This window comes from Mus caroli, unplaced genomic scaffold, assembly GCF_978045245.1.
Source record: "Mus caroli unplaced genomic scaffold, Mus_caroli_1 scaffold_17, whole genome shotgun sequence".
NCBI lineage: Eukaryota > Metazoa > Chordata > Mammalia > Rodentia > Muridae > Mus > Mus caroli.
Window position 1 is genome coordinate 27,266,707 of NW_028227272.1, and position 144,179 is coordinate 27,410,885.

The 144,179-nt window shown below is 43.0% G+C and overlaps 3 protein-coding genes across 5 annotated transcripts; all 3 read right to left on the bottom strand.

The window, feature by feature from the left end:
- Positions 1-1,641: 1,641 nt before the first annotated feature.
- On the bottom strand, positions 1,642-3,468 carry Lrrc15 (leucine rich repeat containing 15). Its single transcript, XM_021184370.2, has one exon. It carries the CDS (start codon positions 3,466-3,468, stop codon positions 1,729-1,731), a length of 1,740 nt encoding a protein of 579 aa, XP_021040029.1. The 3' UTR covers positions 1,642-1,728.
- A 32,936-nt stretch (positions 3,469-36,404) lies between these two features.
- On the bottom strand, positions 36,405-41,683 carry Gp5 (glycoprotein V platelet). The gene has a single exon (XM_085832135.1). It carries the CDS (start codon positions 39,148-39,150, stop codon positions 37,447-37,449), a length of 1,704 nt encoding a protein of 567 aa, XP_085688261.1. The 5' UTR covers positions 39,151-41,683; the 3' UTR covers positions 36,405-37,446.
- A 203-nt stretch (positions 41,684-41,886) lies between these two features.
- Atp13a3 (ATPase 13A3) lies at positions 41,887-117,596 on the bottom strand. 3 transcript variants are annotated; one of them, XM_021184509.2, is made up of 34 exons: positions 117,113-117,596; positions 116,366-116,411; positions 95,052-95,150; positions 91,035-91,208; positions 90,275-90,445; positions 89,882-89,952; positions 88,122-88,202; positions 85,660-85,729; positions 83,905-84,039; positions 82,538-82,610; positions 80,921-81,052; positions 79,883-80,062; positions 79,613-79,770; positions 78,275-78,463; positions 76,610-76,671; positions 76,183-76,333; positions 73,304-73,420; positions 72,661-72,678; positions 72,414-72,567; positions 72,205-72,325; positions 69,904-70,028; positions 68,991-69,166; positions 68,546-68,668; positions 68,376-68,455; positions 67,404-67,446; positions 67,206-67,315; positions 66,288-66,384; positions 64,977-65,049; positions 62,523-62,691; positions 61,323-61,510; positions 58,123-58,211; positions 51,991-52,071; positions 50,883-50,972; positions 41,887-45,101 (listed from the first exon to the last, which is right to left on the bottom strand). In XM_021184509.2, exons 3-34 carry the CDS (start codon positions 95,100-95,102, stop codon positions 44,904-44,906), a joined length of 3,750 nt encoding a protein of 1,249 aa, XP_021040168.1. In that variant the 5' UTR covers positions 95,103-95,150; positions 116,366-116,411; positions 117,113-117,596; the 3' UTR covers positions 41,887-44,903. The 3 variants fall into 3 exon arrangements, with proteins under 3 accessions (XP_021040168.1, XP_021040169.1, XP_021040170.1); XM_021184510.2 differs by lacking the exon at positions 88,122-88,202; XM_021184511.2 differs by lacking the exon at positions 50,883-50,972.
- Positions 117,597-144,179: the final 26,583 nt, after the last annotated feature.

Sequence of the window (144,179 nt, forward strand, 5' to 3'; positions counted from 1 at the left end):
TGTCTGCTTATTTTGAAGCTTTTACTTCCGCACGGATTGGTGTATTAGTCGTCCTGAGAAAGCTGTGTTGTCTTATCAGAACTGTTTAATGTGCAGAAATAGTTTGTAGCAGGAAACAGAGCTAAGGCAGATAGAGTGTGACTGTCACCCAAAGAGAAAACTCTAAACTAAACCACTCAGTTCACAACCAGACCCGAGGCAGAAGGTTCTGCAGAGCACCCCACGCCCTCGTGTGACCTCCCAGCGTGCCCCGATATCTGCTGTCTGTAAACACGCTGCACTCTAGCTACAGCTGACTAATGCTGATGGAGAATTTGACCACAGTATAGACGGATTCCTGGTTTCCATTACACTTGGTCGTTCAGCTGGAAGATCTCATCTCTTAGCAATTTTGCTTCCCCCCAAGTGGGGAACAAAAATTAGAAACAGATACAGGCCTAGAATGCCCATAAAAGGATTAGTAGAGGGGCTGCCAATGAGCAGCACAGGGCTCACTGTCAGGGAAGAAGTGCTTGCACAGGCCACTGTCGTTTCTATGCTTCTGGTCTGGCCAGCGTGGCTGCTTTTTGTCTTGACTGCACCATCTCTTTTACTCCTAACAGCTGGGCCTATGTAAAGGCTTCCTTCCCATGGAGAGGTATGGGGAGGTTGTAAGAATCCCTCCCCAGACCATGGGGAAGCTAGAAACTCTCCAGCACCCCCAGAAACTCCCCCAAAACAAGCTTGGAGTGGGGAGTCACTACAATATCATTTCTTGGTATCATGCCAATCACACGGATATCTATTCGGATGATGAGACTTTACAGGTCTGTCCACTATCACACTCCTCCTTTCTGTATGTGTGTGATGCTTCCATACAAAATCAGAAGAGGCAAGGGCAGCAGGGTGTGCAAGGACCCCAGGCAGCGGGTCACATTCTTCAGCCACTTTCAGTGAGCTGATTTTTGTGTTTTGAGAACTTAGCCATTTGGCATGATTCTATACCATAAAGGGCCAGGCTCTTTGCAGTAAAGCTTGAGGCTTTAAACATTCTCCTCTGAAAGGCTGAGTTTGGCACAACAGATGCTGACGATAACACTGCCTTGGATCAGATGGCACAGATGTCTTCCTGTCTTGCAGAACACCCTCCAAAGCTAGTGCAGTGAGCTAAAAGATTCAAACCCTCTCGGAGAGAGAATATAGTCTGTCTTCAGCAGCAGATAAACAAAAGGGGGACCTCTCACTGGAAGAGACAGAGTCAAGCCATGGCACAAAAAGGAGAAGCGAGAGGGGAAAAAAAGAAAGCAGCATCTATAATACTTTGAGGCACAGTTGTGCCGGCAGAGAACTATCTCACCATGTGAGCAGGCCTTGTCATCATTAAGTCTACGGAGGCTGGGAGGGGCTGGGCACCGGGAAGCTTGTTCTTGAAAGAAGTGAGGATTTGGCAGAGGGCCCCTCAGAAAGTTGCCTAGGCACTGACCAAGAGACCCCTTGGTTGGTTTCTTGCTTGCTTGCTTTTTTTTTGTTGTTTTTTTTTTTTTAATGACCAATTAGATTCCTCTGGGAGTAAAAGATCCTGAAACGCCCACTTCTCTATAGAAGATTCAGGGGCACAGGACAAGATGGAGCACATTTCCCCTGGGGCCACCAGAGCCTGGTTATGTGGCCCCAGGTTTGGGAGTTGAATGATCACCTTCTCGGATCCTCTGACCTCCTCCTTCCCCAGCCCTGTTCGTGCTTGCCTCCCTAGCACTCATTGGGAGCCTTCATCTGCATCAGGACTGCCTGGCTCCTCTTTTTGCAGCAGCAGCAGCAGATACAGGCAGCGAGGGAACAGGCCAAAGCTATGATGCCGATCACAATGGCAGCAATGGCCAGCCCACTCTGGGCATCAGTCATGCCCCATGTATTGCGGTCATCAGTGGGTTCGACGGTGCTTAGATCAGTGTAGTCATCATCGGCAGCCCTGGTGATCTCTGTGGTAGAAGAAATGGATGTGCTGTCAGGATAGCTGGATGTATCTGGGTAGCTAGATACTTCAGGGATTTCTGGGCCCTGGACACTGGGTCCAGGGAAATTGACATTGATGATGACAAGGGACTGGCCTCGGACGCTGGCGGGACTGGAACACACTGGAAGAGTGTCTGTCCCCAACCTGGCTCTGTTGAGAATGAGCCAGTCATGAAGTGGGAGGATGTTTGAGTCACATCTCCAGGGGTTGTCATAGAGACGAAGCTCACACAGGTTCCCTAAGTGATCAAAGATGCCCAGAGGCAAGTTCTCTAGATTGTTGTTCTGCAGTTGGATGGTCATGAGACCGTTGACGTTGGCGAAGATGCTGCCAGGGAGCTGTCGAAGGCGGTTATTCTGGAGTGAGATGTTCCTCAGGTTGGCCAGTGATCGGAAGACATTCCCGTCCAGGTCCTGTAGAGCATTGGTGTGGAGGGACAGTTCTCGGAGATTCGTCAGCCCGTTGAAGGCTCCTGGGGAGATGTAACTGAGCTGGTTGTGACTAAGAATCAGAACCTGCAACTGGTTCAGGTGGCTGAAGGCGTTGTCAGGGAGGGAGGTAATGTGGTTGTTGTAGAGCCAAAGCTCCCTCAGGTTGGGCATGGGCCCAAAGACCCCTGGGGAAAGCTCCTTCAGGGAGTTCCCAAAGAGTGTGAGCTTGTTAAGGTGGGGCAGCTGCATGAAGATGCCAGGGGGCAGATGTGAGATGTGGTTGTTGGACAGATACAGTCTCTGGAGGTTACGGTTATTGTGGAACAAGCCAGGGGAGAGGGTGCCAATCTGGTTCTCTTGGAGGGCCAGCTCCTGGAGGTTGCCAAGTGCATCAAAAGTGCCCATGGGGATGTCTGAAAGCCTGTTCTCATATAGCCGAAGCACCTGGAGGTTGCCCAGATGCTGAAAGACCCTAGGGGATAGATGGGTGAAGCTGTTCTTGCCCAGGTTGAGTTTGGTGAGACCTACCAGGTGGTCAAAGACTCCTTCGGGGATGTATTCCAGATTGTTGCCGTACAATTGGAGCTCCTTAAGATTACTAAACTGGGAGAACTGGGCCGGCTGGATCTGCACCAGCTGGTTATTGGACAGCAGAAGGGTCTCCAGATTGTTCACATCCTGGAAGAGCCTAACGGGCAGCATCCTTAGTTTGTTGTTGGCAAGGCTGAGGTGACGCAGCGAGCCCAGGTTGCGGAAGGCACCTGGCATGATGTTTGCCAGCTCGTTCTTCTCCATCTTCAGGGCGATGAGGGCTGAAATGTTGAGGAACATGTCCTCGGGGAGTTCGGTGATGTGTGTGTTAAGGATCTGCAGGCTCATAGCATTCCAGGGCAGAGGGGTAGGCATCGCCACAATTCGTGCCCCTGTGCACTCTACCTGGGAGGCCCGGGAACAGGTACATTCGCTGGGGCAGCCATAATAGGCCAAACCTGCAGCCCAGGCCTGGCAGCTCACCAGCAAAAGGAGATAATGTTTCAGCGGCATGGCCTGTGTGGGCAGAAAGAGATGTGAGTCACCGTTACCTCACCTACCCGCCACCTTCCGCTTCCATCGTAGCTTCAAGCCCCACCCTTATGTACCTAACTCAAAGCTCTCCACTTTTGGCCAGAGAGCCCCTTCCTACTTCTGCCCAGGCAATCGCCTCGCCTGGAAGGCTCTGCAAGCTCATTCAAGTCTTCCCCATGCTTCTAGGTCAAGTTCAAGTCCCGCCATCATTAAGAAGTTTTCTGGATTTCATCAATGGGTACTAGTCACCCCCTTGTACAAGTGATAACCCTTACCTCTTCTATTGCCATGAAGCAGCCAGCCTTAGGAGGCATCTATCTGTCCCCTTCCCTAGTTAGCAAGCTTTATAAGGGTGTTAACCTTACAATCCTATGGGTTGCTAAGATTAAAAGCTGTATCTTTAAAAATAAATTTTTAATTAACTCTGAAAATTTAATAAATGTATACATTGTATTTCAATCATACTCACTCCTCCCTCCAGCCCTCCACCCCCTCCTCCAAATCCCTCCAGAATCTACCCCTACCTCTCCACCCACTCCATCCCAATTCATGTCATATATGTATGTGTGTGCATATATATATATGTATATACTTATGTATATGTGTGTTAATGTATATACACATGTGTATATGTGTGCATTATGTGTGCATATGTGTGTGTGTGCATATATATATATATATATATATATATATATATATATATAATATACACATTGAGTCCTATTTGTGCTGCCATATACACATGGGTACATGTATATATGTATATATACATATGTGTATATATGTATATACTTATGTATATGTGTGTATTAATGTGTGTAATACATGTGTGTATATGTGAGATATATATATATCCTCTAGCTCTCAGCACACGGGAAGATGTTCAGGCTAAAGGGAGGGGTGGTGAAGGGCAACCAAGGGAGGGGACAGTAAGGACAAACAAACATCTCTCTGTACCCCTCTCCTGCCCTCCCCACCAGCCCATGGCCACCATCACCACCCTGTCCATATGTGCTTCCTCTGGATTAAATCCAAGCCATCCTCCAATAAGAAGCCACTGTCTGCACCACACTCTGTCTGTCTGAAAGAGGTGGCAAGGCCTCAGCTGATGCCAAGGGTGTGACTTGTGGAGTGAGTCCCAGTTCCCACAGAGAGACACTGGGTGGCCTGGAGTAAGTAGCTGAAAACGTAGACACACTTTAAGCTGAAGGGTATAAGTGAGTCCAGCTGTCTCCTCAGACAAAGGAGCTAAATACACAGAAGACTTGGTGTGTGAAGTCACCTATGGCAATGATAAATACAGAACTGCGGGCATTGTTCCCTATGTAGATATTTAAGGTAATGTTTGGCCTTGAATGAGAGTCCACAGACCTCTGTCTTCAGCTTCCTCATCTGCTAAGATGACCCTTCTCTCTTGAGGCTGTCAAGTGGGTTAGACAGGAAAATAGACTCCAAGGCTTCCTGCACATGGCTATATTAATGCATGCCCCTGTTCCCAGATTACCCATAGCATGCACTCATAGGTCCCCGAAGACAAGAAGTCCTCAACATGTCTTTAGTCTGGCATTCTAAGTCAAGGGACTAAGGATTTCTATGTACAGGAATGAGTGTTCATGATCTCTGCCCACAATTGAGCCTGTGTATCACCCAGGCCCTACTGAGTTGCCACCTCTCGTGATTTTATAGGGAAGCAGGAAGCAGAAAAACTGAGGCCTTAGTCTTAAGGTTCGAGTCTCCAGGCTGTGAGGTGAGGACTTTGAGTGGTATGCAGTCCCTCGCATAAGGAGTGAAGTTGCCGAGTAAAGGCAGGGTGTCAGCAGGCAGTCAAGGCATCCACTGGGGGTGGGGCACTCTACACCTTCTCTAGCTACCCTGAGATCATGGGGTCCTGAGCCTGGTCCTTCACTCTGGCCTGGGCTCTCTTTACCCTTCCTCTATCCCTTGACAAACAAGCAGCTAAGAGAGACTCTACCTGTCTCCCACCCACCCACACCTCAGCTTTTCATTTATTCATAGCCCTTCTTAGCCCTGGCCTGTTGCGCGTTCATGAAGGACTTGCCTAAGTATATATAACTGTGGAGGAAGAGAAAAGAGCACCATGCCCACCCACTCCAGTCCCATGGCAAAAGAATAGGAGGCAGGCAAAGCCGAAGACCATATTTAAACAGCGAGTCAGGTCCAGACACAGAGAAAATAGCCATGCAGAGTCAGGCATAACGGGCTTGTGACTATAATGATTACTTGTGAGGCTGAGGCAAAAGAATTCTTGCAAGTATGAGGCTAGCCTGAGCTACAGAGTGAGACCTTGCTCCCACCCCCACCCTACCCCCAAAGTTGAGGTGGAAAAAAAAAGAGTCTGGGCACAGAGAGTTTGGTCGCTCCAGTGTTGGGTGACAGGTGGATCCTGGGAGCTTGCTAGCTGGCCAGCCGACCTAGCTGAGTGGAAGAGGTCTAGGTTCCATGAGAGACTTTATCTCAAAAGCCAAGGTGGTATACAATGAGGAAGACCGCTGAAGTTGACCTCTGACCTCCATGTGTGCATCCCACAGGTACAAGGGCACATCCTGGAAAAACACATGCATGCAAGGAGAGCCCAGGGGAAAAATGGCTCCGTGTCCAAAATGTAAGGCTTCTGATTGGTGGTAACAAAGAAACAACCATGATATGGAAGCTAATGTGATACGAAGCGTGGGGGCAGGGAGGTGACAGCCTGACTCTACACTCCCCTGGCCAGGCCACATCCTTCTGTGTCCTGCTCAGCTCTACTCTGAACTTGAAGGCCAATGACAAACTGGTTTCTCAAAGAGCTCCTAGAAGATGGTGAGAGGGCAAAGAGACCTGAGCATCCTTAGGTGCTGCAGATGAATAGCCAGGAGAACCAACTGAGAATCCAGAAACCTTTCCAGAGGGTGAAAAACCACCATGGGGTAACGATGCAGCACAGATCCAGAGGCCAGCACTAGCAGGCCAGGGTCAGGGCACTGCAGAGTTCGGTGCACGCTTGGCCTGCACAGTCTCCCAGAGGCAGCAAGCTCCGAGTTCAAACACAGCTGAGCACTTTTAAAGTAATGAGATGAGTCCCAGTGAGACTGAGCAGTCAGGACTCGCATCCATCCCCTCGATAGGTGTGTATGAGACGGCACCCCTGACTGAAGCTCTGCTGCTCCTGGTGCTGTCTGAAATCCTTATTTTTCATAAATGCTAATTTGCTCAGTTCCGAGGATGACGTCAAAGCCCAAGTGATGGAGAGCGATTCCGTGCCCATCACCTGTTGTCTCTTCCTGTAAGAAGGAGCTCCCTTGAGCACCATCTCCCAGCTACACAGGGGTACCAGGCCAGCCCTGTGAAGACTCTGAGTTCTGGAAGGGCACTTTGAAGCCTGGGGCGGGGGGTAGAGGTTGGGGGTGTGGGAGACCAAAGTGGTAATTCCCCATGGGAACAGGTATTGTAGTCTAAAATGGACCACACTCAGCACAACAAATATTGTAATAATTCCCCAACATCTTTTTATAAATCCTGCCTGCCTGCTGAGCCCACCCAATGCTGCATGCAGCTGTTTCCTGTTTTCCAGTGGTCTTGCAGCTGGTGCCCCACCCCCACCCCTGCCTGCTCCTGACCACCGGGAGGAGTGCCACAAAGGTGCTCCAGTTCTGCAAAGAGGGAACACCCAAAGCAGCCCTGGGATGAGGCCTTGAACTCCTGGCAGTGCTGCAGGCCACGGCCCTTGGCCTCCAGAGCCGGTATAGGGTGGCATAATAGCCCACGCTGCCCAGGGCCGCTTGGTAGCCGTGACAATGGCAGTTAAAGGCCCTCAAAGCTGCCCTAATTACAGCTTCCTCCTCCAGGCATAGAGTAGCGTCCTCAATCATGGCAAGCAACCGCTGGGGAGAGGGTACATAGTCAGAGAACTGGCAGAGAGACAGAAGGACAGATGGCTCCCCTGGACGTGGACGCGGCCCCTCCCCAAGAGTGGAAACGCTTGAACTAGGGCTCCAGTTGTGGGTCTCTTTGCAGAAACACCCTGTGACTCACAGGTGAATGGGTAATTAGCCTTGAAGCCCTGGGCTTTGCTGGTTGGGAGCTGGGGCTCTCTTGGATTAGTCCCATCATTCATGTTAACTAAACAGTGTTCCCTGGAAAGAGACTCCTCATTTCAATGCCACCGAGACTCTTGAGAGGGCCATGGAGAGAGACCCTTACTCTACTCTGGCCTTGACATTAACAACCTGAGTTTAGGTGAATTCTGCCTGCCTCGGTTTTCCCTTCTGTAAACGCTGCCGATGCCCTTATAGCACCAGGGTGCTTCAGCTGGAGGCAAAGGAAGCTGTGGGGGAAGGCTCACCTTTCTCCCATCCTCTCTCCCTCATGAAGAGCCACCTGGCTAGGCCTCACTTGCATGCCAAAGCTTGAAAACCGCACTTCCTCAAGCCTGCTTGCTTAAAACGTTTCCCTGGCAGGGAAATCCCATGAGTTAATGGCTCTATCTTCACACAGACCAAAACCCGAGGAGCCTAAATGGCCTCTCCTGCCCTTCCCAGTGTATCTGAGAGAACTAAGACCCTCAAAGAAGATCTCCCCCCATACCTGTGACACTCCAAGAATGGCTTCCTAAGCAAGGCCTCTTCTCAAGTGAGATGGACCCCAGGCCACCCAAGAGAGGCCAGGCTTGGGACTGCCTCCCCACTCCCACCTAGGACTGTCCCCAATTTGGCTGCTCTTTGGGGCACAGTCGAAGAGAAGTGAGGTCAGAGAGGCTAAACATGGATGGAATTCAGACCTCAGTGTCTACATTTTGTTTCTCACACACACACTCACACACTCACACATAATCTATCACACATACTCACATACACATAAACTCTCTCTCACACACACATTGACACATACAAACTCATAAACATTCACACTCACGCACATACATTCACACACTCACACATACTCTATCATACACATACATGCTCACGTAGACATAAACTCTCTCTCACACACATACACACACATACACACTAATACATACAAACTCTCACCAACTCACACACAGACACTCACACACACACAGACACATACACTCTATCATACACACACATGCTCACATACACATAAACTCTCGCATACATACACACACAACAACACATACAAACTCACACACACACTCACACAGACACTCATACACTTACACACAGACACTCACATACACTCTATCATACACACACTCACACACATACATATAAACTCTCTCTCTCACACATACAACACTAACAGATATAAACTCTTTCTTACACACACACACACACACACACAGGTCTGAGAACCTTGTTGATTAGATCTGATCTCTTAGCACCGCTGCTGTGTCTGTGAAGTGACCTAATGCATGCAGTATACGGAGACTGGTTCTAGGAACAAAGTGGCTTTCCATAAAAGCAAGGGGCTATTATTACTGCTTTGTTGTTGAGCAAAATTGGCTCTCTGGAGGCTCCACCCACAGAACTTCTAACTTCTAGGTTGGGCTGAGGGTTAGACTCACACACAGTAGGGACTCCCTATTCACGTGTCCACAGATCACACTCAGAAGTATCTCACATGTGATCCAGACTACCCGGGAACCCTTGGTCACATCCTGTGTCATTTCCCACCAAGAACAGAGAAGCAATGGGAAAACAGGAGGCTGACGGCTGCTTCACCTCTAGGTGCATCTCTGAGTTTGCCTCTCTCAACTGCAATCTGCAGATAGCTCTACTTGAGCCTATAAGCTGCTTCCAGATACAGTTCATGGAATCCAGGACACCACAGGTACAAGACCCTTTTGAAGTCATCTCCCTGGACCATTTGGCTGTTTTGTAGATCAGAAATTGATGGGTCCAGAGAGAGGAGGGGTCACACAGGCAACTTGAAGACTCAAGAGCCTGGTGGACCTCTGAACCTCAGCATAACGCTACTACAGAGCTGTGTCTGCGTCTCAGGCAGTAGGTGGGGGGAGGGGGAAGAGCCAACCTTGCCCCTCCCCTAGCCTGATTGGCTCATATAATCACCCTCCACCTACCCTGCATTATTAGCTACACCCAAGTTGGGCCCCCAACTCATTCTGCAGGCAACTTTATCCTCTGAGGCTGCCCTGATGGTGTGTTGTTTAGCATCACGGGAGTAAGCTGGAAGAGGGGAGAGACGGTTCAGAGGGGTGGGGGGAGGGGCACCAGGAGGGTTGAGCCTGGAAAACACAGCCCATGACTTGGGACTGACTTCTCTACCCCAGACACAAAGCACCCTTGAATCCCAGGACAGGACCTTCACAGCCTCATCCTCCAGGGCCTTCAAAAATCCTTGTTTTGCTTTTTAAAATAAGAAAAGAGCAGCCCCTCCCCAGGCCCTCTGTGGGAACCCTCCCAAGCCTGGGGCAAGCCTAGCCCAGCTTCCTGTAGAGGCCAGAGCAGGGCTATAATTTGCTCTCAAGAGCTATAAGAGTTTTAACTGCCCAGCGCAACAGCAGGAGTTCTGTCTGAAGTGGGGACTTTCATAAGAAGCCAGAGTCTCCTGTAAAACTGAATCTACAGAGACCACTTCTCAGTGGAGCACTTTAGATCTAAGAGGGAAATGGTATGGTCTCTGTTCAGCCCTGTGTTCCACAGCTGAGGCAGGCACTGGAACCTGCAGCTTCAGGGGTTCTTCTGAAGTCGGGAGGCAGGGAGGTAAATTGTCATCCGTAATCACATCCTTGGCGTGTTCGCTGGCAGGACAAACCTTGGGCAGTGTGTCTCCCATCTCTCTCTCATCTCTGCACATCTGGATCTACTTCCACTTCATGCTTCACATCCCTCCATTGACAGAGCTAATCTGGGTAGCGTCCCCAAGCCCCAGGAGGAACCTTCCTATACTTGCTGTGGGGTCTTCTCAGAGCTCTTCCTGGCCACGACCCTCTCAACATGCCTTCCCTGTCACAGTAGTTGCTGAGCCCAGCAGCTGACTCATGACCACAGGCAAATTGAACTGTCTGGTCCCGAATCTACTCCAGATGTTCAGGCGATGCAGAAAGAGAGAAGACCTGCTTAAGGATTTCCAAGTCACAGAGCAGGGACACCCACACATCCGAGAGCTGCCTGCAATGGGTAGTGCCAGCTAGAAATCCCTGGCAGGCAATGCTCAGCACCTCAGCAGTCATGGTCTGCCCTAAGGTAGTGCATTTGGCCCTAAAGGTAGAGCCGCTCAGGTTGGAGGGTCCAGAAGGCTCTCCTTTTCCACAGCTCGCTCCTCTGTATTTTGGGCAGAGACACAGGTAAGAGGTGAGATTAAAACCCACCCAGTTTGTGTGTGGTAGTATATGCCTTTAATCCTAGCACTTGGGAGGTAGGGTGGGGGGAATCTCTGTGAGTTTGGGGCCAGCCTGGTCTACATAGTGGGACCCTGTCTTAAAACAAAACAAAACAAAACAAACTCACCTAGTCAGCTGTGGCTATAGCTAAGTAGTAGACTGCTTGTTGAGCATGCTTGAGGTCCTGAGTTTGATCCTCAGCACCAAAATACATACAAATAAACATACATACATACATACATACATACATACATACATACATACATACGACACCTGATTCTTTTTTTTTTTTCTTGGTTTTTTGAGACAGAGTTTCTCTGTATAGCCCTGGCTGTCCTGGAACTCACTTTGTAGACCAGGCTGGCCTTGAACTCAGAAATCTGCCTGCCTCTGCCTCCCAAGTGTTAGGATTAAAGGCGTGCGCCACCACTCCTGGCCCGACACCTGATTCTTAATCACAAACCTACCTCCAGCATCTCCTTCCCAAAGGCATCAGCCCTAGACCCTGTGACACATCTAGATGACCAGAATGGGATCATCTAAGCTACACACAGAGTTAGAACCTGGACACTTAAAACTTCAGCTGGGTTCCAAATTGGCACTCCTGACTAGAGACTGCATATCCGCAGTCCAGCAGTGTAAATGTAACACTGCAAATCTACGACAAGTAGAGGGCCGATTTCTTCCTGACAGAAACCTTGTGAGTCTAAGTTCACCATCCTGGAGAGATCTATATGCAGAATTCCCTATAAGTGGCCACCTCTGTAGGCTCAATGTAAATGATACAGGTTCCAATAGCCAGAACCTTAGAGAAACTCCTGCCCTTGTGGATCTGGTCTCCCGGAGTAGGTAAACCGGGTGCTTCAGTCAACTTTCAACTAATTTCCTGCAGGTCAAAAGCTCTCCCCGCTGCACTCCAGGCTCACTTCACAGACCATAAAGACAAGGAAAGCGAACAGGGCATCAAGATTCACAGCTAGACACAAGGACCGGAGCAGTCAGGGCAGGCTCACCCAGCTCCTGCGCGGGCTGGACCAGTCCAGGTACCCAGAGTATCCCAGGCACTCGCCAGCCCTGCTCCTTGTAGAGTCTCGGGATCCTATCGTCAACCGGGATGTGGGGCGCGGCCGGGATGGGGGGGTGGGGTGGGCGGGCACCCACTTACCAGCAGCTCCACGAGGCTGCCGGGTCAATAAGAAGGAGGCGGCGAGGAGAGGAGGCGGAGGACCGGACCGGCTCAAGACTGCAGCATGAGTGAGGGCCTTCTGGGTCCTCCCTGTCATTTAAACAGCCCCTCATGAGTCACCACACGGGGCAGTGTCGGCCTGCGGGGCGGGGCAACCTCTGGGAGCATCATCAGGGAATTGTGTTCAAGTTGAAGGGGCGTTCATCGACTGCACTTGAAAATAAGTTTCTTCTTTTCCTCTCCTTTCCCATCTCCTTCAGATTCGCTGTGTCCAGTGTGACACTGGAAAGGGGTTTTCTGCCACCTCAGTGGGACTGAGTAACTGGGACCTGGCTTTTGCCTTAGGCACCAGTTCAGGTTGTGATTGAAGTAGGGCTTTCTGTGACCTTTTAGTCCACTCTCTGCTTCCTTCTCCCTCCCACTCCCTCTTCTTCCCCAACCCCGTATTCTAAAATTTGTATATAGAAATAACTCCAATTTTAGAGAAAATATGCAAGAATATTATAAGGCACACTCGAATGTGTCATCCAATTCAGCCATTGCTAACATTTTGGAAAAGGCATTTAAGTTCCTAGGAAAAATACAGTTTCCTCCACCATATCTCTTTTAAAAGTAGCATTTCATGTCCCTCTGAGGTTATCTTCTGTACCTATGCTGCTGCTCCTGGGTGCGTGCAGGATATGTTCCTGGGCTGTGAAGGTGGTGACTGAGAACGAGGGCTTGTCTGCCTTTCACCTCTGTACCACAGCATGCCCTGATTCCCTACCTTCCCACAGTCCCTACCCCAGTAGGAAACCAGGAGACCATGATGGTTCTCTTCAAAGTGTCCCAGAGAGAGCCCGAGGAAGAGGATAGAGGAGTCACGGCTGGGGAGGGGGCCCGTCAGACCTCTGCTTAGCAAAGCACTTAAAAGTTGTAGCTGCCTTGGCTCGGTTTACCTTCTCCACCAAGTGGCCAGAACAATGCCTGCACCCACCCGGCAGCTCCTGGAATGCGAGAGCCGTAATTAATGTTTGCAGGGCGCTTTGAGATCTTCGATGAAAGGAGAGACATAAAAGTGCAGTGTTATTACTGAGACAGTCATTCGGTGGCTTACCGTGGTCAAGCCCTGCAGCCTGAATCATGCCTTGCCGGTGTCACCATGAATCACAGCCAGAAACAAAAGTGCTCTGGCTATTAACCTAGGAGAGCGCTGCTGCCACACCCCAATCCCAGCTCCCCCACCTTAGCATCCTATCCCACTAAGATTCCACAGAAGAGCATCTTCCTTCTTGCTGTCAACCTTTGGAGCCTCCACATCTTTTGTTTGTTTGTTTGTTTTGGTTTTGTTTTTGTTTTTTGAGACAGGGTTTCTCTGTGTAGCCCTGGCTGTCCTGGAACTCACTCTGTAGACCAGGCTGGCCTCAAACTCAGAAATCCACCTACCTCTGCCTTCCAAGTGCTGGGATTAAAGGCGTGTGCCACCACCGCCCGGCATGGTCTCCTGGTTTCCTACTGGGGTAGGGACCGTGGGAAGGTAGGGAATCAGGCATGCTCAGGCTGTGGTACAGAGGTGAAAGGTAGACAAGCCCTCATTCTTAGCCTCTACATCTTGAACCCAGAGCCATCAACTTTCCACCCATGGACCTCCAAAAATAAGACTATTTCCCTTGTCCTGTATTCTTCCTTCATTTCCTACACACAGTTACTGTGCTAGGCTGTCGTTACTGTGCTGGGAAGTCAACACTGAGAACATTTAAGGGTGGCCATTCATAGAACACAGCTGTAAGATGGGTGTCCTGAAGGACCTTTACCACAGTTCCATATTGCTTTCTCTACATCTTACCTTTCCATCATGTCACAGTGATGGTCAGGGCTAGGTGACACCTTCTGAGGAGTTTCCCAGTGTTTTGCAGGATAAGACGGCATCACAGACACAAGCGGTGACAGCCAAAAGTATCCCTAGACATTGCCAAATGTCCCCTTCTGTGGGGAAGGGCAGAAGCAAGCTATTGGTCTATCAGTAGTACTCCATACTGCAAATGAAGAAATTATCTCCAACTCAAGGCCCAAGCCAGTGCTGATTCCCCAAGGCCACACACAAAGGGGCAGAGCCAGAATCCAAATCTGTGGGTTCTTTGAGATAAGAGCCCAGACAATCATGATTGCAGTGAGTAAAAACTCCTCTATTTTGACAGGCTGGGCTGGGGGACAGGGGACTGTGAACAGATTGGGGGGTGTTATAAAGAACACAACAGTCCTTGGGCATAAGGGGAGAAGCATTTGCAGGCATGGTGAATCAGGAAAACCATGAAGGCAGAGCAAGGAAGGGCACTCGCTGAATGTGTGTCTGAATCCCAGCATTGTAAAGGAGCTGAGAAAGCCTGAGACGCCTCCCTGAGAGTGTGTGACCTGGCAGGCAGCAGGGGACCATCAGACACATCAGAAGCACAATCGATTGGAGCTATCTGGAGGGTGGTGGGCTGGGGAGAGGGGGCCAAGTTCCTGGGTCTCATGATACTATGTAACCAGGACCTGCACGAGGACCACCCTGGGTGCCCTATAGATCCTATTACACTAGTGCTTTCTCAAGGATGAGGAAGTGCCACCGTGCCCAGTCAGCCCCCACAGGGAGACCTATTACTGCTGAAAGCAAAAGCCTGAGTCACCACCCTAAGGCGCTGTAGCCTCAGGGCCTACTTTCTATCTACCCTGTAGGGAGAACCAGAAGGACCAGGTTTGCTGAAGAGCTGGAGGGGAGTCTGGCCCCTCCCCCCAGCCCCATGTGGTTCTACTTTGGTTAAGAAGGTTACATGGGCCTGCGAGATTGCTCAGTTGGTAGGAAAGCTAGCTGCGCAGGCCTGCAACCTGAATGGATCCAAGAAACCCCGAGTAAAAGAGCCAGATGCACACCAGTAAGTAGTCAGTCCCAACTCTCCTGCTTCAAGATGGGGCTAGGAGACCGCAAAATCCTCTGGGAGTATGCAGTCTGGCTAGCCTGGTCCCCTTGCTTCCATCTGCATGCCATGGTATGCTAGCACCCAGACATTCCCACACAGATCTCTTACACATATTCTCTCTCTCTCTCTCTCTCTCTCTCTCTCTCTCTCTCTCTAGAGAGAGAGAGAGAGAGAGAGAGAGAGAGAGAGAGAGAGAGAGGCAGACAAATAGATAAATGATAGGTAGGAGAGAGGGAGAGAGAGAGAGAGAGGCAGACAAATAGATAAATGATAGGTAGGAGAGAGGGAGAGAGAGAGAGAGAGAGAGAGAGAGAGAGAGAGAGAGAGAGAGAGAGAGAGAGAGAGAGAGAATTATGAGAGGAAAGAAGGGAAGAGACAACTGGGGCTCTGGCATCCAGCTTCTACTCCATGAAGGAAATCCCTCACAGTGCCATGCCACAAGGTGTTATCATCCCATGAATCCCCCAGTCCAGTGGCAACGGGAAGATGACAGAGAACACCCAAGGGTGGCAAGGCTGTGGACAACAGAACAACTGGCCTTGTTCTATCAAAGGCAAGGTGTGTAACTCCGTTACACAGCCAGGGCTGTCTCGCTCCTACAGAATGGCAGTGAATGTACCAAACACTGCATTTCAAGTGTTCAGAATGCACGTCTGAGTTTCCCAGGACAGAGGCCTGGGCAGGAAAAGGAAGGGCTTGGATCTGTGTGTGTGTGTGTGGACCAAAGGAATTGACATTTTCCCAGGAGACCCCACACTGGGAGTAAGAATAACCTTAGGCCATAACTGCCAGAGGAGCACCCCTGCCAGGGAGCACGGTGGTAACCCCTCTCACAGCTTACTCTGTGTGCCATCTTTCTTGCCGTTTGTTTCAGCTTTCCTATAAACGGTAGCATTGTTGCAAGGCAGCTGTCACTTCTCTGTATGTAATCAATGTGTTAGACAGCAACACTATTCCTCAGCTACCCTTCAGCCTACAGGAAAGAATCTTAGTGACTTTCAGTCATGGTCCCCCAAAAGCCAGAGGATGGAACAAAGCCCCAGTTTCCTCTTTAAATGGCCTTCAGTGCTGCTCCATCTCTCTCCTTCTGGGTCCCTTCATCTCCCTGCCTGCCGCTGTCCCTTCACCTCTGAGGCAGCAAAGGCTATGGGGCCTCTGATCCCAGGGGTAACTTATGGTTCTTAACTCTTCTCGCGATCCTGGCTATTCTCAGGAGTTTCGTTTGGGCCCCAAAGCAATGAATCTCATAGAGTTTCATAGATGCAGCTTGTTCATGTTCATTTTTAGAGACAGGGTTTTCCTGTGTTGCCCTGGCTGTCCTGAAAGTTGACCAGGCTGGCCTTGAACTCACAGAGATCCATCTGCCTCTGCCTCTGCCTCCTCAGTCCTGGGATTACCACACCCACCTAGTTCATATTTTATTGAAATAAACATGATTCTTGTATTGCATTTACTAGATAACTAGGGCAACTATCATATACTGTAAAATTAAAGTTATATTTCTAACTATCTTGACTATTAAGCTGAAACCTGCCTGCTTGAAACCCCCCACCCATGGGCTCTGTCCCAGCTAGGGACCCCATCATGCGAGCTTTTAACCTGGAGGCCACTTTCAGGAGTCAGGGCCATGAGCAGGCTCAGGCTACCAAAGCCCTCACTCGTCTCTCCTGTGGGGTTGGACACACCACCTCACTTCACCATTCTGGCTAAGCACCAGCATTCAATCAACAAACTGTTCCAGGTCTTGGACTAGGCGCTAACACACAGGAGAGAATTCATTCTAAGGGATGGACCCAAAGTACCTCGAGGACTTTATCAATGAGGTTCAAGTATAAGACATGGAAGCACAGAGATGGTGAAGGCCATGGAACAAGGCTTCCTCACAGAGCTGACACGTGGATGTTCCTGTTCGAGTGAGGAGGCATTTGGGCTTTCTGGGAAGAAACAAGGGGGGTTATAAAGGCACAGAGGTATGAACAGTCACCATGTCTTGCGTGTGAGAAACACAGCAGCGGTCCCCAGAACAGGGTCTTGTCAGAAGCAGAGCCACCATCCAGGCATAGGACAAGTCTTGCCAACTGGGATGCCTAGTGTAGGCACTCAGCTAGGGGTGTATGACCAGACCAGAGTGCTATGGTGGCTTCCAAGGGATATTTGGCAGTGTCTACATTTTTGTTCTTGTCACTAGGAAAAAGTTTCTGGCCTCTGAGAGATGGGAGAAGAGACATTGCAGAATGCCTTTCAGTATGTAGGACAGCCCCCAGACAGAGGACTATGTGCTCTGGGAAATCAGTGGTGCCAAGGAGAAGAAAGACTGCTGTGGAAGATGGAACGTTTGGGTGACAGTGTAGGGTTTGGGTTAGTAAGGAATATGGAATGAGGAAATCCAATAAAAATGGCAGTAGCAGCTCAGGCAGGAGTGATGGAGGCCTGGAGCATCAATGGGTAGATTTCCTAGCAGCCAGTTGGTGCAGTCCAGTGACGGAGTGTTTATAGTGGACGGATGAAGCAGGGTTGCTGGAGCATCCTCACCAGGGAAGCCAGTATCGTAAGAGCTGAATCATGGTTCTGTTTCCGTCTAGGTGTGAATGGTGGCTTTGTTACACTGGAGATGTCATCTGCTGATCCACAAGCCCTGGTTGCCACCTTGTGATCCCAAACAGCTGCTCCTGAACCTACCTTCACATTCCTGCCGGGGGAAAGGCAAGAGAAATGAAGCTTAGGACTTGGTCCTTCTCTTTGGAGAAATGGTCTAGAAGATAGACAATTCAAATATCCCACTCATACCCTACTGGCCAGAACTTAGTCATGTGATTGCTCCCATCTACAAGGGAGATGTGGTCTTGAGCCAAGCACCATGCACAAAGTAAGACTCTTACAACTGTGAAACGGGGTGAGTGGGCTTCAAGGGGCCACCAACAGTCTGTTTTATCAGGCATGGGAAACTGAGTGGTTGGCCAGTGTCATGAAGAGCGCGGGATGGTGAGGGAAGAGGGAAGAAGGAACTGTGGAACAGGGCTGAACCCACTGTGGACTGCCCAGGGGAGCCTAGAACCCCCTCGAGCTCAGAGGAAGGCACGGAGGTAGAGTTCTGCAAAGAGGTAAGGGTGAGGTTGGCCAGAAATGGTAATTAATCTGGAGTCTACCAACCTCTTGGCTTAGAACAGACTCCAGATTAAAGCTCTGGGAGGAAGAGAGAGAGAGAGAGAGAGAGAGAGAGAGAGAGAGAGAGAGAGAGAGAGAGAGAGGAGAGCCCTGAGTCCTGGAACCCCTGTAAAGGAGAGAGTTAATTCCACAAAGTTATCCTTTGATCACTGTGACATATGTAAGACTCCAATCATACGTAATTATAACAAATTAAGAAAATGCAATTAACTTTTTATAAAGAGGTGACAGTGAGTGGCAGAAGTAAGGGAAGAGGACAGAAGGGAGGAGGGCATGAGAAGGACTTAGAGGCACTTGGGAGAATGGTGAAGCCCTTCGCTCCTGTGGGGAGTAGGCAGAAGCAGGACACCAGGCTGCGGGGGAGGCTTGGAATGTGTGCTGTGTGTGTGTGTGTGTGTGTTATGCGTGTTACAAGTGTGTGTGTGCAGATGCATGTGCACGTGTGTGTGCATGCATGTCAGGGTCAGAGACGTCTTCCTCAATCCCTCTTTACCCTGTTATTATTTTTAAATTTATTTATTTATTTATTTACCCAGGAACATATGTGGAAGCCAAAGGACAACTTTCAAGTGTCAGTTCTCTCTCTACCATGTGGCTCTGGGGACTGAACTTAGGTTGTCAGGCTTGTCAGCAAGCTCCTATACTGGCTGAGCCATCTTGCTGGCCTTTCGCCTCATTTTTTTTTTTTTTTTTTTTTTTTTTTTGGTTTTTCGAGACAGGGTTTCTCTGTATAGTCCTGGCTGTCCTGGAACTCAGTTTGTAGACCAGGCTGGCCTCGAACTCAGAAATCTGCCTGCCTCTGCCTCCGGAGTGCTGGGATTAAAGGCGTGCGCCACCACGCCCGGCTTGCCTCATTTTTAAAAAATTTATTCACTTTACATTCTTATCACTGTCCCCTGGTCACCCTCTCCCACAATCCTTTCCCCTCTCCCTTCTCCTCTGAGAGAGTGGAGACCCGCCTTGGGTATCTCTCCACCCTGGCACATCTAGTATCTACAGGGCTAGGCGCATCCTCTCCCACTGAGGGTCAGACAGAACAACCCAGCTAGACGAACATATCCCACAGACAGGCCCTTCGCCTCCTTTTTAAGTGAGGTGAACCTGGAGCTCATAGACTGGATAGGCTAGCTGGTTAGGAAGTACATCCCCAAATCTCTGCCTCCCCAGCCCGGAATCACAGGCACATGCTACCATCTCCTACTACTGCATAGGGGCCGGGGATCCAAACTCATGTCCTTAGCTTATGCTCCAACAGGGTGCCTTGGTGGTCACCCCATCCAGGGTCCTACTATGAGACATCGTTACTATGTAGAGTCTGTCATCTATCTGCATGAGAATTCACTCAGTCCTGGCTTTCTGTGGGTCTGGAGGAATATAATAGGCGTCTTCCATCACAGTCTCCTATGGATTTTTTAAGGACCAAGACGTCAACATGCCCATAGATGAGATAAGAGTGTCTACTGGAGAGGTGGGGACCGAGAAAAGGAAGATGGAGCGAATGGCTGTGAAGGCCAGCCCAGCAGCCTGGTACGGGGTTTCAGTTGCAGAGAGGGCCCATGCTGCTGATGGCATCAAGACTCAGCTCTGCAAGTCCTCACCCTCCCTCTCTGAGCCTTCCTGTCCCAAGCCATGAGCTTCCCTAGCCACTGCCTCGCCTGATTAACCCAGAGCTAGAACATAAATGAAGTGTGAGAGCCAAGTGCAGGACCCTGGCTCAGCAGCTGAGTGGGAGCGCCTTGAGCTCCCCAGCTTTCATGCCCCTAGGACTGATGGTCTCAGCAACTGACAGCACAAGTAACCTTGGAGGAAGTGACTGGATTGCCCTTTGCTGTGCCAGAAGGGCTGAATTTGGGCTACATGAAGTTCATCTGCACATCTCTCAACAGTAGGGTGCTTGTGATAACTGCTTCGTCAGGGGATTTCATCCTGTGTAAACATCAGGGGTTATTTGCACATATTTAGAAGGCTAAGTCATGGAAGATACAATCTGAGGGAACCACTGGCCATACGAATGGCATATATATGGTTGACATAAACATCACATGCGGTGCATGACTGTGTCAGTTGCCACGCTCAAGTTGAAGAGGGATGCCAGAAATACTGAAAATATATAGAATAATGATAATGGGACAAACAAGCAGACAGTCACCTTCTTAACATCCTTAGCGACAACTCCCAGACTCATCCCCAGCCCATACCCAGTTATTAGTGGTGTTTCTCCAGAGATGTTTCCTAAGACTGTTCTGGGTCTCTCGGCATGTGCTCCTCATGATGGTGACTGCAGAGTCATGGGTGCTCCAGGAGGCTGTTTGCTCCGACTGGGGAGCCTGGGGCTGTGGGTGGAGGGGAGAGTGTCTCGCAATGAGAAAGCAACCCCCAAACAGGCAAAGGATCTCAACAGACAACTCCCCAAGGAATCTACACAGTTGGCCAATGAAAGTATAAAAGAATGTCTAATGCTACTGCCATTGCAGAGATGCAAACCAAAACATAAGGACACCCCTGACACACCCACATGCGCGTGTGTGTACACACACACGTGGACCATGCACACAAACACACAGACATACACACACACACACACACACACACACACACACACACACTGCAAGTGTTACTAACATGCCAGACTGGACATGGAGAAGTTGGGCTGTTTGTTTGATAGTGGCAGGGACATAAAATGACACAGCCATCATGGAGAGCGGCCTGGTGGCACTTCTAAAAAGTTAAATATAGAAGGAGATCCTCTGGGCACATGCCCCAAAGCAGAACTCCTAGTCACAGCAGCATTAATCCTAACAGCCAGAAATGGGAGCAATCCAAGCTCATGAACAAATGAGTTACTGAACAAACCGTGGAATATGGTACATATAGAAATGTGTATGGATATGATCTGGTTATAGGAATAAAAGGAATTATGGAGGTTTTGCTAAGTTAAAGAATGTATTATGTGGGCTGGTGAGATGCCTCAATGGGTAAGAGCACCCAACTGCTCCTCCAAAGATCCGGAGTTCAAATCCCAGCAACCACATGGTGGCTCACAACCATCCGTAACAAGATCTGACTCCCTCTTCTGGAGTGTCTGAAGACAGATACAGTGTACTTACATATAATAAATAAATATTAAAAAATAACAAAAAAGAATGTATTATGTAATATGTATTATGTATGTATATATGTATGTATATATATGTATGTATATATGTATGTGTGTGTGTATGTATGTGTGTATGTATGTATGTATTTATGTATATATGTATATAGAGTAGCTCGATTCACAGAGATAGGTTATAATAGCAGAGGGGTTGCCATGGAGGGAGGGTGGGGGGCAGGGTTGAGCTTAGGTGATGGAAACAACTGCACAAAATTATGGTGTACCTAATGCCACACACTGTACATTTAAAAATGGTCGATGAAAGCTGGGTGTGGTGATTCATACCTATAATCCCAGCACTCGGGATTCTGAGACAGAAGGATTGCTATGTCTAGGCTCTGCTACATAATGAGATCTTGCCTCAAACAAAACAAAAGAGGGGCTGGCAAGGTGGCTCAATGGGTAAAGAAAGGTGCTTGCTGTCCAACAAGCCATGAGACCAGAACCTGAGTTTGACCTCTCAGCCCATGTGAGATGAAAGGAAAGAATTAACTCCACATAATTGTCCTTGGCTGCCAGCCCCACCCCAGGTAATAAAAACTAAAGTAAAATTTCAACAATTTAAGAAAAAATAGTTAACCTGGCAATATCATGGTAAGATTTGAGGAAGGTAATAGATTGTGTGGGAGCTGGGCATGGTGGTGCATGCCTTTAATCCTAGCACCAGGGAGGCAGAGGCAGGTGGATTTATGAGTTCGAGGCCAGCCTGGTCTACAAAGTGAGTTCCAGGACAGCCAGAGCTATACAGAGAAACCCTGCCTCGAAAAAAAACAAAAAAATAGATTGTGTGTTATATATATTTTAATACACAAAGTAACCCCCAGGTAAAATTATATTTCAGAGAGTTGGGGGCTCCATCGCTGCAATAGGAAAATAATATTCTACAAGATCAAAACTACTCCTTTCTCACATTATTAAGCAAAAATCAAGACCACAGAAAACCAATCCAAGCATCCTGGTACCTGCTTCTGGAGGGGCGTGGCCAACTGTGGAAGCCATCCCTCTGACCTGCCAGCTCTGGGTTCCCTTCACTCAGCAGGCATGGACCAAGCCTTTGAGGAAGGCTTGATTGTCTCCAGATGACACGAATGTGGCTCATATTCCTCATATTCCTGTCCCGTATAATTTTGTCTGTCATATTTTTTTTTCACATTTTTCTGATGCTGACTGATGGTTTTTATAGTCAAGGAAACATTCCTTGGGTTCTCCATTTTAAAGACCCCATCCTCCGAGCGTCCCCACAGTGTCTCTCAAGGGGATCCGGGAATGACCAGTGATGCCTTCTTTCCCGGAGTGAGTCACGCTGGTAGCCTTACAAGGATGGACTGGACTCTTGGTGCAGAACAAAAGGCCTGGCAAGTCCCTTCATGAGGTCCCTGCCGAGACAAGCTGGAATGATCTTCAGTCCCTATCCCAGGTCATCGAAACAAGGAACTCAAGGAGCTCCCAACTCAAAACAGTCTTAGTTTCCTATAAGCCAGGCTTCTGGCCTCAGTGGAGGAGGGAAGGGTGGTCTAGCCAGCATAATAAGACAAAGGACACATAAGGACCAGGCGGCTGTAGGGGGGCTGAAAGGAAATGGGGCAGCTGTGAGCTCTGGAGCAAAAGAATGGGGTGGGGGACACCATAGATAGGAGCAAAGCCGGAACTGGGGAAGGCTGCTGTGGGAGACAGCGAGCTGGAACAGCTAACAGAATCCCGAGGCCCTTATACACCTGGCAGGTGATGATGGCGTGGTGTCATTCATTTTATCCAACCCCCACCCCCACCCCCACCCCCGGCCCATCTCTCTAGAGCAGTGGTTCTCAACCTGTGGGTCTCGACCCCACCAGAGGGTCACATATCTGATATTTACATTACAATTTGTAATCGCAGTTTATGAAGTAGCCATGAAATAATTTTATGGGTGTGTGTGTGTCGGGGGGGGGGCGGGTCACCAAAATACGGCAAACTGTATTAAAGGATTGCAGTGTCAGAGAGGTTGCTATAGAGGCTGCCGGGTTTTTTAATGTCACATTATCATGAAGAATCACCTAAGCCCAAGTGTCAAGCTTGGCAAATGACTCTGACATGATCATCTTCAAAGAGCCCTGTATTCCATTCCTTGAAAGAGGAGGCTCAGGGAGTTTGAAGGCAGACAGTGAAGGAATGGGGGCCAGGGAGGGCTGGGGCAGGTGAAAAGAAAGAGACAGGAGGTGGGGTGGGGGAGTTCTTCTTGGCCTAAAGCAATTTATTCAAGTTACATTTAATTGTATGTTTTAATATGAGACTTCCAAATTTTACACCGTCATAAAGCAGAGCAGCCTTTGAAATGATTAAACTGACAACATCGCAGTCCTTACGGCGAGAGCAGCTTCCAACGCGGCACAACACCTAATTAAAGGTCAGGGATGGGCGCTGCAAGGGTTGCCATGTTTCCCTTAATCTCTGCATGAACCAACAGGTCTGTTCTGGATGCCCTACATGGCAGGCTGCAAGAGACACAGGGCCACATGAACCCAGCCTAGGGAGCTGCACTGGTCCACCTACTCCTTTGGTTTTTGAGGTTTTTGTTTTTGTTTGTTTGTTTGTTTTTTTAAATGATACATGTACGGGTGTTTTGCTTGCATGTGTATCTGTGCACCAGGTGTGTACAGTGCCTAAAGATACTAGAATGATCTTCAGTTGGATCCTCTGGAACTGTAAGACAGTTGTGAGCCACCATATCCCTCCTGGGAATTATACTCAGGTCCCCTGGAAGAGCAGTCAATGCGCTTAACTCCTGAGCCATCCCCCAGTCCTCTCAACTGTTCTCAGTGAGAGGCCCTGAGAGGAAGAGGAAAGCGCCATTAGCTAGAGAGAGATAGAAGCAGGCTGGTGGACACGCTCATGGAAGACATGGAGACCGTGAGCATGAACAGGAACCCAGAGAGTCATCCCTCGGTGGTCTCAGGCCTCCTAGCCATACATCGGGGCAGGACTTGAGACAACCACACACCCATTAGGTGATTAGGGGGTAGGGGACTGTATTTTTATTTTTAAAAAAAATCCCATTTCATCCAGGAATGAAGGAAGAAGGGGGAAAGGAGAGGAGCAGAGGGGAGAGCAAAGGAGGGGAGGGGAGAGGAAATCTGACCACAGTCCCTATTTGTATCTGCCAATCCTTGCTCCATAGGTGATAACTCTGCATCCTATTTCATTGAGACAGTTTCTCACTGAACCCAAAGCTGAGCCAGCGGCCTGCAAGTCCCAGGGATCTGATCCTTGTCCCTCGGTCCCACGGTGAAGGGCTTATGAGGGTGTGTGTCCCCACTCCTAGATTTGTGACATGGGTTTGAGGATATGAATTTAGATCCTCATGCTGTGTGACAAGCACCCTTACGCATTAAGCCATCACAGAACTCTCCTGACACTGCACTCCTCAGTATATGCATGCCGGAACCACACATGGCCTGCCCAACCTGGATAACTTTTTGGTTCTTGTTTGTGGTTTTTTTAATTCTGGTGTCTTCAAGACAGTGTTTCATGTGGTAGCTCTGGCAGGCATGAAACTCAATGTGCAGGCCAAGCTGGCCTCAAACTCATGGGAATCCTATTACTTCAGCCTTTCCCGTGGTGGGACTACAGGCAAGAGCCACCAAATAGCCATTTAAGACATACAAAACGATGGTAGTGGACCAGGGGTCCACTTCAAAGCCACACCTGACTTCTTGAAGCTACAGACTTGGCAATAGCATTGACTGGTTCCTTCTTAAACCATGAAGGGAATGAAAAGGACTTTGCCTTCTTCCTTTAGCGTAGGGCTCTGAGGGTAAGGAAGTAAGGATGCTTCTCAGTGCACCAGAGGGTGTAAGGAACAGGCTGTTACAGCATGATGGATAAAAGACGCAGCTGGGGTCAGACAGAATAAGGATGGCTCTGGTGCTCAGCCCTACGCTGACACTACGCTATCCCTTCTGTAAATAACACGAGACAGGTCCTCACGTGGAGGACAGAGCTGTGGCCTCAGGCCTGGGCCCTTCATAGTCAAGTTAGAGAACTGAGAATCCACCCAACCCATCTTTTTTTGTTGTTTCGTTTTTTTTTCATTTACCCTTCTAATGCTGACTCCAGAAAAGACTTAAGTGGCTGACATAAACCACAATAAGATCGCCTAAATCAAAGGTAGGGAAACAAGAGGGAAAGACTAACAGGGAGCTAGGAATAAGACCAAAGTAAATGCTCAAAGTTAATTTCCAGACCATTTACTTAACTGCATACGTGTTAAGCAATTCAAAGAACGTTTGCCAAGCTTAGTGGTGCAGACCTGTAATCCCAGATACTTGGGAAGCTGAGACAGGAAGTCTATAAGTTCAAGGCTAGCCCAGGCAATTTAATGAGACTAGTCTCTTAAATAATAGCTCAGTGGAAGAACACTCACCTAGCATGTGCCAAGCCCTGTGGTCCCAGTACCATAAACAACCAAAACAAACACATTCACATTTTAAAGGTAGACTTGGCATCTTCTCACCTGTGACACAGGCAAGAGGCAGCAGACGCCATGGTCACAGAGACAAACACTACAGGGCTTGGGTAGAGGAGACAATGACGTGGTTGTCTCTGTACTAGCCCTCGGGTATGTGATGACAGTCCTCTATGACCTGCCAGGCAATGTCCCAAGTGGATTCAAGACGTGCAGCTGATTGCTGCTCAGGTGTTAAGGACTCTTTGTACCTGCCTCAGGACAGGCAGGCAGAGCTTGAAGGGAGAGAATGAGTGGCAGCCGGGTGTGGTGGCTTCAGCATTCAGTGGCACAGAGAAGAGGCTGAGAATGTGAGGAAAGCCGAGATAAGATGGCTGAAGAAGCAAGAGGAGAGAACCTTGTCATGATGGACCAGATATCTCCCTAAACCTCCTAGCAGGCAACCAGGGAAAGGGACCAGGTAGACAGACAAGTCCAGACACAATGATGAGGCACTGAAGAGGAGTGTAAGAGACCTGAGGCAAGGGCCATGGGGGACACTCCCATAAGGAAGGGTCTTTGCAGGATACACTGACACAAGTCCAACCACGCCCAACAGTCATCCCAGCGACAGGGTCTCGTGAGATCCAGAGGTATTCCTCTCCCCAGGGCTGAGGCACCACCACAGACTCAGAGGTGACCCTGCCGAGAGCCAGATTCCTAACCCCTGATCTTCAGGCTTGTGTAAGATGTATCTGTGGCCATCAGAAGAAAGGGATAAGCCATGTTTCTCCTCTCAGAGACTCCCCCTACACATGAATCCTGTCATGTGGGCCTTGGAACATCAGACCTGAAGGCTAAAAATGCCCTTGCAGCCTGGTGTCAAAGTGTGGGATTTTTTTCCTCCCCAGCAATCAGTCAGTCATCCTGGAATTGGCCTCTTTTGCTAAATCAAATCTCTTAAAACACGAGGTTCCTAAATGCCCTACAAAGCAGTCATGTGATCATGGTTAATCTGTGCAAAGGCAGCAAAATCGCATGAGGAAAGAAAAATGTAGGGATTGGGTCTAATCAGGTGACAGGTGACATCGGAAGTACAGTCTACACACCAGGCTTGGACTCAGGCCAGCAAAAAGGTGGCACACTTGGGAAGCCCCGTGGCCCGCACACTCCATGGTGTTGCTGGAGCTCATTCTAACTACCCCTCCCCCCCATCACAGGTTCAGGGACCGCTGTGCAGAATTCCAGTGCCCTGCAGATTTTTATGCCTAGTTATTGAGCTGCCCAGATCCCTCTGGTCTCCCTACTGTGTCAGCCTCAGTGACAACTAAGAGCCGGTGCCCTAGGGGTGGGGGTGGGGGGTCTCAGGGGATGACTTGGATTCCCAGGGTCACGCCATGTAGGGTGCTTGGCTGGCTGAGTTCAGAAACATGTCTTTCAACATTTCAGAATCCAGACAGAGCAGCCGGCCGTGGTGGCTCACACCTTTAATCCCAGCACTTGGGAGGCAGAGGCAGGCGGATTTCTGAGTTCGAGGCCAGCCTGGTCTACAAAGTGAGTTCCAGGACAGCCAGGGCTACACAGAAAAACCCTGTCTCGAAACAAAACAAAACAAAACAAAACAAAACAAAACAAAACAAAACAAAACAAACAAACATACAACAAAACAGAATCCAGACAGAGTCACTATCCCAGGAAGGTCCCAGGCAACATGAGCACCTGCAATATGCTCCTGCCGATAGTACTAGAGAGATGCAGCCCCTGGGGACTCACTGTGTCCCCTGGTGTCCTTCTGAGAGGGCCCATCTTCCAGAGCTCCCAGGTCACAAAGTTCCTTCTATCTGCACTGTCACTACATTTGTTCCAAAGACAGCTGTTCACACCCATCATCAGAGACAATCGCAAATCCTCAGTAAGCCAGGGAACCTCTTTATGACAGTGGCAGGACAAGAAGCCACCTAGGAAACCCCCACTTCACTCACCACCACCACCCCTCAGCACTCCCAGATAGCAGCTAACTAGCACAGAGGACCAGCAGTGCCAAGGTGACCGAACTCAGAAGGGCCCCTTAGATCAGGAGCCATGAGAGCTGCTGACCTAGGTATTTCTGTTAGCTGTGGCGAGGGAGGACCACTGGGGCACACATGGATGGGGACTGTAGGGCAGACACATTCACCAATTTGTCTGTCTATCCTGGAAAGGGAGCTTTGTACAGCTACTGGGAGGAGAGGTGAGCAGGTCCAGCCATTTGGGCGCAGACTGTGTGGGAAGGACAAGTGAGAAAGGAGCACTTTGGGATCCAGCAGTCAGACCCTGAGCTGGAAAGTCCCTCTGCTCCAGACTCCCACTTCACACACAAGGATACCAAAGCAAAGAGGGCAAGCAACTCACTCAGAGCCACATGGATCAGGGCGACTACCGGAATCCTGCCTTAGAAAGTGACAGGATGGGTTGGCGAGATAGCTCAGTGGGTAAGAGTACTGACTGCTCTTCCCAAGGTCCTGAGTTCAAATCCCAGCAACCACATGGTGGCTCACAACCACCTGTAATAAGAATGCCCTCTTCTGGCGCATCTGAAGTACAGCTACAGTGTACTTATGTATAATAATAAATAAATCTTTGGACTGGAGCAATCAGGGACTGAGCGAGCAGAGCCGACCGGAGGGAGCAAAGATTCTAAAAATTTAATTCCCAACATGAAGGCTCACAACCATCTGTACAGCTACAGTGTACTCACATACAATGAGTAAATAAATAAATAAATAAATAAATAAATAAATCTTTTAAGAAAGAAAGGAAGAAAAAGAAAGAAAGAAAGAAAGAAAGGAAGAAAGAAAAAGAGAGAGAGAGAGAGAGAGAGAGAGAGAGAGAGAGACAGGATTTGCATCTAGAAATTGCGTTCAGGACATTTCAGTCGCAATATCTGAAGTCTGTAGATGGCCAATGCGGCCAGATGAAGGACAAGATGGTCTATCAGTTTTATCAAGTTGTCTCGCTCTGTAGAGTTATCACATGGAGCTCTCCTGTGGGACACCTAGCAGGAAAGGGATGTGGCATGGGAGGGCTAAGCTGGAACAAAGGGAGAGAGGAGGGATGGGAGTCTAGAGGCTTAGGATGTCATGGAGTAGAAAACCCCATACCCCCTCTTGTTTGAGCATTCCTTCAATGACTCTGTGAAGGCACACTGAATATCTTCAGAGGTACTCAGCCAGCCCAGAAGATGACGGACGCCCTGGAAACAATAGCTCAAAAAAGCCTGTTATTGGAGCAGCTGGTGTGGCACGCTTGACTAAGAATGGGGACTGACCCTAGGGCATGAAGCACCCAAGCCAGGACTGTCCTTGCAAATTGCCCTTCGACTCAAGTAGGTGGCTCAGCAAGGTTGCGGTCAGTGTCTCAGTTGACCAGTGCCTGGGTGGGAAGTTACACCCAGACCCCACCCAGTTCATCCAGGGTAGGGGTGATTAGTCACGGGCTGATGTATGGGGATCTTAGAGGCCATTTTCCAATCTCATCCCTGTCTCCATCCAATACCGGGATTCCTTTCTCTAAGCTAAACGTTGCTTGTCTTGAACAGGAAGCTCTTGGTGGCATGGCTAGCCCTCTAGCACCTTGGACAGTGCTTGAATTCTTCTTCTGACTCAGTAAAAACTTTACTACCTCCAGGTCTTCCCACTAGACCCCATTCCTTCAAAATGACATAGAACAAGTCACCTGGTATTTGCTTGCTAATGGGTTATATGATTAATGGATTCACACTATACACCCAGACTGTGGTTGCCAACACAACAAAATGTTCAAGTTGGAAGCCAGCATTACAAATCACCCTTCCTCTATCGACCTGAAACCCCTCTTCCTCCCTGCCATCTCCTACCTTGATGCCTTGGTCCAAGAAAAGAAAGAAACTCTTATCTAAAAAGACAAAGCCACGATCATCTAAGGCTCGAGATACTCAAATGTGAGTGGCAAAGGCTTCTTTAAAAACAAACAAATGAACAACAACAACAACAATGACAAAGCTCAGTAAAGAAGAGACACCTTTTTAGAAGACCACAGGGTCATGGGCCAACAGGATATCCCAAGAGCACAGCAAGTGTTAAAGATTGCCAGTCCCAGCTGCTGGCTCACACAGTGCCACATTCTTCCACACAGGACGTGCCCACCCTGAGTGCCCACAGTGTCCATGAGGGGAAAGCTAAGCATATGGAATTTTTGTTTGAGGGACACAGAATAGATGACCTGTATCAAATTGGAAGACAAGACAGGTCCCTCTCTTACTGCTGCTGTCCTGAGTCACCACACCCTGAAACACGTGTCACTGTGCTGAGATGGAGGTGTCAGGATGGATGTGTCAAACAGGAGGCTGGACAGAATCCACTCCGTGCCTTTCCAGGGTCTAAAGCTACCACAGTCCCTGGATGCTAGCCTGTCTCATCCTGTCTGAAGCCAGCAGCATCACACCCTCATCAAACTCTCAGCTATTATCTCTTTTGAAGGAACAAACTCCTATGGTCACAAAGGACTCTTCAGATAACCTTACAACAACCTCCCATTGGGTCCTTTGCTGTCTAGGATAACACAGCCAAATGGCCCAGGGTAAGAACATATCTGAGGCTTTTGATCTGCCTCCCATGCCATAAGAACAGCAAACTCTTCTCTGTGGGAATGCAGGAATGATTACACTGGGCAGGATTAAGGCTTTGCTAGATTTCTGCTCAAAAGCCCTTGGCATGAGTCCTACGGCTGGAAGGAGGCATGCTCCTGCACCACGCCTGAAAGCATGCTTCGTTTTTGTCCTTGGTTTGGCTAGTTGTTTGTTTGTTTTTCTTGGGTTGTTTTGGTTTTGGTTTTGTTTTTTTGTTTTTTTGTTTTTCCTATTTTGTTTCTCTGAGACAGAGTTTCTCTGTCCCTGGCTGTCCTGCAACTCACTCTGTAGTCCAGGTTGGCCTCAAACTCAGGGATCCTCCTGCCTCTGCCTCCCAAGTGCTGGGGTTAGAGAGGATGCACCACCACCGATGTCTGGTTGGCTACTTGTTTTTAAGAAAGAGCCAAGGTCTGCTTGATTGCTTCTGGTCCTGAGGGGCTTACAGCCCTTCAAGAAGCAACCAAAGATCAGGGCTCAGTTAAGGAAGACCTTTCTCTGATCAATGTTGTTAATTGAGCTACTGTCCCAATGTCTCTATCACTCCTGGAAATATTAACAACTTCCACAGTGCTCAGTGACTTTAGCTAGACCACAGAGAGGACTATGCAACGGAGGGCCATGGAGTACAGTGATCTAATAGAGCCAAGAGGTTTGTACTGGCTGGTTCTGTGTGTCAAGTTGACACAAGTTAGAATCTTCAGAAAAGAAGGAGCCTCCATGAGATGCAGCTATAAGCCATTTTCTCAATTCGTGATCAATGGGGAAGAGCCCAGCCTATTGTGGGTGCCCCATCCCTGGGCTGGACGTCCTGGGGGAGCAAGGCAGTAAGCAGCATTCCTCTAGGGCCTCTGCATCAGCTCCTGCCTCCAGGTTCCTGCCCTGCTTGAGTTTCTGTCCTGACTTCCTCCAGTGATGGACTGTGATCTCGAAATGTAAGGCAAATAGACTCTCCTTGCCAACTTGCTTTTGGGTCATTGTCTTCTCACTGCAGCAGTAGATACCCTAAGACAAGGTTCCCTGAGGCTCAGCTTGGAGTAGCCTGCATTTGTTCTAAAACCCTTTGGAAGGTCTCACTAAGACAACATTTTAGCAGATACTCCCTTTGTCAAAGCAAGGCAGATGGCAGAACTTCATTGAAGCCGTCTCCTTTACTCCTGCCGTACACATCAACTGAAAAGAACCCAAGGTGAGACTGAGTCAAAACTTTGAGCTTAGAGGGGACCAAAAGCCAGATACTGACTTTTTCTTTTCTCTTTTCATGTCACATGTAAAGCAAATTGGTCAGGGCTTGGAGCCAAAGAAAAGGCCCTTTGTTTTCTGAGAGAAATTGAGGGTCTGGCAACTTCAGCCAGGTGTCCGGGGGGCGGGGGGGGGGGGGAGTAGCTTTGGTAAGAAGGAGTATCTGGATGTAGGAGAGATATAGGAAAGGCTCACTTAGAAGACCTGACAGTGATGTGGTGGTGCACACCTTTAATCCCAGCACTCAGGAGGCAGAGGCAGGCGGGACTCTATGAGTTCCAGGCCAGCCTGGTCTACAGAATTTGTTCCAGGACATCCAGGGCTACACAGAGAAACCCTGAGACAAAAAAAGAAAGAAGAAGAAGAAGAAGGAGGAGGAGGAGGAGGAGGAAGAGGAAGAGGAGGAAGAGGAGGAAGAGGAGGAAGAGGAGGAAGAGAGGAGGAGGAGGAAGAGGAGGAGAAAGAGGAGGAAGAGGGGAGGAGGAGGAAGAGGAGAAGAAAGAGAAGGAAGAGGGGAGGAGGAGGAGGAGGAAGAGGAGGAGGAAGAGGAAGACCTTCCATTTGCCTGGTCTCTCTGTGTCACTTCATTGGCCCATCTCTAGGATGGGGAAGTAGAGCAGACACAACCTTGCCCTCCTGGTGAGTAGGGACTGGTAGTGACTGGTGGACTCCTCCCTGGCCAGCAGAGCTTCGGTGTACGCTTGTACTCACCTTACTACGTTTGCCTCAGCGCACCCTGGTAAGAATGGAGGGACTGAGTCAGTGGAGAGCTTTGGGCTTTGGCTCCTGCTGGGCAGAGAGCAGCCTGTAGCTACTGTCAACAGCCGCCCACCCTCCGGAAACCTGCCTTTCTCTCCCTTCCTTCATTCGTCTTTACCTTCTCACCACCCATTTGTCTTTTTATATTCCTATTTTCTCTTATTTTTTTTTTTCTTCACCAAAAGCCAAAGCCCCTACAGATAATACTCAGCTCTCAGGCTTGAAGGACAGAATGGTTGTGACCATGAGCATGTGTGTGCCCCGACTGTATCAGGCCTTTGTATCAGCTGGTGTGGTCCATGCCAGGAGAAACAGGATGGGCACTTGAGAGCTGGGAGACTGGAGATCCCGTGACAGCTCTCGTCCACTCTAGACCTCAGCCTTGAGGGGGGAGGGGGGAGGGGGAGCAGAGGGGGATGAGACATGATGTCTCTATGTAGTCCTGGCTGTCCTTGAACTTACTCTGTAGACCAGGCTGGCCCCAAACTCAGAGATCCACCTGCCTCTGCCTCCTGAGTTCTGGGGTTAAAAGCATGTACCACCACTGCCTGGCTCTTTAGCCTTAAAGAGGGCTCATGATGTTTAACTCCTGGATGGTTGTAAGGGCTAGGACAACTGGAATCACAAGAAAGGGCATGCTGAATGTCACTAAAGGCACATTGGTGGCACAGTCCCTGGAATACAGAACTCTCCCAAGGGCTGGATTTAGAAACATCAGAGTCAGTGCTGACTAATAAACCCAGGAGTCACTGGCACCGTGACCAGGCAGGTATGGGGCAGAAGCTGGGCAGAGGGCAGCCCTGGGCGGAGGCTGCTCATTGTTTTCTCCCCACAGGTGTCAGCCTCCCACTCCAGACCAACCACTGGACTCAGTTAATGTTTGTTTCTTTATGATGTTGACGGATCATCCTGTAACATTCCAGGGCCTAATGAGGGGGTGCGGGCTGTTGGCTAGAGAGTCCCGGAATCTCCCAGCCTGCGGCACACCCTGAAAGGAATGGTGATTTTTAAAAGCTGGGAAGCCCAGAGAAAATTCTCTGAGAACAGACTGAGTCAGTTCCAGCATTACCAGAAGTCCAGCCCCTTATCTGTTGGGGTTCTAAGAAGGTAGGTTAAGCACAGGAAGAGGTTGGGGTGTATGGAGGACAGAGCACAGAAGAGACCCAGGGCAAGGAGACCTCATTCTTCCCAGAAGTCAGGGAAAGTTCCACAACTAGAAATGTAGGGAAGAGAAGTAGATGGTCCTGACTATCAGCCACTGCCTCCCTTTCCCAGGACTGCACTCAGATGGATATACAGGGATTGAAATAGCGTGAGGCTCAGCACCAGAGACAGTGGCAGTGTCATCAAAGGACCTCATACACCAGAAGGTTTATGAAACAGAACAGTTGCTGGAGAGGTAGGTGAGCCTTGAGCCACAGCCAGTGTGGGAGGAGAGAGGTCATCTTCTGCACACCACTTCACTGAGGGCTGCCTGTTGCTTAGACCATGTAGGAAGAGAAGGCAGTGTGAGATGTCAGATGAAGAGCAAAAGCTGGTGTATGACAGCTGCTTCTGCTCCCATCCCAGGGGAACAGGAAACCAACAAGTTATTTAAAGAGATAGACAGAACTCTCCATAAACAAAGAAGAGGAAGCCCAAAACCCTAGACATACATGACAGGGAAACTGTATCCCTGAACTCTCAACATGGTGGACTTACGAACAAGACCAGTTGACACGCTAACAGGGACAGGGAAACCCCACAAGATTCTGCCCCTAGATACAAAGTTACAGGTGGCCGATGGCTCCTGAGATAGTCGGGGGTGGCATCCATTTCCTTTAGGGACAATAGGTTGTCCAGTCCCTACTGGTCAGATCTGGACACGTCCACATGAGCAACACTAAATAGACTCAGTAGGTTGAACACACACACATGCACACGCACACAAGATGTCATGGATTTGGGAGGGATCACAGAGGCACAAGAGGACTTGGAACAGAGAGGAGTGATGTGGATGGAGTTCTCATGTATGGAGCTCTCAAAACAAAACCAGCTTGTTAGCCCAGGGGCCTAAAGTAACTCTTGCCCCCAAAACTCTTTCATATGTGCATATAACTCCCAAAGTCGGTTATTTGTCTTGCCTGTGATTTAAAATGTGAATTAGTAATCAAGGGTTTGACAGAAATAGAAAACAAACAACCAAAACATCCCAGAGGGAATGGTAAGATCTTATATAAAGTAAAAGGACCTTTAAAAACTCAAAATCTCTAAGCTTTCAGAGCGTAGGAAAACTTCAAGATGCAAGCATAAAAGTTCATTAAAAAAAATCATCCAGAGCTATGTAGCAAAGTTATGTCTCAAAACAAAACCAAAATCAAATAAACAAAAAGAAAATCATAATATATTCACTCTATAGAATATTGTATAAACATCAAGTTTCCCAGAGCTGAGAACTACTGTATTCAGGTTAGCATCACTAAAGTAAAAATTCAAACTGCGCCACATAGGATGCAAAACGCATTTCCTGAGTAGTTTTATTGCTCAAGAAAGAGGAAAAGGATAGTTCTCAATACTACCAGTTGGCTTTGACACTGTTCAAATAGTGAATCTAATAGAGCAAAGTATGAATATTTTATGAAGCTGGCAAAGTGTCTGAAGCTGTCCTCTACATTTTCCTGGAAGTTTATGAATGTCCTGAAGTTTGGAAGCAACGTCATGGACCTAGGCATTTTGTTTCACTCGGGGCTCAGACTCTCTACTTACCAGAGTGTGCTTGAGATAAAGTAGTCAGTCAGTTTACCAGATGAGGAGGCCTGAAGAGGCCGTGAGAAACGTTACAACAGTGGGGTCCAGAAGAGCTGATCAAAACAGCGGCCCTTGGGCCCCAGGGATCAGCCCACTGTCTATCTAGCAGGGATTGCCCCATTTGATCCTTGAAGCTCTAGTAGGGACAACTGTTATCCTCATCTGACAGGTGAATAGAACAGGCTTCGAGCCTGCCTCAGGGAATAGGATTAAAATTGAGTCTACATTTCACCAAATAATAATAATAATAATAATAATAATAATTAAAAATCTAGGTTTTGGGCTATAGGTGGCTCCAAACTTTTGCAATGAACAAGACAAAAACTATCTGAGGAGTTTATAAGCGCGAGAGGCTAATTAAACAGATACTCTAAAATTATACCCAGGACCAGATTGAGGGTGGTGCCCCGTGCCTGAGAGTCAGGAAGTGGAGGAAGCACAATGTGAGGGGCATTGGAAGCTTCACCAAGGAGGTACTGAAGCTGGAGGTGAAGAAGAAGGGCGTGTACAGGTTGATGCCAGGATCAAGCTCTCCCTCCTCCTGCTTGATGGTGTTGGAAGGATCCACACCTGTGACCTGCAAGCACAGAACCTCAACACACAGGACTGAGGCTTCTTGTAGACAGATACAGCTGGTTTGGCTATAACCTCCAGCGTGAGGAAGTTTACTCTTTTATATACAGAGGGGAAAAGATCTTGAAGTTCTTTAGAAATGATGCCAGCTGAATGTGATAGCCCAAGCCAGTACTCCTAGAGCCTAGGAGAGTAAATCAGGAGGATCTCAAGTTCAAACCCAGCCTGGGATACATATAGAGACAGTCTCAGAAATACTAAGGGGGAGCAGGGCGTGGTGGCACATGCCTTTAATCCCAGCACTTGGGAGGCAGAGGCAGGCGGATTTCTGAGTTTGAGGCCAGCCTGGTCTGCAAAGTGAGTTCCAAGACAGCCCGGGCTCTACAGAGAAACCCTGTCTCAAAAAACAAACAAACAAACAAACAAAAAACCAAGGGGGAATGCAAACCGCATGCTCTTTAGTGATAACTATCACCCACCGAGCAGTTTATGTATGCAGGGTACTGGGTAAAGTCTTTATATGTTTTATTGCCTTTAGTTCCCACAACAACCCTCTGAAGCAGGTACTGTTTTGTCCCTTTTCAAGGATGAGGAAACCCAGGCTTCCAGGATGTGTGTACAGAGTCCGCAGGGGTTAGTAAATGGGGACATCAAGTCGGAACCCTCAGTCGTCAGCTCCCGGAGCATGTGTTTAACCACTGTCTCTCATAAGCACAGGCAGCCAATTACGACAACAAGGGTTTAATTGTTTTCTATTGGAAGGATAAATGAGAACGTGATACAAGCGCCGTCCACTGGAAACCAAGCTGTCATTACAATCATGAACACCTGCCCCATGGTCACAGCTCCATAAATGCTTGTGAAATGATGCGGCCTTCACCTATGGGAAATGGGAAACACATGACGTATGGAAACTCCCAGGAGGCCAGTGGGACAGACACAACGAGCAGGTCCCCAAGCTTGCCAGCACAGGGCTTCTCCAGATGAGTTCTAGAACCCCCTCGGCCATGCTCTGGTTCCTGAGGAGCCTCGGTTTCAGAGCAAGCCCCCTCTGTAATGAGCTGAGCTACAACACACAGGAGTTCCCATCCCACCTCCGTGAAAGCAGTCATTTTAGTCGGGTCAGGAGTGGGTGCTGCAAAGTGGCTGCTGTCACTGGGATGTAAATGGGAGGAGTTCCTGTGTGTCCTAGCTCAGTCTATCGCAGAGGCGACTGGCCCCGACATTCGTCTCTGGATCAGAGAACAGTGCCTTTCCTAACAGCCCCAGAACAGAACCGACTCAAAATGAGACAACAAAGAGGAACTGACACGAATTCTCCTTTCAGGTAAAGGGACAAGAACACTCCAGCTTTATCCTGGGAAGAGCCTTCATCTCTTGGACCTAGGGTTCGCTTTAAGCCGGTGTTCCTTCGGCAAATGTTACTCAACCCTTGCTAGGTCCAGGAGAGGTCTTGCCCACTGGCAGGATGTGTCCTCAAATTCAGAAAACAAGAAAGGGCTCCTCTCTCCACTAGGCACCCAGCGCTGCACAGTTGGACCTGATGAGCCAAGTCCCGTCGAACCCCCACCCCCAGCCCCCTTGAAATTAAGGGGAGGAGAGGAGGTAACCCAGGCCAGGCTAGAAAGCAGTAGCGATTTACAAAAGGTACTTCTGAAGAGAGGGGAGGAGAAGGGACACTAAGAGCACGGGAGAGGAGAAAAGGCTTGGGAAATAGTGTAATGGCACGCCAGCATCCTGCCTGCATTCTTCTTGGGGCCCCGTCCACAATGCTCTGGTCAGTTTCATTAGTTACACAATTTTCCCATTGCCTCTAACAAGAGCTTCTCTTTGATTAATGTTCGAAACAGCTGGCCGATTTTAATCATGGCAAACACGATGGACGCGGCTATGATGGCCTGGGCTACTAGAAGCAGAATATAAAGACCCCAGTAGAGCCTGTTATTGGGACTTTCACCCCTGGCCACCAGCTGGGCCCACGTCTGGGACTGCCAGCTGTTAGGCAGCCAGGACGGAACCGGGGCTTCCAGAGCATTTTCGGTTGGAGGGTTGAGAGGGAGGCCGCGAGGATCCGGACACCACGGGTCACCCTGCAGCAGCTCCCAGAACGACAGGCTGGCGCGTGGTTCCGGGCCAAGGCACTGCGGGGGCTCGTCTCGGCCCAGGATGTCCGGGTGATGCCGCAGCCACTGGAGGAAGGGCCACAGGCCACAGTCGCAGAGCCAGGGGTTGTGACCCAGCAGGACCTGGGTCAGCTGGGGCAGAGCCGCGAACACGTCTCCTGGCAGCGTCTCCAGCTGGTTGTGCTCTAGCTGCACGCTCTCGAGGCTGCTGAGGTTGCGGAAGAGCGTGCGGGGCAGGGCCCGCAGCCGGTTGTGGCGCAGCGACACCTGGCGCAGGTGCCCGAGGCCGCGCAGCGCGTCGTCCGGCAGCTCCGCCAAGGCGTTGGTGTGCAGCGCGAGCACGCGCAGCTCCCGCAGGCCCTGGAACGCGCCGCGCGGGAGCGCGCTCAGGCGCGGGTTCCGCGTCAGCCCCAGCGTCTGCAAGCCGCTCAGGTTGCGGAAGGCAGCGGCGGGCAGTGTGCTCAGGTGGGTGCCGTTCAGCCACAGCTCCCGCAGGCCAGCCATCTCCCCGAACAGCACGTCCGGGAGCTCCTCCAGAGGGTTCTCGAACAGGGTCAGCCGAGTCACGCTGCTCACGTGAAGGAAGAGCGCGGGCGGCAGAGTCTCCAGGAGGTTTCGGGACAGAGTCAAGGAGCTCAGGTTTCCCAGGCGGTCGAAGGCACCCGGGGCGATGGAGCGGAGGTGATTCCGCTCCAGCCGCAGCTCGGTCAGGGCGCCCAGGTTGCTCAGCAACCCCGAATCCACAGACGTGAGCTGGTTTGAATAGAGCAGCAGTTTCTCAAGCTTAACTTGAGCCCCAAGCAATCCCTTGGGCAGGTGGGTCAGGTTGTTTCGCGATAAATCCAACACCTTCAGTTCTCTCAGGCTCCAGAAAAGGTTAGCAGGAAGAAAAGAGAGCTGATTCTGGTTCAAACCGAGCTCCTGAAGGTTAAGCAGTTGCTGAAACAGGTTTTGATCAAGGTCCCTTAGTGCATTGTGGTCCAAGAACAGCTGTTCCAAGAGTACCATCTTATCCAGGATCGCACGTGGAAGATGAGAGATTTTGTTGCGCGTCAACCTGAGGGTTTTCAGTTTTACCAGGTCATTGAAGGTGCCGGGGTCGATGGCGGAAATGTGGCTATCTGAGAGCATCAGGCGCTGAAGGACTGTCATGCCGCTGAAGCTGTGGTTCCGCAATATGCCCTGGTCCATTCGGAAGAGCAGGATGTGTGTGAGGTTCGTAGGCAGACCTAGCTCAGCGATGTGAGCCACGCTGCCGCCCGAGCACTGCGCGGCATCGCGGACCACACACCTGCAGGTTTTGGGGCAGGGAAAAGGTTGGGCACGCAGGAGTGCGAGCACCGCGGACAGCAGGGCGCTTCTTAGCATGCCTGAAATGCAAGAGCATAAACAAGGCTCAGAGCATATCCTGGAGCCCTGCACGCACTGCTGCAAGCACAGTTCTTGGGCCAGCACTCTCACCGCCTTGGAACGCTCAGATACAACCAAGTCTCCCTCTATCTTACAAAGGCTGATTAAAAAAATAAATTACTTTTCTATTCAGCATATGTGGGTATTGGAGAGTAGATCAGTCTTATAGGTTTCCATTTGTATCCACTGAGACATCTCCCCGGTTCTGTTTAGAGCATTGACATTTGGGCATTTTCAAGCTACAGAATGGACAATACCTTAAAGTCGTTACAGAACGAATTAAAATTGCTACGGTCTTTTTCAGAGAACAGAAAGCAATGCCTACTGTGTCACTGACTTTAACAAGTTAAGCAGGGAAGCTTTATCCCCAACAGTCAGCAAGAGAACAACAGCAAGGCCCACTTCCACTAGATTCAATTTCTTATATATTTTCAAAGTACCAACACCCCACAACTCATTACACCGTTTTTGTAACTCCCGGCCCCCAGCCCGGTGGAGCAGGTCCCATTGCTTTATGCCATGCTTTTCCGATGCACTGTTACAGTAACACGAGAGCAGTAGGCCGGCGCTCCAATGAACATGAGGTTAATTTAAGTGCCACATAAATAGCATTTGAAGAGGTTTTTCTGACTCGCACATTTAAATAATGAGCTACTGTTTGCTTATACACCAAGCTGCTTAATAAAACTACTCTTGGCATTGAGTTACCCAGGAAGCACACAGTAATACTAGTTTACTCTGTTTCCCAAGTAAAAATTTGTACTGTTTCTTGTACCAGGTCTCCTTTTGCCCCTATACAGACTGAGCCTCTAACTGCATACACTAATTTAAGAATATTTGACCTTACCTGAAGCAGTTCTGCACCCTGGACTGACTGAAAGGCTTGCAGCTCTGCTTATGACTTGGCACTTCAGAGAGGAAGAGGGAAGTATTCTTGCATCCTCAAGATAAAGACCTTACCAGATAAAAAGTCAAGAAAAAGACTATCTCCATAGGGCATATTCTAGGTTTTAACGACAAGAGCTTTCAAACTTTAAGAGTCTATAGTTAAGAGCCCTTTTGTAAAAGCTAGAGAATAGAGGGCCTAAGTTTTTCCAGAAATGGCAGACTGTCATTACATGGGCCAAACTTTTTTTTTTTTTTCATGCTATATTGCACTAACTCATTCCTGTGCATGAGTATGTGGGTCTACGTGGCAGTGCCTCACTTGTGGGTGTCAGAAAACTTTAGGCAATTGGTTCTCACCTTCCTCCACATAGGTTCCCAAGGACTCACACCATGTCTTGGGAGGTATCTTTACCTGATGAGCCATCTCCTTTGCTCAACATTTTATTTCTTAAATAAGGCCAATGAATTCTCAAATGCCCGCCCTCCAATGGTTGGTCTAGCCATTGTCAAACATATTCAGTAATAGCATTGCTCAAGGGTTCATGTTCAGTTTAACTTAATGTCAAACTGCCTACCACCGTGGCTTTATTGTCACAGTGCCACATTGTAAGAACATCTGGTCTTCACATCTCTAACTTGTACTTCAATCTTGGTCATTCAGATTGTTTCCATGAATGCCTATTCCTTGTCCCGAAGAGCAAAATCGCATACCAATCTATCAACCTATGGTCTCAATATGCTTTATAATGTTGCATTTCTGTCTAATGACAAACTTGTCTTTCTTACAGTGAAGGGCCACCTGTTCTTCAGCTTCTGAGACACTCGAGTTCCCCTTTTATGTCTATTTTTCTCTCCTTTAGACAACTTGGCTATGTATATGTAGCTCATGCTAGCTTCAAATTTACAATCTTCTGGCGTTAGTGTCCTAAACTTTGGGAATCACAAAGAATGCATCACAATGTCCAGCTGTGCTCATTTTTCCTATATGTAACTATAACGTGGACATTCTTTATAAGTGCTATTATTCGTCGGTTGTCAAGTCATAGATTATCAAGTAAATCCCTCCAAGGGGGAATACCCACCAATTCCTTTAAATGCTCTCACGCAGTTTCCCTTGGCATTAAGATCTCCAGGGGATACAGATCCCTTTGTATGTACCTAAGAGGCAGAGGTGCTTCTATCACTATTTTCCACTTTTCACCCACTTTAAGAACAAGATCCAGAGCTTGGGGAGATAGCTAGATAAGCAAAATGCTTGCCTTGTAAGCATGAAGACTCATTTAATCCCTGGAACTTCACAAGGGAAGCTAAGCACAGTAGGCAGAGGGATCCCTGGACCTTACTTCAAAAGTCTGGCTGGCTCTGGTTCTCACCAAGCAGCAACCCCAAAGCCCCTAACTGCCATTCTGCTTGCAGTGTGCACCAGCCAGCCAGCTCTTCCCACAACCAGTCCATCAAACTAAATAGCCAAGCTGCCTTCCTCTCAACCACCCTCCCAGGCAAAAACAACAAAACCCCATCTACAGTGAAACTGGTTCTGAGAGAGCTAGCTGCAGCCACATAATCAAATAAGTGTGTGAGGATCCAGGAAAAATGACATATTTAATTCATTAAAATTTTTTATTTTGAATAGCTTTAATCAAAAAGGATTTCATATGGTATTTACAATGCTGAATGTACAATTATGAATATCTACCTTTTTGACAACAGGGTACCATTCTTGAGCAGCAATACAATTTTAAAAATATAAAGATGTGTCATTTCTGATATATAAAGTTACTTAAAAAAATCCACGGTCTCAGGGAATTCACAAATTATAACAGGAAGTAACTTTTATTAATTTCATGTGCACATAATTACCAAATTGTAATACATTAAAAATACATGTAAATGCCCAGACTGTACAAAAGTTAATTCCCTATTTTGTTAAAAGTTCCCAGTGGCCTCCCACCATAAATATACAAAACCCTTTTAATTGATACAACAAAACTGCATGCATGAGATATTAGATGTTCTCTAAAGCTTGAAGTTGATCTTCACTGGATATGAGTTTTTGCTGCTTTTGGGAAAAAATATATATGGAAGAAACACATTGTTTACCATGCCTTTGAAACTGTGCAGTACTTTCATCAACATGGGAAACAAATGAAGTATAAAAACGAGAGGTTTGCTTAAATGGAAAGCGTTTGAATCTCAGGCTTGTTGGCGCCACACTCGCCCAAGCACTGTCTGCAGCATTCCCTTACAGCAGTTGGTGCTACAAGATAGAAACCAGTTACCATTATTTATTTATATGTAAGGGAGGAAAACAAACAACTTTAAACAACCCTGAGGGAGACCCACATTAAAAAATCTTATTTATTTAAAAAGTTAAAAAGCTACATATCATTATTTAACAATTACTTTACCAGACATTTCTGTCCTTTAAGTATGTGCATAAATAAAATTTAAATCAGCAATATTACCAATCTTAATACATCAAAATAATATATGTACAGATTTTAAAAATTTAGGTCTGTATATATTCAAATAATTTAATGTAAAATTCAGAACCAAAATTACTATGTAATGATGACTTACAGAAGACTCAGTCTACCTATGGCACTAAGCAGGACCCATGTCTGCACTCAACAATATTCTCAACTGGAATAACCTATCTTATCTATGTTCAAATCTAACTTCGTACAAATGCTTTCTCTCACCTACATAAAACCTTGTTCCTTTGCAAACAATATGGACAGATGAGATATAAACCCTTACCAACTCTAAATGTTAAAATGAACTGTCAAAATAGCCTTTATGATCATGCTCTTAAAGATGTTAAGTACAACTGATATTGGGTTTCTAAGCTGTAGTTAGCAATTAATCATGTTTCAGTATTTAAACCAAAGAATAAGAGTTAACAATTCAGAAAATGATTGAATAACTTTAACATTATTTGAAATGAACATAGAAAGTATAAAACAATAGATAATAAGTAACTATAGAAAATAGTGCTAATTCACAGCTCAAGAGGTCTAAGATGCATAGCTTCATAGAATCATTCACGGGACAATTGTTCTTATTATCTAACATGTAATAATATACATTTTGTTGGAAAAAGTCAATTATGTATTTCCTAGGAATCACTGTGGCAACAGCAGTAATAGTGATCCTGAGACACATTTACTTTTTCTACAATTACCAAACATCATTTAGGTCTTTGCAACATAAAGAAAAATAAATAAATAAGGAGGAAGAGGGGGTTTCACAAATCTGGTTAACATTTGGTAAATTTTTAAGTACGTACTAGGGAACTAATGATAAACCAGAGTGGAAAGCATACACTTGTAGTTAGTTCATAAAGAACACAGAATAATGTTATACTGTTTTGCTAATTTGTTTTGCTAAGTGAAGACACTGCCAAACTGCCAGGTCCTACCTAGGAAAGCATTGTAAAAGTTCCTTGAGAACGGAACAGAATCAGATAAGACACAAATGTGTAAATGCTTTCCTCATTCCTTTTGGCTAAATAAATGTATATATTTTTCTTAATTTTCTCAAGCTCACTTGTTACAAAATAGGTATGTGGTGATCTCTGGTGCCACCTAATGGCACGAAACAAGCTCTACAAGTTCATATTGCTTTGTAAAAGTCAAATTCCATGTTCATTATTCTTTTAAGCCCCATTATTCAAAGAAGAGACATAGCAAGGTTAAGGTCAAACTCAAAACAAAACAAAAACAGCATCATTCCATTCCATTCCTTTAGGTGGGAGGGAGGGAGGGAGGGAGGGAGGGAGGGAGGGAGAATATGAAATATTTAAAATGATACAAGTCCCAAAAGAAAAAAACAAATAGGTTTGAAGAGGTATGAATGAGATCTACTGCCAAGAGAAATAACCTCAATCCTTCTCTGCTTGTATATTCTGAGACAGGCTTTTACTATCTATTCTAGGACTAAACAATTCTCCTGCCCCAGCCTCCAGTGCAGGACTAGGGGCCTTTACTTGTCATGCCTAGCTGCTCAGAAATAAACCCCTTTTTTTTTGGGGGGGGGGGGCTCAAGACAGGGTTTCTCTGTATAGCCCTGGCTGTCCTGGAACTTAGAAATCCGCTTGCCTCTGCCTCCTGAAAGCTGGGATTAAAGGCGTGCACCACACACCCGGCTGAAATAAACCTTTCTAGTGACTAGACTGCTGTATGGGAGCCATGGAATACTATGAAGGACATCTCAGACAGCAAGCAGTGGAGCACCTTACTGTCTAGAAAGTGACACCCAGGCAGGCGACACAGAGAATATAAAACCAGAAATGGAAATTACCTGAGTTGCTCTATCAACAACAACACACAAACTCACTCCTAACTCCAGGTCATAAAAGAAAACTGGTGTATGTCTAACGTAGAGTTCTTTGGGAGAAAACACTGGATCAAAACAGGTTTTCGACCTATTTTCACTGGAGGCTAATCACAATTAACTATATTTTTAATAATCACAATTTTGGGGCCTATATATAAAAGAACTTTCTAATAAGGGGATTTATGAAAATTAAATTTAAAGAAGCAAACTTGTCAAAAGCTAAAATCTATAAAACCCAAACACAGATCTCTCATACCCAATATAAAGTATATATCATATTTAGGTTACTGGATGAAGAAATAGCCAGATTTATAGTTAATAATTGTACAGCAAATGATATTTTACTGTTTTGTGTTTTAATGAACTGCCATATTATGAGAGGGATATAAACTGAACTAGTGCCATTCCGACACAGCTCAACAGTGTCAGAAAAGCTCAACAGTGCATCCTGCTGACACTGCTGCTAGCACAGAGAGCAGCCTTTGTTATGCTATGGTGATAATCTGACATGATCCATTCTCCTTTACTACAGCTTTGGCTTCCGTCGTTGTCTGAGGTTTAGGCGGCCACTCAGGATCGAAGCGGAGCTCCTGTGCTAAGTACATGTACTTTGCTTTTGGAGTTTTCTTTCTACAGCTCAGGGCCCAGGACAAGCAGCATTTTCCCCACCGATCCACTGACTCCTAGGAAAGGAAAAACACCAGAGTAAGGGCTTTTTGGTTAAAGCATGCATTGTGCACAAAACAATATGAAATAACTTCTGAATACAACAAATAACTAGGAAAAACTTCATGCAAAAAAGCCAGCTTTCAATTTAGGAACAGATTACTTTTAAAGAGGATTTTTTTCCCCAGCTCCTTTAGTTTTGTGCACTGTGTGTCTTGTGTACTGATATACTCTCTAACAGAAAATACTGAGAAGATATTTTTAGTATTTAATTTGGAAATCCTCTTACTCTATCTCAAATTACTTTTAGATTACCCATATCCACCGGTCACTTTAATAAGAGGGCAGTGAAAGATGTCATTGTTACTGCTAGTATCACTTTCAAAACACAAAGCATGAAGCAAACACCTTAAGGTGAAAATCAGGATCTCATTGTCACATTGGGGGGGGGGGGGGGGGGAGGAATCACATCTTTGAAAACCACAGCTTTGGCCAGGAATGGTGCTCCATACTTCACCTCTGAAAACAGCTCATAAATTATTTTGGCTATTACTTCTCCCAAGTAAAATTTTGACCCAGCCCATACTACACTCTAACCTCGATAGAAGCAATTGTACAAAATGAAGGTACAGCATACCAGATGAGCATTCTAATATGAACATCCAAAGTACCTACAGCCAAGGAAGGCAAATATGTTACAATGTATACTTGAAACACAATTCTTAATTGGCCAACAGGAGCCTGGCATGTGTAGCATCTGCAATCCTAGCACTGGGGAGTCCAAGGCAGAACATTTTGGAGTTCACCACCACACTGAGCTAAACAGCAAGCGCTGGGCCAATTTTTTTTTTTTTTTTTTTTTTGGTTTTTTCGAGACAGGGTTTCTCTGTGTAGCCCTGGCTGTCCTGGAACTCACTTTATTCGAGGCCAGCGCTGGGCCAATTTAAGCTACAAAGTGAAAGTTCTGCCTCATACAGCTGATCCATCGATCAATTAAGGCAAAGAGTAGGCAATGGAAAGGACCAAAAGTACTTCAAAATGAAAGCTCTAAAAACTAAATCCCCCAAGGAGAGATCATTTCAGTAAGACAGCCATCTCTGCCCCTCTTCTTCAGTTTGTAGATAGAACAATGTACTGCATTGCTCCTAAGGATTTAAAGGCAAAATGGTAGTCACAGATAAGCTGAATTACAATCTAGGGGAAACTAAAAGATTTAAAGATTATTCTCCAAGTAACCTCTATTATCATCACAATGAAGGTTTTTAGATATGCACGGTGGAATGTGCCTGTAATAACTACTACTCAGGAGAGGCAAGAAGAGCTTCACAAGTTTGAGGCTAGCCTGGTCTACAAAGTGAGTTCAAAGTCAGCAGTGTTATACAGTGAGATCCTACATTTTAAAAAAAAGGAAAGGAAATCGAAGTAGGGGTGGGGGTGGATTTGGGGGAGTGCGGCTGTGCTATTATTCTTTTTAAAAAAAAAAAAATCCACAACAGAGCTAGCAGTTTCCTTCCCAGTGTGCTTGCACCACAACAATCAGTTACTGCATTGTACTCCTTTCCTGTGCTTCAAGTCTTCAGTCCAATTGTGGAAAAGATCATTGTTCCTAAATATGAAAGCTGTCACTTTCATTTACAGTAGCACTGCTAAAGCGTCAGAGAAACACATCATGCTTGTCTGTGCAGATGAATCTTTTGAGTGGAGATGATATACAACAGGCAGAAAACCAAAAGTAATGGGATAAGACATAGACACACACATTCCCCCTCTAAATTCACTGTTCTATACCCCTGGAAGCTAAGGCACTTTTAGAGACAGAAGTTCACATGAAATAAAAACTTTTAAAAATTAAGAACCAAGCCGGGGCGCTTGTGGGTATGTGTGCACACACAAACACACACATGCACACACAAATGTGTGTGTATGTACTTTTCACATCTGTTTAAAACAATGTATATTCATTATACGTTAAGTCACAAGGAACACCTGAGATCCCCCTACTCCACCATAGTTAGAAACATGTTTGTTCTTTATCTCCATACAAAAAAATACACTATATATATAGGTTGGTGAGACTACACATAAATGTACCACACACATCTCCCCCCAAAATACCACAGTTCACTGGAAGAGAAAACTAAAGGCTACAGGTATGACAAAGTGAGAAATTGGGAGAGGAAAGCAGGAGGAGAGAGCCAGTCACTGTGTAACACTGAGGCTATTTAGTCACAGGGCTTAGAATGAACACTGGGATCTCCCCAGAGCAAAGTGTCAGTCCCCGAAGCACAACACTGGGTTCCTAGACTTAATTAATTTGGAATGGTTAATGTAGCCAAACAGAATTCCTGAGACCCTTGTCTCACAGGTCAGCAGAGAACCATACAGAATGTTCATAAAGATCTGTAGCTATAATCTTGCTTCTGAGACATTCCTAGTTGTACATTCTAATGGCCAGCTTTTTACAACCAGCAGTTGTTAGGAAACATTTTCATGCATGGCATGTATTGTGGTTTTCATAAATCTTCCAGATCAACCCTAAATATAAAGCAAATACAATCCAAATTAGTATTCTATATGAGTAAGTTGAAGCAGTATTTTCATATAGATTTTCAAGCTGCAAAATGGCTACAGTTCACAGATTTTCATCAATGAAGTATACACTCAACAGGGTGCACAGCAAAATGATTCTCGTTCTCCCATGACTTCCCAGTTAAGCCACCTAGAATAGTGTGGAGCCTAGATTGCAGCCTATAGCTCGAAATCTTCAAGCCAAAATCAATGGTCCCCATGAGTATGGTAAGGAAAAGAAGAAAGGGGTGTTCTCTCCCAACACTAACACAGTGATTGGGGAGCTGGAGTCTGAGCTCTCCTGGGCCTCTCTAGAGCGGAGGAACACTGAAGAGGCAGTGTGGAGGAAGGACTGCAGCAGTCAGCACTACACATGCCCTGGGTAATGCTCCCAGCAGCCGTCTGCCCTTCCTTCTTCCCTTCCACGGGAGTTTCTACTTCAGGATGGGAGACACACTGGGCTATAAAATTCTTTGGCAGGGATTGTTGTCTGCGTACATTTATTTAGCAACACTAGTGGCCTCTACCTATTCTGTGTCAAAACCTGATACCTAAAATTGTCTCTAGACACTGCCAAGTGGTCCTTGCTGGAGGAGGGAAGGGAGAGGAAAAGGAAGGGAGTTAGAGAGAGTTGCCACTGAAAGAGAAGCAAGCATTACACTCAGAAGAATCTGATGGAAGAGGAAAACTAATCTCTCTAAAATTAGAACTCTTTTCTAAAAGTAGAGCTCCAAAAAATGCTCTCTTAAAACCACAGACTGGGCTGGAGAGATGGCTCAGTGGTTAAGAGCACGGACTACTCTTCTGGAGGTCCTGAGTTCAATTCCCAATAGCCACATGGTGGCTCACAACCATCCGTAATGAGATCTGGTACCCTCTTCTGGCCTGCAGACATACATGCAGGCAGAATGCGGTATAAATAAATAAATCTTAAAAACAAACAAACAAACAAACCCAAACGCCACAGAACTAAGGCCAAAATTCTTGTTTACTTAGTGGTTTCCAGAATGGATCCGTCTGTGGGACACGCCAAGTCTAAATGCTATGGACTATCCCCCATAGCATAGTGTTCATTTCCTCCCATGAACACTTTTAGAGACAGAAGTTCACATGAAATAAAAACTTTTAAAAATTAAGAACCAAGCCCGGGCGCTGGTGGCACACGCCTTTAATCCCAGCACTGGGGAGGCAGAGGCAGGCGGATTTCTGAGTTTGAGGCCAGCCTGGTCTACAGAGTGACACAGCCAGAGCTACACAGAGAAACCCTGTCTCGAAAAACCAAAAATAAATAAATAAGAACCAATAATTAGACTTTTTAAGAAAAGATGCATCAGTAAAGAACATGTATGTTTTTGCCATTTTATTGTGGTTGAAAAATTGGGAATTTCCTTGAGCTGAGTGTGATGGTGCATGCTTTTAATTGCAGCATTTAGGAGACAGGCAGACAGATCTCTGACTTTGAGGCCAGCCTGGTCTACAGAGTGAGTTCTAGGACAACCAGAGCTGTTATCCAGAGAAATCATGTCTCAAAAATCAAAAACAAACAAACAAACAAAAAAGAAAAGAAAAAACTGGGGATTTCTAACTCAAATACTTTATAGGGAACTTAAAAGGCCTACTTGACTAAATAAGCAAATAAACACCTCTTTAAAACATACCTGCATTGGGAGTTAGAGATCTTCTTGGAGAATGTAAAAATTCAGTATGTTTCCCTAGGCTATGCCTTTCCAATCAATACTGGTATTTCACATGAGAAGAATGACCTGAACCCATGTGACCTTCTGCAATAATGAAGTCCTCTAAAGAAAATATAGCTATTTGGTCACAGAGGAGATCTAGCTGAAGGACCTCAGCCCCAGTTCTCTCTGGTCTTGCCCACAACTAACAGGCATCACACCGCTTTGAGGAAAAAGAAATTGGAACTGACTTCAGGCTCATGCTTATCAATGCATGCCACCATTACTCCACCACAGAGCAGAGCACAAAATGGCACTGTAATCCTATACAGCAAGTCTGGCATGAAACATGGATCTTAGACCATTATCAACACAAAACCCAGAGATTTAGGTAAAACCCACCATTTAGGTAAGAAGGTATAAGAAAATGAGTTAATGATCTAAGTAAGAAATTCCAGCCAATCCTCATCAATCCCTCACATGGCTTAAGGATAGCTGAAGCCTTGAACATATCACCTACTCTAAAAAGAGCATTGGTAACATGTTTTGAAGCAGATTCTAATGCAGTACAATCTATCCTTCAACTATGATCTAGTACTTCTACAGATACTTCACATGTGTGAGATTGTGTGCGACAACTCCTGACAAGGTGAGATTAAGGTTTTCATAGGGCTCTGATTGATTGACAGCAGTCTAAGTATAATCTGTCCATCCTGTCAGGATCTCTGCTGTAACATTCTCTACTAGGGAACAGATTTGCCTGCTTCTCTTTCCTTTTGCCAGAGAAACCTTGTGTTACTTGTAAGTCACAGGCTATTTCACGGACTTTAAAAGCCCTCATCACTGCTTAAGTAGAAATAAACAATTTTCTGAGTTAGAGTTATTTGTCAGGGAAAGCAAAAGGCCACCTTAAAATAATGCATACATAGCGACTGGCAAAATAAATACATGAAAATAGTAAAATACAAATCAGAAATAAATCCTCAAAATGTGTTGCTTGATTTTGATTAAAAAAAAAAAAAAAAAAAAAAAAAAACAACCCAAAAACAAAAAACAAAACTTGATTCAAAACTGTTTGTGTAACATTTACCCTGTAAAGGAACTAGTGACAATCAAATACATAAATAAAGCAGACAGAAATGGAAGAATTAACTCTTAGCTAGGAGGTCACACGCCTTTAATCCCATCACTCGGGACAAAAGCAGGCAGATTTCTGTGAGTTCAAGGCCAGCCTGGTCTATAGAGTAAATTCCAGGACAGACGAAGCAACACAAAGAAACTCTGTATAAGGATAAGACAGACAGGCATACCAACACACACACATACACACAGAATTAGGGTTGGAAAAGTCTTACGAAATTCCCAAAGTCCTAAAAAGCCTCTATTAAGTGCTTGCCATGATTTTCCTAAAACTTGTTTAAAAAAAAAAAAAGAAGAAGAAATGCCAGGCACAACAAAGACAGCGGAAGCTACACACACAGTAACAGAACCAAGAACGCAAGTGGAAAAACCAAAATGTAAGTGAAGAATTGACAGTAACTGCTCATTTCCAACCTGTGGTGGCTGTGTGGTGCTGAAACGACACTCTCCTTGTTTGTCTCGATTGAACACAACTTTCCAAAGGACCGTGTCAAGGAAGAAGCTCTGAGAGATATTCCAGTCAGTTAAGAATTAAACTTAAACAGGTCATTCCTTTTAAACACACACATTTGATAACATTCACACAATGCTACATCACTAACACTGATTGGCTTTTCATATGGCAAGCCTCAGTAAATACTACAAAAGGATAAATAACAGAGCTTTTATAATAGATACAAAATCACAAAATTCTTGATAAAAGACTAAATTTTCTAAAATTCAGATTCGCTCTCCAGTGCTCCCTTAACAATGTTGATGATTCATAGCCTTTTTTCTTAAAGAGTTATTTTCACTTAATATCTAATTATTAGTTCCGTCTATATATATACACAAACATTTCATCAGTGCCCAATACAAGTAATTCTTTAGTTAACAAGAATAAAAACTAACATTTGAGAAGATGGATGTACACTGTAAGAAAGGGAGTGCTGTGACACAGTCCTAGATGTGCTTTTTAGGCACAGAACCTGAACAGAAAATGTAGCCTATGGAACAACTTAAAATGGTACACTACAAACATCCATGCTCCCATATGTCAACTTAAATCTAAGCCATCTTTTGTTGGGACAGCTGAGTTTTAGGATTTCTCAATCTAGAATTACCACTAAAATATACACATACTTTCAAAAGCTTCCACTGTAAAAACCTTTAAACACAGTTTTATCTGCCACATCTGTTTCTTATACTGGTATAAAGAGCAGCATTGAGAGCTTACTACTCTTTCTTCCTAGAGTGGTCCCCTCTACTCTCCCCTCAGAGCACACGGCTCTGGGAGCTGCCTCCTCAGGATACCTGCTCCTCTTTCCACCCCCCATCTCATTTGTCCACCTCATTCACATCTAGTGCCTGAATGCAACGCCATCAAATCTTAGAAATCTTAGAATCTTACAGAAAAGGTCAGATCAGGAAGCTAAATGAATTTCCCTAAAATGAAATGTGAGTGTGGGCTTCTGAATAATAAATAGTATTACCTGCTCTCTCAGCACTAAGTCACCCAAGAATCCCAAAGCTGAGTGCTTACCTCCACCGTGATAGACACGAAGGCATTGATAAGAACAATGATAAGCATATATATGCGCCACTGGTATGGTACACACATAATCTAGAAGACAAAAATACTTTAGTTAAAGTTGTCATCTTAATTGATATTAGAGTATCACACCATGGTCTCTGAAGCCAGGCACGGTGGCACAAGTACATGGCTACATACAGACACAGAAAGGTTATGAGCTTAGGCAACCCTCAGCTACCTAGTGGGTTCAAAGTCAGACTGGGATACCTGAGACTGTTTAAAAAAACAACAACAAACAAATCCAAGCTTACTGAAATCCTATTACATATATACATATGTATATATAGGTATATATGTATATAATAGGATATATATGTATATAATATATATAGCAAATTTATATACACACATAAAGTATTTATGTATATTTTTCATTAAACTTTCAATGTCACAAAGCATGCATCTTTTCACACAAAAAAGCTTCTAACTCATAATTTGAAGTGACAATTAAATCTTAAGAGACTCAAAAGTCCACGCATGCTCTAATCTACAGCATTACAAATGTCTAACAAATCTATACTTTTAAAATAAAATGTCTTTCAAAAATGAGGCAGTGGCCAGAGATTGCTCAATGGTTAGGAGCATGTGCTTCTCTTCCAAAGGCTCCAACCTCAGTTCCTAGCATCCAGTCTGGTTGCTCACAGCTACCTGTTAATCCCCTGCAGTTCCAGGGGATTCAATCAATGCTCAATCAATTCATTTGGCTGCTACAGTCATGGCAATCAGCATGCACATCTCTTTAACATATACACAATTAAAAATACATCTTTTTTAAAACACTGAGCTGGATACTAATTTAATAGTGGTCAAATCTTAAGTTGAGTTTCCCGTACTTAAGCCTCCAAATAGCTGAACTATATATCTACATGCCATCACATCCAACCAAAATCTGTCTGCTTTCTACAACCTAAAACATTTTAGTTATCAAGTATTTACCACAGAGTACCTAAGACACTCTGTGAAAGGCCAAGGAGATGACCTGATGTGTGTCACATTAACATACTACCACTCCTTACAGTTTGATGAGGCATCTGCAAGAGATGATGGAAGGCCAAACCAGAATTGCCCAATGATCCCAATCACAGAATTGATTTTCAGAATAGGAAAACAAACAGCAAAACCAAAACAAAAACAACAAAACACTCAAACACACTTTTTAAATGTGAAACGCTAAGAGGCAATGGGTCTTCATGAACAATTAGTTCACAGGGGTTCCTCCTTCAAGGAAGGATCAATGTACTAAGGTAGTTTAGTTATAGGAGAAGCGAGTGAATGGGGCTTCCTTTGCCCTTTCTTACTATAAATACTTATTATGTGATCTCTTCATGCCAATCTGCCTTCCCAGGAGCCTTGGGGCTCTGAAAGGAGAAATGGCACCTGCACTAAAAGCTGACCAGATGCTGGTCCAGTGCTCAGACATCCAGAACTGAAAGCCAACAAACCAAACCAGCAAACAAAAACCCCTCTCTTTTCTTTATGATTATCTTTAAGTATTTTGTCATGGCAACAGACTCCATTAAAGGGGCCAGAGTGACGGCACAGTGGGGTACTTGCTACTCTTGCATAGGACGTGGGTTCAGTTTCTGAGCAAATGGACCTAGCAAACAAGCAAGTGTTCTAATACCTGACAAAGATATAGACTTGAAGCCAAAACAAGTGATTAAAGATGGTCATTTCATATACCAAGACGACATTGCAAGTGTAAACATGGGTTTTAAAGACAGTTGCACTAAACTTCAGAAAACAAATTGTATTGCATAAGAAGTCACAGATCAACAGAAAAATAGTAGTGGGTGACTCCAACACCTGCCGCTCATCAACTGACAGGTCTTCTTGACAAAACAAAATGAAGATGAGAATTAGATGACATCACAGACTTAAAAGACACCTACAGAACATTCCATCCAAACACTGCAAATACATTACTTTCAGCAGTCTTTAAAACAGATCATATATTAAGAAAACTCCTAAGAAGGTATAGAAGACCTGAGGTCCTTGTACTGTCAGGTAAGTACTAGGGAAACCAGGAATGTCTCTTCAAACAACAGATGTATTTCCAAAGGTTGGGAATGGATGTGGTTAATAAACCTGTGACCTTTCCATTAACTGTATGCCCAGGTCATGCCTGGCTCTCCTTGACTCTTCATTTTTTTCAGTCTATAGCACCATCCTCTTCCGGACCTTTACCATGGGCTGTTTACCCTTGAACCCGCTTTCCCAGTTAATCCGAAGAACATATCTTTATGGAAGAGGTCACTTGGACTTTATCAAGTTTTGATGTAACTATGTCTAAGCTTTACTGTACACACAGGACTGCGTTATCACCAGGAACCTTTCCCCAAAATTGTGCTGTACTTAAATATGCCTGGAAAAAACTACTTTGTTGAGTCAACACCTGACAGTGAGTCATGTTGTACTGGATTTCCTTCTTGCCTCATGTGAATCAATAAATACTCTGCTGGCCATAGAATTTGCAGACCAGTAATCTGGAACAAAAACAATACTGGGGGAGATATAACCAAACTGATTTCAAGTCATACTATAGAGCCACAGTCACAAAAGCAGCATGGTACTGGCAAACATCGCTGCCACCACCACCATTATTACTGAGACACTGGGATGGATAGGATAGGATAGGATAGGATGACGAAAGGATGGACCATCCAGAGACTACCCCACCCGGGGATCCATCCCATAATCAGCCACCAAACGCAGACACTATTGCATATGCCAGCAAGATTTTGGTGAAAGGACCCTGATATAGCTGTCTCGTATGAGGCTATGCCAGTGCCTGGCAAATACAAAAGTGGGTGCTCACAGTCATCTAAACACAGGGCCCCCAATGGAGGAGCTAGAGAAAGTACCCAAGGAGCTTAAGGGTTCTGCAACCCTATAGATGGAACAACAATATGAACTAACCAGTACCCCCAGAGCTTGTGTCTCTAGCTGCATATGTAGCAGAAGATGGCCTAGTTGGCCATCATTGGGAAGAGAGGTCCCTTGGTCTTGCAAACTTTATATGCCCCACCCAGTACAGGGCCAATTAAGTGGGAGTGGGTGGGTAAGGGAGCAGCAGGGGGGGGGGCCACAACTTTCGGGATAGCATTTGAAATGTAAATGAAGAAAATATCTAATGAAAAATTGAAAAAAAGAGAATAGAATAGAATAATAGAATACCTGGATAAGAGTTTAGGAAACTATTGCAATTTGATTTTTGACGAAGATGTCAAAAGCACTAGTTGGATTAAAGATAGTATTTTCAACACAGTATGATGGAAAAAACTGGAGAACAAAATGTAGAATTAAACTAGTTCCTTATCCCAATTCCAAATAAATGAAGAGCCTTAGCATAGGACCTAGAACTCTCAAATGTAAACAAACAAACAAACAAACAAAAGTAGAGTATACATTAAGATATTGGTACAGGGAAGGACTTTGTGAATAGGACCCTGACTGCTCAGGCAGAAAATAAGACCAACAGCAGACAAATAGGATCACATTAAATTAAAAATCTTTTGTATATCAGCAGCAACAACAAAACCCCAAACCAAAACCAAAACTTTGTCTATCAAGAGGCAACCTATAGAATGGGAGAAAATCTTTGCTAAGTATACATCCAACAGAGGATGTTCAGAATATACAAAGAACAAGAAACTTAAAGAGAACAGCCAAAAAAACAAAACAAAACCAAAAAAAAAAACAAAAAACAAAAAAAACCCCAAACAACAAAACAAAACAAAAACAAAAAAAAAACAAAAACAAAAACAAAAAAAAAACCCAAACAACAAAACAAAATTAACAACAAAAAAGGAACTGAGCATTCAGGATAGCATTTGAAATGTAAATGAAGAAAATATCTAATAAAAAATTGTTTTTTAAAAAAAGGAGCTGAGTAAAGAGTTCTAAGGGGGGGGGGGGGGAGCCAGTCACCATTTAAAAGCACTCAACACCATTAGCCACTAGGAAAATAAAAATTGAAACTGCTTTGAGATTCCATCTCACCTGGTCAGAAAAGCTAGACAGAAAAGTCAAGAAAACAAATGACATCACATGCTGGTGAGGATGTGGGAAAAGAACCCTTAATTCACTACTGGAGGAAGTATGTATTGGTGCAGCCTCTATGGAAAGCTAAAAAACAGAAATTACCATGATCCCAGCAATCTCATTCCTGGAAACTTCAAGGATTTTATATCCTATCACAGGGATAGCCACACAGTCACTGCTCTTGTTATCATAATAGCTAGGAAATGAAATCAGCCTAGATGCTCATAAAATGAGGAATGGATAATGAAAATGTGCTGCATACATACAATGGAATTTACTCAGCTATAAAAAATAATTATGTCATCTCCAGAAAAATGGGTGGAACTGGAAAAAACTATAGTAAATGCAGCAATGCAGGCTCAGAAAGACAAATACATGTTTTCACTTATATGTGGATTCCACCTTCAAATTTTTAGTGGGGCCAGGAAGCAAGAAGGGGGCCTTACAGGGAATGGAGGTAGTGGAACATATGTAATGTGAAAGTAGTGGGAAACAATACTAGTGGTTAAAGGTTTCAGCAGGGGTAGGGAGATGGGGAGGAAGAGGGAGTTAGGGGTGAGCTAAGAAAATAGCCTTATGGACATCTACTCTCTGTAAGCTAATTAACAATATACATAACCTACAGGGACTGGAGAAATGGCTCAGCAGTTGAGGGCACTTGCTGCTCTTGGAGCTTCAGGTCCCAGAACCCCACATGAAAGTTCACAACTGTCTGTAACATATATATGTTTTGTTTGTTTTGTTTTTTAAAAAAAAAATGGGTTTGAATGAAGTACCATGCTTCCTCCAGAAGACATAAAATATTATATGATATTCTCAGTGTCAGGTGTGGGCTATTTCCCTAGGTCCCTCCACCAATACAGACTACAACCACCGCTCATTCATCACAGCTGGAAGACTCAAGTGCTGAAGATACAACACTTCAATTGTAATACAAAGAAATCAAGCTGAAACTGATCTGAACAGTCAGCAGTGGACCTGGAATGCAAAGATGTATGTACTAGTTAGGACACAACCAACTACTCTGAGTAGATTTCAGGCTTACTCTATAGGGCAGATCTCACTGCAAACTTGATGGCTGTAAACATGGTCCATGGCTTGGCCAAGTCATGATCCCTAGGGGAATCTAATCCTATTGTTTTGACTAAATGGATGTGAGCCTTCTAAATATGTCCATTTCCATTGAACAGGGCTGCTCTCAATCGTGGTCAGAGAAGCTTCTTTGGTCAGTGTCCACAGCAGTCAGCACAGAGACTGCAAATGCAATGTGACCAACTGCCTCAAACTTCTACTAGTATTCATCACCTATCCTGACAGACAATATCCCCTCCAACAGTGCACCAAAATAAGTCTTTCCTCATCAGTTATTCATGGGAATGAGAGAAGTAACTAACACAACATGAAAAACAGGTATTGCTCACAGAAAAGGGAACTAATTGTACCCTGAATTTATTGAGCATCTCAACTCTAATCCTAAGTGCTTTTTCTGGGTCCCCAAAAGCCCAATTTAGAATTTAAAAAGAAATATCCAATAGATAACTATCTTGATGATTCAACAAGAGGCTGCAGCATACGTCCTGATCTGAAATACATAAAGATTCCTAACAAAGTCATAATAATTTGGACAATCTGATACTACCAAAGAAAAAAGATAAAAGAGAACTCAAAACACAAAATATATAAAGCTCCCAATAGGATGAAAGTCACAAAGTCCACACTTGGGAACTGATACATCACAGATGTACCACAGATGACACATGGGAAAGGATGGGTCAATGAACTAAACAATCAATCAATAAAATCTACTTTAACTATGTCCATTCTTTTTAGAGTGTCTTTTGGTAAATACAACTATATATTAGGTATAGGGAAAGAAGCAATACTGGAAAAAATAAAGGTAGTTTATTTAATCTTTATTTAGCTGTCTACCCTCCACATGATACTAACAATGACTTTCTTTCTATCAATCAATGTCTTACTACTGTTTCCCAGTTCCCATCAACCATGACAAGTAAAGAATGAAGTGCTTAGCCTTACCTCAAGAACCTGGTCAACAAAGGCAACTGGATGCAACATGATGAATAATATGAAAACATACAAAATAATCACAGATATAACAAAAAAATCTGGAAAAGAAAAGCAAACAATAAAATTAGGTGTTTCCCTTAAATTAAAAAGTGCCAAACACCAAGAAGCATACAAATACTTCAAACACACACTTTGGTTTGAATACCTCTATTTAAGTTCATGAAATATAAAAAGCATATAATGTTATTACCTACAGTATAAGACATTCTGCATAGCCTCCTCCTCTTCTTCCAACAGATTTATTAGATACATTTAAATCTATTCCCTTCAACCTTAAATATATGTCAGATAATGGTGGCATATGCTTTAATCCCAGCATTCCAGATGTGGACAGATCTTGAGTTCTAGGCTAGCCAAGAATACATAGTGAAACCCTGATCACTAAATTTAGTAATAACATCTTCACAGGCAAAGACAGAAGTTGGATTTTACAAACAAACAACCAAGCAAGCAAACAAACAAACAAAAAACAAATCCCACAAGGACCAAAAACTCCAACCAGTTTCTATGACAAAACTGAAACTACCAGGCACAGTGGTAACACCTTCAAAGCCACAACCTGGGAGGCAGAAGATCAGAGGGTCAATACCCCCTCCTCAGCTACATATCCCTGCCTCAAACAAAGAAGCAAAGTCTGGTGAGAAATGATAGTTGAGATGAGTGTGAACCATCATGATACTTGAAATGGAAGCACAAACACAATTATGCATATATAACAACTAAGCTACACTGATAGTAGGTTTAATTTTAGAAGGGAATATCACTCTAGAAAGATTGCTTCTACACCCAAGACAAATATTAAACAGTACAGACAAAAATCTCAAATTAAGTATAATAATATATTACACTGATTAGATCTAGAGAACAAGTGAATAGCCTTAGCAAAGAACTGTTCTAAGACTTTCACTGGCAATGTATAGTACTAACAGGAAAACAGAGAAACTAGCAGAATATATATGGCCAACTATATTGGTTCCTCTATACCCTCTGCAGGCACAAAGCTTACAGGAAATAAAGTGGTTTTATGATATCTCTGCTGAAATATTTTAGTATACTTAAACCAGTGCCACTGTCAACAATAAAGTGCTTATTCGCATCAACTGAAAACTAAATGAGAAGGTAAATTTGAAGTCTCCAAATCATGTAAAAGATGTACTTTTAAAACAAGTAGCTTAAAACTGAGTATGGTGGTGGTGGAGTTGGGGGCACACACTTTTAAACCCAGCTCTGCCAAAACAAAACAAAAACAAACCTCTATGGTAGAGTACTTGCCTGGAAAGCTGTACATTCCTGAGTTCACCCCTACAACTGTCCCTGTTTGACGTCACTCACTCACTCACGACAGTGTAAGTATAGATAGGGTAGAATGTATTCTTAGATCACTACAGCTAATTTTCCTAATTTGATACTAATCCGAGGGCTAGGTTTCTTCATAACTATAGAGGACAATGAAAATCAAAATAGAGAAAAGAGAAAAAAGAAAAAAGAAAGGAAAATCATTGTTTCTGGACACGGCACACTCTATCGTCAATCTCAAAATTCAGGAGAATGAGGCAGGAGAATTATAAGTACAAAATCTGCTAAGGAAAAGTAGCAAGTAAAGGCATTTGCTGTGCAAGCTTGGTGACCTAAGTCTAATCTGACTCTCATGTAAAAGATGGAAGAGAGCTGACTCCAAAAAGGTGTCATCTATCTTCCACATATAATATTAATTAAAAAAAAAAAAGTTAAGTAAGGAAGGGCTGGGGTGTGGCTCAGTTGCAAGAGTGCTTTACCCAGCAAGTGTTATGCCAAGGTAGCTCCCTAGTGTTACCTGTGTGCTAGGATTGCAAACAGCTGCAGTCCTAGCACAAGCTCTGAGTAAGCTTGGTTACCCAGCCTAACCTACACAAGCTATGCCAAAGTGAGGAGACTTGGGGATATAGTTCAATGATAGGTACCTAGCTTGTGGTGGGAGTCCCTAGGGTTTAAGCCCTAATAATGGCTCCACTCACCCCCTCCAAAAAGGTTTGCCTTTTCAGTAAGTTAGCATTAGTTATATTATAAAGTGTTCTAAGTAGCATGGCATGCTTCTAGTAGATCTCCATAACAGTTACAGTTACACGGTAACATGAATGTTCATAAATATCTAAAACAGAAAAATTACCAGTAAACCCCATTTCGATGTTACCTGTTCACACATGCGCACACGGTCAGAGAGGACCCGTGCATGTGGAAATGCTTCTCAACTCCAGAATGAGAATGAGATTCCAGAGAGTATTGCTCATCTGATGTCTAAAATCTAGTCCTGGCATTTGACCTCAACAATGACATTTCTTCACAGCTACACACAAACACTTGTCACTTGCTCCATGACACTGCAAAAGCCATATCAACTAATGTCTTCAATTTTTAAAATTATTATTACCATGTGTCAACTGGCACACACACACCATGGACATATGTGGAAGTCACAGACATCTGTGTGTAGCTCAGTCTCTTTTTTCAGTTTTACATGTTCTAAGGACTGAACTCAGGTCAAGCTTTTGTGGCAGGACAGGTGGCCTTCAGAGCCATTTCACTGCTCTCATTTCTATTTTCAAAAGCTAGCAACTTACATGTTGAACCAAGTTTTGTCTATACAGCTAAAATTTTGGATATTTATATTGAAACCCATAGAGACACACAGAACTGTTGGCCGCTTCTGCAATGGGGAGCAAAAGTGATTAAAATTAGAAATTCTACAGACCCTGACTTTGACAACAGTGTAAGGGGTAAGGCAGCTGTACTGTGAAGAACACTCAAGAGAAAAGCACACCTACTGTCTCCCCAGAGCCTCCTACAGGTCCCTGCTTCCAATCCTAATTCTCTAGACTCACTCAAAGCAAGAAAGAGGCCCAAAGTAACAGGCAATGAAAACCAGAATCTTCTAAATGTAAGAGTGGGAATGGTCATGAAAGTGTCAAGACAGTAAATATTCCAAGCATTAAACACCTGCCTCTCCATGAAGAATGAATTGCCAGTTAAATTCACTTATTCCTTTTTTTTTTCTTAGGTTTTGTTTTTGAGAAGGGTCTGGCTATGTATGTGGCTAAGTAGGATTACTGGCATCTTGCCAAGATCAGGTTTGTAAAGGAAGAGAAAGGTGGAAATCATGATGTCATACTTACAATTCTTGTAGCAAGGCTGCCTGAATGGTTTTCCTTTTGAAAAGGCAACCGCCACTGTGAGGTACTGGAAACTGGAGATAAAAAACACTGTGGTATTTTCATAATTTTGTATTTTACACGAATCGAGTTCAGTCCCATTGTATAAGTGTGATGAGTTCCAACATGAGCTTCTTGTTGTATTACAAACACTGGAACACACAAAGATCCCATTAAGAACACAGCAGCATATTCCCAAGGGGCCAATGTTATTTTAGATGCCTTAAATCGTTACAATGCAAAGAAAAAAATGCTATTCATAGCAAAAGGTGCAGCAGCACAGAGGACACAGAAGGTTATTCTTTACCCTTTAGCTATAGCTTATAATCAGTTAAAATTATCATCAAAAATCTTTAAACATATTTGGAATTTTAGCAGAGTGAATGTAAACAGATCACAAGTCTGTCTTTAATTTAGCACTATCTACCCCATGCTAACTGGGGATACACTATCTTACTTAATACAAGTGACTGTACTTCTTTACCTAGGGCTCATACTTCTCTGGGGTTATACTGTAGGATGACTTGTGCTAATATGTAGCCAAGCCCTGACAACAAGATGTTTGACAACAACCTTCAATGTTTGATAGTCAGGGCTTGCCCTCCTTTTCTAAGTATACAGTACTGTGGGGCATACACAATTAGTAATGTTACTGCAACAAACACAGATGTTAAACCTCTATAAATGGACACTGAAAAGATTCAAAACAATTTTGTCCATTCCTTTGCATGGGCAATGCCTATATACATAAAACTATGGGTTTTTTTTTAAAATTTGCTAAAAATGTTAATGATAATCTCAATCAAGCAAATTAAAATATTCACAACTGAAGAGTTGACAAAATTAATTAATTCATTACAGTTTGTGAACAGTAGAACACTTCGTATGTAAATACGTAATATTCTTTCAGGATGTTTTAAAATGATGTTTAATAAAAGACAATGTGAGTGTCTCAACCCAGGTCAGATGAATCCTTTCCTTCTAACTTGGCTGTGGTACTGATGAACAGAAAATTAAGACACTCTTTCCTAAAGACAGAAGTCATCATGACAAAAAGACAAAATGATTGAGGGGTTTAAAAAAGCTGCAAGTTCTATATACATTTCAAGGCTCTTCTTTTTATAGTCACCTTATACAATTGTTACAATGGATCAACCAACTCACTCTGAATTTGGATCACACACTTTATACTGCTTGACCCAGAAAAAACCCAGCGACTGAAATCCAACGGAGATCACGATCTGAGACAAGACGGAGAAGAGGAGTGCCCCAGATATAAGGCCTGAAGGTGGTCTCTGTGCCACAAGCTCTTTCCAGGCAGGATTTAAACTCACTATATTTGAAAGGAAAGGACAAAAAATTGTGTCTAATCTTTTTACTAAGACATAATTAAATACTCTTGGAAGTAAGACTTTTCAAATTCTGGTTTTGTCTTCTAAGTATTTAAAGTTTCTGAACACTCAAGCCAGACATCATACATTTTAAAATAATCTATGAAAGTAAACGAATTTTTAGAATTCTAATTTCAAAAATGCCTCCAGTTAACTTTTACCTTTCCACTGAAACTCATTGAAAATCTCAGTACCAGTAAAACTAGTAACTATAAACCAATGTGTGGGAGTAGTGCACACCTGTAATTCCAGCAAAACCATGTAATGTTATGTCATAACATGATGTAACATAAAATTGAAAGAGGAAAAAAAAAAACCCCTAGATAAATTATATACTAGCATGTCTGAAGCTCTATGAACACAACAGTAACTCAAAGGAAAATTAGTCCCACTGATAGCACATGGGATCTACCAAGTTTTCCATTATAAAATTTCTAAATTTACCTTTTGATATCATCAACTGTTACTAAATTTTGATAAACTTTGCTTAGTCATTGACTAGTCTTATCTACTAAGCCATTTTTTTAATTCAGTAATTCTTATCAGAGGTAATTTTAACACCCCAGGAAAGATATGGCAAGGGCTCTATTTCAAGTAGTTGGAATTTTAATGGATCATCTGTGTACCTTACAATGCACAGGATAGTTCTCCACATAGAATTATCTTCCTAAAATATAAATAAGAAGAGCTGGATCTCTTCATGGTCAAATGAAATAGTCCTCATATTAGCTAGCAAGCTTTTACTTATTTCCCAGGTATTTATTTCCAATATGGACAGATTTGTGAATTCCTATTAATTGAAGAAGCCATATGCCTATTACTTAACATTAGTAAAAGCTAACATCTTGTTTCTCCCTATAGGAAGACTCTACAAGGGCACACAGAGCATTAGCACTGTAATACCCCTTAAGAAATGCATAGTCATAGAGTTAAAGGCATGCACTATCACCCCCTGGCCAACATGTCTGTTGTACATCAATATCATTCAGCTGCTGTTAATACAGCTCTGTAGTATAACCTGACATCAAGGATGGTAAATAGTTGACACCTTCAACAGTTCCTTTATTGTTCAGGATTGTTTTGGCTATCCTGGCTCTTTTGTTTTTCCATATGAAGAATTGTCCTCTCAAGGTCTATATATAAAGAATTATCTGGCAAGCAGGGTGGTGGAAGCACAGGTCTTTAGTCCCAGCATTTAGGAGACAGAGGCAGGCATATCTCTTGAGTTCAAGGCCAGTTTGATCTACAGAACAGGTTCCAAAACAGCCAGGACTACAAAGAAACCCAGTCTCAAAATAAAAGTTGGCATTTTGATATACCCAAGGGATGCTCCATCCTTCCACAAAGACACTTTCTCAACCATGTTCACTGTAGCTTGATCCACCACAGCTAAAAACTAAGAATAACCTAGATACCCCTCAACTGAAGAATAAAGAAAATTTGGCACATTTGCACAATGAAATATGAGTGATTTTTAAAAAATGACATCATGAAATTTGCAGGCAAATGGATGGAACTAGGAAAAACAAAAAACAAAAACATCCTGGGTGATGCAACATAGACCCAGAAAGATAAATATGGTCTGTATTTACTTGTAAATAGATCAGAGCTGTTAAGTAAATAATAATCAAGCCACAATCCAGACTCAGAGAGGTTAGGTAAAGAGGAGTACTATGAGGAAGAAGCACGGAGAAGCATGGATCTCCCTGGGAAAGGAAAATTGAATAGATTCTAAGGCTGGTCTAGGGACTGGTGGGAATAGGAAAGGAAGTGGTCAGGTGAGAATCGGGAAAGGGTGTGAACTAAGGGAATCTATTTTCAATAAAGAAGAAAAATAACATCATTAGTTAAGAGTAAGATAATGCAGAAAGGATCAAATACATAATTGTTGAGTTGGATACTCTCCTGATTTATTATTCGAGCAAGAAGGGTAAGGTAAGCAGCTAAGTGTTTTATGGCTCTTTTGGTGTAAGTAAATCATTCCAAAAACTGGAGAGAGAGAGAGAGACAGAGAGACAGACAAAGACAGAGACACAGACACTAGATAAACCCCACTTCCAGTCTAGAAAACAGATAGGGCAAAAATATAAACCAGTAATAAAACATATACAGGAAAACTAGACCAATATAACTTACTCATAAAATGGCTGATGCAAATTTACAAAAATTTAAAACATAATTTCAAACATTTGTATGCTCTGACACACAAAAAAAGCAAAATACTCACTTGTAAATACCACTACCAAAATGATTGCCAGATCAATGAAGAGAAACTGAAAGTCTCCCAGGTTACTCAAGATCTACAAAAGCAATTGTGAAAGTTTAAGAGTATTTTCATAGCACTGTACCAGGTTACAGTCTTGTTTTTCCCCAGGAATGACACCTTCAAAATGGTATGTACTTGCTAGTTTAATGTGTCAAGTTGACACAAGCTAGACTCATAGGGAGGAAGGCCCCTCAGTTGAGAAAATGCCTCTGTGACATCCAGCTGTAAGGCATTTTCTCAATTACTACTGTAGGAAGTAATTGAGAAATGTATGAAGGAAGGGCCCAGCCTATTGTGGATGGCTTCACACCTGGGCTTGTGGGCTTGAATTCTGTAAATAAGCATCACTCCAGCCTTGCTTCAATTCCTATCCTGACTACCTCCAGGGATGGGCTATGATCTGGAAGTATAAGCCTTTAAATAAACCCTTTCCTCTCCAACTTGCTTTTTGGTCATGATGCTTCATCGCAGAAACAGAAACATACTTAAAACATCTGACTCTGGAATTAACCAATAACAACATAACTTCAAAGTCAAATCTTAGTATAAAAGGTCTGACTTTAAAATTTGTCAAAAGCATTTTTAATTTTGGCAACAGGTTTTTACTGAAAATATTTAGCATTCTAATACTCAGTATTCAAGTGTCAGTGTTTCTTCTTATTTTAAATCTTCCCTTCTGACACTTCTGTAAATAATAAAAGGAAGTGTTCACAAAGATACTTTTAGAATGTTACAGTGTCAGTCAGGAAATTACAGGTCAATCATGTTAATCATAATGTAAGTAATCTATCACAACTACTGTCTACATTCTACAAATGCATAGTTTTATGACCAAAATGTCTTTTTTTTAAATTTCTGTAAATGCATAGCAAAGTTGACTACACCTGTAACTATAACACAGATGGCATATGCTCCATCCCTAGCATGACATCAGTTGAGGATCAGAACTTCAAGGCCCTCCTCAACCACATAATGAGATTACAAACTTGAAATCCTGTCCAGACAAGCAAAGCCAATCTGTACTATAGACAAACAAGAATAACACCAAACCAACCAACCAAACAAACAAACAAGAAAACACATTTTTTTTTTCACACAAAGCTGTACCATGAGTGCAAGGCTTTAAGAAACATGTATCCCAAATCCTCAAGGTAATTTTATACAAACTGCATAAATTTCCTTCTTAGGTCATGTGTTCAAAATCAAAGACACAGGCCCACTATCTTTGGTGCTTTACCATTAAGTACATGTCTGTGTGGTGTGGGTACTCACAGAATACAGGAGAGTAACACTGAAGTATTGAATGATGCTGTATAACGCCATAAATTTAAACACACAGAAGGACGTCATTAAAGCAGCACGACCTTCCCTGTGAATAAAAACGTTGAATGTGACTAGCAGCACCTTAGCTTGTCCTTCAGAACACCTTCCATCCTGACAGATAACATCACCATTCACATTTAGAACAAAGTTCTCGGCCATCAAAAAATGTATGTTGCAATACAACTGGAAGAGTGTCATAGGCTCAACCACGGCTTGGCATTAAACAAGTTCTATTGCTCTTCAGGATAATTCACTCTACTACAGTCAAGTACAAGACAGAATAAAATAGTAAAACTCTGAGCCAGGAATACTAGCTCTCACATCTGTACTCACAGCCACTGGAAGGCGAGACAGACAGGAGGATCACAAATTCAAGGCTGTTGGGCAGTGGTGGTGCACGCCTTTAACCCCAGCACTTGGGTGGCAAAGGCAGGGGAATTTCTGAGTTCAAGGCCAGCCTGGTCTACAGACTGAGTTCCAGGACAGCCAGGACTACACAGAGAAATCCTGTCTCAAAAAACCAAACAAACAAACCCAGCAATTTCAAGGCCATCCAGGCTACACAGTGAATTTCTGACCAGCTTTGCTACAAAGGGGTGGGGGTTTGGGGATAGTGGAGATGTTGCTTTCTCTGGGGCTGGAGAGCAGTAACAGTGCTGGCTGCTTTTCCAGAGGATCTGGGGTTCGATATATGGCAACTTCAAAAGTGTCCGAAACTCTTAGTTCCAGGGTTTCAGAAACACTTTTATGATAAATCACCTTGGGCACAAGGCACAAACACAGTACACATACTTTCATTCAGGCAAGACATGTTTTTTAAAAAGGTCTCTTCAAAAAACAAATATGAAAATGTCAGATCTTTATTACCTGATAAGGTTTGGCACACAGGAGATACTGGGTGTCTTAGAAGTAAAAGGAGATGCCACGGAAGCTTCGAGCTCAGATAAGGAAATGCCACCATGTGCCCTCTTCAAAGCCTAACAGTTAAAAAAAAAAAAACCTGATGAATTCAGTGAATGACTCAGGCTAAAAAACTACAAAATAAATCACAAAAACAGTACTTACACCACAATCATTTGCACCATCACCGCACATCCCAACAAAGTAGCTAAGAAAAGAAAAATGATTTTAAGACTTTAATTTCTTACAATTCACATATAAAGAAGTTGATTCACCTCCAGCAGTCAGAGAGCTAACACACAAATGAAACAAGTGGTCCTCCTTCATACCAGGTCATCAGACACTGCTGTTCTCCAGGCAGCACTGGGTGGAGCTGCACATGGACAAATGATTCTGGTGTCTCAACTTCCTTACCTGGGGGGCAAGGTAAGAACCTGAACAGTTTTTGGTGTTATGAGTAAAGATTTCTCCCTTGGAAACTTCAAACATTACTAGTTACTAAAATTCCAAAGCCATGTATGACCCACATGCATTTGTGTGAGAGAGTTGAAAGCAATAAAGTCACTTCTTTGTTATATACCCCTACACATACAAGCACTAAGTGGACAAATCAGTTGAAATCAGGTTGAAGGAGGAAGAAAGAATAAGTCTGACTGTGGAGGACAAGCGGAAGGAAGACCACAGGGAACAGGGGAGTAGGTTTGTTTGTAACAAAGAACATACATGTACATACATTTCGATTAAAAAGAGCACCAATTAATGAGGGTATAACCTTAAGAAAGAATTGTGGATACATTACCCAGATAAATATGTCAGTGAACTTGTTTTAAAAATATGTATATGTTCTTACATACTTGATAGGTAACAATTCTTTGACATTCACATGCATGTGCCCATACTTTAAATACTTTTCATTTGAAGTAAGTGTTTCAGATTTTTGGACTTTTTCATATTTTAAAATATTTGCTTCAAATTCTACTGTGACACTCAAAAAGTTTCAGATTTTAAAGCACTTCAAATTTCAGGTGTTTGGATTAAGGATACTCAACTTATAAAGAAATATTAGTTACCATCCAGAATTTGAAAATGAAATTGTAATTCATAAGAAAAGAACCATAAAAGCCCATCAATACTTACTCTACATTCTGCAATGCCTCCACCAATTGTGTCTTCTGATCCGGTGCCATTCGAGCAAACACAGTACCATGCAACATCAACTATAAAACAAACATTGTTTTTTTTTTTTTTTTTTAAAAATGCTGTTCAAAGTGAGCTCATGAACACATCCAAAAATTCACATTACTTACCTTAGGAACAAGATCTTGAAAATGTTCCAGTATCACCGAAAACGACTTTCCATTCATCGCAAAATGATAGCGAGTCACCTCAAGATCCTCTAAACTATCATGGGCAAGTTTAATTGGAATAGCCTATATGTAAGACATTTGAAACAATATTCAGGCACCCATACCAAGAAAATACAGTTCTATATTCAATATGTTTATGCAGGATTGACGATTTCACACTATATATAAACGGTGCCATCAAACACCTAGCGTTTATTCAAAGGGAAAGTCTGCATCAAATGTAACCGCCCAGATTCTTACAGTGATGAGTGAGAGTCTAGGGAATGAGAATCCTGGCTTCTATTTTCATTTAGTTCTTGTTAACACTGGGTTTTCGTCTATCATCTTTTCCCCCACCCAGACAAAATTCAAATGAGCAAACTTAAAAAGACAATATAAACATTACCTCTGAGTCAATGGCTGATGATTCACTACACTGTGACAGGGAGTCTGTATAATGCCAATTGATCTTGGCAACTTTTCCATCCTTTGGAGGTAATGCTTCAGCAATAATAACTTTATCCTGAGGTAGAATCATCCCACAGTCTCTGGCCACAGAGACAGCCGTCAACATGTTGTCTCCTAATTTTAAAGACATTATTTTATTTTATTTTAAGACATTAAGGTTAGCAGGGAAACATGGATATACAGAACAAACACTAGGCTTCTACTGTAGTGCTATGGAGGGACGAAGGTCCACAACATGGTCAGAGGGAATTGTGAGTCTCGGCACTGGAATGGGAGGAAAGAATTGACTCCTGCCAGATATGCTTTGACTTCCACACATACGTATAAAGATACATACATACATACATACATACATACATACATAGTACAAAAATGAAATGTAAATGAAAACATTTTCATCTGATTCTAACACCTGATAATCATTTTCTATGTCTACGTCAATGTTAAAAAATTGTAAGTGATCCCCAAAATAAAAGAGGCAAAGACTCACTGCTCAGGAATCTTCTATTACAGCAGGGGAAACATTCACAGATAATTCACATAAGCCAAGGCTCCACAACAAAAAGAACATAACTGAAAAGCTTTAGTTTCTTCTTCACTACTATATTTTCCAGAAACAGATTGTGTTAGAAGTCAAAGCTGAATTACAGCTACCTTATTATCTTGGGAAAATATTTTGAGTTGAAATAGTACAACAGGCTACACAGAGAAACCCTGTCTCGAAAAACAAAACAAAAAAGACATAGAAAAAAAAGAAATAGTACAACACATGGTATAGTCACTAAATAATGTGCCTTTCTAACTGACCATCCCTCAATATCACACAATTTGAGCTCTACAGTCATGCTCACCTGTGACCATGACAGTTCGAATGTTGGCTTTATGCAAATCTTCAAGTACTGCAGGGGTTTCCGGCTTCAATTTGTTCTGCATTATAATCAATCCCATAAAATCCATGTTGTTTTCAATGGCATCTCTGAAGAGTTAATGTAATTGTTAAGACAAAATATTAACAGAGCAATCTATAAGACCTAAATCTAAAACATCTTTGTTATAAAGTAAAATGTGCACATATTCAATGAACCCTATGTACACTTATCAGTTAACTATTTCCAAAAATTTAAATCTCAAAAGGTAATTTTTATTGAAATAAAAATGAACCTGACATAAAATATAAAGTTCACCTGGAAATGTCTATTTAAAAAGAAAAAATGGTAAAGACAAAAAGACCTTACAGGGAAAGGAAAGGGCAAAGGACAGTATTCAAGTGTAACAACGTGGAACTAGGTTAGCAGCACCATGCCAGTGCGTTCAACAGATTTCCTAACTCAAGATCTTACAAATGCTAAACACCAAATGTCATGGACATCTTGCACTCTAAAGAACTGTACAATTCTAAAATGTAAAGGTTTAAATAAAAAAAAATCATTATTTTAAAAAACAAAAACAAAAAACCCTGTTCCTATTAAGCAAAAACACAAGAGACAGTCTTGGCTGAAGGAAAAGGAAGAAAAGGGAGGGTAGGATCGACCCAGTATTCCAGGGCATGAGGAGCTCTCTGTATAGGACAGGCTCAAGAACTACAGGTAAATGAACAATTAGTCTTTAATGGGGCCAACAACAAGGGTGACACTGTAAAGAAAAGACTAATGTGTCCTTTGTGGGAATTAGGACATTCCTGTGGTTTTCAACTTGATATCACTAGGTTTTTGTATGTGTATGTTTTATCTGCATGTATGACTGTTAGTATGCCTGGCACTCATAGAAGTCATATGAAGATGTTGGGTTCACCTAATACTGAGACTGTGGGTGGACCACCATATAGGTGCTAGAAACCCAAGTCCCCTGAAAAAGCAGCCAGGGCTCTTAATTTCTGAGTCATATCTCCAGCCCCCTTATTCTGGCTTTTATTTATGTTCAGATCACCACTCTACATCAGGCAGAAGTAGCAGGACAAACAATATTCCTTTCTACTTACAAAACACTAAACACAGCATGAAATATTAACAAATGGGTGAGTTCATTATCACCTATAGCAACAAAAATCAGAAGGGTGGGATAGTTGGTAGCAACTGTCAATTTGGCAAAAATCTAGTATTAGCTGGGAGACAGGAGGATGCCTGTGGGGGAATATCTTGTTGATTATGTGGAGACGGAAAGACCCACCCCTTGAAGGTGGCATTCATTCTCTAGCTGGGATCCTGCACTACAGCAGCACATATTCACTCTCCTGCTCCCCAACTGTACTGGGACTGGATGCTTCATGCTCCTGCTGCCTGCCTGCTCCACCATAATGACTGTACCTTGAACTGTAAATTAAAATAATCCCTTCTTCCTTCAGTTTCTTTTGTCAGAGGACTTTATCATAGCAAAGAAACAAAGTCAAAAATAAAACCTTATTTATACAGGAAAAGAAAAGCTGTCAGTAATGTCATTTGACAAAGGACAGAATAAAACAGAGGAGAGAAAGAATAACAGGTATAATGAATGACTCAAGATACTCATGAGCCAAATTTGTATCTGGCTCCCACTGGGCAGTGTGGGCTTTTAGAGAAAATAAACAAAATTGTTGCCTATTCCTAGAACATGACTGACACACTGTAAAAATTTGCTAACAGGCTGTAGGGATAGCACAGTAGTGAAGGGCACATAGTACCAATCTTGAAAGGGGTCCCAGATTCAGTTCACAGCACTTCCATCAGGCAGACACAGCCACCTGTGACTCTAGTTCACAGGATCACTCATTCACTCACTTGTGGCCTCCATGGGCACTGCATCAACATACACAAACCCACAGACAAACATAAGCAGAATTTAAAAAACAAAATAATAACTATTAGGTACTTCTAAAGAAAATAATTATTTCAGGAACATAAATATAGGCAACAAATCAATAGAGTGGGGTGTGGTGGCACATGATATAATGCCAGCACTGGGAGTTCTAGGCCAGCCTAGTCTACACAACGACTTCCAAGAGAGCCAGGAATACACAGAGAAACTGACATGGAAAACAAGAAAAAGCAATATAAAATGAAAGAAAATTCCTAGTTTTACTTAAAACAAAGCTACAATGCAGACATTTCACACATTCACCTTTTTGGATGAATATAAGTAGTGTATTACTGAAAATGCAGTACGCCACTCAACCTTACCTGCTAATATGCTGTACTTTATGCCAGGTCAGCTTTGACTCCAATTTTCTGTGTGCAAGAGCAATTACACGGAAACCTTGTTTGGTATAATCTTCTAACACTTTCTCAAAATCAACTGGAACTTTTGAAAATAAAAAGAAATTTTAGAATTGCTACTGTAAGTTCGTGCTGACGTCAGAACTGTATCCAGAGCCTCCATGTTTCCTTACCTGTTTCCGGTTTGCAGAGACTGGCAACGACCTCAGGGGCCCCCTTCATGTAGGCATCCATCCTCTTATCACCTAGTGTCCTTGCAACCACACTCATCCGTTGCAAGGCAGAAGAAAATGGAAACTGGCGAACAATTCCTATCTCATAAATAGCCTATTTAATTTCAAAAATGCACACAAAAGATTTATTACTCTTTAAGAATAAAAACAAATGTACTTATCTAAAAAGAAAGCATTCTTCACTTACTGGAAGTTCAAACAGCTCCTAAAGACAAGAAAATAAAGTACAGATTAATAGACATCAACTAGAAAAACTAAAACATCTACAAATTTCACTTAGAAAACAACAAGCAACTTTAAGCATTTAAGTTACTACAGCACCTCCCAAAGAAGGTGCGCAGCCACGAGATGACCACCAGGCCAGAATGCAAAGGGTTCACTTAGTGCCTAGCAGGAAGGTGGGGGTAGGTGGGAAATGGTATTCAACATTTCAAATATTCTGTAATCATAAAAATATTGACACAGTAAATGGTAAAATAAATGAAGGGAACACTAAATTTTATTTAAAAGTAAAACTAGTAAGAGGGCCTTTTTATAAATTCTTTGTATGCAATTCTAGAAACACAGAATGCACACTAGAAAGATAACTATCACTGTATAAATAGGAGAGAACTAGCGTGCAGAAGAATCAAATTTCAACAGTTTACAGAGAATGCCTTAGCATACAGATCAGGGTTACCCTCCTAATAAATTCAGTAAAAATACCTGTATCTGCATTTAAAAAAAAAACAAAAACAAAAAAACACCGAACTTCTTCTAGAGATATTTCTAAACTAAAATTAAAAACAAGCAGCCACTATGTTTGTTTCTAGGACTGGGTGACACTGTACCATTTCTTGGTCTCCTGCAGTTGTAGATTCGGGAAGCAGTTGTTTGGAAGGACGGACCACAGTAGGCATGATCCGGTTATGAAGTGCTGTTTCTTCTTCAGTTGCTTCTTCCAGAATCTAAATAAAAAGAAAACACTTAATACATCACAAAATTCCAGACTCATTTCATTTTTAAGTGAACCATTAAAAAATTGCTATAAAAGGACATGTCAACACTAAATTTGTAACATAAATAAGACATAGATATAGCTAAATACCTGGCAACCTTTAGGTAAGGAGAGAAAGAATTTGGAAGGAGAATAAAGAGCACATGTGCCTAGCAACACAAATAGCTGTTACTTATAAGTACTTTTAGCCTATAACACAGTGATTTCTGCCAACGAATGCTACAGGTAAAGGTGTGTGTGCACAAGTGTACTCAAAAGACATGGAAGCAAAAGAATCAGGAGTTTAATGACAGCCTATGTATATAGTGAGCTTGAGGTCAATGAAATGTCATGAAATGTCATGAAAGCTTTTCTCAAGCCATAAAAAATTAATTCAGATATGATTAATAGAACCACTAAGTAGAAAATAAGCTGTTTTAGTATGTGATTTTAGAGATATGCCATGCAATCACATTTCAGTTAAGCTATTATAGAGTCATAAACTCTTGATTTTCACTTCTTAAAAAATGTGTTTGATGTATATGGGTATATTGTACAGCACTTGTGTGTCTGATGCTGATTCAGGTTAAGAGAGGTGTAAAATCCCCTAGGACTGGGGTTATGGATGTTCTAAACCACCATGTCCTGCTGGGGATTGAACCCTAGAGTTCTCTGCAAGCACAGCTGCTACTCTTTAAGCACTGAATCATCACTGAAATTGATTTTCCTAGAAAAAAATGACTCAGCAATTGAAGACACTTGCTATTTGATTGTGATCTTGAGATTCCTATAGTGGTAGTAGAAAACTAGCTCCCAAAAGCTGTCCACTGTCCTCCATGTGTAGTCCAAGACAAGTACATAAATTATCAGGTCTCAGTTCTCTCTCTCTCTTCCTTCCTCCCTCCCCCGCCTCACATAAAACATAAAGTAGTAAGAGTAGAGAAAAAAAATATTGCATGCACACACCACCAAACACAAAACAGGTTGAAGCAAAAGTCTGTATTATGTTAGAAAACTAAATTAGTGAATTACACTAACTGGAGGAATCAATCAATAAAAAAATACTTTTATACAATTAAATCTAAACAATTCCAAAACAGTTTCCCACATCTGATCATCTCAGAAATTGGGATATATGTTACTGTCCTACAATCCCATCAGACTTGGGACATTTTCTTGATTAATGACTGATGTGGGTAGACCTAGCTCCTACAGATGAGGCTGACCTGGGCAGGTGAAGGAAACAGACTGAAGCCAGGCGTGGTGGCACTCATTCTTAACCCCACAGCTCAGGAAGCAGAGGCAAATGGAGCTCAGAGTTCTAGGTCAGCAGGGTCTACATGATAATTCCAGGACAGTCAGGGTTATGTAAAGAGACCATTAAATAAATGAATGAATGAATGAATGAATGAATGAATAAGAGGCTGAGAGTGCTCTTTCATGGCCTCTGCTTCATTTTCAGCCCTCACGAAGTTCTTGCTTTGAGTTGCTACAAAAATCTCTTTAAATGATTGGTATCGTGTAGAACTATAAGCTGAAACAAGCCTTTCCTTCCTAGGGTGTCTTTGCTTATGGTGTTTTACTGCAGCCATAAAAACCATAACAAAAATGAAAGTTAATACCAGGTTGTGGGGTATCGCTGTGACAGAGCTATCCAAGTTCTGTAAAAGATTGTGGAAGGACTCTGGAACTTTGAGATAGAAAAGGCACTGAGTGCTCAGAGCACAGTGGGCTGTTCTGTAGGAACTTAGAAGATAATGCTGAGACCAGTATGGATAATGGAGGTCTGTCTGACTTGTAAAGATTCAGTGAGAAGCAACCACTTATTAAGTAAGTTTTGAATTAAGAATCTATGGTTCTAGTCAGCTGGTGTTGAAGAATTAGCTATGATTAACCAAAAGACCAAAAGACCAGAACTACTAAAGGGAAACCTTTGCTAGGACAATTGATAATGATCAGCTGGGGCTGAGGAATTAGCATTGATTAAAAGAAATTCTGGTGGTGGACAGTGGTGGAACATGCCTTTAATCCCAACACTAGCGAGGCAGAAGCAGGAGGAATTTGAGGCCAGCATGGTCTATAGAGCAGGTTCCAGGACAGCCAGGCCTATACAGATAAACACTGCCTTAAGACCAGAATGACTTAGGTAAAATCTGCAGGGATTATTTCTCTGGGTCAGCACAGAATGTAGTTTGGGATAGCCATGGCTGCCATCTCATGCTGACACCCAAAATTAGTAGTGTGCTTGAATCATTTAAGGGACTTGTTTTGAAGGCATGAATGGGGTCAGGGAGAGAAGCTGAGGTTTGGCTGTGTCGGAGCTAGAGCCTTGGGGAAAAAGGCTGGGAGAAGCCACTGGTGAAGATACAGCCTAGCACCACCAAAACAGAATGTAAGGTATAAGGGCTCATTTCAGTACTCGAGAGGTAAGAGCAGGATAGCTTGGCTATATATATACAGCTGTGATTATGGTGGGCCTAAGCTACACAATACCTTGTATCAAAAACAAAAACCACAAAACTGGACAGTGGGGCTGAACAGATGGCTCAACGGAGATGCTCCTCCAAAGGACAAGGATGCAATTCCTAAGTCCCCACATGGCAGTTCACAATGTTTTTAATCCTAATTCCAGAGGATCAGACACCCTCACATATATAGATAGATGCAGGCAAAACACCAATGCACATAAAATTTTAAAAAATCAAAATAGTTTTAAAAAACGGTTGAACTTACCCATCCAATGGCTTCAAACATTTTCAAATCAAGTGGGTCACCAGAAAGTACTCCTTCGATTTTTGTAAGTGAGTGACAAGTAGCCATACAAGCAACAAATTGAGATTTTACCAACATCTCACTGCAAACATTGTCTTCTGGTAAAAGAAATCTAAACAAAAAACACACATTAAATTAGGATCATAAATCTCTACATACAAGCCAACATTTTAACACATCCTGCAAGTTGTGCTCTGATTAAAAGCACACACATGCAAACACACACACACAATTTTTAAAATAGACATCTGAAATATACATAGAAAAATATCAGTTGTTTACTCTTAATGATAGGTACATAGTTGTCTATTATGTTTAAACATTAAATATGCTAAAATGTTAAAAAATGAACTAGACTAATGATCTATAAAATCTAGTTGATATTTACCGGGTATTTTCCACTCGCTGAATTCCCCACAGATCTAAACCATCTTCGGTAAGAGTTCCAGTCTAATAAAAAAAAAGGAACATGCACAAAGTAAGGACAATACCTCACAAAAATAAAGAAAATGCCAAGATCCAAATCCATAACAACTCCACATACACTGCAGGAGCATGGCCCTCCAGGACATGACTACAATGAGAAACTGTACAACAGTGCTTACACTAGGACTCCTTCAAGTACATACAAGAAGGCACCTACCTATATCAACTATAGTCATGTGCAAACACAAAATGCTCTAGCCAATCTACCTACCAACCAACCAACAGAAGTCTCTACATACTGGTGGGAGGAATAATGGTAGAACAGACTAGAGCATAAGGAGACAAGAAAAAAAATTTAAACACCAAAAGAGAGCTTCTAGTCAAACCCATGTTTTAAAAAATGACCAATTTTCTTCAACAAATTGTGAGGATTCAATAAAATCATATATAAGCATATATATATATATATATATATATACACACACACACACATATATACTTATGAATCATAAAATCACAGTAAATACATATCCATGCCTATTCTATTAAATCAGAATCACATAAAAACACCAAAGAACATATAATTTTTATTTATTGCCACTATATCTTTAATTCATTAAAATTTTCTGAAACTTTATTTTTATGTGTATGGGTGTTTTGACTTCATATATATCTGTTCACCTGGGCATGCCTGGTGCCCATGGAGAGCATAAGAGGGCAGGCACCAATCCTTTGGAACTGTAGTCATAGCAAGGTGTGAGGTGCTATAAGGGCGATATAAATCAAACTCAGCTCCTCTGCAAGAGCAGTAAATGCTCTGAACAACTGAGTTGTCTCTCTAGCACCCATATAGCTTACATTTTATTGCTAACAGATATTAAAATTTTTTCCTTTAGACCATACTGCCCAGAGGGCCTAGAACTTACGAGCTCAAGCTATCATTCTCTCTCACCTTCCCAGATGCTAAAACTACAGCCTTAAGTTTCCCTGACTTGCTGTTAAAACATAACACAGAATACAAACACTGATTTGCAGATCTGGACAAGTAAGCAACACTCAAGTGGCTGATCACTAAGAACAGGTTGTTGGGGAGGGGAGCTGGAGAGATACTAGTCCATAGGACCTATTATCAATTCCCAACACCTACACCGTAGCTCACAACCCCCTGTAACTCCAGTTTCAAGAATCTGACACCCTCTTTTAACCTATGGGAACTGTACACACATGTTGTATAGACCAACATGTATGCAAAACACTCAAGAGATTAATAAACAAACAAATAAAATAAAATAAAAACTAAGAAGGGAGCCAGGCATGATGGTATAACATGCCTTTAATCCCACCACTCTGGAGAACAGAGGAAGGCAGATTTCTGTCAGTTTGAGGCCAGCCTAGTCTATACAAATGAATTATAGCTAGATGAATGAATAAATGAAGCTAGCCAGTGCTATATAGTGAAAACTTGTTTCAAGTGGGAGGAGAGGGAAGAGAAAAATATTTCAAAATCTGAATATGTAACTAAGTAAGAAATAGGAAAAAGACAAAAATATTTAAAAGGGGCAAATTAATTCATAAAGGAAGCACAAACATAAAAAGTACCACTATAACAATTATGAAACAAACCAACCTTGTCAAAGCAAACAAGATTCAGCTGTCCACAGATGTTTATCCTCTGGGGACTAATACAGAATATCCCAACTTTCTTCAGTCTTCTCTGAGCATATACAATCCCAGCAGTCATTGCAGCAGGAAGAGCAGGTGGCACAGTAATTGTAATGATATCAAGAGACTTAATAATTATTTCTTGAACTTCTTTCTACAGTCAACATAAAAATAAACATCAAACTCACAATATTCAATTTACTGATTTTACTAAAAAGTATATATACTCATCTATTATTGATGTAGTTTTTTTTCCATCAAAGATTATATAAAAGACATATAAATGCTTGCCTATAATGTTTGAGGCCCTAGGCTCAAACCCCAGTATTGGAGGGTAGTGGAAATTCTTAAAGAGATGTTTCAATGAGCTAATGGACTAATACACTAGCAGCTAAAGGAGAGCTAAGAGCTAAAGCACTTGTCTCATTTTAATAGCTTGCATTCTTCACATGACTACCTTCAAATCAAGGTACTGATCTGATACTGTCTCACCCTACAAGTACCTGGGGGCAAGTGTCCACAGAAGCTAGAAAAAAATAATCAGACATGATCTTTACAAGTGCCTTCAATTAAGTGTTTAAAAATAATTTTAGTAATTCCAGCACCCCAGAGGTAGAATTAGGAACAAGACAACATAGCTAAATAAACAAAATAAGTTATTATTGTATATACTATTTTACTTTATCCCACAAAGTTTTTGGTGCATGCTTAATATCACATTAAGGAAAGGAAAGCAGCAGACATTCTGAAAAATTATATGCTATGTTGAAAATATGCTTTGAGGGGGCTGGAGAGATGGCTCAGTGGTTAAGAGCACTAACTGCTCTTGCGAGGGTCCTGAGTTCAAATCCCAGCAATCACATGCTGGCTCAAAACCATCCATAATGAGATCTGACACCCACTTCTGGTGTGTCTGAAGACAGCTACAGTGTAGTTACATATAATAATAAATAAATCTGAAAGAAAGAAAGAAAGAAAGAAAGAAAGAAAGAAAGAAAGAAAGAAAGAAAGAAAGAAAGAAAGAAGAGAGGGAGAGAAAGAGAGAGAAAGAGAAAGAGGGAGGGAGGGAGGGAGGGAGAACATGCTTTGCAGGGTTTTGTTGTTCAAATGGGGTCTTGAAAAAAAAGTTTATATCCCATCCATCCATCCTAGGATGGCCTAGAACTTCCAATTTTCCTGCCTATGCTACCAAATACATTTTGCTTTCTGATATAATAAGTAATCGTGTAACAGTTTTCTTCAGAATATTAACTTTAGCCACATGAGAAATAATTAAGGACCAAACCTATCAAAAGTTACATACCTCATTTAGGATGCTATTGATGATTGTGTAGATAAATCCAATTCCGGCCACCACCACAAGACACAGCAGAAACAAGTAGGCATCTCTATAGAGTTTAAAGTCAGTTGGCTTGGGATACAGTATAGAACGAACAAGCTGTCCTTTGGAAGTACTAAATCCTTTTTAAAAATTAAAGACAAGTATTTATCATTTTATAAGAATTTATCCCACCAACCAGAATGCCTTTATAAACATCTAATGAGTTTCAAATCTGAAAGAGACTTTATCTACCTGTTCTAACTACTATGGCTTTCACACGTTCTCCAGTGTAGAAACGGGTCTGAATAACAGTCGTCCCACAAAACAAAGTGTGCCGCTTGTGTGTCTCTGGACTGTACTGCTCCTCCCCCATTCCTTTCACATCCACTGAAGGATTTGGCAAATTAGTCTTTGTCACTGGAACACTTTCTCCTATTTGAAAAATCACATTTTAAAGGTTATCTTAGAAATCAATGTCAAATACATACTGAAAAAAATAGTGAAATAATTACCAGTATTGCATATAATAACTGTTCTACATATGGGCAACATAGTGAATAAATCAACTTTTTGTCCAATTGGTTCACTGAGAAAGTTGTTTCCCACAGTTAATTCCAGAAAGTGATTCATAATTTAGAAATGCCTGCCATTATTTGAAAATTGTTTTTATTGACCCTCAAATAATTCCAAAGAGTAAGAATACAACACATCCTAAAGAACAAAATTTAAAAGCACTGTTACTTTCAGTACCTGGTGATTTTACATCTTTAACCACCACTAGACAGAAAGACGATACAGACACATACCACAGAAAATTTGGGCAAAGAGAGAAATGGGCATGAGGTTAATCCTCTAGAGCATTCACACTTCCTCAAAGTCAAGAGTGTAGAAAATACATGTGTGCTTTAAGCCTCAAAATATACCATGCAGGAAATAATCTCTAGTCAGATAATAAGATCTACTTCTAAATTGTGAATTTCCAGCTGAGTTAGCTTAAAGTCTACTTCTTCCCAATTAAAAGAATATTAAACCATTTCCCCCATGTCCAAGGAGTGACAAGAAGCAGGTCTAGGAATATGGTCAGTATCGGAAGTGATTATATAGTTTTATAACTTAAAACTTATAGAAGGGATTATAGTTTCCAGCCTAGAATGTAGTCTATCTACTCACATATACAAAAATCACTACCCACAACATTTATAAGTAAATGATCATGATTTTGAAAAAGTTTAAACTACGTAAATTGAATGCCATCATAAACAATGAGCATGATTGATTGATTCCATTTACCTGTTAACATGCTTTCATTTACAATGCAAGTACCGTTAATAAGTACTGCATCACAAGGCATGACTGTCCCATTTAATGGAATGATCATGACGTCTCCAGGCACAAGGTCTGTAGAAAAGATCTCTTCTATTTCTGAATTTGAAAAAAAAGTTAGAAACTGTCCTTAATTTGAAATAAAAGCATAGCAAATAAACAAATGACCTATCCAAAAGTCTCTTGCTCTCAGTAAGATACTGCTACAGTACGGTTATACCACAATTGCATCACATGGAGTGTCTTAAAAAAATAGGACTATACATTAACAAAGCATCAAGACTAAAGAAATGGCTCAGCCATTAAGAGCACTGGCTGTTTTACCAGGAAACCTGGGTTCAATACCCAACACCCACATGGAAGTAACAAGACTATTTATAACTCCAGTTCCAAGGGATCTGACACCCTCTTCTGGCCTCCAGAGGCACCAGACATTGAGATATGTCAGCTAGCTTGTCTCCTTACAGTATGCTGACTAAACATCACAAGCCCATACACCTGTCAAGCATCAATTTTGACTGTCAGCCACCTTAAAATAGGAGCATAAGTCCACACAGGAAATTCTGATGAACAAGCAAAATGAATTCAGATTTTTTCCAATTCCACCAAAACTAAAGAAAACAATAAAATTTTCCATATTCTTTCCAAAGGTATTCTTTCCTCATTGCAAGTATTTATCCCTCATCCCTTCTCACTACATTTTAGTCTTCGAAATTAAAATACAGCAAGTTTATACAAGTTAATTGCAGAGATTATAGAACAGGATCAGAGGATCAAGGTCATCCTTAGCTGTAAAACAAGGTATATGACCTAGAGGCCAGCCTGTGCCCTGGAATACAGAAACACACACACAAACATACACACACGCACACACGCACCACGCGCCTCCAAAACAAAGCAATCAAATAATCCTACCAAAATATGTAAGATGGCAGCAAGTGTGGGAGATTCTAGTGAGAGAAGCAAGTGACTTCGAAGGAAGTAATCACTTGGATACAGTCAACAAAATGGAGCCTGAGGTTGCTAAATTTAGCAATCTATTCCAGGAAGGCAGGGGGGCAGGAAGGGGCAATCCAGGGTAGGAGAAGAATGCTGAGAATATATGAAAATGAAAACTGATTTGTATGTCCTAGAAAATTCAAGTAGCCTGCCTCCAGAGAGCATGCTACTGTCTGTCCTTTACGGCATCAGCTTAGTTTACATGCTCCAAGCATTCTCATTCCTACAACCACTCACTCCCTTTTACTACGTCCCAAGTAAACAACACCAACATCCATCTATCCACCTGTGCGGATCTCTTGAGACTCCTCTTTTTTGCACTTCCACACTTTGCTAGTTCAACAACTGTTCTTGATCCAGGTAAAGCCTTCAGTATTACTCCCTGATAAACCAGGACCCATGTGGTAGAAAGATAAGTGATCCCCTTGGGTGGTCCTCTGACCTCTACAAATACGCCTTAAGCATGCATACAATGAAATAAATAAATAAATACAATTTAAAGAATAAGATGCACATGCACACACAGTCTTGCTTTACAGGTGAGCATTTAATGGGATGTTTTGTGTTCATTTAGTCAGTACTTACCTTCATTTGCTCTACAGACTGAAACTCTCACGGTACTGTGAGTTGCCACCATGTCATGTAACATAACATATTGCTGGGAAAAAAAAAAAAAAAAACGAATAAATACAAACCCACTCCTCAAAAACAAACAAACAAACAAACAAACAAACAAACAAAAAAACAAAGCTTAATTATTGTGATCACTGTTTATTGTTCTGCCTATGTAAAAGGTGAAAAGTCATAGGATAGGGAGATGACCCAGTGGTTGAGACACTACCTGTGGTTTGAATGAAAATGGCCCCAAAGGCCAATAGGGAATAACACAATTAAGAGCTGTCACTGGGGGGTGGGTCTTGAGGTTGTCAGAATTTCAAGCCAGGCACAGTCACTGTCTTCCAACTCTCAGTTAACCCTCTAGCACCGTGTCTGCCTGCATGCCACCAAGCTGCCTGCCTTGACAATGGACTATAAGCTGAACTGTAAGCCAGCCCTAACTAAATCTTTTCTTTTGTAAGAGTCCCTTTGGTCATGGTGTCTCCTCACAGTTATAGAAACGCTAACTTAGATACTACTTAAGATCACATCTAAGCACTCATGCAAACACCAAACAGGCATTGCAGCCTACCTGTAATTCCAGTACAAAAGGCAGAAGAGGGAGACTCCTAGACCAAGCTGGCTAGCACTGAGTTCAACTGAAACCTTGCCTCAATGAATAAGGTAGAGAAGAATCCAAGAAAAACTCAGTATCAAACTGGGTCCTCTGGGCACAACTGGACTCTTACATGTGAACACATCCATGAGCATTCCCAAAGCAGAGAATCAAAACAAAAAAGCACTTAAATGAGGCCGCCTTGAGAACAGTGGAGCCATCCTTTCAGCACTAGTCCTCAGTAGGTAAATACAGATGCCTATTGTTTCTGAATAATCATGTGGTAATTTTCCTCTAAAAAGATCTGTCTCAGAGTGCAGCTTAGTGAGCATATGTCAAGTCTTAGGTTCAAACTCCACTACCACAAAAAATAAAAGACATTTGATTCCCTTTTAAAAAAAAAAAAAAGCCAAGACTAAAGACATAACTCGATGGCTACAAACACTGCTTAGTCCTCCAGGCACATATTCGGTCTACTGATGTAAATGCAGGCAAAACATTAGTGCATATATATGTTTTTATGTCAAAAGGCCAAGCTAAAAGCAGGAGGATTAGTTAAAGGCCACCCTTAGCTACCTTGTCTCAACAAATAAACAAACAAAAAGAAGAAAGTATGCAAGTGTACTCAGGCAAATATAACAATAAGTGTACTTAATACCAAGTACTATTCATTCTACAAACCTTGCAAATGGCTAAAAATGCAAATATATTTCTCAACTATGTAGTAAATGTAACTTACCTTTCTAATGGAATAGAGTGAACTTATAATAGACACTACGGACATGATCACGATGGCTAGAGCATAGTAATAGTACTCATCAATGCTCCACAGGATGACACTGAACAGTTGGAAAATGTAAAATGGGTTGAGGACCTAGTAAGAGAGAAGACAAGACAAAGAAAGCTCCATCAACCATGGGGGAGGATATGTAAACATGGATTCCTACCACCTACTGGAGCAGTCAACAGCCAGGCTCTTACACAGTGCGCTCTATACTTTCTTACCATTGAACACCAAAACTCAATCCTATAAGCTTAAACTATTTACATTAATTTAGAGTCATACCAAACCCAGAAAGCAGGTTCAGCTAGAAAAGGCTATGTGTACATGTATAAATGTTGGGATTCTGCATTATACTTTGTTAAAGTAAATTCATTTCTAACAAATTCTATGCTTTGGGCTAAAACATACAACTTTTAGTCAAACAGCAAATGCTTGCTTTAAAGAACACAAAAGAAAACTTCACTTATGTTTCAAAAGTTAACTGGCACAGAAAGAAAAAATAAATATGACAATGGGCTGCCTTGCTCTCTCACAGGGAACTTCTTGGGATTTAATCTTGAATAAAAGTAAGACTAGATAGAAAGCCCTGGTCATGAGGTTTATGAAATGGTATCTTCACCTTTCTAATTACTTCCCCATGTCTTTGGACTGTGCCTTTGGTGTTTTTCAAAGCATTTTCATGTTTAAAGAACCATTTTACTTCAAACTCAAATGAAATATTAAGAAATCATCTAGAAGCTAGAGAAAGTACCCAAGGAGTTAAAGGGATCTGCAACCCTATAGGGGGAACAACATGATGAACTAACCAGTACCCTGGAGCTCTTGTCTCTAGCTGCATATGTATCGAAAGATGGCCTAGTCGGCCATCACTGGAAAGAGAGGCCCATTGGACTTGCAAACTTTATATGCCCCAGTACAGGGGAATGCCAGGGCCAGGGGAATGGGAATGGGTGGGTAGGGAAGTGGGGGCGGGGTATGGGGGACTTTTGGGACAGCATTGGAAATGTAATTGAGGAAAATACGTAATAAAAAAAAAAAATCATCTAAACTTTATCCATACAAGAAGTAGCAGGTAGAAATGTTTTCTTTAAAAAAAAACAACAAAAAAACAAAGACAGCTAAATCCTCTCAAACTATGAGGCTTCCTAAATGTCTTATTCATACATGAAACTATGCTTGCAGGCAGCACCAAAGGGCTACTCTAAGAAAGTGGTGGGAAATCATCATTATTTCTAGTAAAGTATCCACCCAATACTACTTTTTATCTATAGCCAAAACCCGAACAAAGACTGGCAAGTCTTTCTGCCGGGCAGTTACTCACCAACTTCCCATACACATTCCTAATCTTTTATTCAGAAAGCCCAGGCAGTTATAGATGAATCCTCACTGCAAGAACTAACATGCTTCCTCTCAGACCGTAACACAAATGTTCAGTTTCCAGTACTACCCGATGTGAAGTAAAGGAGCAAGGGAGCAAGAAGTCACCAACTTAACCAGGGTTCCATGGAGACGAGACACAAAGAAATCTATATAATAAAAAATGCATACTCATACCTTTTCTACTAGACAAGAATTTTTCAATTTTTACCTTCCAATATGAATGAAAGGTAAAATATGAAGCAAAGGAGCCGGAAACTAAGAACAGCTTCTTAAACATGACTTTCCAAATGGATGACGCTACTGTTTGTTGGGTTATATGCAAAGTCTTACCTCTTTAATTAGAAGCTTAAAAACAGAAGGCACTTTCACAGCAATTTCATTTACTCCATAAATCAACTTTCTATGACAGAAAAATGCAGTAATTGTATTAATAATTTAGGAGAAGAATTATGTTAGATATGGTTAAAGTCAACCATTCTGAGATTCATGCTTTCAAAATCTCTTGTTCCATGATTATAAAATTCTCTACTTTTAAAAATAAAAAAGCTGCTAGGTCATGGCGGCTCACGCATTTAATCTCAGCACTCAGGAGAGAGAGGCAGCTGGATCTGAGTTCAAGGCCAACTGTGTCTACAGACTGAGTTCTAGGACAGCCAAGGATACACAGAGAAATCCTGTCTCAAAAACCAAAATAAATAAATGAAGTAAAATAAAATAGCTAGCTAGCTACACTATTTAAATCAAAGATATCAATAGTGGTAATCAAACTTTAGCGGTTTACTTCCTTTAGACTCCTATTTTGTATGTGACACATTTCATTGTTTTAAAGATGTATGTATGTGTATGTATGTATGTATGTATGTATGTACGTACGTATATGAGTACATGGTCACTGTTGTATTCACACACAGCAGAAGAGGGTATCAGATGGTTGTGAGCTACCATGTGGTTGCTGGGATTTGAACTCAGGACCAATGGAAGAGCAGTCAGTGTTCTTCAACCACTGAGCCATCTCTCTGCCTCCCCCACCCCACCCCCAAGTATCTTTCTTACTAATCAATAATAACCATGTGAGCAAAAGGCTCACTTTGTTTACGTGAAAGCTATCCTGAAACTTTTATACCACTCAGGCTACCTTCAAACTCATGGGAATCCTCCTGTCTCAACTTTCCAAGTGCTGGGACTATAGGTGTAAGCCATCACAACACATCACAGGTTCTCTTCCTGCACAGAAGGAAATTTTTGGAGATTTCATTTTTATTTCATGTGCATGGGTGTTTTTGCCTAAATGTGTCTATGCACTGCAAGCATGCACTACCCACTGAGGCCATGGAAAAGCATTGGATCCTCTGGAACTGGATTTACAGGCAGCTGTAAGCTGCCATGTGGGTGTGGGGAACCAACAGTCAGTGCTCTTAACCACTGAGACATCTCGTACAGCCTCAAACAGAACAAATTTTATTAAGATTTATCTAACTTTTTGTAAAAACAAATCTTACCCTACTTCTTTCTAGCAAGAATATTTTACTAAGGAAATTTATTTCAAAAATACTGCACATTTTAAGTCTTTTAGAAAACACTTTCTTAAAATTGGTAGCCAGACAGTGGTGGCGCACGCCTTTAATCCCAGCACTCAGGGAGGCAGAGGCAGGGGAATTTCTGAGTTCAAGGCCAGCCTGGCTTACAGAGTGAGTTCCAGGACAGCTTGGGACACCCTGTCTTGAAAAACCAAACCAAACCAAACCAAAAAATTGCTTAGAGGCTGGTAGTGCTGCTCCACTGTCAGAGTGGCTGTCAACCACACACCCTAGCTGTGATTCCAAACAACTCTATAAACCAAGCATGACATGGTTGGTGCTTTCCTGAAAGCCCAGCACTTGGGAAGCAAATTCAAGATCAAAAGTTAAAAAGACATCCACCCTTGGCTATACGGTAAGTATGGTCAGGTTTATCTACCTGAGGCTTCATAAAAACCGGAGGGGGTGGGGGAAGATGTGCATAGGTCAGTGTAAAGTATTTGCCTAGCCCAAAAAGGCTCTGCTCCCTCTAAAACCCATACCTTCTTCATTTTACTCTCATGTATACTATTATAATTGTAACCTTTTATAAGGTGCTAAGACTGAATGAATTTTTTTTGTTTAAACATTGAAAAAGATGTTACAACAGTTTTAAAAAAAACTTTAATTCAATAAAAAAAAAAAACATTTATCTTTAAAATGTGCAATACACTGGCAATATGTTAGTTTGTTTTCCAAGGCTTGGTTTCTCTGCATAGCCCTTTCTGTTCTGGAACTCACTTTGTAGACCAGGCTGGCTTTAAACTCACTCAAAATCACCTGCCTGTGATTCCTGAGTGCTAAGACACTGGCATATTTTTATACTTTAAAAAAAAAAAAAAAAAAAAAAAAAAAAGCATGGCTCCCAGCTTCCAGTTTCCTGTGGAAAATGGCTGTGCATGCTTACAATTCCCACATCAGAAAGTCTAAGGAGTTACTAATTAGAAAGCACTGTGCGACTGACAGGAAGCTCTACCCAATACACAACACATCCCAACTTCAGAGATAGGAAAAGGTGGGGAAATTTGCATCTTAGAATTGATTAAAAGGTAAAACTTAAGGGATTATTAGCTTTAACATTTTTTATAGTTTTGGAACTGAGAGTGTTTTGCTCAGGAAGGTGTAACTAACAGAATGTAGTATTTAATTCCCTAAGTTATGTGGGAGAGACCTATCTGTATGCACTGTGGGTTTAGGAATGTTGAGAACAGACCTACTTCAGTTGCATAAAGTTACCTGTAGGCATGCATCCCCTGTGTCAGTCCTGCACTATGCTTTTCATAAATTGATGCACAAGATACACCTTCATCCAGTCCCCTAAATAAATCCAAAGTTTTTACTTTAAACAAAGTTTAAAATATCCAAATTTATTATTGCCTCATTTTGCTATATGCTCGATTTTATAACTGTAACTTCCTTACAAACTTCTTAGAAATTCTTAACAAAAAACAGAAGTCCTGAGAATTTTAAAATCTCAAATTCTTAATATAAAACAATCAGTTTAAATCTCAAACACAACTAGATTATCCACTACATTTGTCATGGCTCTAAATAATACTATATAAAAAACATACATAGCAGGATTATCCTTTAACAGTTTCCAAAGCTTATGAGTCAACAATCAAATTAAACTTAAGATAAAGTGTGACAAATGAGATTTTCAAACTAAAGATTTACTATTCATTTCTTGCAAAAGTTGCACCATAAGTCCTTTCGTGACTACTACATTTCAAAGTGCAGAATTTACAATCATAAATGTCTAAGACCTAGAACAATTCTAACTAGGATTCAACTAGCATATCTGCTTTCCCTCCAAAATATAATTATGCTTATTTTAATAGATACCAGCCAAACAACTCTAAAGCAAAGAGAATTAAAGACATTAATTCTACTTAATCTCTACATTTTATATATAGGAAAGGTAAGTTCTACAATTTGTTGATACCATTATGGTAGATTTAAATTTTACAAGTTTCAGTGGCTGGCAGAGACCACACAACAAGTATGTTAGACATTCTTTCCACCAGAGCTGATGACTTTGCCAGAATTCAGTACAAAGAGGGACTAGCAACAAAGTGTTTAACAAGCCTGCAGGACAATGGTATTTATCCCCAAAGCATTGGTACCTCAATTTCAGAACCAGAAACGAGAAAATCATTGAACAATTCCAGAACATTCTTTGGTATTCTAGGTAAGCATTCCAGGTATTAAATGTTCTTGATCTTGTTTTTACTGTTAAGAATTATAAACTTTTCTGGCATTCTAGAGCAAGGATAGTTAATGAATGTTTCAAATAGTAATAGCAAAACAGAATCCTCAGGAGGCTAAGAGGGGAAACTGGATATAAACTGAGCAAAATAGCAAGACCCCATCTTTTAAATAAAGTCTAAACCATAGTAAATTTTTGTTTAACTTTGATCTCTACACACACAAATAAAACAAATAAGGGATTACTCCAATTTGTCCTACCCAAAGATAGCATTTGCCAGTGTCATTTCTCGTCTAATTGTATGTTACATGTTCCTTTGAGTACAACTGGATGGGACTATCAACATAGGAAGAAATAATTCAGATACTCTAGAGAAAAGCACAGGGATTGGGGAGTGGGGATCACTGAGGGTCACCACTTATCAGCATGTGAGTCCCAGATGCTCAGCCCAGTGCACACCAAAATAAGAGTAAAACTAAACAACAAAGAAACAACTTGAAAACCTAAGCTTCAAGATATACTCAAATTCTTCCTGTACCTCTGCCTCTGACTGCTGGGGTCACAGGCATGCACCACTGTATGCAGCTTTCGTTTAAATTTTATGTAAAATTCTCCAAGGTACAAGTTGCAGGTGAGACTTACTTTAAAATGGTTAATGAAACTTCAAAGAACACTAGAGTTGTTAATAAGTGAATAATGATTTTGTGTTAACATTAAAATATAGCCACTTTTACTAAAACATTTAAAAATATTCATAACATATTCTAAACAAACTAAAGATACTTACTTTAAGAAATCAAAATTGTGAGTGGCATCATTCCAGAAATATCTTATGCTATGGTGGGTAAAATACCGCATCTGTAGAACATAATAATATTACATCAAAAGGCTTATCATATATCAAATAAAAAAACTTTCTATTAAACCTAAAGTTTTTGGAGGAAGGGCTGGGAGTAGAGGAGGGAGGGTAAACTGCAGTTGGAATGTAATATACGAGAAAAGAATAAAAACAAAAAGTAAAATACAAAAAACAAAAACCCTGAAGTTTTATTTAGTGACAGGTACTGTACAAAGCTTTTATTTCAAGCAGTAACTGCAAATATGAAATTATAAACTGTATCTTTGATAATGTAGAATGTAAACTATGGTTTTTCACAGCTTTGACAGTCCATCACGGTACCTGTTGTGACTGACTCTGTGAGTATTTATTCATCTCGCCTCTATTTTCTTCAGTCAGATGAACAGCATGGCCATTAGAAACCTCATTAACTAAAGATTTTGCATTCAAATTTGGTTGATTCTCCAGAGGAAGAAAGTGAATTTTTGCACAAAACCATATTCTAAATTCATCCTTAGAAGAAAGGGAGAAAGGTCAATTAATTATGAATATTAAATAACTGCCTAATTTTTATGTAAATGTTATTATTTAGTCATCTCTTGCTAATAAAGTATTATTTCATACTCATTTAGCATGAAAAACGTTTCATCAACTTTGACACACTTTACCAATACAAACTATCAATAGATTTAATAAAAGTTCACAATTCTTTAATCACATATATACTGAACATTAAATATTACAGCCTCTCAATGCTTCCAATTAAGGTTCTAAACAAAGTGCTTAAGATGAAACATTACACTCGATAGCTGGCCAACTTAATGAGGAGTGTGGGCTATAATCCTAAAGAGCCAGGACCTTAAAAACAATAAAGTATCCAATACTGAGGGTCATGAAGAGCTATAAGAGGACAGTCTCCTCAGCTATAACACTCCTTTTAGCCTAATCACTGGGTATTTTGATCATATCAAAGCCATACTTAAAAATATGAAAATTCCTTATCATGTCCTGGCAATAAAGTCCCAGTTACTTATTCTAAATAGTTTATACAAAGCCACTATTTTACTCCTTGAATCATCAGCTAATATACACATGGACTTACAGTTGTCCTGAGAAGCACCACTTCACAGTCTTTAACTGCAGCTCTAACACATGTGGCTTTCACCCGCCACTCAGGCAGCCAGTAGAGGAGGAGGAGGAGAAAACCACCTGTACAAATCACTCCTACAAAAACCACGGCAAGCTTCCAGCGGCATAAGTTATAGCCATGTATCTCCTGCACAGAAATGGCAATCACAGGATGAGCAAATGATAACGCAGATAAACTAAAAATTGCTCTCAGTTACATACTAGTTTCTTTGCATATAAACTGTATTTTCTCAACTGCTAATTTACCTATTATTTTCAGTAAGTTCATCATACAAATTTTAGACTTAATAGTAAAATTTGTTGATCATGTTTTATATTTATGTCTAATAATTCTTTGCTACTAACACAGCGCATATATATATGTATATATATACACACACATATATATATGATTAATGAGAAATAAATATATATATATTTTATGTGTATGGGTATTTTGCCTTCTGTCTATACATCATGTGTGCACAATGCCTGACAACCAGAAGGGGCACTGGATGCCCCCTGGAAACTGAGTTTGATAGAGATGGTTATAGGCTCCAATGTGGGTGCTGAGAATCAAACCTGGGTCCTCCAGAAGAGCATCCAGTGCTGTTAACCACCCACCAACCCAACTCACCAGTTTCGTTCCTTATAATTTCATCATTTCAATTTTTAAAAGCTTAAGTTTTCAGGTGGGTTTTAAAAAATAAAGTTTTAATTCTGTAACCACTTTACACTTATAGGAAACTGATTATTTTTATCAGTGTTTCATACAGACCCTTCATCCACTTTCCCATTACCCTACCATCTGGTGCTTCTGTCAAAAACACAGTGTTCCTGTACTATCAATACACTGCAGTCACTGATTCACTCCCTCACTGGGCTGACTGGATGGAAGGATGAACTGAGACAGGGTCCTAGACTGTTGAGATGGCTCAGACAGTATAAGTGCTTGCCATGAGACAGGGTCTCACACAGATATAGGTGACTGTACCCAAAGTTGGCCTCCAGCTCGTGACCCTCCTGCTTCTCTGCCTCCTGCATCTAGAATTACAAAGTATGCATCTCTATGCCTAGCACATTACATTTGGATAGGTTTTGTTTGTTTTAAGTGACTTGAAAATTGTTCCAATGCCAACATTGGATTAATTAACTTCACTCTCTAACTCAAATTAATTTAAATATTCTTGCATTCTCACCCACAAGGGCTACCAAATATAACATTTCAAACTGTTGAAGTTTTAATTTCAAGCAATAGAAATTATCCCATGGCAACATCTGAGATATATTACAACTTATTACTTGACATGTGGTGACACATGCCTATAATCTCTGAACTTCAGAGGCTAGGACAGGACAGGAAATGTGAGTTTGAAACCAACCTAAACTATAGAGCAAGGAGAAAACTTTATTCTTTGATTATTTTAAAGGTAACCTATCTGGTGGGTTGTTGTTGTTTTTTTTAAGATTTATGTATTTTATGTATGTGAGTACATAAAATATCCTCAGACACACCAGGGCATCAGATCCCATTACAGATGGTTGTGGGCCACCATGTGGTTGCTGGGAATTGAACTCAGGACCTCTGGAAGAGCAGTCTTTGCTCTTAACTGAGTCATCTCTCCAGCCAGAGTTTTTGTTTTAATTGAACTGAAAACTTTTAACTTTACAAACCACAAATAGAAACCTTTACTTGGGGAACCAGCAAGATGTCTCAGAGACTAAATGTGCTCCCCATGCATGCTGACCTAAGTTCAATCACTAAAACCCAAGCAACTTTTAAAACTCCCAAACGTTGTCTTCTGAGACCCACCACATACACACTATGGCACATGTGTACCGACATAGACGGCCAGGTATGGTGCCACCTAGAAGGCACTCCCAGAACTAGGGAGACCTGGTCTACACAACAAATCCCAGGATAACCTGAGGTACATAAAGAGACCCTGCCTCAAGGAGAGGGGGAGGGGAAGAGGAAGGGGACAGGGAGAGGAGGAGAGGCAAAGAGGGGGAGAGGGGGAGAATGAGTCGGAGACAGACACACAGAGAAAGAAAAACAGACAGACCAATTGACGGAATGACGGACCGTCCAACTGACTGAGACTTTTATTCGAGATATTTTAGCACTGACTAACATTTTAAATCACCACATATAAAACTATGTCTTTCCCCAACTGCTATCACTTTAAACAGGAAAGGGGAACTAAGCATGATGGCTGTGGTTCCCATCACAGCAGCACTCAGGCTGAAGCCGAGTGAAGGACCGAGACCAGTCTGAACAACAGAGTGTATTTAGATCAGCTGAAAAACAAAGTGAGACCCTGGGGAAACAACCCACCTTAAGAGTAGATGCACACTCAGCAGTGGAGACCAACTTTCTGTCCTACAGGTTGTGAATATAGATTATGGCTTCCAGTTTTGTGTATCTATGGGATTCCTGGATGGCAGACATGTGTCTTTGTGTCTATGGCTACCTCTTGTGCCTTCCCCTGGTCTCTTTTCCTTCTGCTTGTTTTGTCTTATTCTCATTTGTTGCTTTTTTTATTTATTTATCTTATAATATTTTGTTTCATTATTATCCCTTAGATGCTTTTTTGTTTTCTATTGAGACAAATTGGGTAGATCTAAATGGGAGAAGTAGATGGACCTGGGAGGAACAGAGAAAGGGGAAACCATAATCAGAATAGATGGAATGGGAAAAAAAACTATTTTCAATAAAAGAAAAAATTAAAAAGTAATGAAACTGTCAAAAGGAGGAAGAGGATGAAGAGAAGGAAGAAAAAGAGGAAGAGGAGGAGAAAAACTCTTGGAACCAAGTGGGCTTTGCTCAAGTTCTGTTATTCATATATATGTGTGCTCGCGGGCCCGCATGTGTGTGTGTGTGTGTGTATGTGTGTGTGTGTGTGTGTGTTTATTACTGTTCTAACTTGAATGCTCCCACTAAGTCATATAGCTATGAAATACATCTAAAATTACTTGTTTCTCAGGATAAGGACTCAGGTATTTGAAAATCCTGCCTCCCTTCAAGATCAAACTTGTTATGCTGCAGGAGAGGCATGCTTCTGATGGAAAAAGAAACTGGCCATTCACTGTTCACTATGATTAAACTACAAGAGAAAATGAAAACCTTCAACAATTAAAACAGAACAAAAACTCTGAAAAGGCTCTATAGTAAAATCCAAACTATGCAGGCCTGGAGATGGCTCAGTGTTAAGAGCTGCTCTTCCAGAGAACCTGGGTTCAATTCCAGCACCCACATATGGCAGCTCACATCTGCCTGTAACTCTAGCTGCAGGGTTTCTGACACCTGAAACAAACATGCATGCAGGCAAAACACCAATGCACATACAAATGAATTATTTTAAAAATCCAACCAATATAAACGATATATAACCTCAATTCAAATAACCAAAATTAATTAATTAATTAATTAAACCAAGTATCAGGAGACAATGGAGCATAACTTTAATCTCAACATTAGATAAGCAGAGAAAAGCTGATCTCTGAGTTTGACGCTTGTTCTACAGAGAGAGGTCCAGGACAGCCAGGGCTACTCAGAGAAACCCTGCCTCAAAATCAATCAATCAATCAATGAATAAAATGAAATGAAATGACAACCACCACCACCACTACCCCAAGTCAGGCCAGGAATAATGGCTTGTGTCTTTAATTCTAGGACTTGGAAAGCACAAACAGGTAGAACTCTGAGACTGAAGGTGGCTTGGTCTACTTAACAAGTTCCAGGACAGCCATGGCTTTATAGTGAGACTTTGTTGTCTAAAACAAAGAGGACACACACACACACAGAGCCTTAGTCGGATACAGAGATTCTGATTTGTGTGTTGTGAGTGGGTGTTTCACTATTGAGTGAACCTGGAGCCTGGGTACATTAGGTAGACAAATACAGCACCACTGGGCTATCCCTCAGCCTCTGTTGGTTTTTCTTTAATTGTATCCTTTTACTCCCTAGAAAATGATGAAAGTTAGTTACCATTTCATCTTCTTGACCCTTGTTGATAGTCTTCCTTTCTTCTTTGTCCATTTCTACAGTGGCTTGAAAGGTGCTGTGCTTCACAACAGGTGAAGATAACTGCAGGGAAAGAAACAAATGTTGGGTTCCTTTAAAAATAGATCTTGGCCATCACCAGAACTAGATGCTAAAACCCCACTGCTGATGACACCATACACTGAGAAATCAGGTTGGAACTGAGCTAGAAACTTCCCCTGTGAATAGCTTTCCTACTGCCAAAAGCTGCTACTGGAGAAAAGCCATCAATAGTCGAAATCAGCTATACACTCTATACTACAATACCAGATGTCAGGCAAAATATCCTCATGGGTACAACAGGGTCATGACTGGTATATATGTAACCAACCACTTTCTGATTGGATTTGGGACTCATTCCACAGGAGGGAAATCATGTTTTGACCTGTAAACCTGGACTAAAGCCAACGGCTTGGGAAGTCTCAGACCCTGTGATAACAAATCTATTATTCTTGTTTTGTCCAAACTACCTGCAATTGTTTATTTTTATATCCATAGATTATTGCTGCTCTCAATCTTGGACAAAGAAACATCTGCAGTTAGTAAGCGATTCATAACTGGAAGAATAAATGTTGAGAACTCAGCCCTAAACATTTAGGACATCTAACTTCACCCTCTCCAAGGCTGAAAGAACATCATGGAATTATAGGGGGCTGGAAAGGAAAAAATATAAAGAAACAAAATTGTGAAATACTGTCCTCCACCCATGACATGACAGCACTCACTAACTCACAGTAGCAAATACTGCCCATCAGTATTTCATATTTCATCGTGGAGAGAGAGGGGGCTCATGAGTCCCCCACCACCCCAAGGAGCTATTAGCAGTTAATGGTTGCTGGGGGAAAGAGTCCATTTCTTCAGTTGAATAGTCACAAGTTACCTCATCAACCCTAATTAAACTCAATGGATAATAGCAAAAAACAAAAACAAAAAACAGAACAGAACTTGAAAGCAGGGGGAGCTTGTTGGGAAAAAAAAAAAAAACCCAAGTGTTCTGTGGAAGTGGGAGATGAGAAGACAATGGGAAAGGATGGGTATGTGAAATCCATACACATTAGACATGGATATGAAATCATCAAAGAACATGCTGTCATAAAAACAAAAACAAAACCCTTTAGTATACCAGGTGTTGTAGCTCACAACTTTAATCTCAGCCCAGCATTTGGAAGGTGTGAGCAGATCTGTGAGATCAAGGCCAGCATGATTTACATAGTGGAGTTACATAGTAAGACTGTCTCAACAACAAATTTTTGTTGTTGTTGTTGTTTATTTGCTTTGGTTTTGGTTTTTTGAGACATGGTTTCTCTGTGTAACCCTGGCTGTTCTGGAATTCACTCTGTAGATCTGGCCTCTGTGCTGGGATTGTACACTACCCCAACCCGGCCAAAGGTAATTTCTATTGCCTTGGCAAGAAAAGTGGTTGCACTTTACATTTCATAAATTTCTTTAACAATCTCTCCCTCTCCTTTTTAAGTTATCTCTTTGTCTAGTTGTCAGTGAACTCAGGAGTTTTCACCCTAGACATAGGGTGAAAGAACATAGAGTAAGGATTGCTCGATGTACCTGGAGTCAGGCAGGGTTGGTTGAGTGCTATCCCAAGAAAACTTTGGTCTGGAATTTCTATTATTTGTTAGGAACAATACTCTCTTAAGATCCAGATCTGGTGGTGCGCACCTCTAACCACAGCCTTCAGGAGGCAGAGGCAGGATAATCCTGAGTCCGAGGAGCTAAGCCACTTAACTCTTTCACACACTCCCACAGGAGGCTGTGAGACTGGTTTTCTGGCTGGTGCTTGATGCTTTAGAGTGAATTCAGTTCTGTAAAGCATTTTAGCTCAAAGTAGATGAATAAGACTACTCTAAAGCTAAGGGATGAAAAAAGGTTATTTCTTAGAAGTTAAATTATATCAAAACTGCAGTAGGTATGGATTAATGAATCATACTGACTTTTATGGTAGTAGTGGAGAGGGTCAAGAACTAGGATGTCACTGTCACTGCAGAACTAGCCAGCATTATTTCTGAGGTGCTCGAGAAGCCTGGCTAGGGAATTGTGTGTGATAACAAAGTGTTCTTCCACTGAGCTGTATCTGTAGTCCCCAGGAGACTTGCAGAGAGTTCAACCAGGGATTAACAATATTTGGGAAGACAAGTGCCAGTACTAAACATGTACACTTTTTTCTTGTCATGAATAGCAAAGGAATAAACATGGGTTAAATGTAAACAGCCTACCATGTTATATAAATGATTAAGCACCAGGGACTTCAGTACCTGGCAAAGTCCTGGCAGTTACATAAGAAATACCAATGGCTAGTTACATTTAAATTATCAGTTCTAACCTCTTCTCTGGCTGGCCTGGAGCTTACTATGCAGATCAGTGGCCCAAGCTTTTGACACCCCTCCCTCCTTCCCTCCCTCTTTCCCTCTGCCCTTCCTTCCCTCCCTCTTTCCTCCTCCCCTTTTCTCATCCTATCTCTCCTTTCCCACCTTTTGTGGGATTATAGAAATGAACCAGTATGACTAGCTGAAGTTGCCATTAAAATTCAATGCTCTCATTGAGCCTGTTTACTATTTAAGAAATATTTCCCTCAATTTCTTTAACAAGTTGACCTTGTTCTAATATTTTTCTCAAAATCTTGAACAGTTAAAAAACATAGCAAGGGCCAGGCAGTGGCGGCGCACGCCTTTAATCCCAGCACTTGGGAGGCAGAGGCAGGTGGATTTCTGAGCCAGCCTGGTCTACAGAGTGAGTTCCAGGACAGCCAGGGCTACACAGAGAACCCTGTCTCGAAAAATTAAAAAAAAAAAAAAAAAAAAAAAAAAAAAAAAAAAAACCATAGCAAGGAATACTCCAATTATTTGAGTTATCATATGGTGATTTAGTGGATAGGACAACCTATACTTTTTCCTCAACAAATGCAGTTCTTTATGTAAGAATTACTTCTCTGTGAGTCAACTGCTTTAAGACAGAACTAACAGCTTAACAAATTAACCAAAGTTAGCAAAATGATAAAATTTAAATATAAAAATGCTCTAAAAATCATCCATCATCATTAATTTTAAATATATCATACACCTCACAGGAAATTACTAAGAATTAACCCTTCAAATACACTTGGAAAACTCACATTCCAACTGTGCTTACATTTAAAACATTCATATTGTAAAGGTATAATTAAATGTAAATGTTTATAAGTAAACCTTTAACATTTCAATGACTCCATAAAGACAAAGAACTCTATAAGAATATCTTAATACAAATGTAATCAAGTTGCATATTAAATGTGTTTCTGTCACACTTCTTAATCTAAAGTCTTCTGAAGCATTAACAACGAGCTTTGAAAATACACTTTGGTGGCTTGCTAGAGTGCATTTTTTTTTAATCAAGTCAATTTCTACATCACAGAAAATAAAGAATTTTTTCTTACCAACAGCATTATACCATTATTCTTCTCCGATCCTGATACATCAGCTTTCAAAAGCTGGCTCTTCATATAAAATAGAACCATAAAAATCCATACAAATATTAAAATTTAATGCCAAATACTGGTTCTGCTTAAATTGCTTTGAAATGATGATATTAAAATTTAGAACTTTTTAATTCAGCAAATTTAAATTGTTTTAGAAGATAAACCCTTCTGTTCTTTGTCATTGGCAGAACTCCTATTTGAATAAATCCTATCCTGCTGCATACACAAGTTCTGGCCTTCAGTGCATGCCTGAATCTTGATGTTATCTAAACAGCAAAGGGCTAGGCTATTGTCCTTAACCAAACCCTTCCTTGAATTTATAATGAAATGGATTTACTTCATCAGGAGAAAAAAAACTTGCAGGGGAGGATAAAGTGAAGCTATCAGAAAACCAAGTCTAATGCTTACTCCACTCTCTCCCACATTCCATAATTATTAAGAACTATCAAAATTAGTCTATAGTCTGTTCTAGAAGTTGATCAGAGCTTACTTTCTAAAACAAGACAAACTGGCATCAACTTGCAGAGAACTCGGCAAACATCTTAGACATCTTTGCATCCCATGAGCATAATACTGTAATACTTCATCGGAGCCAAATGTACTATGTATTATGATCTCAGCATTCAGGAGACTGAGGTAGAATAACGAGTTCAAGGTCTATCTGAAGCTATCTCAAAAATTAAATGAAATCAAAAATTTTAAACCTGCCTAGAATTTCCAAAGGATTAATTTCACAAGGTGCTTTACAAAGTCATCAGTAACTTAAGTAAAACTTTAAGCTAAGCAATTTAAGTATTATATTTTGTTTTTGTGGAGACTCGCAAGTAGCCCAGGCTGTCCTGTACTTCCTATGTAGTTGTTTCTGACCTCCACATATTGTGCTGTGGCATGTATATCCCTGCTTCCCCCCATGATATACACACCCAAATAAAAAAATTTAAATAAACGTTGAACATTTAAATAAAAATTCCTTTTTTTGAGATAAGGTCTCTCTGTATAGCCTAAGCTGGTCCTGACCTCTTGCCTTAATTTTCCAAGTTCTGAGATTACAAACATTTACCACCTCACCCAGGTAAAAACCAAAGGACACAGGAAAGGATGCTTCAACAAATAAATAACCACAACTGGCATAGATTTTCAAATTTACAGCACCCACAACAAATCCACAATTCAAATTTTATATGCCCAATGAACAATTTTTATCTTATTTCTTGCTATCTATATAAATACCTATGTAAAAAGAGTAACAAAATCTTAATCTTCCAGCCATAGTAAGAGAACTGTTGACAACGCTGAGGACAGAACTCAACTTCAAATCAGCTCCTAACATAACAATAAAATGACATAATATAGCTTAATGAATACGTGGAAATTTTACAAAGATACCAGCTTCATTTTAACAAAGGTTTACTCAATACCCATTTTATCACTTCCCATCTTAGACTTTCTCTTATAATACATGCTTTTGTTTCTGTGTTTAGGCTTAAGGAAGACTATTGTGTCCAATATACACCAAACTAAGACTGTATTTACATTTGTCAAGTGAAGGCTTTGTATAGTATGTTTTTTTCTATGTTATAGAGCAACATGAGAGTTATAACAAAATGTTATAATTAGGCCACACAATAACTCCCCATGTTTTTTAAATCACTTTATTATGTACTATTTTTTAATGAACATTTTTATTTAGTGGTATTCCAAATGGTTAAGACTGCCCTCAGGCTGGAGAGATGGCTCAGGGGTTAAGAGCACTGACTGCTCTTCCAGAGGTCCTGAGTTCAATTCTCAGCAACCACATGGTGGCTCAAAACCATCTGTAATGGGATCTGATGCCCTCTTCTGGTGTGTCTGAAGACAGCTACAGTGTACTCATATACATAAAATAAATAAATCTTTTTTAAAAAGCTGTCTTCATGAGACAAAATAGTTTATTTAATAAAGTTTGGGTTGTTTATTTATTTATTTAGGATTTTAAGACAATATATAACCCAGGCTGCCCCTCAACTCCCTATGCAACTGAGGCTAGCCTTGAAAATGTGACCCTCCTGCCTCTACCTCCAGAGTGCTGGTATTATAGGCATATGCCATACTATCCAGTTTAGTTTACATTTTTAAAATGTCTGTTTAAGAAGGAAGGGGGAATGGGGAAAGTGAAGGAGTGAGACATGATGATACATGAAGGAAAGCACCATACTGAAACTATTATTTGTATGCTAACCTAGAAATTAATTTAAAGAAGCAGGAGGACCGAGAATTGAAGGTCTCTTCAACGCATAGGGAGTTTGAAGTCATCTTCTACTTCATGTGATCTGAACTAAAAACTTCAAGTCTACTTATGAGATTCAAAACGTTTCAATTATTCAAGTCACTAGGGTTCTAGAAGTCTCATAATTCTTTCTCATGTATGTGACATTTCTGAAGTCCATGTTCAAAGAGTTAGCAAAGTGTTAGAATGACTTCAAATTCTTATCCATTATGAAAAATGCTACAGCGGGCAAGAGTTTGAAAGAGTTATAACTTGCAGGACTAAACAGCCTAGAAAGAAAAGTACTCTCTGATATCCAAGACAATGTGTAAACTGGGTGGTAGTGGGACCCACTTCTAAGAAATCCAAGCACTCTGGGAGTTAATCCCAGCAGAAGGAGGAGAAGCTTCTACAGACCAGACTGTCTACAGAGTGAGATCCAGAACAACCAGGACAAACAGAAACTGTCTTGGGGGAAAACATACAACAAACAAAAGCAACAAACAACAAAAGTCAAGGTGTCGACAATTCACTGGTAGTAACCATCCTCTGGGCTGCAGTAGTTAGACAGAAAGTCAAGGTGCTGACAATTCACTGGTAGTAGCCATCCTCTGGGCTGCAGTAGGAAGACAGAAAGTTGGGTGGTTTTACCCAGAAGACTGTCTAACGGACACATCATCCCTAAAGTCTTCACTCTCTGCCTAGATCTCAACTGAAGTCATGCTACTTTTGGCATTTTCAAAGCTATTTAACAAGCACATTACCTTTTATATGTTTTGTTTTTCTAATATAGAACCTCTTGGGCTAGAGAGATGGCTCAGTGGTTAAGAGTACCGACTGCTCTTCCAAAGGTCCTGAGTTCAATTCCCAGCAACCACATGGTGGCTCACAACCATCCATGATGAGATCTGATGTCCTATTCTCGTGCATCTGAAGACAACTACAGTGTACTTAAATATAAGAATAAATAAATCTTAAAAAAAAAAAAAAAAAAAGAACCTCTTTGTTGCACAGCCTTGACCAACTCACAACCCAGGACCTCACAGAAGCTCAGCAAGTGCTCTACCACCAAGCTACATGGTTAAATTTCTTTCTTATCTATGTTCTGGTTCAGCTGAGTAAATGTATTAACAATCAATAATACAAATATGATAATTAGCAGCATATTCTTTATTTTGTTCCTTAAAACATGATTTCTCTGTGCACCCCTTGCTGTCCTGGAACTCACCCTGTAAACAGGCTAGCCTCATACTCAGAGATTCACCTGCCTCTGCCTCCAGAGTGCTGGTATTAAAAGCCTGTGCCACCACAGCCTGCTACCTATTTTTTATTCCTATTTTTTATTGAATTCATCTACAGAATTAAGTAAGCAAGTGCATCATCACATTAGGAGCAGAAGAAACTGGGTGTGGCAGTACACATTTTAATGCCAGCACTCAGAAGATGTAGAAAAGTTCAAGGTCAGCCCATTTATAGTGAGTTCTGCAACAGCCAGGGAGACACAGGGAGACAAGATGCTGTTAAAAAAAAAAAAAAAAAGATGGGGTACATACTTTTAATCCCAGCATTGGGGAGGCTAAGAGGCAGATCTCTATGAGTTCAAGGCCAGGCAAGTCTACAGACCTACTTCCAGATTTCCAGGACAGCCCAGGCTAAAAAAAAAAACCTTGTCTGGATAAAACAAAAAACAAAAAGGAGATTATAACTTCCCTCCTCTCCAAAGCAAAGGCCCCAAAACAGGAGTGCCAGCTTTAACTTGTCCACAGAAGACAATCCACTAAGAACTGTGAAGAGCATCCCTTCACTTATCTTGGCTCAATCTCTCCACTACTACAAGGTTGGTGAAATAATGTCCTAAGGTGGATTCAACCATGAAAAAGTTTTGCCTTACAAGAACACAGGCAAATGTAGTGACACAGTATCTTCAATCCCAGCAAGGGGGGGGGGGTAAGAGACAGGTAGAACTCTGTGAGCTCAAGGCCAGCCTGGTCTACATATTAAGTTTGAGGACATCCATGGCTATATAGAGACCCTGACTCTTTAAAAAAGCAAAGCAAAGCATAGGCACTATGTACAACCTGCTGTTGCATTCTTTCACCTGTAGGTGGCAATCAAATATTGCTAAGGAAAAAGATGGCTGCAATTGACTAAGATATTCAGTGATTAGAAGAGATAAGGTATTATATACCAATTTGTTTACTCGATATGAAAAGGGGTTGCTTTTGAAATATGTCCCAAGAGAGATAAGATATGCAACAAAAACCATGAGGGCTGGGAATGATGTGAGTTCAAGGCCAACCAGGGCTCAATAGTAAGATCCTCTCAAAAAACAAAAATATAAATAAATAAAGCCTAAACTATGTGGTAAAACACTTAGCCATTAAATTGGTGATGAAAAACAAGAAACAGGCAAGATGTAACATAAAACAGAGATTCTGAGGAGGGTAGTAGCGGACACTAAGTAAAATATAGTATCTTGTATGTCACATAATAATGAAATTCACTGCTTTATAGATCTACTTAAGATTATAACAGAAGAGCTGAGGCAACCTAGCGTGGAGGTGGCACACACTTGTAATCTCAGCATTTTGCAAATGGAAACCTGAGAATCGGTATTTAAGGCCATCCTCAGCTACACGGTGACTTTTAAAACCAACAAGGTAAGCTATGTAAGACACTGTCTCTTTAAAATTAAAAAAAAGAAAAGAAAAAAGTAATATGGGCAGGGAGTCTGAGGCAGGGAGATCTCTGGCCAGCCTGGTCTACTGAGTGAGTTTCAGGACAACCACACAGAGAAAGGAAAAAAGATTTTGGGTTAGAAGCAGTGGTGCATACTTGTAATACTTAGGAGGCTAAGGCAAGAAGCACACAAGTTTAAGCCTAGGCTACATAAGATCCTTCCTGCCTCTTAAACAGATCAAAAAAAAAGAAAACCTTGGGTTTGATCCCCAAGAAAAGAAAGGGAATCTATACATACCTAATCTAACAATTCTAATCAATATTCATGACATGTGTTATCTATACTAAGTATGTTTGGGTAAAACATATCCTACTGTGCTGTTTGTAACAAAACCTAAGCCCCTTGAATCTATCTTAATGTGTGCCAACAGAATGTATGAATAGCTTATGAAAGACAAATGAGACCGATCATAAGAGACCAGGACAGCTCTATACAAGAAAAAAGAACTATGACTAATATGCAACTTTTGTATCAATCAAAAAGTTGCATATGTGTGTTTATAAAAGACAAGAATGGTGGTGCATGGCTTTAATCCTAGCACTCTAGAGATAGAGGCAGGCTGATCACTGAGTTTGAGGCCAGCCTGGTCTACACAATGAGTTGTATGTAGGTTAGCCAGTTTCATGGTGAGACCCTGTCTCAAAAATGTATACCAAAGTGTTATCATTAAGTAAGAAATTCTTTTAAGTATTTTAGAGTAAAGGTCACCAATACCATATACTTCAAGTTCCTCTGCAAAATTAAATGTCAACGTTAGTGTTCCCCGCCTCATTGAGGGTGGTAACAGTGGATTTTAAAGTAAATTCTCACTGAAACAAAAGGTTATTTTAAAACAAGAAAACATGAAATATAATAGAAACACTGAACAAGGACTAAGAAAACAAGAATTTGTATAATTGTCTATGTAAACAAGGCAAATTGCCAAACGAGTGTAATTACTCCAACCTAAAATCTGTAATTCAGATTTAAAGGTTTCTTTGAATAATATAAATGAAAGGTTCTCCCATTTAACTCAAATTAGTTTCAGCTTAAAACTATAATACCATTTAAATTGATGATTTAAATCTAAATGCTCTATAGTGGTGAGATTAGCTATGCTGTTTTGTTTTGTGCTCCTATCAGGTCACACACTTCCAGCCACCGCCTTGGATCTACAAATGAAAGACACACACACACACATTATCTTATTTTTAAAATGCCTTAGCTAGTTCAAAGGCTGGGCAGTTCTAATCATCTGCCCAGCTATCATAGATTTCCCTCCAGTACTCCTGACTCAACACCATCTAAATCTATGATCTATCTTTGCTGCCCTGCTCCTTCTGGGTGGCCCCCTAGACTTTGCTGCCCAAGACGCTTCTGGGCAGCCCTTTTGGGGGCCCACATTCCCTCTCACCTACATTTTGGGTGACTTTCCTTCTGTAGCTCTAAATCTGATCCGTCTCCCTCCAAAACCTGGCAATTCTTCTCTCCGCTCCCCTCTATTCAGATCTAGCCCATCTCCCTTTGCCCAGCTATCAGCCACTGGCATCTTTATTTTTTTTGTTTAAGATCTTATTTTTTGTATGTGAGTACACTGTCCTCAGACACATTAGAAGAGGGCATCTGATCCCATTACACATCGTTTTAAGCCACCATGAGGTTTCTTGGGAATTGAACTCAGGTCCTCTGAAAGAACAGTTAGTGCTTCTAACCACTGAGCCATCACTCCAGCCCCCACTGGCTTATTGATCGATCAAAAACCAATTGGGGACAAGGACCTTTAGCTTGTTGTCACACAGATTCCCAATTAAATCAAAGAATTAGAACCAATCACCAACAATGCTCATTAATTCTGAGGCTGCTATTTTCCATTTTACCACAGCTAAAACTGGAGTGCTTTTTAAATGTTATTGTTGCTGTCAGCATGCATGGGTCACTGTACAGAATGCTCAGAATTGGGTTTTGGGGGATTTTTTTGTTGTTGTTTTTTTTTTCCGAGACAGGGTTTCTCTGTGTAGCCATGGCTGTCCTGGAACTCACTTTGTAGACCAGGCTGGCCTCGACTCAGAAATCCGCCTGCCTCTGCCTTCCAAGTGCTTGCTGGGATTAAAGGCGTGTGCCACCACCACCCAGCAAAATTGGTATCCTTATTTCTCAAAATTCATGTATGTACAATGTTAGTAGTAAGTGCATGTCTTAAATTACTAATGCATTTTAAATAACTACCTTACAATAGGACTATCAACAATAGCATGCACAGAAAGGACTCAAAATATAAAAACAGAGTGGACAGAAAGAGCCAGGCTAGAAATGGTGAAAAGAGAATAATGACAAGGAAAATAAGAAAACTTTCCAGAGGATTATATTCCTAAATCTTCAGTGTGTTTGGGAGACAGAAATCCCAAAAATCTTTTTGGTTCTCCTGACTCTACCTCAAGCCTGGTTTATGGAGTGGATTGGAGGGAAGGGAGATTTAAAATCCTGGGCTTCTTGAATGTTAGTCAAGCACGGGACTAACCCAAGTTAGACTTACAACACCTCAAATGTGTATACACACACACACACACACACACACAACTTTCATTAACACATTATTGAACTGCTTTCAAAAAACCAAGATTTGTTTCATTCATGATCTTTACTACAGTATGATTCATATTTCACTCTTCTAGGCTTGCTGATTTGAAGGACCAATCACAAAGAAGCATGAAATCAGCAGGAAATTATTCTTTACAAAAGATACAACCCTGCACATTTAACAATTGTAACTAATAAGAACGCCGCAGGTCAACTGTGTGTCAGAGAAGGAGAGAAGTGTATGTAGAAGTAAGATCTGATTATCATAGATAGATGGGCCTTTAACTCTGCATCTTCCTGCTTCAGCTTCCCAGGATTAAAGATACATATGGCTTATGTGAACTTCAGAAATTGTATGAGTTTGTTTTTCTGCTTTATTCCTTTTCTCAATTCCAAATCTGCTATGTTGATCCAATGCAGTACAAAAGACCTCAAACACTGCAAAGGACAGCCTGGGCTACATACATAGCAAGACCATGCCTCTGGGGGAAAAAAAAGAGCGTAGGGTATGGTGGCACTTTTATTTAATCTCAGCACTCAAGAAGCAGAAGCAGGCAGAGCTCCCTGACTATACTGTGTGAGTCCCAGAGAAGTCTAATCTCTACAGGGTTATTTAGCCTAGAAACCACCTTCATGGGCATCTACATTGTTAAGTTATGGTTTGTTATTTGAGGTCCTTGGGGCTGAACCCCAAGGTCTCACCCACACCAGGCAAGCAATATACCACTAGATGCTCAAGCACAATTCCAGGCCTAAATAGTATCTTTTTAAAGACAAGAAAGGCGAGCATGAGGTTAAACTACATTAAAAAGCTTTACCAACAAGTTTCTTAAAAAGGACATTAGCATACTTTTTCACAGGATTATTTTCTATATTCTAAAGATCCACTAAACCAATTGTTGCTACAAATAAAGCTGAATCATTACTCCAGAAAAGAAAAAACAACAACAACAACAAAAAAAACCAGGACTTCAAAGATGACCCCCAAATGTCCTTTCTACCCACCACAATTCTGCTTAACTGCAGTTTACATTATACTAGCCAAAACAGAAAGGCAAGTAGACAGGTTACCAAGCTATTTCCTGCTATCACTTAACTGTTAATATCCCCTGGGCTGTTTTTGTAACTATGTCACTTGGGACAAAGTGCAGCACTACTGGAATGTCTGTGATGGCAACAACCACCCACCAGTTTTCAGCACTCATCTCTCATCTTCAGACCTATAGATTGAGACCTCCATCCTTTCTCACAGACAGCTAAAATTCAACCTTTCTTCAAAATATCCTGCCCCTCAAACTTTTCAATTCATTCTACCCCTTAAGGATGTTTAAATCAAGAAATTTACCAGTCACCCTAGACTCCACTATTTAACACCTTCTACATCCCACTGGGCATCATTTCTAGCCTTTCTCACTCTACTGCACCAGGGAAGTTGCTCCAATTCAGGTCCTTTTCCAAGTCTTCCTCATTCACAGCTATATGTAAGCCTACTATGACCTCTCTACCTCCCCTGTGTAAAGTCTCAGTAGCTTGTAACTGTCTGCAATGTCATTTCCCAAATTAGTGAGAATACATCCAAATCATTTCAAAAGATTCCCTGCTCATATAAATTGAATAAATGGTAGTTTAAAAACAGTTTAAAACACTGATCTCTAGCTAGTATCTAAAGTCTCATAATGCAAAATATGTATTTCTTTCTACCACTGTGGAAGTGGGGTCCAAAGTAAAAAACTAATTACAAGACTTGTAAAAGCCTTTACAATCTGCCACTTTCCAACTGCCATCATTCACACTTAGAAACTTTACATCCCTTTCACAACAGCACAATTTGCAGCTCTTCAAATTGCTCTAGCACTTCCTGACTCCATTCTTCTCTACACAATATAATCTTTCTGTCAAGAATGCCTTCACAAACCTAGTCTGGCTGAGAAGCTGCTGTTAACCCTAAAGCCAACTCAAGGCACTAAGCTTTCTCTGACTGTTCTTTCCATCTTCTGCTGCAAAGGACTCCTGCCACTTTTCACCACCACTCCAACTGTCAGAGCAGTTACTAAGGACATCAAACTCAGCCTTAAAAGCTATGAGACTCAAACCAGCACCTGGTAATACATTTGAATGAATCAAATGAGGTAAGATCACAGGTGGAATCTTTTTTTTTCTGGGCAAAATCCTACAATAAATTTTGAGTCTGAACATGTGCCACATCTCAACCCTAAGCCTCTTTTCCAACTAACTTAGCCAGATTCCTCCCAGAACTGTAACCCTCCCTATAGAAACCCATCACAATGTTACTTATATTCATCAAATTAATTACTCTTTCTCAAGAGCAGTGCTTCTCAACCGTCCTAATAATGTTGTGAGCCTTTAATACAGTCCCCTCATGCTGTGGTGATCCCTAACCACAAAATTATTTTGTTGACCACTTCATATCTGTAATTTTGCTACTATTAATTGTAATGTAAATATCTGATTTGAGGAATATCTTATATGTGACCCCAAATGGGATGACAACAAAGGCTGAGAATCATTGCTCAAGAGTCATTCTTCTCAGAAGTTATTGCATACAGAGGTGACAGCTGGGGAGTAGGGAAGAGGGTTCAACAGGTAAAGCACTTGAAAAGTCCTGTGTTAAAGAGGGCCAGAACCAATGTAAAATAATCAGTGCTTGGACCCATTCTAAAGACAAGCAGCGACTTTAATCCCAGCACTTGGGAGGCAGAGGCAGGCAGATTTCTGAGTTCGAGGCCAGCCTGGTCTACAGAGTGAGTTCCAGGACAACCAGGGATACACAGAGAAACCTTGTCTCAAAAAACCAAAAAAAAAAAAAAAAAAAAGACAAGCAGATCCCTGAGGCTCACTGGCCTCAGAATAAGAGACAAGGTCTCAAAAACAAGGAGGAGGGGCTAGAGAGATCGTCCAGTGCACTGGCTGAAGGATGGCAGTGACACACACCTTTAACCCCAGGTAGGCAGTTCAAGGTCAACCTGGTGTTCAGAGTGAATTCCAGGACTACACAGAGGTGTGAAAAATGGACAAACAAAACAGCACTGTCTGCTCTTCCAGAGGATCCCGGTTCAATTCCTAGTATCTACATGGTGGCTCACAATCTTTAAACTTCAGTTCCAGAAAATCCAAAGCTGTCTTCTGGCTTAAATAGGCACCAGTCATGTACAGGGTACAGACAGATAAGACACATAAAATGCAATATAAAAACATTAAACACACAACAGTAAAGTAGAATAGGGGATCAAGGGATGGGTCAGTTAGGAGTATTTCATGTTCTTCCCAGGTTTGGTTTCCAGCACCCATGTCAGGTAGCTCTCAACCTCCTCCAGGAACCTAGAAAAACACACATTAGCACAAACAGAAACACACACACACACACACACACACACACACACACACACACACACGGTAGGAGGCTGCAGAGTCTTACTATACAAGCATTAAGGCCTAAGTTCTGTTCCCCAGGCCCCATATAAAAGCCAGAAAGTCTTACAGGAGTCTGTAACCCCAGGGCTTTGGGAGGGTGACAGCCAGATCCAAGGGCTTTCTTGCAGACAGACTAGCCAATTAGCAAGCTCCAGGATCAGTAAGAAACACCCTGTCTCCAAAAACTAAGGTATAAAAGTCACAACGAAGAGACCCAATGTCAACCTCTGACTCATTCGATGCATCCCCCCTCCTACACGCACACACAAATACCAAGGCAAATGGCCATTGACAAATATCTGAAGTTGTCTTTTGGCCTCCACACAAGTGTGCCTATATGAGCACATAATATCTGCATATGTTGACAATTTGTTCTAATCAACTGCCTCTGTGGTCCTGCACTGAACTTCATGATCTCAAATGGTCGCAACTCCACCGCACTGCTTTTTAACTCACTAACTCAAACCAAACTGACTGACTAGAACTCAAGAGATCTGCATGCTTCTCTCCTGGGTGCTGGCATTAGAGGTGTGTACCACCATGCCTGACCTAAGCTTTTCTTTACCTGAAATTTGCTCTATACCAGGCTGGCCTTGAATTCAAGAGATCTCTTTGCCTCTGTCTCCTGGGACTAAAGGAGCATCTTCATTCCAGCAGATCACACAGCCCTAGACCCTTTTATCAAAGCAGCCATACTGCTAGACCAAAACTCCTCTACATATATGCAATAATCAAACTGAAGCAGTCAAATAGTGTGAGGAGGGGCAAAGAGATCCAGTGACCCTGGCCAAGTCTATCTTCTGGGTCTTAACATGAGGTTAACATTTAAGAAGAGGGCTACAGTTACATATTTCTACTAACCAGTCCAGGTCATGGTTCCACCCTTTTTCTCATCTCTATGGAAGTATGTCAAGTTGTAAATTTCTGGGAGGAGTGGGAGGAGTGTTGTGGCCGTCCATCCATCCTCCCTCCCCTCCCCATAAGGACTTAGGCTTTAGGCTTGCTTTCTCTTCTCCAAACATAAGATTCCTGGGGGAGCTACAATTTGGGGGGGCTCACTGTTTCAACAGTCCAATGACTATCTTCACCTCTGCTAGGCTGGTTACAGTGCAGAATAAAGACCCTAACCAAAAGAACACCTACCTGACAAAGACAGGAATTCAACCTAGACCCTTTGCCCTCCCCAGACACCAACTTCTTCTGTAAGAAAAGGCCAGTCTAAATAGTCTGTTATTTCTCAGCATTATTATTTTTTACTCTTCCACCTTTACTTTAACTCCCAATACTTTTGTAAAGAAAACAAGAAAAACTAAATAATAGAGTAAATCCAACCTACTATTAAGGTACAATTCGGTCTAAAACTTTCTTTCATAAGTATTCTACATGTTACCTGATTGCTTATTCCAAGAGAAGACTTACAGAATATAAAGAAGTTCTAATTAACAAATTAGTTTCATACCCTAAGATCTATTTTAAGCTGTTTCACCACCTCAAATTCTACCAAAGGTCACAATATGACCTGTGGGTTAGTCTAAAATGTTAACAGATCTGGTGTTCCAATTGTTCTGTGGAACTCTCCAGCAATTCCCATCCTCAAATAACTTCTGCTTCAGATATCTGCATTGCATTTTTTAATAGATCTCTTCCTCACTCCCATTTTTCTACACTAATAAGTATAAGTATCATAAAAATAAATTTTAAGCTATCATTGTAGTACAGTATTTTTGTCAATTCACGATACTTTATCCTTTTTTTGTTATTTTGTTGTTTTATTTTGAGTCAGGGTCTTGTTAGGTAGTAGCCCAAACTGGTCTTGAATTTTCAGTGAGCCTCTTGTGTGAGCCTCTTGACATGACAAATCATTATTACTATACCCAATCTGTTTTGAGTTTTTGAGCCAGAGTCTCAATCATTTCTGTGCCTCAGGCTCCTCACCATGAACTACAGGCTCACAGCACTGTGCCCAACCATACACATTACTTTTCATAGCAGTAACTCTAATTTTTTATCTTAATTTTATCAATGGTTATCATTAACTTCAAGACATTCTATCTTTTAAATATCTACTTTACTCAAGATTAAGTTGGGGCCAAAAGAAGGCTTGATGGTTAAGAACACACACCCGCTGCTCTTCCAGAGTACCCAAGTATGATTTCAAATACCCAAGCAGCTCACAACTTCCTGTACTCCAACTCCTAGGGAGCTATACCTCCTGGCCTCTGTAGGTACCTGGACTCCTCCTATGCACAGACAAGCAAAGATACATAAACACATATGATTAAAATAAACAGAGCTAGGAGGTAGCTCAGGAGTTAAGAGCACTTGTTATGGCCAGGAGTAGTGGCACACATGCCTTGAATTCCAGCACTTGGGAGGCAGAGGCAGGAGATCTCTGTAAATTCAAGGCTCTTGGTTCTACAAGTGAGTTCCAGGACAGCCAGGACTAGGGAACCTGTCTCAGAAACCTCATGCCAAAAAAAAAAAAAAAAAAAAAATCAGCAACAACAACAATAAAGACCCACTTTGCTCTTGCAGAACTTGGATTCAACTCCTAGCACCTGCATAGCCAAAGATCCCAATATGACCTGTAATAGTGAACAGTAGTTATCAGGGTTGCATGGTAACAGACTGGTTACCTTAACCATTCATAACTCCAGTTCCAGGGGTTGGATGCTCCCTCTTCTGGCCTCCTTAGGCACTAGGCACACATGGTACACATACATACATACATGCAGGTAAAACATTTATAAAAACACTTTTATGTGTTACAAATAAAAAAAATTTAAGATTAAATAATTCCAGAACACTTGACTTTTTTTTTTTAAGATGTATTTATTTTATGCATATGAGTACACCACCTTTGCTCTTCAGACACACCAGAGGAGGGCACCAGACCCCATTCCAGATGGCTGTGAGCCACCATGTGGTTGCTGGGAATTGAACTCAGGTCCTCTGGAAGAGCAGCCAGTGCTCTTAAGCGCTAAGCCATCTCTCCAGCCCAGACTTTTTTTTTTTTTTTGGTTTTTTGAGAGAGGTTTTCTGTATAGCCCTGGCTGTCCTGGAACTCACTCTGTAGACCAAGACCAGGTTGGCCTCGAAGAACTCAGAAATCCATCTGCCTCTGCCTCCGGAGTGCTGGGATTAAAGGCGTGCCCCACCACCGCCTAAACTAAAACATGTACCTAAATCCTGAACTTCTCTCTCAAAGTAAGAAAATTCAAGAAACCAAGAACATGGCTTTCAAGATTACAATGGTTACTCTGTATAGTAGGCCAGTTTGCTTCAATTAACAGAAAGTCACAAAAAAGTCAAAGGTTAAATCCTGTAACCCAACTCTTAGATCAAGATTTAACCAGATCAGCTATGGTATACAACAGCCCCCTTAAACCAACTGGACAGTCCAAGAACTCCTAGTACCCTCATGAAACTGAGGTAGTACCAGACTTCATATATACTGTTTTCCTATACATACATGACTATGAGGAAGCTTCATTTATAAATTAAGCACAGTAAGATTATCAACCATAGTGAAGCAACTTAACATTATACTATACTAGAAGCTATGTGGATGTGATCACTCCTTTTATTTTTTCTCTTCAAATACCTTTAACTAAAGGAATTAATTTCTAGTTTTTCTTTGGACAACAGAACTGCTAGCTATATAAGTAAAGATACCAACAATAACTAATAACCAACTAGTAGGCACAGGCAATGAATGTGCTAGATCAAGAGTTGTCTAGGGTCTAGGTCAGAACAATGGGACAGTATAAAATTTTTATCACTACTCAAAACACATAGCTACTGTTATGAATCGTAATATAAATATTTTGGAGATAAAGGTTTGCCAAAGGGGTTGAAACCCAAAGGTTGAGAACCACTGGTCTAGATTATTTCTGGAATTTTCCATTTAATATTTTCAAACCCCAGCTGAATGATCACTAACTGAAACCACAGAAGGTCAAACTACATGGGTGGGAGCTGTGTAGAGGGAGACTATTGTGTTCAGAATTCGACTCAGCACTAGGATTTTAGAGCATATCAAGTCTACCAATTTAACAGATTAATTTAACAGACACTAGATTAACCACTTTTAGCATACCTCCATTTTAAGAGTGTTCTTGTCAATAAATGTTAAGCTACTAACTCCTGCTCAATGTACTCTCTAGTCACACACAAGGTCTTATATTTAGTACTTACAGTTAGCGTAGGCCACCAAGTATACTACCAAATAACCCGTTTTACTAGCCTGAAGTCACAGGTTTATAATCGCAGCTACTTGGGAATCTTGGACAGGAACTTTTTAATCTAAGGCCAGCCAACCAGGACAAGTGCATTGAGACTCTACCAAAAATTGTACTTAAAAACACAGAAGGGAAGCCGGGTGTGGTGGTGCACTCCTTTAATCCCAACACTCAGGAGGCAGAGGCAGGCGGATTTCTGAGTTCGAGGCCAGCCTGGTCTACAAAGTGAGTTCCAGGGCAGCCAGGGCTACACAGAGAAACCCTGTCTCCAAAAAACAAAACAAAAAAATAACACAGAAGGGGCTGGGACATGGCTTTGAATAGTGTCTGCTTACACTTCTGTGAAGCCCTGAATGCAAAGGCACGTATCACAAAACACAGAATCCATTTCCTGTAAGACCATCATCATCAAGATCTCTTGAAATTCTATTTTATCTTCCAAACACAATGCATAGGATAAGAAAGGAACCCAGGAAGAACTAGCTGAGTCCTCCCCACTTCACATGCACTCAGGGGCCCTCAAGCCTCGTAGAAATATTGTTCTTTGTAAATTGAAATGAAACAAGAAAGGGAAAAAGAAGAACAGTTAAGAAGCAACAGTTTAAAGACGTTGAAGACAACCACAATCTAAGTTTAATATTCTGTCTACAACACAGAAGTTCTTATTTCTTGGTCTGTGTAAGTATGTAACTAGGAACTTATTGCAAAACCTGTTTCCTCATCTAGAAAAGAAAGTTCAATAACTACCAAGTATTTACTTTAGGGCCTAGTACATAGTACAATATCTCAATAACTATTGCCACTGACAAAGTTAAATCAGTATCAGTCAGGTCAGACTCCCAAATCCCATGAACTCTTTCTATTACAATTTTCTGTAACTGTCAACACACATTCTTTGTTTTTTCTTTTTCTTTGAGACAGAGTCTCATGTAGCCCAGGTCATCCCTAAACTAAGTCTGTAGCTAAGGATGCCTTTAACTTCTGATTCCCCTGCACAAATGACAAGCATTTGGCACCACATCCAGGATTGTACCCAGGGCCACAGGCATAGTAGCAAGCACTTTACCAACTGAGCTACATCCCCAAGCCCAACACTTATTCACAGAAGAATCAATATTTGAAAAATAAACATTTGGGACTGGAGAGATGACTCGGCAGAGCACTGGCTGCTCTTCCATAGGACCTGGGTTTAATTCCCAGCACCCACATGGCAGCTCACAACTACAGTTCCAGGGGATCAGACCCCTCACACAAACATACATTCAGGCAAAACACTAATGCATACAAGATAAAAATAAATTATTTTTTTAAAAAAAGAATCATTTGGGAAACTGGTATTACATGGTTATTAGGGGCAAACTAAACATGTTGAACTATGTTAGTGCTAATATCTGATAACAGAACCAAGCACTTCATAGGACATGAGATTTTCTTTCTACTATCTATGAAACTATTTTAATGCCAATATAGGAATTTGTATTATCTCAAACTAATTCTAAATTAAAATTTCGATTTCTGTTACTGGTTGGCCTGGGCTAAGAAATCAATCATAGCACTCCATCAGCTTGAAGCTTATCAACTTTGTTTTCAAAACTACACTGCCACGTAATATTTTCATCTAATTACAACTGTACTTAAATGAAACATATAAATTATCACTTTTTCTGCCTAATCCCATAACCAAAACAAGCACTGCTGTTCTAACAATGTTTAAAAATCTCAACTACTCCATCCTCAACCTAAACTAGTGACAAATGACTGGGGGGGAGGAAGGGAGAGCAGATGTTAATACCAGGAAAAGGAATAAAAAGTATCCTCCTCCCTGCTAAACGCAGTGGTGCTGCTTGTAATACAACTACTCAGAAGGCTGAGGCAGTATCATCATTTTACTATCTCAAAAAGAACTTCCAGAAACTGATGTACTTTTGAAGTTGTTGTTGGTTTAAACCCTGATGGGATGTCCACACAATCTATCTTAGCAACTACAGCCTATTGGGCAAAGCAACAGTCCTCAAAAAGAATGCTACATATATTCCAGGAAAACAAAATTGATGCCAGTTTTAGCAAAAAGGTTTGGTTCTAATCAAAGGTGGAGCCCGTTTAATGATGTGCTGGCCCTTCCAGAATAAAATCGCACTGGAGCTAGAAAGATGGCTCAGCAGTAAAAAGTGCATGCTGCTCTTAGGACCTAACCACCGCAGTCAGCTCACAACCACCTGTTTCAAAGGGCCTGGCCTCCGAGGGCATCCACACCTTTCACATACATACTCAAGCACACATGTAAGTAAAAATAAATAAAATAATAAACTTTCACATTAGCCTCAAACCCTCTAGAATTGTATTCATCACGAAAAGGCCCCACATGTCTTGGATTTAAACAATCCTGACGTCCTGCTTCACAGATCAAAAAAAATCACCATTAACATACTCAAACATACTCAAACGTGTTCCATTCAGTTCAGAATCACATAAATTTCTGGGTTTATGACTCCAGACCCATTCATTTTGCACTAATACAAACCACTAAATATAGCTTTAAAACATTAATGATTGGGAGCTAATTATGTAAGTGATTCATACCTCTTATGTATCCAGACACCAAGATCCTAGGGTACTTCGGTCAGACCTAAGGGGGAAATAAACAATGAACACCTGTCACAAAAGCCTTCCAAACTGGGAAGCCCCAAACAGTTACTGTCAGTCGCCAAATGCTATTCCTTCCCCCACTCCCAACTCCACACCCCACCAGAAAAGCTATCAATCGGGGCCCACAGTCTGTGTGAAGGCGGCGGGGCCAGAGAGTACGTAGCGCAAAAAGGGTCTGGGCTTTTCTAGTCCTCACGGCCCGGCCCTGCCTCTCTCCCCTTAATCTGGAGTGTTGACACCTCAAGTCCGCTTTCCTTTCTGGACTTCGGTTATCAGTGTAGAGTGTGCTGATAGGGTAATTTACTCGTTGGCGGCTGGGGCCGAACTAGGCTTCGGACAGTCAGCACCGGCACGGACCCATCTGGGGCCCTTCCCACATTCTTGCTCCCGGCACATCACCTTCTGGACTTTCTAGAGCGGCTGGCCTAGCGGGGCCGGCCGGCACACAGAGGGTGCACTCCAGACCTCCGCACCCACACGTGCTCCCAGACAGTGCCGGGTCCCCGCACCCCTCTCCCTGTCACACACATACCCCTTCCCAGAGAGGTGATGTCCGATTCGGGTCGAGGAAGCAGCCACAGACCCACCTGGTACCCGCCACCCGGGCGACGCTGTTCGCCTCCTCCAACCTCCCCATCACCTTCGCCTCCCGCCCCACACCCCGCTCGCCCAGTCACTCACCAGCCGCGCCGCCGTGCTGCCTTCTCCGCGGCCTCCCGGCCCGGGCAGCCAAAAGGCCGCAGGGGGCCGGGGGGCCGCTTTCGCCACCGCCGCCGCCTCCCCTCAGCCCAGCCCCATCACCCACGGCCGGCGCCGGCGGCCGCGGGTCGCTCGGGCTCGAGGGTCCGCCGCCACGCGTCGCGGCTCTGGCTGTGGGAACAGAGGCGACGCGGCTGGGCCCGGACCGCACCGGGCTCAGGGGCGTCCGCGCTCCGCTGTCGGCGCCCGGGGCGGCGGCGGTGGTGTGCAGCGGGGCAGGGCAAGAACAAGGGAGCGCGGCGCGGAAGACCGGCAGAGGAGGAGGACGGTCTGTGCTGCGAAGCGGTCTCCCGCGGTCAGCGACGAAGCGGACCCCCTCCCCGCGGCCACGGCGCCCGGTCACGCTGCGGGGAGGGCCGGCGGGCACACGGGGAGCGCCCCGCGAGCTCAGGACTCCCGCGCCGGATGTGAGGTCACGTGATTGCCTCATCCCTGCGCCCAGCGCGGAGGGGCCGTCAGGGGGCGGGGCGACCCTCCGGTCCCGCCCACCTCCTCGCCTACGGGGCCCCCAGCCCGCCTAATCGAGAACTGTTAGCGGGTTCAGGACTCATTTTGCGGGAGGCGATCAACTTAGGTGTCGCTTCCCACGCAAGGAGATCGTAGTCCAAATCCCCATTTTCTAAACAAAGGCACTGAGGCCCAGTGGTAAGTGCAGACTTGTCTAGGGTGGCAATCATAAAGGACGCCTGAGCTGGCAAGGTGGAGAGCAAAGTCCTAGCTCTGGACCCAGATTCTTTCCCTCCTTTATCCTCACATATACCAAAAAGAACACTTTAATTCCAATGGAACTCCTGGCCCAGCCCACGGGCGTGGAACAGAGAACAGTCAGGTAGGCACGAGAGCTTCCATACGGAAGACAGCCGGGTCTCAGTGAGGAGTTTCTTCCGACAGAGCTGGAAGCAAATTAAATACGTCCCTACACAGGAGATTTATCTTGGGGCACTGCCTCGCCCGGATGTTCAAATCGCGGTTTTGGTTTTCACTGCCTTCCGCTCCCTGTCGAACGCGGGAAGCTGAGCCTGCCACCTGCTGCCTCCAGCTCCGCCATCTTTCCACTCTTGAGTCTACCTCACCTGCATCCCAGACACCTGACCATCATTGTTCTCCTGCCTTCCTACAAACATAACTTTTAGCTGCTTGACTGTCTTAGAGGAGGGAACAGCTTGTGTTCAGCTCCTGTTCCCAGACTTGGGCACCGTCCACCAAAGGCATGGAGCATCCTGCCTCTTGGTCCGCAGCAGAGAGTAACACCTCATTTGGGTCGGTAATGTGCCCCAGATACGTGGCCCTAATACACTTCAATGGGAACAATAAGGATGCTGATCCTGCTTTCCAACCGCAGTGGTGAAGGGCTGGATGGCAACCACGAAATTCTTTTTACCAGGTAATGTGGACATCACAGTAAATGACGATGAGCCACAGCTGTGACTTCCCAGCTCCTGCTCCCCATTGGGTTTCAGCCCTCCGTGTGTTCCCTAGCTCACTTGTGCTGGAGTACGTAAGTAGTTTAGGATTGAGGAAGTCTGGGTAGAGCTGAACAAACCCTGCCTGCACACAGTCCTGCCAGCTTCCTTAGCAGTTGGTTATTTACCTCGCAGATTTTAAACAAGCGCAAGCCTCTCCTGGTCCTATAAATAAAACTGTCAAGCCAAGCATCCACTTAGAGTGCCCTCTTCAATTAGCCATCAAGTGTTTCTGACCCCTTATGCACACCTCTTAAACAGTGGGTCTCCCCCTGGCCTGCCTGTACTTCCTCATTCCTCAACTCGTGGCAAACTAACCACACACACACACACACACACACACACACACAGAGAGCTCAATTGACAGTAACCCTTGACCTTGTCATCCACCATTGCAGAACTGTCCTCAGTACTACCTCTCAGCATCTCTCTGCCACATTTGACACTGTGGGTGTTCTCACCTTCTGAAATTACTCTACTGCCTCAGCTTGCAGAGGATTTTGCTCTCCCAGTTGTCAAGTCTCTGTAACTAAGACCTCTCTGCCTTCCTCCGTGGCACCAGTTGTGAAGCAGCACCTGAAAAGCAGGGCAGCACCCTAAGCCCCACAGCTGTGCCCACTTGGCTGCACTCAACTCTGGGAGGATCAGCTCCACCCTTAGCTTTGAGCTCCCACATCAGTCAGATGCCTTTTACCAAACAGAGACTCCATCGGCCTGTCATGCATCTCTACGGAGAGCTCACCAAAAAACACCAACAGTGTGTCCAAAACCAAACGAGCCCTCTGCCTTTATAACTGCCCCTCTCAAAACTACGAGCACTGCCATCACATAACCATCTGAATTAGGAAATTGGGAATAGATGAGTCACCCATGATGAGTCACCAAGCCCTATCTGTTTCACGTCAAATTCCTACCTCCATTCCTCTGGCACCCATTCTTTCTAAGCTATGCCGCTTTGGCAGCCTCCAACAGCCTTCTTTGGATGAACACATCCTCCATGCTGCCTCCAAAGTCCTGTCTAAAATGCACAACTACTTGAAGTCCTAAGGTCAATGCACTCAGGCTTTTTTTTTTTTTTTTTTTTTTTTTTTTTTTTTTTTGCTATTACATGTATTTGTGGGGGTGAGGGACACATCATGGCACAAAGAGCAGATGTCAGAGAACAATCTTATTATGGAGTTGGTTCTCTGGTTGCATGCTGTGGGTCCCAAGGATGGAACTCAGGTGGTCAGGCTTGGTACCTGCCTGCCATTCCACAGGCCAGCACTGGGGTTTTAAAAGACAGTAGGAGCCGTGTGTGGTGGTGCACACCTTTAATCCCAGCACTCAGGAGGCAGAGGCAGGCGGATTTCTGAGTTCGAGGCCAGCCTGGTCTACAAAGTGAGTTCCAGGACAGCTAGGGCTATACAGAGAAACCCTGCCTCAAAAACAACAACAACAACAAAAACCAAACAACTTGGACTATATAACACCCTGTCTCAAGACAACAAACAGACAAACAAACTTGAAAAGCCCAGACTTCAACCAAAGTTTTCATTTTTTTAAAAAAATTATTTATTTAATGTGTGTGAGTATACTGTCACTGTCTTTAGACACACCAGAAGAGGGCATCGGATTCCATTACAGATGGTTGCGAGCCACTCTGTGGTTGTCAGGAATTGAATTCAGGACCTATGGAAGAGCAGCCAGTGCTCTTAACCACTGAGCCATCTCTCCAGCCCAACCAAATTTTTCAAACTAAGGCAACTCACATGTATGAGTGTTTTGACTTCATGCATGTCTGTGCACAACATGCCTGTCTGTTATCCTGTGGGGCCAGAAGAGGTTGTCACCTCCAGGTACTGGAGTTACAGACAGGTGTAAGCTGCTCTGTATGTGATGAGAATTGAACCTGGATCCTCTGAAGACTCTCAATTCTCTCCAGTCCATTATTTATTTTTCAGACAATGTCCCTCTATGTCACCTTGCCTGATTGGAACCTACTATATATCCCAGAATAGCTTTAAAAATTGTGGCAATCCTCCAGTGGGTGCTGAGACTTCAGGTTTGTTCTACTTCACCCATGATCTCTTTCTCTTTGAGACACCTTTTCTATCAATTATGTTCAGTTATGTAGTCTTAGAATTCCTCCTCTTTGTTACTCCTTGTTACTCTTTTGTCCTCTCTCTCTTACACACACACACTGCCTAAAAACCAAAGGTAACACCTCTAGTGTATGCAATGACATATTCTTCCCAGGTAACCTTATCTACCATGGGTGTAGCTATCATCTGCTTGTACATTAATAACTCTCAATCGCATCCCCACAGCCCATTCCTTTCTTGCAAGACAGAACCATACATACCTCCCTGCCTACCTTGGTTGTTGTTAAGATTTATTTTGTTTTTTAAATTGTATGGTGAGAGTGAGGTGAGCATACACAGAAGGCTGAGGTACTAGACCACCTTGAGATGAAGTGTTTGTGAGACATCCAATATGGATACTGAGAATGGAACTTGGATCCTTGGGAAGAGCAGCTAGTGCTCTCAACCAGCCCTATTATTGTCTTCTTTTGTGTTTGTTTGTTTGTTTGTTTGTTTGTTTGAGACAGGGTTTCTCTGTATGGCCCTGGCTGTCCTGGAACTCACTCTGCAGACCAGGCTGGCTTTGAACTCAGAAATCCGCCTGCCTCTGCCTCCCGAGTGCTGGGATTAAAGGCATGAGCCACCATTGCCAGGCTATTTTCTTCTTTTGTTGTTGGTTGGTTGTAGAGTCCTGCATGGCCTTGGAAGGTACATCATGATGGTTTCTCACCCCTGGAGCAGAGCTAGCAGGACATGGGTCTCCCAGAGTGTTACGGTTGCTATGGGAATGAAACTTGTTTGTATAATAAGTATATTTTGCTTCATGTTCCTTCTTCAGGAAATTTCTCCCTGCTAAGCTTAATGACTCCATGATAATTAAAAGCAGCAGGAGTCTGGGAGGTGAGGGTGTGTCTAATATTCTTTAACAAAATGGTAAACACTGTGGCCTTCAGGACAACCCAGGCTGTGGGAAAGAGCTCTGAAAACATAAGTTCAAGAATATATCATTTCTCCCCGGGCACATGCCTTTAATCCCAGCACTCAGAAGGCAGAGGCAGGCAGATTTCTGAGTTCAAGGCCAGCCTGGTCTACAAAGTGAGTTCCAGGACAGCCAGCCGGGGCTATACAGAGAAACTCTGTCTCGAATAAATAAATAAATAATAAAAAAGAATATAGCTTCTCAACTATGCAAAATACAAAGATGCAATATGAATTGTATGAGCAGCTTCAAAGACCTAAACAGAGACAACTGCACTAATGACCCAGCTTATCAGAAAGATATTAAGGAATGAGATAAATAGATAAATAGTGGAGATTGCAGGGCAAGATCCCACCCAGCTAGCTTATTGTCTGTGCTTACAAAGGCAGGCAGATCTCTGAATTCATTTGCAGTGTTAAAAAAAAGTACTTGCTGTCTTTAAAAAAAAAAAAAGATTTATTTATACATAATTACACTGTAGCTATCAGCTATCCCATAAGAGAACATCCGACCCCTTATGGGTGGTTGTGAGCCACCCTGTGGATGCTGGGATTTGAACTCAGGACCTTTGGAAGAGCAGTCTGTGCTCTTATCTGCTGAGTCATCTCAGCAGCCTTCTCACTTGCTATCTTTTAAGAATCCTGTGCTAAGGTCATAAAATGCTGATTCATGGGATAGTCTAATGGAACCTGGGGTAATGATTGAATTGATATACAAATAAAAAAACTAGGGTTTGGTTTGAAAGGCTGGGCTATTTACATAGCTATCTGGAGAGCTATGTAAATATCTGTAAGACAGAGCTGTCAGCTTGTACTCAATTGACTTCATTCTCCCAAATACCCCTTCCTTAGGATCCCCTTTCCAGGCTGAGGCTAGTTCCTGACGGTTAGTTGGTTGTTTTCTTTGGCTTTTTGTTTTTGTTTTTTGAGACAGGATCTTTCTACATAATCTTTTCTGCCCCGAAACTCACTATGTAGACCAGTCTAGCCTCGAATTGAGAGATCAGCCTGTTTTTTTGACCCTTCTCATGGAGTGCTTAGACTAAGTATGTGTGTTACCTCAGAAGGCATGTCTCTTAAATATTTTTTTTTCCCCAAAGGGGAGGTGTCTTCTCTTTCCCAGTCTGGCCTTGAATTTGTTATGTAGACAAACGACCTTGAATTTCTGATCCTCCTGACTCCACTCACTGAAATCTGGTTTCTATAGTGCTAGAGATAGAACCCAGGGGTTCATGAAGGCTACACGTACATTTGACCAACGGAGCTGCACCCCAAGCTCATTTTTCCTTGTTTTGAGCAGGGTTTCATGAATCCCAGGCTTTCTTTAAACTTGTTATGCAGGCAAAGATAACCGTGACTTACTTCTTCTACCTCCCAAGGGCTAGAATTAGAAGTGTGTGCAATCAGGCTGGCTAATGTCCTGCACTTTCCTTACCCACTTCTGTCAGGGGACACCTCTATATTCTATATCTTGCTATTGTGAACCTCATTACCTGGAACGTGAGAATACAGGCATCCCAGTTGTTGGATGATTTCCTTTCCCTTTGGATGTCATTCTTTGTATCTCCTATACTTCTGCTACCCACTGACAACCTAATAACACGTCTATTACAATTCTGTCACCTCTCTCTGTATCTATCACCACTGGAACAATCGCAGTCACCTCCATCGCTCACCCAGAACTATTGCAGCTACCTCCAACTGGCTTCTGCACTGTTACCCTCTGACACTTGCAGTCATTCTCACATCCTGACCAGAATGTCACTGAACATTGGAGCATAGCTACTGATGACAATTTTCAATGGCTTTCCATTTTGCTAGGAATAAAATGTAAACCTTGCCAGCCTTTGAGGCCCAAGTCTTTCCCCTTTTGCTCCACAACTCTCACCCCGGGTCTCCTGTCTGCCTTCCTCATCCCTGTCCTCTCTCAGTTCCTCATGCACACCAAGCTCTTTCCTGCCTCGGAGGCTTTGCACAACTGCCTCCTCTTCCCTTTTTTCCACCTGTAAGCTAACTCTTAGGAACTCAGCTCTGGCTTAAACACTCACACATCAGATGTTGAGAAGGTAGCCAGCCATCCCTTCTCGTCCTTCATTTTCTTATTATCTCCTTTGTCCCTGTTGTAGTCATCGTCACAGTTTTACTTGCAGGTGTGTTTATTTAAATCTGTCCTTCATGTTAAGCTATGACTTCTGAGAAGATGGGGACCGTAGATTGGGTGTGTAGCTCAATGGCAAGGCACTGCTGAGCAACCAAGGCCCTGGGTTCAATCCCCAGCACTAACAGGAAAGAAAAAAAAAAAAAAAGACAGGCCCACGTGTGGTTACATTTGCAGTTCCAGCATCTTTCTAGAAGAGGCATTGAAATTGAAGATGAGGGGCTAGTGAGCTGGCTCAGCAGGAAAAGCAACTTGATATACACCTGGCAATGCAAACTTCAATCCTAGGAATTCACACAGAAGGTGGAGGAAAAGAACCAACTCCACATACCAGCCCTCTGGCCTCCACAGTGTGCCCTGCCCCTAACTCACATATATAACTACATTAATAAAAAATGCTTTTGAAGCCGGGTGTGGTGGTGCACGCCTTTAATCCCAGCACTTGGGAGACAGAGGCAGGCAGATTTCTGAGTTCGAGGCCAGCCTGGTCTACAAAGTGAGTTCCAGGACAACCAGGGCTACACAGAGAAACCCTGTCTCGAAAAACAAAAAAAAAAAAGAGTTGGGTCAGTGAAATGGCATTCTTAATAGCATAAGGTAGTATCATTGATGACAATCCCCCAAAGTCTACGTTTTAAGGCCTTGAGCAGATGTCTTTATCTAGCTTCTCCAGAGTGTCTTTCTCATTCTTAATAAACTGTCTCTCCAGAGAAAGACAGACAGACACACACAGAGAGAGACAGACAGAGACACAAAGAAACATTTATGTTTCCTACTTGGAATCCCAGTATCTTCTGGTTGAAATGAACTCAGCCAGGCCTGCTGACAGACATCTATAATTTCAGTCACTTGGGAGAATAAAGCAGACGGTGGTATAAATTCAAGGAATGCCTGGAGCCGGGTGTGGTGGTGCACGCCTTTAATCCCAGCACTTGGGAGTCAGAGGCAGGTGGATTTCTGAGTTCCAGGCCAGCCTGGTCTACAAAGTGAGTTCCAGGACAGCCAGAGCTATACAGAGAAACCCTGTCTCGAGAAAAAAAAAAAAAAAGGAATGCCTGGGCTCCAAAGGAACCTGAAGGACAAGCTGGATAATTTATCAAGACTCTGTGTGTTACACACATCCGAAATCCCAGCAGTTAGGTGGCAGAGATAGGAGAATCAGGAACTTTGGGGGTGCATTGTTGGGGGAACATAGCGATTCTGCTTATCTTGTATGAGGCTCTAGGTTCAACCTTGAAGTGGGGGAAGGGAAGGGAAAGGAAAGGAAGGAGAAATCCAAAGCCTATTTGTGTCCTCTTGGGAATACTGAAGTGGGTCTCTAAAGCCAGTGCAGCACATCTTCCAAGACCTTCCTTCTGCTGCCCTGCCAGGCAACTCCTCTGCCCATAAGGAGCCATTTGCACAACAGGGCCAAAGCCAGCTCTTCCATGGGGCTGAAGCATTAGGCTGGCATCTCAACACCTGCCATCCTGTACACACGGCTGCTTCTCCAAGTGCCCGTGTCACATTCCAAATGAAGCAGCTCCTCAGAGCCGGCCATTCACTAGCTTTGAGTCGTTAAAAACTTCCCGTGACCTTTGTAGCTACTTCCTATGAGCCTCGGAGGGACTGCCAGTCACCCGTGGCCTATTTTCAGAGCTGGCAGTTCTTGGCCTCTAGAGCAAACATGAGACAAGCCCGGCCTCCAGGGTAATCTTCTGGGTTTCCTTTAAGCTGCTAGTTCCAGAAGGTGATTGCTCACTGGGAGGAGAGGCAGACAGATAGGAGCCCAAAGGCCACATTCAGGTAGATAGATTCTCCGAGCTGTAACCCACAAGTCAGAATCTTCAGATCTAGATAGCCTGAGGCTATTATCTTGTTTGCTTAAGGCAGTTGCTTCCTTGTGGGTTAGGGGGAGGGTGTTTGCTCTAAATTAATTTCCCCCACCCCTCAAAGCAAAGCGGCTTCCACAGATCTGGTAAATTAAGGCAATAGAGATTGCCAGCAGTAGTGTAGGAGTTCTGCTGCCAAAGAATTTCTTTCTTACACATTTCAAAAGCTAGCCTGTCCAAAACACGCCTCCAGCTCAGGGTTACCTGTAATCTAATCCTGGGGAGGAAGCAGGATCCAAATAGCTCAAGGTTCTGCAAAGTCCACAACAGCTGTCACCACCAAAGGAAAGGGAGCCAGGCTCTAAGCCTGAGAAGAGCTTAAGCACTGTTAGCTTCACGCCACAGGGTGTTAGCCACTGCAGTCCTTAGAGTGACTTAAATAGTTCATATTAGCAATCAGGCAAACTGAAGTGAAATCTCTTGGAACTAAACTACAAGTTCATTTTTCACACTGGAACTTGGTCAGAAGGCCAAGGAGTAGTGCCAGAAAGAAAGGAAGAGAGAGAGAGAGAGAGAGAGAGAGAGAGAGAGAGAGAGAGAGAGAGAGAGAAGAACAAAAAAATAACAGCTAGGCCAGTGCTTGGAGAGAGAGCCAGGCAGATCTCTGAATTCCAGACCAGCCTGGTCTACATAGTGAGTTCCAGGGTAATGACTGTCTCAAAACAAACAAACAAACAAACAAAATAAAATAAGATAAAACAAAAAGCAAACAAAAATAGGGTCACCCTATTTAGTTCATGCTAAGCTGCAGAATCTCCTGCCTCAGCCTCGCTAGTGATGAGGAGGACATGAGGGGACATCATGCTTTAAAGTTTCCATGTATCTATCCATCCATTCACTTATTTAGAAGCAGGGTCTCCTATAGCTCCGTCTGACCTCAAACTCACCATGTAGCTGAGGCTGGCACTGAACTCCTGATCCTCCTGTCTCTGCCTTTTAGCCACTGTGATCACCAGCCTTGAACCACCAAGATCTTTTTGTCTCAATGTGTTGCTCAGGCTAGCCTTGAACTCAAGATGCTCCTCCTGCCTCAGCCTCCTGAGTGCTGAGGTACTATGTATATGCCACCATGCTCAGTAAAGATATGAGCAATTTTATTTCCAAGTGCTAGGTTGAACCTAGGACATCCAGACCAGCGCTCTACCCACTAAGCCAGAGCCCAAGCCCTAAGCTTATTTAAAGGTAAATTTAAATACAATTATGACCTTAGTTTGCTTTTTTTTTAGATTTATTTTATGTGTATGTGTTTAAGCCTGAGTGTATATAATATGCAACATACATGTGCAGGTGTTCATGGAGAATAGACAGTTGGATATGCCATGTGGAACTGGACCAAGGTCCTGTGCAAGAACTGAAAGTGCTCTGAACCTCTGACCCATCTCTCCAGCCCCCTTAGCTTGTTTTTAAATACAGGTGCTCCTTAGTTTATGATGCAGTGTGTAATGATAAATCTGTTGTAAACTTGAAATATCTTACGTTGAAAATGCTTTCGTGTGCCAGGTGCAACTGACTATCTTAGCTGAGCTGCATGCTTAATAGATTGTTGCCCTTGGCCCTTACACACATATCATGTGGACACACAATAATAATAATAAAAAAATGTAAGAGAAAATCATATTTATCTCTTTACTCCTTTCCACTGCCCACTGCATAATAACAACGCTTTGTGTAGAGTAGTCAAAGGTCAGAAAATATGACTCTCGAGACAACCTTAAGGAAGTTAGGCACTTTATCCATCCAGTCCTTTATGCCAGCAGGCAGGATAGTAAGCAGCAGGGAGTAGCCACTCAGAAGATGGCAAAGGAACTGGAGAGCTGCTCACATAAGAGCCTTTACTGTTCTATCAAAGGACCAGAGTTCCATCCTAGCACTGCATCAGGTGACTCACAAACACCTGTATCGTCGGCCTCAAAGGAGCCAGCTCACACTTCTGGACTGGAGTAGAGAGCCCAGCTGAGAGAGCAGGCAAAGGTAATATACTGAATCAAGGGCTTACACCATCCAGCAGAAACAGCTGGAGAGTCTCAACTGAAACCGTCATGGTGGCATTCCCAACCCAGAGGTCTGGGCAGAATGACCTTTTTCCTTTATGAAGGAATTTCCAGCTTCTATTTCCCAATGCAAGCATTTGTATGCCATAGGATAAACATCGGTAACCTCTGTTGGAAATGGTTACCTTCAAGCTGCTAGCAAGGAGGCCGGGCTTTTTAACATCCTTGGTTGTTTGCCTTTCCCCCTTCCTCCCTGCTATAGGGTGCGAGGGCCAGCCCACTCCAGGACAGGCAGTCTTAGAAGACACATGAAAGAAACATACTGGAATCTGGGACGAAATTATCTTCCTCCCTCCCAAAGTCTCTCCTCGGGAAATGGAAACTGTGAGTGACACTTTACTAATAAAGTTTATATTACATTTGTTAGGACTCGGGATGTCTGTATGTCTAGAAGTGAGCTCAAGATGGACTATAGGATTCTGGATGCTACCTAAAGCCAGCATTTCTCAGGGAATCAGCTCCCATCTGCCCAAAGGAGTCCTTTCCCTTATCTCTGTCTGAAGGGACATATGACTACCCATGGTGCCTATCAACACATCAAAGCTCATACTGGACACCAGGCTCCTTTCATAACACAAGTACCCTGTTACACATTTCAAAGTCCACACTGGCATCTGGCCCTTCCCTCCCCCAGCTACTTGGCCTCCTTGTAAACCATGGGATTTGTCGAGCTCTTCCTCCTATCTGTCTGTCTCTGTCTGTTCAATTCTCTATGTCTTGCTATGAATGCTATCTCCACTATTCTCACCCACTCGCCCACTTCCTTAGCCCTGGCCATGTCTAGTTTGTTTTTCTTTCTCTCTGCTCTGGAACCTTGGCCCCTCACCTAGGACATTCATGTATCAAATTTCTGTAGAGGGACGGACAAGACAGTTCAGCCAGTAACGTGCTTGCCTCTCAAGAACAAAGGCTGGAGGTTCAACCCCCAGAAACCATAGAAAAAGACAGGTGTGGTGGTGTTGCCTTTGTAATCCTGGCTCTGGGAAGACAGAGACAGGTGGTTCCTTAGAATGCCCTAGCTCGGTAGCCTAACTTAACTGGTAAGTTCCTGGCCAATGATGGACCTTGTCTCAAAGGTGGATGGCACATGAGGAATGGCACTCAAGGTTGTCCTTTGGGCTCTATACTCACACTTGCATGTACACAGATACACACATACACACGCAGCTTTGGTTTGGTTGCTGTTGTTCACTCTGTGTAACAGCCAGGTTTCTCTGTATAGCCCTGGCTGTCCTGGAACTCCCTCTGTAGACCAGGCTGGTCTCGAACTCAGGAATCCACCTGCCTCTGCCTCCCGAGTGCTGGTGTGCCCCACCACCACCCGGCTTCTCCCCAGACCTTTATCATTAGCTTCTTTATGTTGAATCAGTTAATCGTAGAACGTATCTTCATGGAAGATGCCACTTGAACTTTACAATAGTTTAGATGCAGTCATGTTTGAAGCTTTGCTGTGCAAATGGGATTGAGTTAAGTATCACCAGGAAACTTTTTTGTTTTTTTTCCAATTTGTACTGTGCTTAAATATACCTAAAGTAAAACTACGCAGGGTCAGACTCTTAAAATTTGAACCAACACCAGCCACTGATTCCTGTGGAACTGAATTTCCTTCCTGTCTCCAGTGTATGACACTCTGCTGGCCTTGGTGGTCACAGAGAACAGCCTCCATCTCCCCCCAATCCCCTATCCTTTCCCCACCCCTGCATATTCCCAGTATGTATGTTTGTACACTTCATATGTACCTGAAGCCTGTGAACGACAAAAGAGAATTCAGGATCACCTGAAGATAAAGTTACAAGTGGGTCCTGGGAATGGGAGCTGGGTCCTCTGCCAGAGCAAGTGGCCTTAACCATTGAGCCACCTCTCTGATCCCAATGATTTTTTAATCTTAAAAAAGATTATTGAGCCGGGCGTGGTGGCGCATGCCTTTAATCCCAGCACTCGGGAGGCAAAGGCAGGCGGATTTCTGAGTTCGAGGCCAGCCTGGTCTACAAAGTGAGTGCCAGGACAGCCAGGGCTATACAAAGAACCCCTGTCTCGAAAAATCAAAAACAAAAACAAAACAAAAAAAAAAAAAAAAAAGGAAGGAAGGAAGAAAGAACGAAAAGAAAGATTATTGGAACTGGGTGCTGGTGGGATTAATAAGCCTCATCAATGTAGAGATTCTTTTCTTTGGCTGTCCTGAAACTAGATCTGTAGACCTGGCTGGCCTTGAACTCAGAGATTGGCCTGCTTCTGCCTCCTGTGTGCTGGGATTAAAAGTATACCACCACCACCACCCAACTTGGTTTTGTTTTCTAAGGTAGGGTCTTGATGTAGCCATGCTGGCCTCAAATTACAGATTCTGAAGTTAGGACCTCCCACTATAACAGTAGCGATATATATTATGTGTGTATAAACGTTCTTCAGTCATCTGCAGAGTTACTTTGTAGGTAATTCCCCACCACAGCCTGGTCTTGAACTCCTGGGCTTAAGCAATCATCCTGCCTCAGCTTTCCAAGGAACCACTGCACTAGCTCAGACTTACTACAAAGTGGTCCCCTGACTCCAGAAAAGCTAAGACTTTGGGCCTTTATTTACCTACTATTCAAAAATCACAGTTGCTGATGGCTGTTTAAAGGCATAGATAGGGCTTTAAAGCTGAAAGCAGCCTGAGGAAACAATCTAGTTCACAAAGACTCAGAAATAAGCCTTGTCCAAGGTAGAGAGATAACGTTAGAAGCATCAGTGGAATGAGGGAGCCCTATGTTCACTTTCCAGTGCTGAATAAACTGGGCATTCTTACATCGCTACAATACCTGGAGGTGGGGGCAGGACAATCAAAAGTCAAGGGCAGGGCTCTCTAGAGTCACAGAACTTATGAATGCCTCTATATGTTAAGGGAATTTATTGTAATGACTTACGGTTTGCAGTCCACCTAACCCAACAATGGGCAGCTGTCAATGGGAAGTCCAAGAATCTAGTAGTTTCTCAGACCTGTGAGGCTAGAGGTTTCAGCTGGTCTTCTGGATAGATAAGCTGGAATCCTGAAGAAAAAGGTTTCAGCAGATATGCTGGCAAGAAAGTGCAATCAAGCAAAGAAGAGTGAGCCTTCCTTCTTCCATGGTCCTCATGTAGGCCTCCAGCAGAAGCTATGGCCCAGACTAAAGGTGTGTACCACTGCTTGGAGCAAAACTGTGCTTTACTTGGCCTGTCCCAGGCTGGTCTTGAACTCAGAGATCTGCTTGCCTCTGTCTCCTGGGATTAAAGGTGTGTATCACCTTGCCCAGGTCTATGCTTTTCCTGGCCACTATGCCTTGAGGTCTGGATCAAAAGCCTGTGTCTTCAGCTTTACAATCTGGATCACAGGTGTGCCCTCCATTTCTGGATTGTAGCTCATTCCAGATATAGTCAAGTTGGCAACTGGAAACAGCCATCACAGTTGGCCTCCTCAGTGTTTCTATCATAGAATACATGAGGCCTCATTGGTTTGATGAAATTTACTCATGAACATATGACCAAAAGCCCAACCCTGCTTTGTAGGATGCCAACTAGCACTGCTCAGGACCAAGCCCAGATTAGTAGCCTCCCAACCTACCAGAGGGCTTAAATGTTGCAATTTTCTTATAATAACTTCCTAGATATTAAATACTTGAATAACCTCCTAATAGGGTGTTTATTTACTACATCATAGACATAATTAAGAGGCATCAATTCGGGTCTGCTGGGATTAAGTTTAAAGCCTGAAAGCTAAACCCTCAGAGCCAAGCAGACCAGAAAACAGCCAGTGTGTGATATAGAATGTCCAAACACAAGCTAAGACTTGCATCTGGGTTTTACCAAGATCCCCATCTCTGCTTCAACTCAGCCCGTTTCTTTGCTCTGAGTGTGTGAATGGAGCCGCACTGGGGCTGAGCCTGCTCTGGGATGCTCAGGTCCACAAGCAAACATTCTGTAACTCTGGCGACCTGTATAACTCGAAGAGCAGACCAGGTTAGGCTTGAAATCCCAGAGATCTACCTGTCTCTGCCTCACCTTCGCCTACATGCTGGGATCAGATATGTAGACCACAATGTACTCTGCAGCTTTTAAAGCTCGGGAGGAAAGGAATCTGGGAGCTAACATCTGTGGAGGTGACCTGTTCTCAGCTACGAACCTGGCTATGAGAACCTGCTACTCAGTTTCACCAGAAATCTACACTAACCCTCAGAGTGGAAAACATGCTACCTGTGACAAAGACTGTGCATTGGCAGTGTTCTTCCCTTGTAAATGGGTGCATATTGTCTCCCCTTGGCCTGAAGTTGCACATGAACAGGTACAAGGACTGGCAAAGGATTATGAAAGCTCTGAAGAAACCCGCAGTTCCGTTCCGACACATGGCTTAGGAAATGCTCCCAAGTCATAAGCGGCCTCTCCTCTCCATGCCTTTTGTTGGTGTAGGTTTACTTGAATTATTATTGATCACCACTCATGGTGGCACTGAACAGTACAGACAGAAGGAAGAGAAGCTTGAGAGAGCTGCCTTTTCTTTTCCTCCCCCTGACACAGCTCTCTTTCTTTGTCTTTGCTTCACTCGGAGTAAGTAGGCAAGCGTCCTACCTCTGAACTAAATTCCAAGGCAAAAATGCATCATGCCTATATCCAGTGCCAAACTCAGAGTTTCTTTCTAAAATAAATAAATAAGCCGGGCGTGGTGGTGCACACCTTTAATCCCAGCACTTGGGAGGCAGAGGCAGGCAGATTTCTGAGTTCAAGGCCAACCTGGTCTACAGAGTGAGCTCCAGGACAGCCAGGGCTATACAGAGAAACCCTGTCTCGAAAAACAACAACAAAATAATAATAATAAACAAACAAACAAACAAATAAATAATCTAATCCATTTAGCACCTGGTAGCACATACTTGCAATCCTAGCATTCAAGGGTAGAAAGTTGAAGATAAGGAGTTCGAGGGCAGCGCTAGCTATAGGTGGAGTTTGAGGACAGAACGAATTACATAGAATGCTGTATCCGGGGAAAAGGAGCTAGAGATATAGCTCAGTTGGTAGAGCCTTAGGTTTAGATCCCAACACAGAATGAACTCAGCGTGCTGACCAGCACTTTGGAGGTGGAAGCAGGACTCCAAGAGCTCAAGGTCATCATTAACTACACAAGGAGTTCTATGCCAGCCTGGGCTACACAAAATCCTGTCATACAAAAAAACGTTTCCTGGGATTTGGAGAAATGACTCAGCAGTTAAACTCACTGACTGCACTTCCAGAGGATCTGGGTTGAATTCCCAGTATCTACAGGGCAGCTCACAGCCATTTTGTAACTCCAGTTCCAGAGGATCTGATGTCCTCATTTAGTCTCCATAGGGACAGAGTGTGCATGCTGTATTCAGACACCCAGACACGTAAAGTAAAATCAATTTCTTTAAGTTTCTTAAGTCCAGTTTGGTGGCACATGCCTATAAAAATTAGTGTTTGGGAACCTGAGGTAGGCAGATGGTCATGAGTTTGAGACCAACCTGGACTACAAAGTCAGAATTCTCCAGAGTAACAGAACCTATGGGGGGCCGGGCGGTGGTGGCGCACGCCTTTAATCCCAGCGCTTCGGAGGCAGAGGCAGAGGCAGGTAGATTTCTGAGTTCGCCAGCCTGGTCTACAGAGTGAGTTCCAGGGCAGCCACAGCTACACAGAGAAACCCTGTCTCTGTATACCCCCCCCCACACACACACAAACTTTTCTCTGTTATTAGAATGACTTACAGACTGAGTGGTCCAGCTAGTCCAACAATGGCTGTCTACAACAGAAGGTCCAAGAATCCAGTAGCTGTTCAGTCCATGCAGCTGGATGGATGTCTCAGCTGCTCTCCAGTATGTGCTGGAATCCCAAAGAAGTAGGCTCTGATGCCCACGAAGGAATGGACTTGCCAGCAAGGCAAGAGCAAGCAAGCCAAGAGCAAAAGCTTCCTCCTTCTGAATCCTTCCCACAGAATGCGAAGGCCAGATTAGAGGTGGGTCTTCCCACCTCAGAAGATCTGGATTAAAGGCACGTTCAAGAGCACAGCAGCCGTGTTATGTGCAGAAGACAGCGTTTCATCACACTCTTCCTGAATCCTCTGGCTCTTAAGTTTCCAACCCCACTCCCTGAGCCTAGGGGCCAGGAGCGGTGACATACATGTCCCATTTAAGACTGAACACTCAGTAGTCCCTGTTCTCAGCACTGTGACCAGTTTTTGAGTCTCTGCGTTAACTGCTACCTGCTACCAAGACAAGTTTCACTGGCTAAGGTGGAGGGGAGCACTAATCTATGTGTATAAACAAATATTTAGAGGGTGGTTTGACAAGTTTGTTTAGCAAAACAACTGTTTTCTTTTCCCTCCAATGGTCTGTAACCTCCCAAACTATAGACTTTGACAGGGTTTACAATAAGAGGTGTTAATTCCCTCCTGTGGAACAGGCCTCAAATTCAATCCAAAACCACTTGGTTACCCCAAAAGCCATGACACTATTGCACCAGTGGGTAGGTCTTGCCTGGCAGGTTGGTGTTGCAGCCTGCAGGATTCACCATGAGGTGGAGGTGAGAGGTGATAATATTAATGGGTCCCCCCCTCCCCCTCCCCTTCCCCCTCAGTGGTCTGCATAGTGCCTTCCTAGCACACTGAATGCTAGGTGGAAGGAGGAAGTTTCCACCCTGATTTCTCTAAGTTCTGCATCCAAAGTGAGCTTTGTTTTCAGCAGTAGGATCTTACCATCTAGCTCCGATGGGCGATGGGCAACGAACAGCACTAACAGAAGCCTGAGTTGTTTGGGGGGACTCTGGGGCCTTCTTCACTAGTAGATCACAGGAGTGTCTTAGTATTCTATTGCTATGAGGGCACCATGAAAAAGGCTACTTATAAGAAAGCATTTAGCTGGGGGGTTGGGAGGAGGCTTACAGCTTCAGAGGGTGAGTCTGTGACCCTTGTGGTGGGCAGCAAGGTAGCTGGTAGGAAGACATATTGCTGGAGCTCTTTCATTTCTTTTGGATCTTCCTCCTTCTAAGTACTTATTCTGTCTGCGCTGGAGAGATGGCTCCGTGGTTGAGATCACTTGCTGCGTTTTTTTTTTTTTTTTTTTGGAGACATAGAGTTTCTCTGTGTAGCCCTGGCTGTCCTGGAACTCACTTTGTAGACCAGGCTGGCCTTGAACTCAGAAATCCGCCTGCTGCTGCCTCCCAAGTGCAGAGATTAAAGGCGTGTGCTACCACGTCCCAGCCACTTGCTGCTTTTTTGCAGGGGATCTCAGCTTGGCTCCCAGCATCCACATGAAGATTCACAACTGTCTTTAACTCCAGTTCCAGGAGGATCAGACTTCCTCTTCCATTCTATGCAGGCACTGAATATACACACAACACAAGACATGCATGCAGCCAAAATACATATACACATCAAATAAAATATGGGGAAAATGCTTATTTATGTGTATGAGTGTTTGCTTGCATGTATGTCTGTGCACCATATGTTTATAGTATCTAAAAAGTCCATAAGAGGGCATTGGATCCCCGGGAACTGGACTTATTGATGGTTATGAACTGTCATGTGAGTGATAAGAACCAAGCTGAGGGTCCCTGCAAGAGCAGCAAGGGCCTTTAATCACTAAAGCAATCTCTCCAACACCTTTCAGATTTTTTTTTGAAACATTACCTGTGCAATGAGCTCTTGCTAACACAGAGTTGTGGTCCGCTGGGCACACCCCAGGCTGGTATCAATTTTTGGAGGGAGGGGGGGTGGTTTAGAAACAGTGTTTCTCTGTAACCCTGGCTGTCCTGGAATTTTAAGGCAAATTGCTTTGGGTGAGGTCTTCTGGTTTTTGCTCTAGGACTGGAGGTAAAGTCAGCTGCATGGCCTTGAGCTATCTCACCTGAAAGATGAAATGGTTTGGTCCCTACTGACTTGGCTTGGAGCCTACCTCCACCCCCATGATGGTGATGTGGTTCAGCCTGCCAAAGGTGGAGGGGAGGAGCTAGAGGCTTCTTTTATAGCAATTGGACCTTTGAGACCTCTCTCCCTTTTGGCTTTGAGGAGCCCTCATGGAAAGAGCTCTGGGTAAGAGATAGGGATTTTCTCTCTGGACTTGCAGAGAAGCAGCTGGCAGGACACAGGTAAAACAGTATTCTAAGAAAGAGAGCTAAGGAGCCCTCTTGGGTTTGAAGGAACTCAAGAGAAAGGTAGACCAGATAGGTAAAAGGACACAGAACTCTAAAGAGCTAACAGTTTAGTTGTAGAATTGGACTTGCAAATAGATATTTTGTACATAGTTCAGAAAATAAAGTTACCTTGCTTACCTAGCAGGGTTTTTGTTTTTTGTTTTTTGTTTTTTTTTTCGAGACAGGGTTTCTCTGTGTAGCCCTGGCTGTCCTGGCACTCACTTTGTAGACCAGGCTGGCCTCGAACTCAGAAATCCGCCTGCCTCTGCCTCCCGAGTGCTGGGATTAAAGGCATGCGCCACCACGCCCGGCTCCTAGCAGGTTTTTACCTCAGTGTATGCCTCCTGTGTCTCTCTTGGTATAAATATTAGATAATATAAAAGGATAAATGTTACATTTGACACTCCAGCTTGTGGTAAGAGTCCTCGGAGACAGATGGTGGGCCCCCCATATTACAGTCTATCATGCCTAGAACTGTATATAGAAGATGTTATTGAGTGTATGATTGTACTTCCATCCAAAATGCACTTCCTAGTTCTACCCTCCCTGCCCACAAGTACTTTTTGGTTGCTGTGACAAAATACTTGGCAGAAGTAAAGGAAGAGTCTGTGTAGTACATAGCTTCATAGGAGTGAGCACATGGTCATTTGACCCATGGTGGGGGGCCTGGAAGGAGGCACAGCAGCTCAAATTCATGGCAACCAGCATCAGGGAGATCTATCTCTTAAGGTACACCTCGGGAGCACAATTCCTCCAACCAGGTCCTACCGTTTACTTCCCATCACCTCCCAATAGTGCCAGCACATCCAGCAGTGATGGCATTCCTTGCTTAGGTTGGAGCCCCTCATGAGCTCACCACCCCTACAAAGTCCCATCTCCAAGCATTGCTCTGGAAACCAAACATTCAATGCAGGAGCCTTCTGGCTCCCATCCAAACCACGCAAGACCTCGAATAGGCACAGCTGATCTTGTTTGTCCCCAGGCTTGTTATTGGTCCCCATTCACTCCTAGGTGCTCTGTGCCAGGGTTCTGTGGCATGAAGCAGAGTGGGCACCTGCCAATGTAAATTAGTCAGTGTGCACGAATAAGAGTGTGAGTATGCTCTGCCCCAGTGCCACTGTGACTCATGTCCTTAAGAAGCAGAAGGGTGAGCTGGAGAGATGGCTCAGCAGTTAAGAGCACTGTATGCTCTTCCAGAGGACCCCAGTTCAAGTCCCAGCTCACACCTGTCTGTAACTCCAGTTGCAGAAGATTCAACACCCCCATACAGACATACACGTAGGCAAAACACCAATGTACATAAACTTAAAATTAAATGAAGAGAAAAGAAGAAAGGAAGAAAAGGGAGGGAAGGGGATGGGGAAGAGGAGGAGGATTACCATCATCATCCCAGGTCACCCTTGCCTGGAGCCCACACCTTGCTTCAGGTCCTTGTCTTCAGAGTGCACAGCATCTCCAGCATCCCAGCAAGCTATCATCTGCATCTGTGACTCTGGGTACACTTGTATCCATCATCCCTGGACCTCCTTCTGTGCTAGGTTTCACTAAGTCCTTTCAAATTTGCTTGAAGATCAGGGTACCTGACCCATCAACTGCTCTCAGAGAAACCAGGGCACACCTTGCAAATAAAACATAGAGGAGAACTGGGCAAGATGGACAGATCCCCCTCCACAAACCATGATAAACAAAACTTTTTAGAGAAAATTGGATGATTTTTATTTATTGTTTTTCAGTGTTCTAAGGATACAATTCATATTTATTTTCAAACTAAAATGGAGGGTTTTTTGGGGGGGTGTTTGATTTTTTAAAAAATATTTATCATCCTAGTCTCACACACACACACACTTACACACAGTCCCTTCTCCCTCCTCCTAGTCCCACCCTTACAAGTCCCTTCTTCCATTACCCCCTCCCCTTCTCAGAGAAAGAGAAGCCCCCTTCCCACTCCACCCCACCCTGGAACATCCAGTCCCAGGAGGACCAAGCGCATCCTCTCCCACTGAGCCCAACCAGGCAGTTCTGTTAGGGGAAGGCAATCCCAAGGGCAGGCGACAGGTCAGAATCAGCCTCCACTCCAATGGTTAGGGCACCCACGTGAAGACTAAGCTGCACAATGGCTGCAAATGTGTAGGAGGCCTAAGTCCAGCCACTGAGTGCTCCTTGGTTGGTGGTTCTATTTTGTTTATGTATATGAGTACACTGTAGCTGTACAGATGGTTGTGAGCCACCATGATTACCAGACTGATAAGATTTGAACTCAGGACCTTTGGAAGAGCAGTCAGTGCTCTTAACCACTGAGCCATCTCTCCAGCCCTCTATTTTTATTTTTATTATTATGTGTGTCGACATCCAAGTGCCATGGTGTGCATGTAGAGGACAGAGGGACAACTTGTAGAGTCAGCTCTTTCCTTTCTACCTCTGTATGGGATCAAACACTGGTCACCAGGCTCATGCTGCCAGTAATTAGCCTGCTGCTTCATCTTGGAGCTTTCTGTTTTTGCTGTCTTATTGAGACCTCTATGGTGGCCATTCTTGGTTGTCAACTTGATCAGGAATTAACTAAAACCCACATGGCTGGATACCCCTGTGAGGGATTTTATTTTTCCTTAGTCAAATAATCTGAAGTAGAAAGACCCACTTTCAATCTGGACTTTTGAGGTGGGAAGATCCACCTACAATCTGGGCCACCCCTTCTCCTGGAAGCCTAAATAAAAGACATGGAAGAAGGAAGCTTGGTCTCTTTGCCTGCCTTTTTTTTTTTTTTTTTTTCTCTAGCTAGCAAGTCCATTCCTTCACTGGTCTACTTTTTCAGGATTATAGTGCATACTGGAAACTAGTCAAGACACCCAGACTCTTGGAACTTCTATTGGTAGACAAACATCACTAGACTAGCTGGAATACAGTCTGTAGTTATAAATCCCTTTCCATATACAGATTAATTCTATAAGTTCTGTTCCTCTAGAGGACTCTGACTAAGGCAACCTCCTAGCCGGGTGTGTTGGCACATGCCTTTAATCCCAGCACTCGGAGGCAGAGGCAGGAGGATTTCTGAGTTCCAGGCCAGCCTGGTCTACAGAGTGAGTTCCAGGACAGCCAGGGCTATACAGAGAAACCGTCTCATAAAACCAAAAAAAAAAAAAAAAAAAAAAAAAAAGCAACCTCTTTATTTATATTTACGTGCACGGGTGTATGCCTTTGTGTGTACCACTTGTGAGCAGCTGCTGATGGGAGCATCAGATTCCCTGGAATTGGAGTTACCGATGCCTGTGAGCCAGCTGATATGGGTGTTGGAAACCAAACCTTCTGCGAGAGCAGGAAGTTCTTTTAACCACCCATTTCTCCATCACCCTGGTTGTTGGAGACTAGGTCTCAGAGTGACCTGCCTTGATATACTTTCAGACTGTTGGGTAGGTACCGAACTCAGGGCTTTGTGCTTGCTAGGTAAGCACTCTATCAACTGAGCTACATCCCCATCCCAAGTAGAGTTTTAAAAATAACTGCTGAGAAGATGCTTGCTGCCAAGCCTGATGACCTGAGTTCAATTCCTAGAACCCACATGGTGGGAAGAAAGAACTCATTCCTGCACATAAGTTGTCCTCTGACTTAAAAATGAACAGGGCATGTGCAACACACACACACACACTATAATAGCAAATAGCTACCAATAGCTGCATATTTTTTTAGCTTTGTTGTTACAGTTCCTTACTTGGTGGAGATGCAAGTAGATCCCCTCCACCCTGAGGTCCCAAGGACAAGCTGTTATGACTCTTAATGTAAATATCTGATACTAGACCACAAAAGGGTTGAGACCCACAGGGCAAGAACCGCAGTTCTGGCAGCTCTCTGCAGCCATGTGTAAATTGGGGCAGAATTGCATACAACTAATATGGACGTGGCACCAGATACTCAGGCAAGGGCCTCACTGCTCTGGGCTTCCCCCTCCTCCTATGAAGGAAGATCAATGGTCAACAGTGAGGCTGTGACCATCAGCTGATCTAAAGAAGATAGTGGTTGTTTGGCTCCTAAGATTGTCTGGGGCAACTGTTTTGGATTCTTCAAAGTTTTGATAGCTTTCAGGGGTGATGAGGGCACAGAGATCAACTATGGAGAAGAAGGCATCTTGTCTCTCCAGTACCATTCTGTCTGCTGTGTGTTTAATTGGCTTTTTGTTTGAAAAAGTGTCCCCTCAGGCGTTTGCTTTCATATCAGTTGATTGGCATGTATCAACATATGAAATGTTCATTCTTGTCTTCTTCAGGCTGGTGTATGTAATATATTGTTTACAAATGTATTTTGAAACAGGGTTTGCTTCAAACTCATGATCCTCTTTCCTCAACCTCCCCAGTTCTAGAAATGTAGGATGCTACCATGGCTCCTTTCTTTTCTTTTCTCTTCTTCTCTTCTCTTCTCTTCTCTTCTCTTCTCTTCTCTTCTCTTCTCTTCTCTTCTCTTCTCTTCTCTTCTCTTCTCTTCTCTTCTCTCTCTTTCCTCCCCTCTTCTTTCTTTCTTTCTTTCTTTCTTTCTTTCTTTCTTTCTTTCTTTCTTTCTTTCTTCAATTGGTGTCCTGCCTCCATGTATGTATGTCTATGAGAGAGTGTCAGACTCCCTGGACAGGAATTAGACAGTTGTGAGCTGCATGTGGGTGCTGGGATTCGAACCTGGGTCCTTTGGAAGAGCAACCAGTACTCTTAACCACTGACCCATCTCTCCAGCCCACTATGGTTCCTTTCTTATCCTGTTCTATTTGATATGAGACTTTGCTGTGGATGGAGGCTCTCTGTACCTGCCTGAGGCCAGGGGCAGGCCCACACCTGGATAGGTGGTGCTCTGTCCCTGCCTCCCCTGTACCTCTCTCCCCACTCCACCCCCATCACCCATTGGTACACACAGGCTCTGCTGGACTGTGTCCACCAAGGTTCTGGTTTCACAGGTCTCCATCCCGTGCCAGGGTTAAGGACAGTGAACTTTTGAAACAACCTCCCCTTTCTTTCAGAAGGTTGTGAAAAAAACAAAGCAGAGCAGGAACCAGCCAGTGGAAGGCAGCCAGGCTAAGTCAAACAACACTGCACATGATGTTCTGTGGTTCCAGTTCCCAAAGTTTCTTGAAAAGGAGTCGATCCATGGGAGAGGATCTTGGGAGCCTTGTAGAGGAAGCTACTTCAGAGTGCCACATGGAAGGGAACAAGAAAAAGCATGTGTGTGTGTGTGTGTGTGTGATGGGTGTGTGTGGGGTCTCTTCTATATAGCTGCCTCTGTCCATTGGTCACCCCAGATTTCAACAAGAATCACCAAGAGGCCAGGCATTGTGGCACTGTAGTGTCGTACAGTAATTCCAGTAACTGGAATTCTGAGGCAGGAGGATTATTACTTAAGCGCAGGAATTTGAGGTCAGTCTGGTAACCATAGTAGGTCTGCCTTCTTCTTACTCAATGATAGAAAAAAAATGAGTTCTAAAAACCAGGCCTCAGCATGGTCCCCTGGGTGTGCGCATGGCGGGGTGGGGGCAGGACTCTAAGGTACCCCATGTGAAACTGGGAAACTCTTGCTTTGACGAGAATGCCAAATGTAAAACACTTCATTGGTCTTGTGGGGAAACTGAGGCTGAAAGAAGGGAGGAAAGCTTGGCCAAGACAACCTGGGGAGCTAGTGACAGAACTCAGGGTCGCCAAAGAGACAAAAGCAAAGAGTTCAGAGTCATCATTCTTGTCTTTTTTTTTTTAATAAATTTACTTATTTATTAATTATATGTAAGTACACTATAACTGTCTTCAGACACTCCAGAAGAAGGCATCAGATCTCCTTACAGATGGTTGTGAACCACCATGTGGTTGCTGGGATTTGAACTCAGGACCTTCAGAAGAGCAGTGGGTGCTCTTACCCGCTGAGCCATCTCACCAGCCCTGTTCTTGTCTTTTCTCTCTTTATTCATGCCTGTGCAAGGTGTCAAGGTTTTCCATCACCATTGGTCCTAGCTAGTTTTTTGTCTGGTTGGTTGGTTGGTTGGTTGGTTGATTGGTTGGTTTGTTGAGACAGGTTCTCATGTAGCCTAGGCTAACCTGGAACTTACTATGTAGCAGAGGATAGCCTTGTATTCCTGAACTTCCTGCCCCCATCTCCTGAGTGCTGGGATGACAGAGTGTGTGCTACCATGCACCACCAAAAGTGTGGCTTGATCTTCCCAAGGTAGGACCTCTCCTAGATACTATGTTTCCACCAACAGCATTTACTAGTTAGTAAGAGTGGGAATCTAAGAGTCATGATAAATTATTTGTGCTGTGGGGTGAGTGTGTGTGTGTGTGTGTGTGTGTGTGTGTGTGTGTGATCACATGAGCCAAGCATCTGCCCATGGCCTTGGCCGTGCTGATTTTTGTCCCTGCCTCCTGCTGATCTCTCTGACTCTGCCCTCTCTCCAGTCTGGGAGATCAATGTGGCTAACATATTGACCATAGGAGCATAGGCCACATCACTAATGTGGCCACCACATTTGGATAATGTCCCCCAAGGCTGGAGTGTTAAAGGTCAGGATGCAACAGGGAGGTGGTAGAAACCTTGGAGGAGGGGTCCTAGAGAGAGGTCTGCTTGTCACCAAGGATGTGCTTTGAAAGGAACAGTGAAGAAGCAGGCAGGTGCATCCGGGCCAGAGATAGGGAGATAGTGTTGTCGTGTTTAATGACAGTCTCTATCTAGGAGGATGTTCCAGGAGATCTACGGGGAGAGGGTTCCCAGACTGCCCTTTGGGAATCAAAAGGGAGGCCAGATCCAAAGTCTTTTTCGTTTTTTTGTTTTGTTTTTTCCAAGACAAGGTTTCTCTGTGTAGCCCTGGCTGTCCTGGAACTCACTCTGTAGACCATGCTGGCCTCAAACTCAGAAATCCACCTGCCTCTGCCTCCCAAGTGCTGGGATTAAAGGTGTGCGCCACCACCACCCGGCCCAAAGTCTTTTTCGATAAAGCACCACGACTACATATCAGCCCATTTAAGCGGACTGACGCCTTCTTTCCTAAGGCTCAGAGCATCCCAGCATGGAAAAATGCAAAATAAATAAATAAACAAACAAACAAACAAACAGACAGTGGGCCCCTTCCTTGAGCTGAGGGTTCTGCTTGCGTGTGCAAGGAGCTGTCACTCACCCAAGCAAGGTGTTGAGCTCACTGCTAAAATTGTAAGCCAAATAAATCTTTTCTATCTGTAAGTTGACTCATCTCAAGTATTTTCATCATGATGGAAAACTAGCATATCTCATTCACTCCTTAGAAAGTTCTGCACCCTGGATGCCTTTTCTGCCCCCATTTTATAGATGAGGAAATGGAGGCCCTGAGGAGTTAAATGTTATGTCTGAGATCACAAAGCAAACAAAAAAGCAGAAGTGAGGTTTTAATTATATTTATTTAGTGTGTGCTCCCCAACCCTACCCCATCCCTGTGCCTATGCGTGTCTGCTAGTTGCCTATGCATGCACACACATATATACGCATGTATGAGGGACAGAGGATAACCTGTGAGAATCAAATCCCTCCTTCCACCACATGTGTGCTGCAGAAGGAACTCAGGGAGCCAGGCTTGGCAGCAAGCACCTTTACCTCTGCGCCTTCTCCCTGAGCCCAGAAGTGAGCTTGTGTAATTTTACTCAGTATTAGCGCATCTGTCTGTGTGTGGAGGTCAGATGACCGCTCTCTCCTTCCACCCCTTCTGGGTTCCAGAGACTGAACTCAGGGTGCCAAGCTTATGTGGAGAGCACCCTTGCCCATTGACCCGATTCACCAGTTCAGAATTGGGGGTGGGGAGGGGGAGGTGTTAAGATGTTAGGTGTGAGGTCAGTGGACGAAAAGAGAGACAGAGAAACCAGCCTGGGGAAAGTAGCCCCGCTTGCCGATTCTGGAAAGAGCTGAGGAGGGGAGATCTCTAACTCAACACTCCAGCGAGCCGAGAGTCAGCTTACATCAGCGGGCAGACTGCCCTAGTTATAGGGCAGTCAGAGGGAACAGGGAAAGAAGACTTTCCTCCTCTGGCCTCAGTTGACCTTTGCAGGGCTAATGGGGGACTTCTGAATTAGGAATATCAGTCAGATGATTACTAAATATCTCTGGTGGCTGCCTGTTCCTGGATTGAGAGGGAAGGGACAACAACAACAACAAAATCTAGAGAAATGAGTCATTTAAGTTTCAGGAACCAAATTGCTTTCTGGGAAAAACCAACATGGAGTTCCTATATAAAATGGCCTGAGTCCCCCGCTAATACCAAGTAACCCAGTAACGTTCTTGG

What these genes read in the sequence shown, in the direction of transcription:
- Atp13a3 (XM_021184509.2), bottom strand. Translation starts at nt 95,102, where the DNA reads ATGGACAAAGAAGAAAGGAAGACTATCAACAAGGGTCAAGAAGATGAA. An exon ending in CATCAGCCATTGACTCAGAG is followed by an intron (nt 68,669 to 68,990) that starts GTAATGTTTATA and finishes TCTTACATATAG; the next exon opens with GCTATTCCAATTAAACTTGC. An exon ending in TTTGGTAGTGGTATTTACAA is followed by an intron (nt 62,692 to 64,976) that starts GTGAGTATTTTG and finishes TTTCAAATATAG; the next exon opens with TGAGTTTAAATCCTGCCTGG.
- Gp5 (XM_085832135.1), bottom strand. Translation starts at nt 39,150, where the DNA reads ATGCTAAGAAGCGCCCTGCTGTCCGCGGTGCTCGCACTCCTGCGTGCC.
- Lrrc15 (XM_021184370.2), bottom strand. Translation starts at nt 3,468, where the DNA reads ATGCCGCTGAAACATTATCTCCTTTTGCTGGTGAGCTGCCAGGCCTGG.